General features: G+C 37.5%; 2 protein-coding genes and 1 pseudogene across 4 annotated transcripts; 2 read left to right on the top strand and 1 right to left on the bottom strand.

Moving 5' to 3' along the window:
• Positions 1–33,186: 33,186 nt before the first annotated feature.
• Positions 33,187–109,840, top strand: FOLH1 (folate hydrolase 1). Of its 3 annotated transcripts, XM_065882664.1 has the most exons (19): positions 33,187–33,434; positions 35,648–35,753; positions 38,756–38,942; positions 43,764–43,865; positions 71,475–71,600; positions 72,391–72,577; positions 75,662–75,755; positions 86,887–86,985; positions 87,266–87,351; positions 88,968–89,087; positions 91,274–91,356; positions 93,069–93,132; positions 95,742–95,809; positions 98,116–98,207; positions 100,713–100,803; positions 103,892–104,156; positions 104,430–104,511; positions 108,115–108,207; positions 109,536–109,840. In XM_065882664.1, the coding sequence occupies exons 1-19, from the start codon at positions 33,317–33,319 to the stop codon at positions 109,723–109,725; spliced, it is 2,253 nt and encodes a 750-aa protein (XP_065738736.1). In that variant the 5' UTR covers positions 33,187–33,316; the 3' UTR covers positions 109,726–109,840. The 3 variants fall into 3 exon arrangements, with proteins under 3 accessions (XP_065738736.1, XP_065738738.1, XP_065738737.1); XM_065882666.1 differs by lacking the exon at positions 86,887–86,985 and having other exon boundaries at positions 33,317–33,434; positions 109,536–109,725; XM_065882665.1 differs by lacking the exon at positions 108,115–108,207 and having other exon boundaries at positions 33,317–33,434; positions 109,536–109,725.
• An 8,768-nt stretch (positions 109,841–118,608) lies between these two features.
• LOC136127165 (tripartite motif-containing protein 64-like) lies at positions 118,609–125,417 on the top strand. The gene is made up of 5 exons (XM_065882611.1): positions 118,609–119,019; positions 120,183–120,278; positions 120,968–121,218; positions 123,767–123,867; positions 124,924–125,417. The coding sequence occupies exons 1-5, from the start codon at positions 118,609–118,611 to the stop codon at positions 125,415–125,417; spliced, it is 1,353 nt and encodes a 450-aa protein (XP_065738683.1).
• An 8,101-nt stretch (positions 125,418–133,518) lies between these two features.
• Positions 133,519–134,083, bottom strand: LOC136126894 (BAG family molecular chaperone regulator 2 pseudogene; annotated as a pseudogene).
• Positions 134,084–134,443: the final 360 nt, after the last annotated feature.

Raw genomic sequence — 134,443 nt, 5'->3', positions numbered from 1 at the left:
GTAGTTATAAGGATCCTTCAGCATTGTCCCAACTTGGGGGGTCAACACAGCCAGATCTTTATGCCCTGATATGTACTAGAGATTTCATGTGGGCCACCCCGCAAAGAGTGTGTGTTTGGGCAAGGTGGTGCCATAGCTGGGATGATCTCTGAAGGGGATTGTGATTCATGGTCATGACTGACAACCCTGTCAGCTGTCAGGGTATTGAGTCCTTCACTGATGGGGCATCTGGAAAGCTCATCAAATATCCACCCTCTAAGATGTCTGTGTGTCCAAGACTATAGCAGGTAATATAGAGAAGATAGATGCATAAAATATTTAAGATATGGTTCTCTCCCTTGAGTAGAGAGTAGAAGAGACTATGTAACATGCCCATTCAAGAGGAAGTAGAGTATATTTGAGTCAGTTCAGACACTTGGGAGTTGTGTGAGCATAACTCTTCTATGGCTCAAATTTTTACTTGGAAATTGTAGGTAACAACTGTATTAGTTTTCTGCTGCTGTAACAAATTATACAAATTTAGCAACGTAAGACAACACACATTAATTATCTCACAGTTATCTAGGTCAAAAGCCCAGGTGGGCTTGGCTGGATTCTGGGCTCTGGATCCCACCAGGTGGAAATCAAAGTGTCCACAAGCCTGCATTCCTTTCTAAAAGCTCTAAGGGAGAATGCATTCCTGCTCATTCAGGATATGGGCAGAATTCAGATTCTTACAGTTGTAGGACTAGGGTCTTCTTTCCTTTGCTGTCATTTGAGGGCTGCTCCCAGGTTCTAGACACCAGATATATTCCTTGGCGAGTGGCACCCCCTTACTCTGTCTTCAAAGATACTAACAGTGGGTCAAGTCCCTTGCATGCTGTGGATCTCTCCTGCATCTTCTTCTGTCACATCTCTGATTGCCTTTAGTTTCTTCTTTTTCCACTTTTAAGGGCTCATGTGATTAGACTGGGCCCAGCCAAATAATCCAGGATAACCCCTCTTTTTTAAGGTCCATCACCTTAATTTGCAAAATTCCTTTTGCCATGTAACATGTTCATAGGTTCCAGGGATTAGGGTGGGGACATCTTTGGGAGCCATTATTCTGCCTATCACAATGACTCATAATGATGTGTGAGGAGATACTTTTAAATGTCTGTATATCTGACACAGAGTAAACCCTCAGTAAACGAGGCTCACACCGGGAGTTTGGAAAAGAGCTTGATTAATAAGCACTGGCATCATCAGTAAAGCTTCATAGAGATGGGGGCTGAGTCCTGAGGGATAAAGAGAATTTGGATAAAGGAAAGGCTGGAGAAAAAGGCCATGATGTTCTGAGAATAATATAAAGAAAAGAACAAATGCAGCAAGTTCTCATAGCAAGAGGCAAGATTTAAAGGCAAATAGTCCTGAATTCAAATGCTTACTTTGCTTGTAATAAGATCTGTTATCTTAAGCAATTTAATAAACCTCTCTGGGCCTCAGTTTTCCCTTTTTAAAAAATTGTTGTTGTCTATAGACAACATTCTAGGACAAAAGCAAGACATTTTAGTATCCTCTCTTTGCTCCCTCAGTTTCACTGATTACAGAAAACCCACATTGTCTTTACAACCACATTTGTAGCTATTCTTCGGGGATAAACAAATTCATCTCTAACCTACTTGTGTCATTGCAAAATACTGAGGTGAATAGCTCCTCAGGTTTCATAAGCAGACGAGGAGAAGGGCTAGAGAAGCAGTTTTCAAACTTCCTCAATGCTTCAACCCATCAGTGGAAATTTTGGTGAGTGTATTTCCAATATATGAACAATATGTATATTCACTGAATATATACATTCATCCATATGTGTTCATACATTAGAAATACATATTATACACATGTGATATTAACATATACATTTGTGTTAATATAAATATGAATAAGCCTAAATCATGTTTTATTTTAACTTTAGATAAAATAATTATTAACAGAAGTGTTAAGAGATTCCTTTAACGTTACAATTGATTGTCATGCATAATTCTTAAAGTGCCTTTGAATAGAGATCGCCTTGAGTTTAGTTCAGAATGCCACAGTGTGTTCATTCTGACAAGTCTGTCCCTGCCACACTTGCACTGTCTTCGTAACCTCAGAGAGCATCCTTCTTTTTTGACTTGTGCAAAGAACCATCCCAACAAGTACCTAAAAAAGGTATGTTTGGTCTCACGGTAAAAGATTGAACTGGGGTGGCTTCTACTTAATGTTGCATTAAGAAGTATGCAGATCAAGAGGAAATTTTCAAGCAGCCTAAAAGTGTTACCGATCAAGAATTCAGTGAAACTTGTTCAGGAAAGTTCTGGAGATTAAGAAGGAATGTAAAGTGTGCATTTTACATGGGACAACTGCATGTGACTGAGGCGTCAGGGTCCCAGTCCTCAGGAACTGCCAGGTGGCCTCGTCACTATAGGGAAAAGAGCTCTTGGGAGCCTCCACCTGTGCTTTTTTCCTCCAAGAGGAGTGTTCTGACAGCTCAAGCTTCTTCTCTGAGGAAAAGACTGCCTCTTGCCTCTGTTGCTTCTGATTGCCCTCTGTCCTCATGGATTATGCCTCTGACTTCAATATTAAGATCAACCCCCACTACACACAAGCAGTTCTTACTCCTCCACAGCTTAAAATTTTAAAAATTGCCTCACACACGTGGAAGCAACCTCTGTCCATTGACAGAGGAATAGATAAAGAAGATGTGGTACATATATACAGTGGAATATTACTCAGCCATAAAAAAGAATGAAATAATGCCATTTGCAGCAACATGGATGGACCTAGAGATTATCATACTAAGTGAAGTAAGTCACACAGAGAAAGAAAAATATCATATGATATCACTTATATGTGGAATATTAAAAAATGATACAAATGAACTTAGTTTCAAAACAGAAATAGACTCAGACATAGAAAAAACTTGCGGTTACCAACGGGGAGGGGAGGAAGGGATAAATTGGGAGTTTTGGATTAAAATATACACATTACTATATATAAAATAGATAAGCAACAAGGACCTACTGTATAGCATAGGGAACTATACACAATACTTTGTAATAACCTATAATGGAAGAAGGTAAAAAAAGAATATATATATTTTTATATCTATCTATCTATACAGCTGAACTACTTTGCCGAACACCTGAAACTAACACAACATTGTAAATCAACTATATGTATTTCAATAAAACTTTTAAAAAGAAGTGAGATTTGGATTCCCATATATACACTATTGATACTATGTATAAAATAGATAACTGATGAGAACCTACTGTATAGCTCAGGGAACTCTACTCAGTGTTCTGTGGTGACCTAAATGGGAAGGAAATCCAAAAAAGAGGCGATATATGTATACCTACAGCAGATTCACTTTGCTGTAAAGTAGAAACTAATACAGTGTAAAGCAACTATACTCCAATAAAAATTATTTTAAAAATAAGAAGTGAAAAAAAATTGCCTCATGCACACCTTCCCTCTCCATCACAATACTAGTGAATAGGGTGAGATTTGTAGAACCTTGTTAGAGAAATTTAGATTTAATGTTTCTTGAAATGAATCACTGAGGATTTTGTTCTGAGAACTTAAAAGACTTTAGGAAGATGGTCTTGTCAGCTGGATTGGAAAAGCATAGGATATGGTGGCTGGGAATGATTGGGAGTGGGGAGAAGCACTCAGAGTTGTACTAGCCAATAATCTAACCGTGGTGTGAGGAGATGCTTGCATGGGTCCCCCACCTATGTCTTTGTATGGAGTGATAAAAGCGAAAGTTTAATCAGGTGTTTACAATATTTATGATAGTTATTTGCAATGCACATTGGATGAGCACACTGCTAGATGCTATATAAAAAAGGAAAATTAAAATTTGATCATAAATGTATTCTTTCAGAACTTGCTCTTCTTTGTAAAATAATCTACTCTGGGGATTACAAAGGAGAAGTTCAAGTGAAATTAAATTATTAAGTAATACGTTATTAAGGAAGTCAGGGGCTGGGGGGATTCTGGCATATAGTTGAAAACTAACTATGTTCTGGTTTTGGTGCTGCTACCAAGTGACTGTGTGATTTTTGGCAAAACACTTAGATCTGTAGTTTCCTCGGCTTAAAAAAAAAGTATTCAACAATACAAATTCAAAGAATCTTCTTGATCTAGAAGAGAATATGATTGTAGAAGAATAAAAAATGCTGAATTGAGGAAATTTTCCTTCTTTCTTCTCTTTTTCAAGCATCATGCATCATTCTTCAACCACAGTTGATTTTTCTTCAACCATGATTGAAGAAATATATAAGTAATATATATGTACTTATATATTATTAATCTATAGTATATGTGATCCTATTTTCAAGTGTTTTTAAGAGGAAGTAGCATATAATTAAATAGTCACTATATGGCATTTTAACAGTAACTCAACATAAATAGAACCAACATTTAATAATAATCATTATTTCTTCATAAAAACACAAAATGATCAAAATGACATTTTCCTCTGGAAGTTGTACTGTTGCAATATTGTAAAAGAACTAAGAGATTTCCAAGATAAGAAAGCTAAGTACAATGTTGATAATTTGAGGAAGTCCATGCATATGGTACATATAGAGGATTCCTCAGTTATCTGCTCTGATGGATAGAAGCATTAGCACAGAGAACCTAAAAACAATTATGTTACATCTAACTCTGAACTAAGCTTACAAAATTATGCATAAACATGACTGTGTCTAATGTCTTGAGGATTAACAATACTTCAAACTAAATAATGAAATTTCAATTCAGGAGACACAGGAAGTGTCCAGTTTCACCACCAACGAGTGCTTTAAAGAGAATGAAAATTATCACCTCTGCTTCCAAGCAAAGAAATAGCTTAAAACTGACTAACCTATTTCTTCAAGTTTACTTTCTGTAGACAATTAATACTTTGATTTAAATAATACTTTTGGTGGATTGGAGTGAGCTTGGAATCAGAAGACCTGTATTTATATATTGGCACCTACTTTTACTAGCTATGTGACATTGAGCGAGGCCACAAATCCTTGAACTTCAATGTGATCATCTGGGACATGAGATTAATAATAGAGTTATATCTACCTGTGTTCTTCAAATGAGTATGAATAAGACACAACAAAATGATTCATGTGGAATTACTTTGTAAAGTAAGCTTGTAACGATTTGATGAATTATTATAGATAAAATAAAACAAATTGTAACAATATAAATATTATATCAAGCAACTACTTACTTCATGCAAACTTTCTGAACTAAACCAAATTTTTAAAATGACTCTACTTTCAAGTATAATATGATTTATCTGAAAAGACATATAAACAAGAAGACTTAGCATTCTTCCACTAACACCATGTGAGATTGTATAAATCTCTAAAGCTCTCTGGAGTTGTTTCCTCAATTGATGAGGGATGGAGGATAGATAGTGCTGGGAGGAGTATAATTTTAAATATGGTGGTCATGGAAAGCCTCCCTGAGAAACTGACATTTTAGCAAAGACCTGAGAGAGGGAATGGAGGGAGACATGTGGGTATTTGGGGGAAAGTACTCCAAGGAAAGGCAAAATAAAACTCTGTGTTGGAGGCACGCATTGAGTGTGAAGAACACCAAGGAGGACAGTGTGATTAATGAATGAGGCCTGAAAAGAGAAGGATAAGTTAGGTCTAAAGAAAAAAATGGTGGCCAGATCACGCAGGTCTGTTGGCCACTGTAAGGAGGATGGTGGGAAACCACTGTAGAGTTTAGGGTTCAAGGGTGACATTGCCCAATCTGACCTAGCTGCTACGTTCAGAACAGACCATAGGAGGGAGGCAAGTGCTGAATCAGAGACACCAAAAGTAGAGTATTGTATTTACCCAGGAAACAGATCAAGGCCACCTGGAGGAGTTGGCCTTGGGAGAGGAATAATTAGATTATTTATACATTTTGAAGGTATAATTAACAGTATTGATTGATGGATCGAATATGTATGAGAAAAAGAGAAAAGTCACTTGGGAAGGGGCGGTGACTCCAAGTTGCTTAAGCAACTGGAAGAAGAAGTTGATGTTAAATGAGATCGGGAAATGTACAGAAAGATCAGGTTTGGAGGAGCTGGTATCAAGAGTCCAACTCAGGATGTATTAAATTTGAGATGTCTATTAACTTTGCAAGTGAGGATGTCCAGGAGCAGTTGAATAGAATCTTAAGTTCAGGGGAAAGAACATTTGAACATCATCAACATACAGATAATATTTAAAGCCATAAGAGTAGGTGATATCACCTTGGGAATGAGTGTTGTTACAGAAGAGAAGGGATCTAAGAACCAAACCCCGGTGAACCCCAGTGGAGAGATGAGAAGAGTCAACAATGGGAGCTAGAAGAAACAACCAAGGGGAATAGGAGAACTGAGAGGGAAGCTTCCAGAAGCCAAGTGAAGAAAGTATTTCAAGGAAAGAGTCATCCACAACCCAATCAAAAAATGGACAGATGATCTAAATAGGCATTTCTCCAAAGAAGACATACAGATGGCCAATAGTCACTTGAAAAGATGCTCAACATCGCTAATAATCAGAGAAATGCAAATAAAGACTGTAATGAGGTATCACCTCACACTAATCAGAATGGCCATCATTAAAAAGTCTACAAACAGTAAAAGCTGGAGAGTGTGGGGAGAAAAGGGAACCCTCCTACACTGTTGGTAGGAATGTAAAATGGTGCAGCCACTATTGAGAACAGTACAGAGGTTCTTTCAAAAACTAAAAATAGAACTACTATATGATCCAACAATCCCACTCCTGAGCATATATTTGGAGAAAACTGTAATTCAAAGAGATACATGCACCCCAATGTTCATAGTAGCACTATTTACAATAGCCAAGACAGGGAAGCAACATAAATGTCCACTGATACATGAATGGATGAAGAAGATGTAGTATACATATATATGTGAATACTACATGGCTATGAAAAAGAATAAAATAGTGCCGTTTGCAGGAAGATGGATGGACTTAGAGATTATCATACTAAATGAAGTAAGTCAGACAAAGACAAATATCATATGATATTACTTATATGTGGAATCTAAAATATGATACAAATGAACTTATTTACAGAACAGAAATAGACTCACAGATATAGAAAACAAACTATGGTTACCAAAGGGGAAAGTGGGGTAGGGATAAATTACGAGGATGGGATTAACATATATACTATTGTATATAAAATAAATAACTAACAACGACCTGCTGTTTAGCACAGGGAACTATATTCAATATCTTGTAAAAACCTATATGGAAAAGAATATGTATATGTATAACTGAATCACTTGGCTGTGTACTGGAAACTAACCCAACACTGTAAATCAACTATACTTCAATAAAAAAATTTGTTTTCTAAGCTATGGAGAAATTAATTAAGAGAAAGACTGAGAGTTTATCAATGATTTTAGCACAATGGAAGTCATTCATAATCTTGAGAAGGGCTACTTTTTGTTTATTGTGGAGACCTTTTGGAGTAGATTCAAGACAGAACTGGAAGAAAGAGAGGCAACAGAATGAGTAAAAGAAACTTCTTTCAAGGAATTTTGATACATAGGGAAGCAGAGAAATCAGGTAATAGTTGGAGATTATTTAAAGAAGGATTTTAAAAAACAGATGTTACAGTATGTTTGCATGATTTTGGTAATGGTCAGATTGAGACAGAGAAATATTGCATAAAGGAGAGAGAGAGAGTCTCAGTGCTGAAGTGAAAGGGAGTGAGACCCAGTGTACAAGTATTAGCATAGAGGATCATGGTTAGTTCATTCCTAGTAGCATGAAAGAAGAAAGAATACTCATGTGCAGATAGAACAGGTTAGTTGATGTGGTGGCAGCAGGACAGAGGAGCTCACTACGGATTATTCTCGGGTACAACCAAGGACCTGCGTAGCTGAAGTAGAATGGAAGTTCTCTGAAGGAGAGGTCAGGATTTTGGAAATGTAATCCCTGGACATTTATCATGAGTTATGACAGGAGTGTTATAAAAACTTATATGACACACAGGAGTGCTGTAAAGACATATATGATACAATCTTAAAGCAATAAATAAGAGTAATAAGTAATATAATCTAATGATATGAGCATTATGCTGGGGGAGTTTTAAGGAGGACAGAAGGAAAATGATCTGGAAGTGACGACTAGGAGAAAGAAGGACAGACAACCTTTCTACATCTAGGTCCAGCAACAGAAGAGGTATGAGAAACAAGCCAGCTACCCCTTGAGGGCATGCATGCCCTAAATTTGTTATTGATATTTTTTATCTCAACAGACATTTATTGGAATGCCAGCTACCTTCAGGTCAATAAATGAGGACTTCATAAATAAGGGCTTTAGTATCGTTTGAGCCTGCCATTTATTTTAATGTTTCACCCCATTCATATGTATTGGAATCCAGTGTGTTTTAGAGGAGATGGGCACTCACATGTCTATGTTCTAGCCAATTTCCAACTCAGAAAACAATATTGTGCTTCCCTACATATCTTCCTGCTATTTCAATGGAGAAAAACTGTTCTCTGCTTCCTCTCTGGCACTCAGCAGAAAGAACGCTGCCTGCATGTTTCCAGAGCAGGAGGCTCTAATCAAATGGTGCTTTATATTGCCTCCTAATGGTGACGCAGCCTCTTCAAAGTGCTTTCAGAGTCTGTAGAGGAAAAGTACCCAACAGACATAAAACCTGCTAGGAACTTAATCACGCACCCTAAGCAGCAGATCACTCAGATATAATAGGCTAGAGATTTCATTTAATTTTGTTTTGTTGGTCACATATAAGCATCCCTGTACGCCCACGTGTTCTCTCTTCCAGACTTACAAATCGTGTTTTCTTGAATTTGTTCTCATTTTCAATTCAAACAATCCTAAGGATTCTTCTTTGACAAGAGTCTTTCGCTCCAACAGTTCAATTCAATTCATCCACATGCTTATTATGAGCAAGATCTCAGGTCCTAGTGGGAAAAGGAATGAAAAGGTGAATGAATTCTGGTCCCTGCAGGCCAAAGGCTTGCTGTGAAGGAGGAAGTTTGGCTCACGTTGCTTCCCTAACCTTTTGGCTGAGTGAGAACAGAATATTGTCTCAAGCTTCCTCACATCAACACTCCCCTGGGGTAGTGCCTGGAAAGAGGGATTATTAAGAGGCACCTCAGATGCTTCCTGTGCACATTAAGCCATCCTAATAAAACATCTGTATTTCTCATCTGGATCTTCCCTTTATTAAGGGCTAAGGGATTCTATATTCCCCAATTTCTTCCTGCTTCAACGTTTCAGCATATATATACTAAAACACATTTCATTTCATGTAACTACTTTGCCAAAGTTCTATCTCTCCCCTTGTTTATTCTAAAATAAACTTTGCAGTCTTTAGCTAGGAATACAAAGTATTCTAGAATCTGCCTGCAACCCATCCTCTGACTGTAGGTGGGGACACAGTCCCCTTTCATGGAATAAACAGTTTGTTGGGGTTACAGACCTCATTCCAAATCACAGCTATTCCTATGAATTAGTCTTGGTGGTATGTTGTGTGGTATGATAACATGAGTTCAAAGCAATGGCTGAGCAAACTTCAACATCCTCATCTGTAAACTGGGACAACTGCAGGCCACCTCATAAAAAATGTGAATGTAACTAAGATAACGTAAACCTTTGTTTCAGTTCCTGGCACTTAGTACGCATTAAAAATAATAATAGTTATGATTACTATATCATTCTGCTTATTCTATTTCTTTATGTTCCAGACAAGTGGACTACTAGTGACCCAGAGGTTCATGCTTATTCCCATCTTGGGAATCATATGTAATCAAGTGTACATCAACTGTAAATGGGGTCTATCCCTACCCTCTATCAAAGTCAGCTGCTCTGTGTAAGCTGAGCTCAAATGCCCTCCCTTGGAGGGCTTCCCAGACCATCTCACAGCCAAGGATGTTCACTGTTCCCTCCTCTCTGCACAGTTGTTTCTTTCCTACTTGGCAATGATCACATATTTGTATGCATTGAAATTACTATTATAAAAATGTGATTTTCCTTCTTTGCCTTCAAACTATTTATAATAACGTGCAATTAGTTTATCTTGTGTATGTTCTTAATGCTTCACCCCACTGCCATCTTCCAGACTATTTCCTCCATGAGAGTAGGAATCACCAGCTCTTGTGCTCACCACTGTGAGATCCGTATCCTGACTGAGTGCCTGTTACATAATTACATCTGGCACTCAATAGATGTTTGATTAATAAATTTCATATTTTAAAGCAGGAATCATGTTATATTTTTTATCCCTTACAAAACTACCACAGAGTAAATTATGTGACAAGCAAATTCACTTCTCCTGATGAATGCCTACTCCAGTATAGAACAGAAATGCCAAAGAAAACAATCTGCGGTTAACAAGACAGTTGTTTCACTAGAGACACTGTGTCAGTTTCCTAGGGATGATGTAACAACGTTCCACAGCTGGTGGCTTAAACACCAGCAATTCATTGGTACAGTTCTGCAGGCTAGAAGCCCAAAATCAAAATGCTGGCAGGGTTGGTTCCTTCTGAGGGCTGTGAGAGAAAACTGTTCCGTGTCCCTCCTGCAGCTTCTGTTGGTGATAAGGATTGGCATCCTTGGCATGTAGAAGCATCACCCTGACCTCGGCCTTCTTCTTCATAAGACATTTTCCCTCTATGAACGTCTATGACCAAATTTCCCCTTTTCATAGGGACTCTAGTCATATTGGATTATGGCCCACTCTAATGGCCTCATGATTTCCTCTGTAAAGACCCCCTCTCCAAAGAAGATCACATCTGAGGTACTGGGGGTTAAGACTTCAATATATAAAATTTAGGGAAACACATTCAACCTAGAACAGGCACATATAAATTGGGCTGGAGCATAGAAGTGACACATTTCTAGACTTAGTCCCACCAAAAAAGATTTGAGGTGGCTTATAAGGGGGTTGTGGAGTTTGGGTGAAATGGGGTCTAAGGACTGTCATTGAGTATGTGGTTTATTTTTGGGGTAATGGAAATGCTTTAAATTTGATTTTGGTGAAGGTTGCACAGCTCTGTGAATAGATTAAAAATCATTGAATTGTATAATTTTAATGAGTGAATGATATATGAATTATATCTCAATAAAGCTGTTAAAGAGACAACTAGGAAAAAAAAAAGATTCACAAAGTACAACAGAATGAAAAATAAACAAGAATATAGGGAAGATGTACTAAATAAGCATACTTCCTTAACATGTTATGGGCCATAAAATGGTTAGACAATAACAATTCTAAACTATTTCAGCCAAAGGAAGATATTCTATGCACATTTCTGTCCATTCGAAGGAACATTTTCATTTGAGATCTCCATGAACAATACACTCTTTTTGGGAGGAGAAGTGCATTTTAAATGGTGCAGGCAGTGGTCAACCCACACAGGGAGAAACAGAGACAGAGGTGGGAAATAGAGGGACACTGCACATATACACCTGGATATGTACAGTGAATTCTGAACACTAAGGATGTACATATATATGGTTAATTTCTTTTCAGTACAAAGAATCATCTGAATGCAGAAGAACAGAATATGAAGACATATAGAAGAGCATTTGCAGAATTCAGGCCATGCAAAAGAGAAGAATTCTTTAATTGTATTTCAAAGTCCTCAGTTATAGAACTCCTCCATATTTTGGGCTGGGACAATGTTACCTTACTCTTGCTGTCAAAATTTTAGAACCCAGAATGTACAAACCCGAAGCTATAATAGTGATGATGATGATGATTTTGGAGGTGTCCTATCTGCTGAAATATGAGCTAGCACAAACATCTGTCCCACTTGCTTATTAATCCAAATTACTTTTCTGTGTGCAGAGTTTTAATTGAATGATAGAGTTGATCTGGGATGACAAAGTCCAGAGTGTTTTTGTCAGTATAACTTACCTCATGTTTATGTAAAGTCAATAACGAAAATGGAAAGGGAAAAAAGTGTTTATGACCTCAATTCTTTTCAATTGAAAGGAGGTACAGAAAGAAACTTAAAAAATGAGAAAACTACTCTGGCCTCTTAAGAATCTTGGCTTCATACCTCTAAAGAAGTTATGCTTCCTCTCCTCCCTGCTTCTCATTTCACCCCGTTATATAGCACCATGTTCCCCTGGGGCTTCTGAATGAAGGGCATGACTCAGCTGTGTTATGTATCTATGATAGTAAATACACTGGTCTTGCAATGCCCAGGCAGCTTTCTACTGAAAGTAAGACATTCAGATGCTTAGGCTTGACAAAAAATAGTAATAATAAAGGCAGACTTCTCCTACTGAGTTACTCGGCTTAGCTGTAAAAATTGTCTGAAATACTTCCCACTTATGCCTAAATACAAAACACACTAATGATTGCCGTAGATGATTTTATTTTATATTTTATTCTGTAACCAAACTGAATATTATCATATATATCTAGTGTGTTGCTTACTTCACATTTCATTTAGTTTCAACTGCCCATGTAAACCATTTATCACAATCCCAGGCACATAGCAAATAAGCAATAACTGTTAGTTATTATTACATTATTTCTTTTATTTAAAAATATTGTTATCCTTACTATGTGTTGTTTTATTTACTCAAAGATGATTCCAGAATTTTTACAGCAGCTGTTGCAGCTTGTTAAGAAAAGTAATTAAGAATGAAAGTACTATGAATAATTTTGTAGCAGTTTCAATAATTTTAAAAGCTAAATAGTTACAAAGTAAGAGGACTTTACATTGTTCTATTATCATTTCTTTTAAACCACAGCTCTTGATTCCTGGTCTAGTGCTCTTTGTATTAAACAGCAAAATCCAGTTGAACTATATGAGTAGTATATGATAACAAGAAAATAATGTGCTTAGTATCCAGATAGAAACCCAGATGGAATTGGGCAGCTTTCCCAAGATCAGGAAGAAGAGTATCTAAGAGACACAGGGATGATCATCTAAACGGAAGCTCAGCTGTAGATGGATATTTTGGCAATCGATGGGGGGAACCCTGGTTCTTCTGGAATCTGAAACTATGCTGCAATTCTCACTCTGTCCTTGTCTAGAGACTAAATCTGCTCCCTCACTATTAGCAGTAGCTGGAAAATCCCTACAACACTGTAAAAACTAAATAATATATATATTTTTTATGGGCAGAAGGGTAAAGGATTTTTTTCTTTTTTTGCGGTACGCGGGCCTCTCACTGTTGTGGCCTCTCCTGTTGCGGAGCACAGGCTCCGGACGCGCAGGCTCAGCGGCCATGGCTCACGGGCCCAGCCGCTCTGCGGCATGTGGGATCTTCCCGCACCGGGGCACGAACCCGTGTCCCCTGCATCGGCAGGCGGACTCTCAACCACTGCGCCACCAGGGAAGCCCAAGGATTATTTTTATAGAAAAACTCCTGGTTTCCACTTCATATCAACTTTCTTGTGACTGGGCTTTCCAAAGAGGGCCCTTCTTACTGGCTTGCCATTTAGGGATAAGCCATTCCCCTACTCATTTAGGTCTGAGATCTGGAAGCATTCCTTAACCTATCAATTCAGCTAGGACAAAGGTGGAGTTTTAAAATCTAATTTGTACTATAGCACATTTTTAAAGGAGAATTAAAAAAAAAACTGGAGCAAAAAGACAGAAAGGAAAAATTCTAATACAAATTCAAACTCCACAATGTGTTTCGACTGGTTGGCATAATTCTTCATTCTTTCTGGAGAATGTCACCTTGAAACCCTCACTCTCAGGTCTTTGTCACCCCCTACTCCCCCCACCCCCACCCCCGCCCACAACTCCCTCCTCTCCTTTGATTTACTTGCTGTGAAGGAGAAGAGCTGGAACAGAAGAACAGATCAAGTTCCTCATCGCAGTGGACAAGAAACAGTGAACTGAATTACAAAACCTGCATTAATATCACTTCACATAATCATGTCAGAGTCACAGGTGGATGAGCCAATTCTGAGGGACAGCTGGATTTTCCTGCCACTTCTGAAGGGTAAAGAGGTCTTTCTGATCCAAAGCCATTCCAGCCAGCAAACTTATATCAAAAAAAAGAACTTTTTTGCATACTCTTGGCCAGTGGCTCAAAATACATCTTGTTTAGTTCAGCTCTTGGCAGAAGAGTTTCTTAACCAAGATATAGTACATGTTGGAAATGGACACAGTCGTAGTATAGACATTCCTGAAGAAAATTACAAAGTATTCTAGTGCAAGAGGGCATTGAGTACCCCAATATAAATCAGAAGAGTGTGAAATAGCTCACAAACAACCTCGTCTAAGCCCTCAAATGGTTGCTTAACGAGCTACTGCTCCAACAACAACAAAGTCCTTATAAACCTAAATAACTTGCATTAGAGATATCGTTGGCAAGAGATCCTTGCCTGATACCCACTGGACTTGCGATAAAATCCAAAATCCTGGGGCTTCCCTGGTGGCACAGTGGTTGAGAGTCCGCCTGCCGATGCAGGGGACACGGGTTCGTGCCCTGGTCCAGGAAGATTCCACGTGCCACGGAGTGGCTGGGCCCATGAGTCATGGCCGCTGAGCCTGCGCGTCCGGAGCCTGTGCTCCGCAACGGGAGAGGCCACAACAGTGAGAGGCCTGCAGACCGGAAAAAGTTTGATGTTGCCAAATTCCATTTGATTTTTGCTCTATAAACTCTTAAAAACTTTAATATACCTGAGTTTATCTTTTAACGGTTCTGGTTTCAGACTGCGGAACAAAGGAGACTCTCTCCAACCTCCCCCAACACCCCCAGGAGCAAGAAGCAACCAAGCAGATGTACCTGCTGAGCCCTTGAATTCCCTGCTTTCTCGATGCCTCTGGAGATGGTGGGTACATCCCTCTTGGATCCTAGCTCTGCAGCTTTTACATTATTAGCTTCCAGAATTTATTAGTGCATTTCTTTTTCCAGACTGGGTCCGGAGACTGGCCAGAGTCAGACTGGGTTTGACTTACTGGACTGGGTCTGGGCTTGGACTGGGCCTGACTTAAGCCTCAGGTAAATAAAATTTTGTCCTAAGGCTGAACAAGCAAGTTAACCTTACCAACAAATATTTTGAATTCAGTGACCACAGTGCAGAAATTCTAACTTCAATAAGCTTATCTATATATGAGGTAACCTAGAGAAAATGAGGTCTCAGCCAAGCACTCACCATAAAGGGTATAGGGAAAATTATTTTTCCTCTGCTACAGTTCCTGGTGACCAAGATGGGTCTTGCTGGGACACCCCACTCGTTCCAGAGCCTGCAAATGGGATCCTGGGCAGAAGCCATCAATGGGTGAGAATTCCTACCAAAGTCAGTTCTCTCAGATCTCTATCTGTGGTGCTTGGTAGAGAGAGGAAGGTAAATTTCATGCTGTTCCTTCCTTTCCAAATTCAGATTGCCAGACAAAAAAAAAATAATAAAGTAAGAATTAGATCTTTGACTTGTGACTCATGAATTTGCCTTCAGGTACTCATTGGTTGTCTGCGCTTTCTCTCCCAGGAACAGCTATTACCTTCTTGTCTGTTTTGTTTTGTGTCCTGAGAACTTGGCTTGACAATTGTCAGGTTGTGGACCCCTAATATATGACTAGAGATAAATGTGGATTACATCCTATTAGTGGCTAGATATGGCTGAACAGAAACGTGCATTGTACCATATTTGCAGTTAGGGTCCTACCACTATTGCCAGCTCTCAGGATAATTGTCTAATCCATTTTTTCCTTTGCCGATCTGCGCAAGTGGCTCTGGATATTGAGCGGATAGTATCTTTTGCATCCCTTTAGACCATTGGGAATGAAGAGGACATTGAAAAAGGTGATTAGAGGGCTAAAGACACCTGAAGCACTTAAGTTGGTGATAATCTTTCTTCCAATGTCCTGGTTCTTTGCAATAATAGCAGACATTAGGAGGGCTTTTGTTTTGTTTGGGAACCTTCATTAGCTGGAGTTGAAAATTAAGAATTTTAGCAGTCTTTCTTTTAGATAACTCATCTAGGGTGCGAGTGAGCTGATTTGCCAAATTAACTAAATCTGGAGTGGACATAGTTTCTCATTCCGCCCTGGTCCTTTTAACTGAAAAAGAAAGACACCAGTTCAAAATGTTAACAAGCATAGGGTTAAGGCTACTCAAGTAGATTCAACATCTGAAGGAAGATGAGAATTTTCTTTGAAAAAAATCTGAAGTTGATTATAATAGCCATGAAAAGCTTCATCAGATTTTTGTGTGCTAGCCTGAATTTCGTTCCAATCAACAGGCTTAAGAAAAGCTACTGTAAGTGCTGGGCAGAGTTCTACAGCGAGTGCTCTAGCCTCTTGCCAAAAGTTAGGAGTTTGTTTTTTTAAATCCCTTTCAGGGAGTTCCCATTGGGCAAGTTCCATCCAATGTTTGGCCTGACTCTCACCAACAAGCATGCAAACTAACTGATACAGATCTGAAAAACCAGGCTGGGAAGTCTGATAACTATGTTGAATTCTTCAGCAAACCTATGGGGTGGGGGTCATCCTTAGTTACTTTAGGAAACTCTTTAACTGTGGCTCACAATTTGGCCTTAGTCCAGGGAACATAAAAAACTTGAGGTTTGTTTGTATCATCAGAAGACTTAACTTTAAAGGGGCAGGTTCTGATAGGTTCAGAGGAGGAGAGAGTGTGGAAAGTTTTAGGAAAAAAGGGAAGTTTGGTGAGAGAATTGGAATGGAGAAGCAGAGGTTATAGGGGAGGTAGAGGCAGTGCAGAACAGAAGGAGAAAGATGGCGCTGGAGGTGGGGCCTGAGCACAAGGATGGCTCCCATTCATCTGGATAAAAAGACTTGCGAGGTTGGGGGAGGGAAAGAGCAGCCTCAGAAGCCATTTTGTCTTTCGTTAATTGTTTGTTTGCCTCAGTTATTTAAAAATTGTATTTTTCAGAGAAGAAATTTTAGATTTCTGATAACACTTGAAAGCCTCAAAATACCAATTGAAATAAGTATCCCATTCAGTTTTGACAATTTTAAAGCCATGGCTGTCCAATGCAATTTTAAGAAAAGTAAGTTTGGGGAGTTCAAAAAGTTCCCCGTAATGGGCATCAGTGTTCTAAATTACTTTTGGTTAAGTAGGTCCATTTAGATAGAAATGTGCATGAGGAGGGACTGTGGTTTTCATTTATAAAACCAGCTGGAGTTTCTGAAAAGAGAGGGCATGCTCAAAACTTTTAGATAACTTGGATGCCATTTCTTAGAGGTTTTACTCTAGAGAAAAGCAAAGAAAAATATAAACTGCACAATTTCAATAGGTACAGGCTGGTTCCAAAGGAATCTGACCAAAGGCTTAGCAGCACATTTCCAATAGGAACAGCCCAATTTCAAAAGAGTCAGGCCAAAGTGCCAAGTGAGTATTCAGAACCCAGCTCCAGGGTCTGCAAGAAACCAGTGAGCTCAGTGGGCTCTGTGGGTACCAGCACCAAAGAATACCCCCAATAACCAGCCTCAGAGTTATTGGTGGGTCTTCTCTGGACCCCACTCTCTGACACCAAGTAATGTTGACCTACACAATAAAACAGTCAGTTATTTTACCAGCAGAATGAGTTTATTTGAGAACAGAAAAAAAAATGCAATTTGGGACATACAATTTATGGTGGTGAACCACAGGCAAGTCTGGAGGACAAAGGAGAGGAAAGTTCTTTGCTAGGAAAGGGAGAAGTGAAGGAGTTGTTATAAACAGAGAGTCCTATTATAGGAACTGGAAGTTTTCATTGGCTAAGCTGTGACAGTTTCTCATTGGCTGGTCTGTGTCCAAGCAAGGAGAAATTCTTTCTTCTTCCTGCTGGGCAGTAAAGTAGTAACCTTCTTCCTGTTGGAGACGTAAAGGTAAGTTTCTTCCTGTTGGGTCTGCAACTGACAGTAAGTGGTAGGGCATGAGAGCTCCCCCTTCTGGCCTCCGAACTCCATTCTAAATGAGGTTTCTGTTTATTAATTTTCCTAAAGAAAATTGAAGGTAACGTAGTTGAATGGATAGGTCAGCTTCATTGTCGTTTAGGTTGCAACCCATTCTTTGAGGAATTGAAAACAACTGTATTTTTCTTACGGATCAAGTCTTTACAAGAACAGAAATGCAGCTCTAGAAACAATTAAAAGCTCACCTATCTTTTTACCAATCCCCAAACCTCCTCTATTCATCTCAAAAGACTTGTAAGTATTGTAAAATTCTGGATTTAGGATCAAAAGTCCTTTTTGAAAAAACTTGCATTCATTCCCTGTATCATTGAGATGTTAAATGTTCTACCTGGTCTTCTCTAGGAACTGAGGGCCATCTCTTTGAAACAGAAACTTCAGAGAGGTAATTCTTATCAGAAGAAAAAGAAAAAAGAAAAGAAACAGGAAAGCCTATTTGGAAACTAAGCAAATGAAAAAATGGAAAATCTTAACACTCTCCACAAATATTAATAAAAAGTTTGTGCCATCTGAGCTGGTAAACTTAACTTATGCATCTGCCAGGAACACAATTTGGATCTAACCACTCTTCTGAACTTGTGGGGTTTGTATTATTATACTATTACCAAAAAGCTGCCTTCGCCCCCTGGTGGGTGTCAGCCAAATTGCACAACCAAGTCAAAGATCAGGAGAAGGATGTATTACTTGCAGCAAGTAAGGAGTGGACCGGGGATCTTTCCCACAGCAGTGTCTCCCTGGACAGCAACATTGGGGAAGTTTTAAGCTAAGTGTACATACATTCTCATGAGGGGGTTTGAGCAGAGGAGAATTCAGTATAGAATTAGGGCAAAGTTCGACAGAGTCCAAGCTCTAGTTGATTGAATTCAGAAAGGGTCAACATCATCATTCCTTAGGTTCCGCCTGATCTGGTGGTTGAGTGTTCAAGGGCGTCCGAATTCTGTGAAACAGCTCGAAAATGTTCTTCAGGTTAATCTTTACCATTGTGGAACTGGGAGTCTTTACAACTGATTTATTATCTTTGTTATTGTTACTTCTCTTGCCTGATAACAGTCATCAGTTCCTGAATTAATTTGTTCTTTTAAGGTCATTAATTACCGAGACCTGTTCAAGAACGAGCATTGTGGCCAGGCTTAGATCACAGCATAGCTTAGGCCAAAAAATAGCTTTTCTTATGTCAAGAAACCCATGTCTGGTTCTCTTTCTCCAGGGACCCCTACCCTATCTGCTTCTTGGGAAAATTTTAGAACCATAAGTTCTCTGTTTTTGCCTCTCTGTATGTTTATGTATGTCTATGTATGTATCAGTGTGTGGTAGTTTTCTACTTCCAATGGTATTGACAAAGTTAATTTTTAAAGTATTCTATTTAGTTGGCTTAAAGACAAAACATTTCTATACATCACGTATACTCTCAGAAATATAGAAACTAACCCAAATGCTTTTCAGAATTAAAGACCATTCCTACACTTGAGTTAGTCTAATGTGGAAGAAAATCTCTCAATAGTAATTTCATGTCCTTTATGCTGTAACAGATGTGTAGATGGAGTACTATGGCAACACAGAAGATACAAACGTCTTCTTGGCAAAATCCAGAGAAAGTGAACTGCAGAGGTGATATTTGAGAAAAACCTTAATATACAACTAGAACATTTCCAGAAAGCTAAGTGGTAATGGTCATTTGAGGCATGAGACAGATTATATAAAAGCCTAATGCCACAAAACAGCCAAGAATGTTTCAGAAACCATTTTAAATTTTATGTAACAAGTTTTCATGATAGACGATGGGATTAGAGAATGGGAGAGTAGAGTTGAAGCAGAGATGAGGTTGAAGAGCTTAAATATTCAGGATTCAGTGATGCAAGTAAAATAAACTAAAATTAGTTTAAGCAAAAGAGAGAATGGACAAAGGAGTAGGGGTTTATTACAAGGACACAAGAGTATCTCATAGAACCCAAGGGTAGGAATGACACTGAGTGTCAAGAAACCCTGGAATCAAGATCAAGGTCAGGAATTAAGGGAGTACTCCATTTCTAATACTATCTCTGCTCCTCTCTGGACACATGCTTTATTATACTTTCTAGTTAATCCCAGTTCTCTGTGAATGTATCCATGTGGTAGGCAGAAGCTGACTGGTCACATATGGAACACTTCCAGCCACTTCAAACTACAATTCAATACCTCAGCAAAGTATACCGTCTGCTAAATGGAATCAGGTATCTTTTCTTCATTCAACTAACTGCACCCAGAGGCATGAGGTTTTCAAGGTAGATGTCCACTACAAGAATAGATGAGTATAAGGTCCTGGGAAAATGTGCATATCCTGATGAAAACAATTCAACTTTATTTTGAAAGGTAAAAAAGAGTAAAGGCAAAGATTTTCAAGCAAGAGTCAGATATGATCGCATTTATTTTTTAGGAGGCCCCTAGTGGTGGTTGGATATGACTAAAAGAGAGAACAGCAACCAGGTTTACCTTGTTTACTATTGTATCTGCTGCACCTGGCATAGTTCCTGATGCATAGGAGACTCAATAAATATTTCCTTGGTAAATGGATAAAGAATGCCTTAGGCTTTTATCCTGAACAACAATGGAGAATGGTGTCATTTATTCAGATAGGGCAGTTAGGGAAGCTGGGTGGAGGTGGGGGTGAAGCTGGAGAGTGGACAGTAAATGTGTTGGGGGTGGTAGTGAAGTGACTTTTATGTATCAACTTGACTGGGTTAACGGATGCCCAGAGAGCTGGTAGAACATTATTTCTGGGTGTATCTGTGAGGGTGTCTCTGGAAGAGATTAGCATCTGATTCAGTAAACTGAGTAAAGAAGATTCGCCCTTACCAACGTGATTGGGGTCCTAACAGGACAAACAGGTGAAGGAAAGATGAGATTCCTCTCTCTCTTCTTCAGCTGGGTCGTGCATCTTTTCCTGAACTCAGACATCAGAGGAAGTGGTTCTTGGGCCTTCAGACTTGAAGGCTTACACGAGAGACACACCCCTACCACGCCCCTTCTCGGGCCTTCGGTTGAGGACTGAATTATACCATCAGGTCTCCTAGCTCTCCAGCTTCCAGGCAGCAGACTGTGGGACTTCTTGGCCTCCATAACCATGTGAGTCAGTTCCTATAATAAATCTTCTCTTTTGTGTATCTCTATACAGCCTATCCGTTCTGTTTCTCTGTAGAACCATGACTAATACTGGTGGGCCTGATAGACTCTCAGGTGGAGATTTCAATTAAGCAATTGGATGTTTAATTCTGGATCCCAGGAGTGAAGTCTAGGCTGACAAAAAGCATGACAAAATGGAGGATTCTATCAAGATCAGTGATATTAGTGACACTGACTTCTGTGACAAATCTATAGCATTAAACAAAATAGAAGTTTATTTTTCACATCTATAAAATCCAGTGAGCACTCTTGATTGCTGGTTACTCCTCCAAGTAATGATGCAGAAATGGATGCTCTTTCCATCTTGAGGCAATACCGCCCCCTAGAGCCTCTGATATCTCTCCTAGGTCTTGTGTATTCAGCCAAATGATTGAAGTGAAGAGAGAGGATTATGTAGGAAGTATTTAAAGGCTAGGCTTGGCAGTGGTATATATCACTTCCTCCTATATTTTATTAACTCGTACACAGTAATGTGGACCGACATAACTTCAAGGGAGACTGAGAACTTCTGGCCTAGCTGTATGCCTAGGAAACAGGAAATGTGTTTGGTGAGCAGTTTCTACCAGAGCATGGATCATACTTAGAGTTTGAAATCACCTCAAGAGATGCTATAGAAAGAAGAGAGCACAGGGCCAAAGGTAGAGCCTTGAGACAGTCCAACATTTAAAGGGCTGGTAAAGGAGGAGCTGGCAAAGGAGACTGAGAAGGAATGCCAGTTTGAGAGAAGTGATGTCATCTGATCTGGAAGAGAAAGTGTTAATTGGGGAACTAGCATTTTACTTTACTAAACTCCTTGAGGATCTGTATTGTAACATTTAAAAAATTGTTTCAAATATCTTTAAGGGCAGGTTTTATACAGAAAAAAAACCTATTCAGAATTTTACTTTAATTTTTATAACTATATTTGGTTGATTGAAGTTTGAAATTTAAAAAAGAACTTGTTCTTTCTTAACTTTAGTTTCAGTATATATATCTTATTCAATTAAAAAGTCAAGTAAATTTTAACAATAACCCTGGGACCTTTCATAATTTTAGTCTTATTTTACACAGTTAATTAAATACTGTCAAATATTTTAAACAGCATTTATGCATTTAATGTATTCTGCTAATTTTTAAGCAATTCAATCACCTGAAAAATCTTATCAAGTACTTAAAATTAATTCTTATAAGTCTAAAAAAACTTAATTTATAATTATGGGGAATATTAACTTCTTTTACATATTTCAGTAAAACTGCATATAAATATAATAAGTAATTTCAATTTAAAACCCAAAAGATTAACTGAATTACTCAATTATATAGCTTATATTAGGATCAAGTCTGATCGAATAGGCCAAATTCTCTTAAATATCACACAGCACAGTTTTGAAATAATAATTAATGGAATAATAAATAATTAATTTGATTACCTAAACATTTCTATGTTTAAATCTAAATATTCTAGAGGTAAAAATATGCTTTCTCACCAAGGAAGTATTGGTGCCATTGCAAAGAGTCTTCAAGGATACTCTCTTACATGTTTGGCATATTTACCAGAGATACTATGCCTGTGATGCCCTATTTGTAGCCACTATATCAATTCACTTAATAGTCTTGTAGGTCTAATAACCAACAGAGATGACACGCTTGGGTTTAGATTTGACTTAATTTTTCTTCTCACAAGACTCTGCAACCTCACTCAGGTGGTTACATCACTGGGTTTAATTTTCTTTTGGTTCTTATGTTATTTAAAATTCTTCCTACATAGGTCTAAAGAACTCTGATCTTAATGGAAACCTACACTTTGGTCAGATTTTTCCCATTTGGTAGAAACAGATTTCCGTATGGGTGTAGATAACTCATGGCTATACAGTGCCAAGGTGGAATCCATCTCACTAATAAAAGGGAGAGAGGGAGACAGAGAGAGAGAGAGAGACAGACAGACAGACAGAGACAGGGAGAGAGAGAGAAAATGAGGAGCAAAGAGAATTGACCACTGTCTTGGTAACTTTGCGAAGAGCCTTTTCTGTGGAGTTGGTAGAGACTATAAAAGGGGTAAAACTGAACAATTTACCTATAATTGTGTATGTGAGCACCTGAGGTAGATTTAAAATCAAACATGTCTGATTTCAAAGCCATGACTTTGAAAATATGTACTTTGGCATATTTGTATTTGTGAATGTTTGTGTCTTTTCAATAATATTTTTTGTGAATATTTTCAAAGTGAATACTCTCAATGAATCTAAGATACCACATTTTAAAAACTAAATTTTTGCTAATGTATTGTTTTGGTTATACTTGGGGCCTTTTACCACCCTTTAGTTTTAGAATTGCCATCTAGTTTTTTTGTTCTTTTTTAATGGTGGTAAGAATATTTAATGTATCTGACCTCTTAACAGCTCTTTAAGTGTTCCAAACAACACTGCTCTCTATTCTGTAGTATTATCTGTGGACACAATGTGATGCAGCATATGTCTAGAAATTATTCCTCTTGCAGAACGAGAATTTTATAACCCTTCATTAGCAACTCCCTAGCAACCACCATGCTATTCTATGCTTCTACAAATTTTACTACGTTAGATACTTCATATAGGTTGAAGCGTGCAGTATTTCCCTGCTGTGACTCCCTATTTCACTTAGCATTATGTCCTCAAGTTTCATCAGTGTTGTCACATATTGCAGGATTCCCTTTTTTCAAGGCTGAATAGTATTCTATGTTATGTATACCTACTTTATTTTAAAAAACTCCTTTCATTGGTTGATGGACATTTAGGTTGCTTCTACATCTTATCTTATGTGAATATGGCTGCAATTAATATGGAAGTACTAATATCTCTTTGAGTCCTGCTTTCAATCCTTCTGGATAAATATCCAGAAGTGGGACGGCTGGATCACAAGGTAGTTCTTTTTAAATTTTTGAGGATCCTTCGTGCTGTTTTCCATTGTGGCTACACCATTTTGCACTCCCAACAATAGTGTAAAAGACTTCCAATTATTTAGAAAACAAACAAAACCAAAATCCCAAAAAACAAGAGTTTTTAGTTTCTAGCTTAAAAAATGAAACATCCCACCAGTCAACACTCCTCCCCTCTCCCAATAAAATTTCATTTAATTGAATCTTTAGTTTACCATTCTCCATATGTTCTCAAGATCTCTGAGGAAGATATTTCTTTAGACACTTGCTAATTTAATTCTCTTTAGTCTAGGTCTTAATAATGTATTTTTTCTCAGAATTCCCACCAGACCTTCAAAACTGTGACCTTTGCCAATAGTTATTCCTAATGAGCTTCTGGCTGAGCTCTTACTTTTATATTGCAAACAAATCTCAACAATTTTTACTTTATCCTATCCAAATCACACTCACCTTGCTTCTTACCAAACTAGAATCACCAGCATTCTGTGATTATTCTGCTGTGTGTGGAATAAAATGACCCTTTCTATTTCATCAGACTGGGGAATATCTTCTCATCTTTCAAGTCCTTTAAGGGCCACTTTTCCTTTTAAAAGTTTATTCATAACAAAATTCCTGGTGCTACTTTCCAGTACAGATTTCAGCTTTGATCCAATATATTAAACTCTCATATGAATCAGATACACATAGAAATTTTTAGTATGCTTAAGAATGAAAAAATCAATTTTTCACATCCATTTTTTAAAATATTATAAGGCTACTAAAAACAATAAAGAAAAAAATTTATGTACTAACATGAAAGTCTGCATTATTGAGTAAAATAAACGTATTATAAAATTATATGCATAAGTACAAAAAAATTCCTCCAAAAACACCAAAAGAAAAAGTCAGAATATCCAACAGAAAATTGGACAAAGCACTTGAACAGTCACTTCAGAGAATACAAGTGGGGCAACAAACTTAGGAGAAGCTGTTCTATTTTATTAGCTGTCAGGGAAATACAATTTAGTTGGCAAGCATATGGAGGAATTAGAATTTCACATACACTGCTGGTAAGAGTGACTTCTAGATATATACCCACAGAAATAAATACATATAATCGCCAAATGTACGCAGAAGCACAGTTTCTAACAGCTAAGAACTGGAGATGATCTACATGTCTATCAAGAGGAAAATGGATAAATAGATGGTGGCATATTTGTACAGTTGGTTAGTTCATAGCCCAGAGAATGAGTGAATGATTGGTACATGGAAAAAATATGGTCCAGTAGTATGCTGGAGCCTGCTCCTTCCAGCTTACAAGAGGCAATTATGGGGGTCTTCTCTGGTGGCACAGCAGTGAAGAGTCCACCTGCCAATGCAGGAGACACGGGTTCGATCCCTGGTCCAGGAAGATCCCACTTACCGCAGAGCAACTAAGCCTGGGCACCACAACCACTGAAGCCTGCGTGCTCTAGGGCCTGCGAGCCACAACTACTGAGACCGTGCCCTGAAAATACTGAAACCCATGTGCCTAGAGCCTGTGCTCTGCAACAAGAGAAGCTATTGCAATGAGAAGCCGACGCAGCGCAACGAAGAGTAACCCCCCGCTCGCTGCAACTAGAGAAAAGTCCATGCGCAGCAACAAAGACCCAATGCAACCCCAAAAAAGGCAATTATGGGCATCTCCTTCCAACTCACATACATCACGTGTTAGCTTTAACTCTACCGCTGTGGGAGTATTTGCATCATGGAAATTAAGAGATGCCATAAGTCAGGGGTTTCCCCTCCCTTGCCAGAGCTGATTTACTAGTACACCACTGAAAGTATCTCACAAATGTAATTCTGAGTGAAAGATGCCGAACACAAAAGTAAATATACTATATAATTCTATTTATAGAAACTGCAAAACTAAACGTTGGTGTTAGAATTCAGGATAGAATAGTGAATATTATTCAATGTGAGGAGTAGTGATGTAAAGGGGATTGAGGAGGGCATCTGGAGTTCCTGGTAAAGTTCTGTTTCTTGATCCTGATGCTGAATTATCATTGTTTGTCCCTCCTAAAAATTCATGAAGCTGTATGATTATGATTTGTGTACTTTTCTGTAAGTATGTACACATCAATTGAAAGCTTTCTTAAAATAAAAAAACAAATAAACGCATAGTGTTATGTCATTTTGTATTTTTAAAGCTATTGTGTATAAGCATCGAAAAATGTCTGGAAGGATTAATACTAAAATGTTTACAATACTTACCTCTGGAGGGTGATATGGTGTAGGAAAGGAAAGAAGGGTGTAAAAGATTACTTTGAGCTTCTTATTTCCTATACTTCTATATACATTTCTTAAAAAGATAAACATGCTTGATTTTAGTAGTAAAATTTAACCAAAACCCTCTACATTTTTTCTTAAAACATGTCCTTTTACAATCCCATTCTATCATTTGATTGAAAAGCTAAATATTCTATTTCTCAAAACTTCAAAGCAAAGAAACTTGTCTGCAAAGATTCTCCTAGTTTAGGAGAATGAGAATTAATTAGTTTAAAAGAGTGGAATTTAGAGGAATCATTAAGAAATATTCTCATTTACCTATACACCTATGTTTTTATTTAAATCAATTTTTGTGATTTATAATTTATATACAATAAAATACACAGATTTTCAGTGAATAGTGAAAAGAGTTTTATAAATATATATGTTCATATAACCACCCTCCAACTTTAAAGGATTGAAAATTTTAAAAAGATACAAAATCACTTGGAGAAGAGAGTTCTTGTCTTTCCAAGCTACATTATTTAATGTGTAATTTAGAGTGCAAGGGTTCTGTGTTTACAGATTAAGTAGAAGTCATGGAGTTCTGTTTCTGTTTTTGTTTTTTTGTTCAAGAATGTTTATTAAAGGTTTTTTTATTGGAGTATAGTTGATTTACAATGTTGTGTTAGTTTTTGCTCTACAGCAAGTTGAATCAGTTATACATATACCCACTCTTTTTTAGATTCTTTTCCCATATAGGTCATTACAGAGAATTGAGTAGAGTCCACTGTGAAATACAGTCGATTCTTATTAGTTATCTATTTTATAAATAGCAGTGTGTATATGTCAATCCCAATCTCCCAATTTATCCCCCCCTTCCCCCCTTGGTAGCCATAAGTTTGCTTTCAACATCTGTGACTGTATTTCTGTTTTGTTATTAAGTTCATTTGTACCATTTTTATAGATTCCACATATAAGCGATATCATATGATATTTGTCTTTGTCTGTCTAACATACTTCACTCAGTATGACAATCTCTAGGTCCATCCATGTTGTGGCAAATGGCATTATTTTGTTCTTTTTTGTGGCTAATATCCCACTGTATATACGTACCACATCTTCTTTATCCATTCCTCTGTTGGACATCTAGATTGCTTCCATGTCCCGGCTATTGTAAATAGTGTTGCAATGACCATTGGGGTACATGTTTCTTTTCAAATTATGGTTTTCTCTGGATATATGCCCAGGAGTGGGATAGCTGGATCATATGGTAGTTCTATTTTTAGGTTTTTAAGGAACCTCCATACTGTCCTCCATAGTGGCTGTACCAATTTACATTCCCACCAAAAGTGTAGGAGGGTTCCCTTTTCTCCACACCCTCTCCAGAATTTATCGTTTGTAGATTCTTTGATGGCGGCCATTCTGATCAGTGTGAGGTGATACCTCATTGTAGTTTTGATTTGCATTTCTAGTTAGTGTTTCTCTAATAGTTAGTAAAGATGTTAGAGCATCTTTTCATATGCCTCTTGGCCATCTGTATGTCTTCTTTGGAGAAATGTCTATTTAGATCTTCTGCCCACTTTTAATTAGGTTGATTGTTTTTTTGATATTGAGCTGCATGAGCTGTTTGTATATTTTGGAGAATAATCCCTTGTCGGTCACTTCATTTGCAAATATTTTCTCCCATTCTGTGTGTTGCCTTTTTGTTTTGTTTATGGTTTCCTTTGTCATGGAGGATTAAAGTATTTTACTTTTTAGAACATTAAAGTATTTTTAAAAAATAAATACATATTAGAGCCTGGGGATAAAGGAGCTAAAATAATTTTAATTGTTTCCTTTCAAACATACTCCAGAGATGAGTGTAATATTCTTTGATTTAGTTCATGTCTGTACAAAGACAGATTTATCTTGTCCTTATTGCAATATTGACCGATCTAATCACTTTCAATTTATGAAAGAAATATTAGTATTATGCATAGAGTATCTCATTTTACTCTTTGGAAGATATTTCTTTACTGTTCTCATAAGAATAGTTTTTTCTTAAGTGTACGTTAGCGTAAGGATAGTGTATTCATTTCAAACACAGGAGATTTCTAAGTACATATATGATGTTCACTTAAAATAATCTGATCAAATAAGATAAGGATTTTACATGATTTTTTTGAAATATGTAACGACAGCATCTCTTATTCACTTACAGTGATCTAAGTGACAGGCTTGTCTGCTAACTTTTTTTTTTTTTTTTTTTTTTTTTGCGGTACACAGGCCTCTCACTGCTGCGGCCTCTCCCGTTGCGGAGCACAGGCTCCGGACGCGCAGGCTCAGCGGCCATGGCTCACGGGCCCAGCCGCTCCGCGGCACGTGGGATCCTCCCGGACCGGGGCACGAACCCCTGTCCCCTGCACCGGCAGGCGGACTCCCAACCACTGTGCCACCAGGGAAGCCCTGCTAACCTTTTTTAACCACCGCGTGCAACAGGAACTTGTATTATTACTATTTTATAGATGAGTAAACTGAAGGTTAGCAAGACTAAGGAAATTACATTAGAGTACACGACAGGGAGGTTAATGGAGGATGTTGCCAAAAAGAATCCAAAATCTAGATAGCCTGCAGTGCTTTGTTAAGGAATTTAGAATCACTATATAGTGCACTGGATTCCACTTCAGGTTTCTGAGTTGGGAAATCAAAAACAGAGTAGAGACCTTGGAAAATTAATCTGACAACATTGTTCTGTTTGAGCTCTCAAGCTTCCTCCCACTTGAGTTGACAGCAAGATTCCAAGATTTCTGGGTCAAGACTGTATTAAATCATTTCAGCCTAACAAGGTTGGATTATACACATTCTCTCCAAGGCTGGTTAGCCAGCACAACTATTTTGTACTGATTTATATATATTCAATTCTAGCCAGTCATAGGTGGGGAATCATAATAGCTACTATTTATTGAGCATCTGCTTTTACCAAACCTTAGAGTTCAGAGAGTCAGAAATCGCAGGTTAAGCAAAAAAAGATCTTATTATTTGGTGTTTCTGTGACCCAGCCCAGTACTTGGCCCATGTTGATAATTTTAAGAAATGCCTTTCAGACTGAATAAAATATCTAAATGAGTATATATTAGTAAAGGACAAAAATGCTTTCTCTCTTTACTGAATTAAAGTTAAATAGTTTTATTCTGTACTCTACTGTTCTATTTTTTAAAAGAGTTTTGTAACTAGGTAATAACGATTCATCATCTAATAGTTGCTGTACTGTTCAATCATTTAAAGGTATTTGTCGTATAAGTATTATGTGCCAAGTGCTCTGTCAGGCACAGCCCTTCCTCTTTGGAGTTTTCAGTCTAGAGATTCTGTAAGAGCTGATAACTAGTAGCAGATACAAGTGTATTATGTTTCCTTTCATTAATATTTCTATTCTGAATCTATTATTTCCTGCACTGGGAGAGGAAGAGGATGATCAGCTCACATTTTACCTTATCTACCTACCTACAAAGTAAAGTCACACATTTTTTGTGTATGGATGGGCGTATGGCACTATGAAATATTTCAAGGTGTTCTTCAAACAAAAGCTAATGAGGTTAATAGGAGTCATTAGGTACAAACAAGGAGCCCAAAATGCTTTCCTGAGCACAAGCTATTGCTGTTCTTTTTTGGCTCATAATCTCTGCTTTCTGGTATTGTTATTTATCTTTCCGTTTAGGTCCTGTCTTCCCCCTTTGAGTAAAGTTCTTCAGTAACAGTAATGATCTCTTATACCTCATAGTCACTTCTGTACTTAGCATAATGTCATCCATTCATTCAAAAGGAGGTTTCTATATGCGAGGCATTGTGATAACTCTGGAAAATAGACAGGAACGTGATATGGTTCCTGGCACCAAGAAGCTTAAAATCTGAAAGGGAATAAGAGAGTAACATGTGTAACAAAAGGCTGACACAAAATTAAGGAAAAGTAGAGATCAGTGTATTAGTACCAAATGTCTCTGAATATCAAGAAGACTTCACAACATAGGTATTTTTAAGCAGGATCTTTAAAGAGAGAAAAAATTATGCATATGAAAGTGGAAATAATACGCCCATATAAGAAGTTATGCATGTGAAAGTGGAAATAAGATGTCCACATAGATGAGTACATTTGCAATTTTGGACACTTTCAAAAATAAAGCATTATTAAATAGATGTTGTATTCATTATTCCTTGGGAGTCTATGAGTCATAATGAATGTGTGAAGGAAGTAAATGGTGCAGGGTTGGGGAGAGTATTGTATGAAATCAGTGTTTTTGAAATCTCAAATAGGCACCGAGGCAAGGTGTAGGGATGTCAGATTTTTCATTTGTCATTAGGTGACATAATACATAGTGAATTATCAATCAAATAGTTTTCCTTTCGAACATTAAAGTTGTTCTTCTGTTCAATCATTCACCTGTTCGTTAATTGAAACAAATAGCCATTCCTAGCTATCTTGTGCCAGGAATTATGGGTATAAATATGTATCAAATAATGTCCTTGATCTCAAAAAAAAAATTCACAATATCCAGGAACATGGACAAGGAAACACAGTTACAATATAGTATGATAAAAGTTTCAATCAAGAAAAATAACATATCTTACTGGGTTTGGCATTCTTCTTCTTCTACAAGTCCTTATATGAAGAGTCATCTACAATCTTTCCTCAATAGTTGAAGAAGGAAGTATAGTGTGATCTAATGCTTATCAAAGCAAACATGTGTCAGGTTTTTTTGGGGGGAGCATGGGTGTTAATGAACTTCATTAAAGCTTAGTTTCTTCAGCTGTAAAAGGGAAATAGTAGCAACAGGAAAATCTAGTGTGGCTTGCCTCAGTGAGAATCCTGCGCACTGCAAGGAAGAGTAGCCCCTCCTTGCCGCAACTAGAGAAAGCACGCGTGCAGCAACGAAGACCCAATGCAGCCAAAAATAATAAATAAAAAATTTTAAAAAAAGAAAGAGAGCAGCTTGAAAAAGAAAAGAAAAGAAAAATCTAGTGTGGCTTGCAAAACCACCTGTTAGAGATTTCAAATTCTTTTGGGCTAAATCCTGATAATTAAATGAAATAATTCTGTAAAGCATATACCAAGTGCCTGCCATGTAGAATGTGCTCATAATATTAATCAGTCATTAATTATTCTTAAAGATATCTTTTCCCCACTAAACTGTAAGCTTCATGAGGAGAGAACGAATCCTTTCAATAAGATTTGACAGATGTTCATTTGTTCTCTGATTTCTTCACATGTAGCCCAGCTCACCATATGGGTATTAATTAAATTGTTAGGTAGTTGTAACATTGTTCAAAACCCTTCTTATATTTAATAAATATAATTTCCCTCAATTGTACTCGCATCTGACCTTCAGAACATCTTTATTAACAGATGGTATTTAATAATGTTATTAGATGGTCCTATATTTTACAAATGAGAAGATACATTCAAGTAAACCGAATATGTGACTCTCCAGGGTACAAGGCTTAGACAGCACCAGATCCAATGCTTAAGTCCAAGTCTTCTGACTCCAAGCCCAGTGTTCCCCCCAATACAAGCAAAGAGCTTAGCAAATGCAGCCCATGCTCAAGGGAAGCAGTACACTGGTTTAGAGTAAGGCACACTTTGGATTTTGTCTTAGCTTTGTGACTTTGAGTGATTTATCTCATCTCATTAAATTTCAGTTTTCCTACATGTAAACCGGGAAGGGTGATAGTATCAACCACGAAGGGTACCGATGATTAAACGAGTTGATGTATATAAAGTGGCTCATTTAGAAAGTGCTCAGTAAGTATTATTCTTCCACCATTCCTGGTTAGATTTAACAATAGGAACATTAGAAGACATTTAATAAATATAAGCTATTGTTAGAAAGGGCTTAGGAAACTCCTTCCTTTCCTGTCCTAACTCATCTAGTAGTTGTCTTGGTTCACTATTAACATTTTAATTTTCCCACATCTCTTCACTTAGCTCAGAAGTTCTTTATCAAAGTACCCAACATTCTCTATGATATAGCCCCATCTCTCCTCACTCTCTCCCTGTTCGCTCCCTTTCCCAAAGCAAACTATCTGCTATTCCTTGATTATCCTTCTGACTCCCAGACCCAAAGTTTCCTCTCATCTCCCCTGGTTCAAACTCTGCTGGTACTTCACGATTCTTTTAAATACAATGCTTCCATAAAGCACTCCTAGCTAGAGGCCATGCATGCAGTCTCCCTTACAGATTATAAGAACATCGTTGATAAAGCATGTCGTTATTGTCCTCCTTTAGATATCATTGTTATATTTTTTTAAGAATTTATAACGGGTAGATTTATGTGTGATTGACTCTTCAGGTTAACTCAACAAAGACTGATTTCATACCCACAATGTAAGAGACTGCCAAGGGCAGCTCTGATATAAAAAGAGATGTACTCTCTGCCTTCAGCAAATTCCAATAATATTTTTTAAAAAATGGTTGTGCTATGTAAAGGGAGGAATAATTCCCTAATAATTGATAAGTATCAATGATCTTCATTATGAAAAAGAGCACAGTGGTAACTGGCATTGACACCAAAATTCACTCCCTGAATATCCAAAGCAGTGTCAGAACTGGACAGCACCGTTTTCTACTTGATTTTACTCCTTTTAGGGCTATAATAGTATTTAATAGGATTTCGGATCTGAAAAAAGTTCTTGAGGAATAGTTTAGTCTACCAACTTGCCTGGAACATGCATTTTCCTAGACAGACAAAAGAGGATCGTTCTATTGAATTACGGGGTACTTAGTGTTCTTTTTGTGAATCGGATTGTGGTCTGGAAGTGGAGAAAGGAGAACAGTTAGTTCTTTGCTTCCTCCTTCCCTTTCTTCCTTCTTTTCCTTTTATTTTAAAATAAGGGCTAGAAATTTTCAAAGTAAACTTTTTTTTAAGCATCCCTCCGAAGGGGCCGGGTTTTCTTCTTCTGAGGACTGATGCTGCCTCTTGCTCTCCGGGATTGGTTGAGAGTAAACTAGAAACACTTTCAGGGGCGGAGAAACTGGGAGTGCCCTGGGAGTGCGAGTGGACTCTAGGCTGCAGAACTGCTAAGAGCGGCCCTCGAAGGAGGAAGCCTTTGTCCCGCCGCCCGCGAGGCAGCAGGGTGGCCACCGCAGAGGCACCGGTCCCCGGAGGCCCCGCCGGCCACACGCTGAGATGTGGAATCCCCTGCGCGAAACCGACTCGACCTTTGTCGCCTGGCGCCGCCCGCGCTGGCTGTGCGCTGGGGCCCTGGTGCTGGCCGCCTGCCTCTTCGTCCTCGGCTTCCTTTTCGGTACGGGGGCCCTCGCCACGCACAACCCCGAGCCTACCCGGCTGTTCGGCGGTTCGCGGGATTCCCGGGCCAGCTGCCGCGTGGGGCCAGCTGCTGGTCTCCCGGTCTCCCGGGGGGTGGGGGAAAGTGGGGACGAGCACCCGCGAGTTAGGTGGGAGTTGCTGGGGGCGGTGCACAGCTGGGTTCTGGACGGGCTACCGTAGGACAGTCACCCAGGGTAAGGAGTAGAACGGAGAGACTCAAACTGAACTTGAGAAAGTTCCAACTGCTGAGGCCCTGCGAGCAATCGGTACGTTTTAGCAGGAGCGCCGGATCTCGGGGGGCATTTGCTAGGTCGTCCAAGGAGCTTTGCAAGAAACGACTCTAACCTGTTTGGGGTCTTTATCTAGTGCCTGTGCCTGGAGTAGGTAGAACTCAGGGCACTGCAGCGTGGGAGCCCTATTCTCTCATTCTTTCATCCTTGGGAGTAAATAAAGAGGAACATTTAGGAGCTAACCGGCTGACATTGTCAGTGCTCTGAACAGATCCTTAATAGCAGTTCTTGAGCGTTTTCCCGTGTGTACTGATTTGCAGACTTAACCCAACTCTCCATGATAACCAGGGAGCAGCACAGATTCGCTGAGACTCTTTTATATTCTAATTTTAACTCTGCAACTTCTCTGTGGCCTTGAGCAAGTTACCGAGTCTCTCTGAGCCACAGTTTGTCAACCTTTGTAAGAATACTATCTGTAACTTAGTGGGAATCATAAACGAAATAGCATCTAAAGCTCCTGGCACAGTACTGGGGTATTGGCACTTTTTAAAAAGTCTTTCCTGGTGAGGAGATGCTTCTAACTGGACATTAATGCACAGGACTAGCGTTAAGGTATAGCCTGGTAGTTCGGCCGTACTCTGAATTCTGGGTCCCATTCTGGGATTTAGAAGACCAGGGCATAGACCAACTAAGCTGGCTCAAATTCAGCCTCTTCTTGCTTGTTGTGTAACCTTTGAGCCACACTGCTCATAACTAGCATGTGGATATTAGGGTTATTGTGGGGCTTAGATAAGTGTGCTCGTTAAGGCCACACTTCTACTCGAGTTTCAGTTTTCTAAGCTGTACAACGTGGGCAAGGGTAGCATGAGGATTAAGATCTTCTGCATCTTTTAAAAGCATTTTATTCGTCCCAGTATTGCCCTCAGCCCCATCCTTATATTCACTGCTCAACGGCTGTGGGTTTTTTACTAATGTTTGTTAATTCTCTACTCCCTCCCTCCCTCCCACAGGCCTCCGTCCTCTTTATCCAGCTCATTTTTTAGATCTCAATTCAAGCCTTTTATCCTCCGAGTGCCCTTATCCTACAGTCTAATCCAAGTCCCTTTATTTTACATACTGGTGGAACTGTATTTCCATTTGCTGCCAACCATTTACTTCAATATGCGTGTATATATGCATGTGTGTAACGTGTATGTGATTAATAACTGGAAAGCTCCATGAGAGCTAGCTGGGTGATTTTGGTAACCATTTTACGCACAGATCATATCATTTATCTAAATAAACTATGTCACGAAGCCAACTACCTGGGCTAATGGCTCTGCTATCTGGCTACCCATTGCTCTAGTCTCTGTGTTCACTGTGTGTCTTGCAGAGATGTTGGGTGAATTGGAGTTTCACTGTATCTCTCTGAAGTTGAACTTTTAAAGCCTACTTCAACTGCAAGCGCAAAATATTTAAGCGTATTTTGCTTTAGTTTCCGAACCAGAACAAATTAGAAGTCTGAATTGCCTTCAACTCTTTGAGATAATTTATGTACTTGAAATATACTCATAATTAATTCATTACAAACATTTACTAAATGCTTATTCTGGGTCAGCAGAGGCATCATCACTGGGGATAGAAGCTTTAAGGAGAAAGAAGGTGGATCTCCTTTTTGCCTTCATTTTTCCCATCAGTTGAACCATCTTCAATTTTAGTGCTAATTTCATAAAACATTTCTTAGAATAACAGCAATACTTACTGAAATTGGGTTAAAAAATACGTTGCAACTGATTTGTAATTAAGTCTGTCTGCATGATTTTTTTTCCAATGGAAGTAGGCAAGAGCAATGAAACTTCAGAAAATCTCAGTTAATACCAGAGGTCATTGATGTTTTATATATGATAAATACAATAATAAGGAAAGATAGGCCCTGTCTATAAGCTCATATCTCATTCCTATATTTGTTTGTATTTTACAGGATGGTTTATAAAATCCTCCAGTGAAGCTACTAACATTCCACAGCATAATGTGAAGAAAGCATTTTTGGATGAGTTGAAAGCAGAGAACATCAAGACATTCTTGTAGTAAGCATATACTTAAAAGTTTACTATTCTGCTTAGAAGTTTTGATCCAATATTTCATAAACAGAAACTGACTTTTTAGAAAGGTTTTATTACTGAAGATCTTGTATCATGTTTCATCTGGAGAGGATTGTACCTTCAGCTGAACTTTATCATGATAGATGTTTTAAAGCAGGTGTCAGCAGACGTTTTCTATAAAGGTCCAGCTTTTGTAGGCCAGCTGATCTCTGTCCCAACTACTCAGCTCTATCACCAAAAAAGTGATAGTAAATACGTAATTGAATAAGTGTGACAGTTTCGATAAAACTTCATTTGTAGGCACTGAAATTGAAATTTCATATAAATGATATGTCACAAAATATTATTCCTCTTGATTATTTTCACCTATTTAAAATGTGATAACCATTCTTAGCTTGTGGGCTGTACAAAGAAAGGAAGTGAGCTGGATTTGGTCAGTGAAACATAGTTTGCTGACTCCTGTTTCAGAGGAAGATAGTATATTTTAGTCAAAAGAATAAATTTTGGACTTCAAAGTCAGACATACACGTTTAAATTCCATCTTCGCCCACTGATACTAAAGTAACTTTGAGTGAATACTTAACCTTCCGGAGCCATCATTTTCACCTCTATAAAATGGGGATAGTGATATTGTTCTGATGAGCATGAAATTAGAGAGCATATGTGTGACCTAGTGTAAACACCAGCTCCCTATTTCCTGAAATAGCTATCCCTGCTGTAGGGAAAAAGAGGTAAATGAGTAAATATAAAAAGTATTTGCAAGGCAACTAAAAATAAAACACTTTTATTGAATAATTGATTGGAATACTTAGCTTTTTCAAAGTGACATACTTGAAGTCCTGATAACGATTAAAGGACTCCTTAGTGAATACAAGTTATAATTTTATGTAAAAACAGTCAAGTAAATATATATATGTATAGATGTACATACACATAGTCATACAAACACATATGTCTATTTAATTATGATAGAATTAAAACTATGAATAAAATTTGCTAGGGTACCTATCATGTCTTTTGAAGGGCCATTTCAAGTGAGAGACCCAGAAGCTTAAATTTTGTGGAAATCCTTCTGTCTCTTGCACTTCTTTCACTATAATATGTATAATAGGTATAATAAAAGTGGAAGTCTGGCGAGATATAATCTTCACTCCTAGACAGGGGTGCTGCCTCTGCTTCATTTTTCCTTTTCTAACGTGTGAGATGGAATGACTAGCAAGGAAATAAAATGAATGCCTGCCTCTAGCTCACTTTCTGGGCCGTCGGCTTCTTGCTTACTCTCCCTGGCCTTGACCAAGTTCCTCTAACTGTTTAGAACTTAAGGGTTTTCATCATTAACAAACAAAAGAAAGAGATTAACAGAACCCCCCACTCACCCCTCCAAGAACCACAGAACCTCCAGAAGCCTCCTGGACTCTCCAGAATTCCAATTAGCCATTTGTCCATCAGAGTGCTTTCAGTCTATTTAGACCCTTAGGTTAGGGGTCATTAAAGCCTCAGATCCTCTGTCTTGTTCCCCTTTCTAATCCTTTGCTTTACTACTAAAAATGCTCTACTACTTCTAAGTCACCTGACTCTCAATAGTGGCTGGGGGGAGGTTAAGTAGGGACTGCCTTTTCATTCTCCCTAGGGGTGCAAGGTTGTCCTATGTTTTCCCTTTTGTTTTGTAACATCTAGTTAAACTCTCAGATCTGTTCACTATTTTGCATGTCTTTAGAGGGAATTTCCTTCTCCACCCAGTTGTGAAAGACAAGATTATTTCAGAAGAGTGTCTTAGCTTTCACTGATCTACATTTGAATACCAGTTCCATCTTTCACTGGCTGTCTTTAAGTCATCTAACTTCTCCAAGCACTGTACTTTTGTAAATCAGATGCAATGTATGAAAACAGTAATACCAATAGCTCCCTTTATTAATTGAGATAACATAATGCTACTTGGAACATATATAAACTTTTCTAGCCAGAAAGAGATGTATGAGCCTATTTGTTTTGTTAATACATGTTGTTGGCCATTTTGGATAATTTGTAAATTATTCTTATTAGAAAACAACTGGATATTCTAATAGAATCAAGACAGTGTGACACAATTCTCAATTGATGAAAACAAACAAAAAAAACGAACTTCTGTTTCTTAGCAGTTGTCTAATTGAGCCTCAAATCTTTGTGAATTAGTGAGGTAGCACTATTCTCCCCATGTATGGAGGAGAAATTGAAGACATGGCCAGGATTACACAACAAGTTAGTGGCAAAACCTGTAATACACTGATTTTGTAGCCAATTGATTTACTTATCCTTGGAAACAAATCTTTTCTCCTACTCATCATTTTCAGGATTAACTTTGCTCCAAATGAGTGGGTTCTAAACCTGATCATGGAACACCATTGCATCTTGGTGGGTAATGACAAAACTTTTACCAGGAATTTCACTCATAATGTTACCTAACCAAAGTTGGGTGGGCTAGCCTGCTGTGCAGCAAAGCCAGTCTGCTGACACCAGGTTGAGGTGAAGGAGTCCAGCATTTACTGTAGGGCGTCAAATAGGGAGAACAGACAGCTTATGCTCAAAAGACCAGAAATCCCAGGTGGCTTTCAGGGGAGGGTTTTTTTGTTTTTTTAGCAACATATATAATTCCTTCTCTCCTTTATTATTTATTATTATTATTATTTTTTGTGGTACGTGGGACTCTCACCATTGTGGCCTTTCCCATTGCGGAGCACAGGCTCTGGACACGCAGGCTCAGCAGCCATAGCTCAAGCGCCCAGCCGCTCCGCAGCATGTGGGATCTTCCCGGACCGGGGCACAAACCCGTGTTCCCTGTATCGGCAGGCCGACTCTCAACCACTATGCCACCAGAGAAGCCCCCACTTTGCTTTTGTAATGTATAACACCTCAAAATATTTTTTAATGTAAATCAGCCTTATTTGGTTGTTGATTTAAGAAAAAGTCTGACTAAAAATTTCTAACCACTTTCAATTTTTTTTCAACAGTAATTTTACAAGGATACCACATTTAGCTGGAACAGAACAGAACTTTCAGCTTGCAAAGCAAATTCAATCTCAGTGGAAAGAATTTGGCCTGGATTCTGTTGAGTTAGCCCATTATGATGTCCTGTTGTCCTATCCAAATAAGACTCATCCCAACTACATCTCAATAATTGATGAAGATGGAAATGAGGTAAAAAGAAAGAAAGAAAAAATAAGCCCCACCGGTCTAGTATTTCAAAATACCTTATGTGAAAGAATCCCCTCTACCATGTCCAAATACTGATAGAAATCAATATTGACACTTGTGAATGATGCCTTTTATAATCTTATTACTGGTGCCAACTCTTTCTTATGATGTTTGAATTTATGTGATGTTGGAAAGATTCTGAAAAATTGATATTTGATGACATTTGCTATTTTCTATGTTTTAGTATTGTACACTAATATAAAATATGATATATCAGTAAACCTCTAAGCAACTAAATTGATACATTTTTGAAAGGTTTGGACTATAAAAGATCATGCATAGATTTGAAGATGCTAGAAAATTCAGAGAAGTGCTGTTTGAGCTAGCAGGTTTTTATTGGTACTTAATGATTAAATCTCATATGATCATGTGTTCAGTTCTGTGCCCAGAAGTTGGGTGTGGTCATTTGGAAGGAGGAGAATTTGGAGAGAAGTACTATAGAATTATATCTACACTAAAGAATTTACAATCTTCTTTGCTAGCTAGAGCACTTGGGAAAGAAGATAATACAAGTAATTGAGGTATTTCTTATCACGATATATATTCAATATGAAAACTCATCAAATATAACTCAATATTCATCCCTATTTGCCTTACAGCTACCATTTTAAAGTAGCCCCTTTTACTCTGGATAGCTTCTTTCAGTCCTTTGGTTAGCTGTGCCTTCTAAATTGCATGTAGCTTCAAATATGTCCAGTTTGATCAGTCAACTAAAAATGTCATGTGATTTAAGTATATATAAATTTTTAATCACCTCCCCTTATTGACTAATGAATCAGCCTCTTCTTAATAATTAATATGTTGTTTTACAGTCAGGGATGTAATCCCATGCTAAATTTCCTAATATGAGTTGAAAGTTTCCATATTCACTATTTTCAATTATGGTAGTTAATACAGTTTAACTTTTAAAAATATTATCAAACTATTTCAGAATTTTAAAACTATTTTTAAGGTAGGTATGGGGAATACTGATATACTTCCTATGGTCCCATAACCTTTATTAAATAAGCAGGGGCATATCTATATAATTAAGTATTAAGGGGGTCTTTAAATGTATATTTAGGAAGATTATTTAATGATGTAGTAAAATATTGGTGATGTTAAAAAAATACACATACTTAAAGTAAATTTGATCTATCAAATTTGACAATTGTGTGCAATGAGGAAAATAGCAAACTTTCAATTCTCTTCTTTTTTCCTTGCTCTTCGCTTCCAATTTTGACTGTACCTTTGCTTTTATTTCATTTCATTGTTTCTTTTTGCTATTATAAGCACTTACGAAATTCCTAAAGCCTGTCACTTAATATAAACCTATCTTGTAGACGTTTCATTTTGGAGATTTTCCTGAATGGTGTTAGCTGCCAAAAGCTTGTTAACTTTTTTAGAAGTTATATCATTAAATCATTTTTATTTTTACTCAAGTTTTACCTGCACATAAAGAATCACACAGTTCTCCAAAGGGGCCCGCTATATCCCCCTTCCCTGAGGCAATCACTGTTCAACACTGAGTTGATTCTTTTGGTATTTACTTCTGTTTATTTAAATGACATGCTTGCATTGCTTGTGTTTCAGATTCAGGCATTATCTTTTGACCTTGTGACAGTTCAGCTCTATTCTCACCCCAACTACAAATGCTCTTTTACTGTGTCCCCATCTCCCAGTTTAATTATTGTGACTATTCATAGCCAAGCTATGTGGTAAACTGCAAACTTTTACTTTCCTGCACAACACAGAGGTGTTCCCCTTCCCACAGGCAACAAATATGATTAGCATTTTATAGATTTTGCAAGAAATATTTTTAATACTATATGCATTATTGTATCTTTGTTTACGTAAGGATAATGTGCCATATGGATTTAACTATATATATTGCCTTTTTTATGTCACAAAAAGTAAATAGAAATTTGTAAACCAAAATTATTTTAGTTATACTCAGAATACATAATTTGAGGCTATATTAGTGAATTTTGGATAGTGAGCAGTGCTCACTGGTGTATTGTCTACCTTTGATAAAGTCACCCAAAAGACTCTTTTCCATTACCTTAAGAAACTTTTCCTAGTTGTTAGAATAACTCATAAACTTGATGTAAAATCCACCTGCTCAGTGGTGTTGTAAAATTGAAGATTACCGTAAAGGCAAATCAAGTGAGATAAGCTTGAGTACTTCCTTGGCTGAAAGACTTGCTGATGGGTGACTTTTTCTCTAGATGGATTTTTATTGCACTTTAGTATAGTTTTTCTTATAATCTTTCCCAGTGATTCAGCTGCAGTTGTACCCTACGTGGACCACAGAAAAATTATAGGAAAGATGGAAGATATGGGAATTTTTGAAGAGTAGTAGTTGATTTTGTTTCATTTTAGGTTCTATCAGCATCAGAAGTAGGTAACTGGTGCTGTAGTCAGTACAATATAATGTCAGCTCAGAGTCACTCCCCATCTCCCACAACCCTTTGCATTACTGCATGGACCAGGACTTATAGTTTAACATGAAAAATGAGTGGTGATAGCAAGTGTCCTTGACTTGAACATTTTTAATGTTTCACCTTAATTTTGATATTTATATCAGGTTACGTTAATTCATTTCCTTTCCAAGTTTACTAAGACTTTTTGTCATGGATTTATGTTGAATTTTATCAATACCTTTTTTCTTTTTTTTGGATGTCTTTTGAGATGAGTGTATAATTTTTCTTTTTCACAATGATAATTATATTAAATGATATTCTAATATTAGACTAATCTTACATTTTTGAAATTTGTAATATTAGTCAGTAGTAGAGTTTTCAACTCATATCTATATATATTCAGTTTATATTCATAGCATGTTTGGCCTGTATTTCTGCAATTTGCTTATTGGGGCATAATTTCTAGATTAGACTTGCCTTATAAAATGAGCTGAGTTTTTAATCTCTGAAATACGTTGTGTTATACTTAAACAATCTTTTACTTTAAAACTCAAAGTAGGGCTTCCCTGGTGGCGCAGTGGTTGAGAATCTGCCTGCCAACGCAGGGGACATGGGTTCGAGCCCTGGTCTGGGAAGATCCCACATGCCGCGGAGCAGCTGGCCCCATGAGCCACAATTACTGAGCCTGCGTGTCTGGAGCCTGTGCTCCGCAACAAGAGAGGCCGCGATAGTGAGAGGCCCACGTACCGCGATGAGGAGTGGCCCCCACTTGCCACAACTAGAGAAAGCCCTCACACAGAAACGGAGACCCAACACAGTCAAAAATAAATAAAATAAATAAATTAAAAATTAAAAAAAAAAAAAAAACTCAAAGTAAAACCAGTTGGTTTTGGTACTTTGTTTTGTGGGAGATTTTAAAGTACTGATTCAATTTTTTTAATTGTTATAGGACTATTTAGATTTTAAAAAATGCATCCTTATGTCAGTTTGAATAAATTTTTTAAAATGCATTTTTCCATTTCATCTAAGTTTTCAATTATTGGCATAGTTCTTCCTAGTATTTTCTTATTACCTTTTTGAATCGGTGTGACATCTATAGATATGACTTTTTTTCAACCCTTAATATTATTTATTTGTGCTTACCTTATATATTTTCTTATTGACATTGACAGAGATATGTCAATTTTACCTGTATTTTCAAAGAATAAACCTTCAGCTTTGGCAATCGTTTCTTGTATATATGTTTTATGTTTCATTAATTCTGTTCCTACTTAATATAATTTCCTCTTTTACCTTTCTGGTGTCTATTTTGCGGTTCTTTGTAACATTTTCAGTTGAGTACTTAATTTATTGATGTTCAACCTTTCTTCTTTTCTAATATGAGTATTTAAAACCATAAATTTCCTTCTAAGAGCCACTTCAACTAGATCTCACAAGTTTGGAGAAGTGTTTTAGTTATCATTAATATCTTAATATTTTCTAAGTTCTATGTTTTCATCTTTGAGCCTTGGAGCTATTTAGGGGTATTTTTAAAATTCCAAATTTAAAAGTTATTCCACTATCGGTTTGATCTGATTTTCTAACTTAACTACATTGTGATCAGATAATGTGGTTTGTATGACACTAGTCATTTGGCAATTGTTGAGGCTTCCTTTATAGCCTATTATGTGGTCAATTTTTATAAATGTTCTGTGTTTATTTGAAAAAATTGTATTCAGTTGTTGAGTTTAATGATCTTATATTTGTTCATTAGTTCAAGTTTGTTAATTGTTTGGCTAAAATCGCCTTTATCTTTGATGTAGTCTTATTTTGTCTGCAATCTTTATTAATTGCTGGGAAAGGAATGTTAGGTTATCTCACTATAGTGGTGGATTATTTTTATTTCCCTTTGGAATTCTGTCAGTTTCTTCTTCCTGTAGCTTGGAGCTCTCTTTTAGAGGTAGTGGTTTGGAACCTAAAAAAAATTGATTCCTACTTAACAATGACAATGATACACTTGAAAGATTATATTATATTTGGTTCAAAGTTTATTTAACATTTAATTTGCTCCCAAGTAATTACCTTAGCATTTTTACAAGTGACTAAGAATACTGTACGCTGTTATTTTTATTTGGGAATTAAAGTTTTCCTTCTAAATCAAAAGCTATTGCTTATGCATCCTCTAAGGGTCTCTAAGTTTATTCATCTCATGAAATCCTCATAGCCTCTAGCACAGTGCTGGCTCTTTGATCTGTATCTTTAAAATACCAAAGGCTTCATTAACCATCTACTGACAGAAAGAGATAATACACATTTCCTTGTTTGTTTATAGTAATGAAACTTTACCTGATTTGCCTCTGATTATTATATTTTGTTTCTCTAGATTTTCAACACATCATTATTTGAACCACCTCCTCCAGGATATGAAAATGTTTCAGATGTTGTTCCACCTTTTAGTGCCTTTTCTCCACATGGAATGCCAGAGGTAAAAATGCATGCAATAAAATAGAAATAACAAATAGAACTTCCTTATACATAAAGGCAATAATTAAAGGGGTATTAAGGAGGTTTTTGATGTAATCCAAATTCACCTTTTTTAAGATTTAAGAAATAGAATTTCTTAGTAATAAAAAGGAATACATACTATTTTGTGTTCATAGTGTTTTTTAAGATAAAATTTACTACACTGCGATGAAGAAATCCAAAATGTACATTTATTGACTTTTGACAAATGCATACATCTGTGTAATGCAAACCCCATCGACATATAGAATACTACTATCACTTCAGAAAGTACTTTTGAGACCCTTCTCAATGAACTCCACACACTCTCAGAAAGGCAATCATTCTTCTGATTTTTTTTTGCCACCTTTGATTAGTTTTACCTATACTAGAAATTCATATAGATAGAATTGATAGCATGTAATCATTTGTGTCTATTTTCTTTCACTAAGCATAGGGTCTGTGAAATTCACATGTTTTGCATTTATCAATAGATTGTTCCTTTTTATTGCCAAGTAATTTCCATTGTATGAAAATACTACATATCTTACTACCACTGTATAACTTGGATTAATTTTCAAAGAACTTGAATGAGAATTTGAAACTGTTGCCATTTTCAAGTGAAGAGTATGAATGTCCGTTTTAGACAATGTTATGTGGTTTACTCAATAAAGCATTGTCGGGGCTTCCCTTGTGGCACAGTGGTTGAGAGTCTGCCTGCCGATGCAGGGGACACGGGTTCGTGCCCCGGTCCGGGAAGATCCCACATGCCCCGGTCCGGGAAGATCCCACATGCCGCGAAGTGGCTGGGCCCGTGAGCCATGGCCACTGAGCCTGCGCGTTCGGAGCCTGTGCTCTGCAACGGGAAAGGTCACAACAGTGAGAGGCCCGTGTACCACAAAAAACAAAAACAAAAACAAAAAAATAATAATGATAAAGCAGTGTGTATAACTATCATCTGAGATTTTACAGTAAATCGCCAGATTCTTGCATAGTACTTTGTTTTTTTATAAGAAAGTTAAATTTGAAAGAGTTGAATATCATTTATTAATGTCTTTTAAAATGTTATGTCTCCTACCATAATATTTAACATTAAGTAGCTTCAGTTTTGGACATATTGAGTTTGAGGTGCCCAGGATATATTCCAAGAAGTTGCTAATAGACAACTGGGCATATTGAAATATCACTCAATAGGGAAATAAGGGCTTGACTGTCATCAGAAACATCCTAAGTGAAAAATTTACATTTAGAATTGAATTGACATTTAAAGTTCTATCTTCACCAATTAGTTAAAATTTATTGCAAGAACATAAGGATGATTTAATATTTGGCAATGCCATGTTTTTTAATAAGTAAAGTTATAAAACACACTATTTTTATTATTTTCTAATGTTTTGAATATTTGATTATCTTATAATTGAAAAACTCTCACAAACTTAGAATAGAATATTTTCTATTGGTTGTATGAAATTTACTTCAAATGAGTAGTTAACATCATAGTTAAGGGAACAGTATTGGAAAAATTCTCCCTAAATATTTGCACATAAATAGAATGCTTATAATCACTATAATTATCTCATAATTGACATGACATAGAAATAAGGTATATAAAAATTGGGAATGAAGAGATAGTACATTTTACAACTCAGGTGTCCTGAGGTCACCTAGACTTATTCCTCAAGGTAAGGCACATTACCATCATGGGTCCATGTAAGATCCCTAATTTAATTTCTCCCTATTTTCAATCTCATTCCTCTTCTCCACTCCACTACACCCTGCCACTGACTCTAATGTATTTATACTTTTAGAAATGTATGTATTCTTACAAAAATATGGCCTTAATTTTGTGATTGGTGTATTTTAAATGTACGCAAATAATATTATAACTTAGGTCTTACTTGGTCTCTTACTGTTTTTCTTTTTTTTTTTTTTTTTTAACATCTTTATTGGGGTATAATTGCTTTACAATGGTGTGTTAGTTTCTGATTTATAACAAAGTGAATCAGCTATACATATACATGTGCTCCCATGTGTCTTCCCTCTTGCGTTTCCCTCCCTCCCACTCTCCCCCTCCCACCCCTCCAGGCTGTCCCAAAGCCCCGAGCTAATATCCCTGTGCCTTGCGGCTGCTTCCCCCTAGCTATCTACCTTACTACGTTTGTTAGTATGCATATGTCCATGACTCTCTCTCGCCCTGTCAAAACTCACCCTTCCCCCTCCCCGTATCCTTAAGTCCGTTCTCCAGTAGGTCTGCGCCTCTATTCCTGTCCTATCCCTAGGTTCTTCATGACATTTTTTCCCCTTAAATTCCATATATATGTGTTAGCATACGGTATTTGTCTTTGTCTTTCTGACTTACTTCACTCTGTATGACAGACTCTAGGTCTATCCATCTCATTACAAATATCTCAATTTCATTTCTTTTTAAGGCTGAGTAATATTCCATTGTGTATATGTGCCACATCTTCTTTATCCATTCGTCCGATGATGGGCGCTTAGGTTCTTTCCATCTCCGGGCTATTGTAAATAGAGCTGCAATGAACATTTTGGTACATGACTCTTTTTGAATTCTGGTTTTCTCAGGGTATATGCCCAGTAGTGGGATTGCTGGGTCATATGGTAATTCTATTTGTAGTTTTTTAAGGAACCTCCATACTGTTCTCCATAGTGGCTGAACCAATTCACATTCCCACCAGCAGTGCAAGAGTGTCCCCTTTTCTCCACACCCTCTCCAGCATTTATTGTTTCTAGATTTTTTGATGATGGCCATTCTGACTGGTGTGAGATGATATCTCATTGTAGTTTTGATTTGCATTTCTCTAATGATTAATGATGTTGAGCATTCTTTCATGTGTTTGTTGGCATTCTGTATATCTTCTTTGGAGAAATGTCTGTTTAGGTCTTCTGCCCATTTTTGGATGGGGTTGTTTGTGTTTTTGTTATTGAGCTGCATGAGCTGCTTGTAAATTTTGGAGATTAATCCTTTGTCAGTTGCTTCATTTGCAAATGTTTTCTCCCATTCTGAGGGTTGTCTTTTGGTCTTGATTATGGTTTCCTTTGCTGTGCAAAAGCTTTGAAGTTTCATTAGGTCCCATTTGTTTATTTTTGTTTTTATTTCCATTACTCTAGGAGGTGGGTCAGAAAGGATCTTGCTGTGATTTATGTCATAGAGTGTTCTTCCTATGTTTTCCTCTAAGAGTTTGATAGTTTCTGGCCTTACATTTAGGTCTTTAATCCATTTTGAGCTTATTTTTGTGTATGGTGTTAGGGAGTGATCTAATCTCATACTTTTACATGTACCTGTCCAGTTTTCCCAGCACCATTTATTGAAGAGGCTGTCCTTTCTCCACTGTACATTCCTGCCTCCTTTATCAAAGATAAGGTGTCCATATGTGCGTGGGTTTATCTCTGGGCTTTCTATCCTGTTCCACTGATCTATCTTTCTGTTTTTGTGCCAGTACCATACTGTCTTGATTACTGTTGCTTTGTAGTATAGTCTGAAGTCAGGGAGCCTGATTCCTCCAGCTCCTTTTTTCGTTCTCAAGATTGCTTTGGCTATTCGGGGTCTTTTGTGTTTCCATACAAATTGCGAAATTTTTTGTTCTAGTTCTGTGAAAAATGCCAGTGGTAGTTTGATAGGGATTGCATTGAATCTGTAGATTGCTTTGGGTAGTAGAGTCATTTTCACAATGTTGATTCTTCCCATCCAAGAACATGGTATATCTCTCCATCTATTTGTATCATCTTTAATTTCTTTCATCAGTGTCTTATAATTTTCTGCATACAGGTCTTTCGTATCCTTAGGTAGGTTTATTCCTAGATATTTTATTCTTTTTGTTGCAATGGTAAATGGGAGTGTTTTCTTGATTTCACTTTCAGATTTTTCATCATTAGTATATAGGAATGCCAGAGATTTCTGTGCATTAATTTTGTATCCTGCTACTTTACCAAATTCATTGATTAGCTCTAGTAGTTTTCTGGTAGCATCTTTAGGATTCTCTATGTATAGTATCATGTCATCTGCAAACAGTGACAGCTTTACTTCTTCTTTTCCGATGTGGATTCCTTTTATTTCCTTTTCTTCTCTGATTGCTGTGGCTAAAACTTCCAAAACTATGTTGAATAAGAGTGGTGAGAGTGGGCAACCTTGTCTTGTTCCTGATCTTAGTGGAAATGCTTTCAGTTTTTCACCATTGAGGATGATGTTTGCTGTGGGCTTGTCATATATGGCCTTTATTATGTTGAGGAAAGTTCCCTCTATGCCCACTTTCTGGAGGGTTTTTATCATAAATGGGTGTTGAATTTTGTCAAAAGCTTTCTCTGCATCTATTGAGATGATCATATGGTTTTTCTCCTTCAATTTGTTAATATGGTTTATCACATTGATAGATTTGCGTATATTGAAGAATCCTTGCATTCCTGGAATAAACCCCACTTGATCATGGTGTATGATCCTTTTAATGTGCTGTTGGATTCTGTTTGCTAGTATTTTGTTGAGGATTTTTGCATCTATGTTCATCAGTGATATTGGCCTGTAGTTTTCTTTCTTTGTGACATCCTTGTCTGGTTTTGGTATCAAGGTGATGGTGGCCTCGTAGAAGGAATTTGGGAGTGTTCCTCCCTCTGCTATATTTTGGAAGAGTTTGAGAAGGATAGGTGTTAGCTCTTCTCTAAACGTTTGATAGAATTCACCTGTGAAGCCATCTGGTCCTGGGCTTTTGTTTGTTGGAAGATTTTTAATCACAGTTTCAATTTCAGTGCTTGTGATTGGTCTGTTCATATTTTCTATTTCTTCCTGATTCAGTCTTGGCAGGTTGTGCATTTCTAAGAATTTGTCCATTTCTTCCAGATTGTCCATTTTATTGGCATAGAGTTGCTTGTAGTAATCTCTCATGATTTTTTTTATTTCTGCAGTGTCAGTTGTTATTTCTCCTTTCTCATTTCTAATTCTATTGATTTGAGTCTTCTCCCTTTTTTTCTTGATGAGTCTGGCTAGTGGTTTATCTATTTTGTTTATCTTCTCAAAGAACCAGCTTTTAGTTTTATTGATCTTTGCTATCATTTCCTTCATTTCTTTTTCATTTATTTCTGATCTGATTTTTATGATTTCTTTCCATCTGCTAGCTTTGGGGCTTTTTTGTTCTTCTTTCTCTAATTGCTTGAGGTGCAAGGTTAGGTTGTTTATTCGAGATGTTTCCTGCTTCTTAAGGTGGGCTTGTATTGCTATAAACTTCCCCCTTAGAACTGCTTTTGCTGCATCCCATAGGTTTTGGGTCGTTGTGTCTCCATTGTCATTTGTTTCTAGGTATTTTTTTATTTCCTCTTTGATTTCTTCAGTGATCACTTCATTATTAAGTAGTGTATTATTTAGCCTCCATGTGCTTGTATATTTTACAGATCTTTTCCTGTAATTGATATCTAGTCTCATGGCGTTGGGGTCAGAAAAGATACTTGATACAATTTCAATTTTCTTAAATTTACCAAGGCTTGATTTGTGACCCAAGATATGATCTATCCTGGAGAATGTTCCATGAGCACTTGAGAAAAATGTGTATTCTGTTGTTTTTGGATGGAGTGTCCTATAAATATCAATTAAGTCCATCTTGTTTAATGTATCATTTAAAGCTTGTGTTTCCTTATTTATTTTCATTTTGGATGATCTGTCCATGGGTGAAAGTGGGGTGTTAAAGTCCCCTACTATGAATGTGTTACTGTCTATTTCCCCTTTTATGGCTATTAGTATTTGCCTTACGTATTGAGGTGCTCCTATGTTGGGTGCATAAATATTTACAATTGTTATATCTTCTTCTTGGATCGATCCCTTGATCATTATGTAGTGTCCTTCTTTATCCCTTTTAATAGTCCTTATTTTAAAGTCTATTTTGTCTGATATGAGAATTGCTACTCCAGCTTTCTTTTGGTTTCCATTTGCATGGAATATCTTTTTCCATCCCCTTACTTTCAGTCTGTATGTGTCTCTAGGTCTGAGGTGGGTCTCTTGTAGACAGCATATATAAGGGTCTTGTTTTTGTATCCATTCAGCCAATCTGTGTCTTTTGGTGGGAGCATTTAGTCCATTTACATTTAAGGTAATTATCGATATGTATGTTCCTATTCCCATTTTCTATATTGTTTTGGGTTCGTTATTATAGGTCGTTTCCTTCTTTTGCATTTCTTATCTAGAGGAGTTCCTTTAGCATTTGTTGTAAAGCTGGTTTGGTGGTGCTGAACTCTCTCAGCTTTTGCTTGTCTGTAAAGGTTTTAATTTCTCCATCAAATCTGAATGAGATCCTTGCTGGGTAGAGTAGTCTTGGTTGCAGGTTTTTCTCCTTCATCACTTTCAGTATGTCCTGCCACTCCCTTCTGGCTTGTAGGGTTTCTGCTGAGAGATCAGCTGTTAACCTTATGGGGATTCCCTTGTGTGTTATTTGTTGTTTTTCCCTTGCTGCTTTTAATATGCTTTCTTTGTATTTAATTTTTGATAGTTTGATTAATATGTGTCTTGGCGTATTTCTCCTTGTATTTATCCTGTATGGGACTCTCTGTGCTTCCTGGACTTGATTAACTATTTCCTTTCCCATATTAGGGAAGTTTTCAACTATAATCTCTTCAAATATTTTCTCAGTCCCTTTCTTTTTTTCTTCTTCTTCTGGAACCCCTATAATTCGAATGTTGGTGCGTTTAATGTTGTCCCAGAGCTCTCTGAGACTGTCCTCAGTTCTTTTCATTCTTTTTTCTTTATTCTGCTCTGCAGTAGTTATTTCCACTACTTTATCTTCCAGGTCACTTATCCGTTCTTCTGCCTCAGTTATTCTGCTATTGATCCTATCTAGAGTACTTTTAATTTCATTTATTGCGTTGTTCATCGTTGCTTGTTTCATCTTTATGTCTTCTAGGTCCTTGTTAACTGTTTCTTGCATTTTGTCCATTCTACTTCCAAGATTTCGGATCATCCTTACTATCATTATTCTGAATTCTTTTTCAGGTAGATTGCCTATTTCCTCTTCATTTGTTAGGTCTGGTGGGTTTTTATCTTGCTCCTTCATCTGCTGTGTGTTTTTCTGTCTTCTCATTTTGCTTATCTTACTGTGTTTGGGGTCTCCTTTTTGCAGGCTGCACGTTCGTAGTTCCCGTTGTTTTTGACGTCTGTCTCCAGTGGCTAAGGTTGTATCAGCGGGTTGTGTAGGCTTCCTGGTGGAGGGGACTAGTGCCTGTGTTGTGCTGGATGAGGCTGGATCTTGTCTCTCTAGTGGGCAGGTTCACGTCTGGTGGTGTGTTTTGGGGTGTCTGTGGCCTTGTTATGATTTTAGGCAGCCTCTCTGCTAATGGGTGGGGTTGTGTTCCTGTTTTGCTAGTTGTTTGGCATAGGTTGTCCAGCACTGTGGCTTGCTGGTCGTTGAGTGAAGCTGGGTGCTGGTGTTAAGATGGAGGTCTCTGGGAGATTTCCACCGTTTAATATTATGTGGAGCTGGGAGGTCTCTTGTTGATCAGTGTCCTGAAGTTGGCTCTCCTACCTCAGAGGCAGAGCCCTGCCTCCTGGGCTGGAGCACCAAGAGCCTTTCATCCACACGGCCAGGATCAGCCTATGCTGTGGTGTGACTTTTCTCCAGAGCTTTGTAGTATCTCTTTTTGTGATGGAAATCAGTGCCACTTTCTCTGTACTCACATTTTCCCTTTTCCGTTCTCCTTCTTTTTTTTTTCTTTGTCCTTGGTCGTTTCACTTGCTCATAGGCGGCTGTGTGCAGAGGCCTTGCGCCTGGCGCTTCTGACCATTGTTCCTTGGAATGACTCTTCACACCAGCCAGTAAGAATCTGTTTATGTGAAGATCTCTTTCCTTTTTTCTCCTTTGTGCTTCATCTGGTTTTACCGGCTCACAGCGTGCTCCCCGCCGGCCCTTCAGACCAGAGTTCCTGGTACAAAACGCCTTCCCGCACCTCAGCCGCGGGGCCGTGTGCAGAAGCCTCTTACTGTTTTTCAATCAACTTTTTTTTTAATCTATTGCTTTATGTCAGAGTAGTTTGTTACTTTTCACTGTTGCATGTTATCCCATGTTATCATGCACACCACATGTAACTTATCCATTCTCTTAGTGGCAAACACGTGGTTTGCCTCTAAATTTAAATTACCACAAACAGTGTTGGAGTGAATATGCTCATGTATGGGCTCTCTGTGTAAACTAAACCAGGTATGGGATTGCTGGTTTGTAGGGAATACTTCATTTCACACTGTCCAGAGTGTAGCAGTTTACTGCTCCCTCCAATACTGTATGAGTGTTCCTTTTTCCTCACATTTTCATCAATGGCTGAGGTTATGTAACTTTCTAAATTTTGCCCATCTAATTGTTTTGTTGTTGTTTTAATTTATTTTGATTCACATTTTTTATTACAAATAAGATTATACATCTCCAAATATATTTATTAGCTATGCTATGTTTTTGCTCTGTGAAATGATTATAGTCTTCTTTTCCTGTTGAGTTTCTGGCCTTTTTCTTATTAACTTCAGAGGTTTCTTAAATATTTTAGTTATTCATCTCCTATTGGTTTAGATATTGCAAACAGCTTCTCCTAAATTTTCACCTATATTTGTTCATGTTATTTATGTTGCTTTTTACTGAAAAGGATTCTTTAATTGTGATATTGTCCAGTGTTCTCTTTATGTTTTCACACTTTGGGCCTTCATTAATTTCCTCATTCATTATTTTTTTTAAACATCTTTATTGAAGTATAATTGCTTTACAAGGTTGTGTTAGTTTCTGCTGTATAATAAAGTGAATCAGCTATATGTATACATATATCCCCATATCCCCTCCCTCTTGCACCTAACGTAGGCAGAACACTCTATGACATAAATCACAGCAAGATCCTTTTTCACCCATATCCTAGAGAAATGAATATAAAGACAAAAGTAAACAAATGAGACCTAATGAAACTTAAAAGCTTTTGCACAGCAAAGGAAATTATAAACAATCATATAAAACACAGATTCTGATTCCCATCACCTGAGTTTCAGTAGGTCTTGAGTGAAGCCTGAGAGTTTGTTTCCAGCAAGTTGCTAGATATTGTTGATTCTGCTGGTTCAAGATCCATGGTTTGAGAACCACTGGTCTCACGTCCCAATTCTGTCTCTATTAACAAGAGCAGGAAGATGGAAGCTTAAAAGAAATGGAAAATTGTAGGCTAACAGTGCAAGATTGTATTTATTCCCAGTTATAGAACAATGGTACAGTGTAAATTTTACAAGAAGGTCATTGTCTGAAAATAAATATTTTTTTCTAACTAGCAGTGACAACTTGCATTTGCGAAGTGCCGAGAGGGCCTATCTGTCCACACTTGTTTTCATTTTCAAAGTTTACTGTCATTTTCAAACTGATATCTTCTCCAATCCCTTCTCCATCATAATTTGCTTTGTGAGGAGCGCAGATTTATTAAAAGATAGCCACAATTTACAGACATTTAAAGAAGTAGTCTTCTCAAAGTTGGTGATATTAAATATGAATAAATTTCAAGTAGAACATTTACACTAAAACAAAATTCACTGAAACCAAATTGGTTAATGGCTTTGTATTCACAGTAGTATAAGAGTGAGCTCCAGAGAAGACTAACAGTTATAAATCAGACATCAACAGTGCATTAATATTTTTTTTTTTTTTTTTTTTTAACATCTTTATTGGGGTATAATTGCTTTACAATGGTGTGTTAGTTTCTGATTTATAACACAGTGAATCAGCTATACATATACATGTGCTCCCATGTGTCTTCCCTCCTGCATCTCCCTCCCTCCCACTCTCCCCCTCCCACCCCTCCAGGCTGTCCCAAAGCCCCGAGCTAATATCCCTGTGCCTTGCGGCTGCTTCCCCCCAGCTATCCACCCCACCACGTTTGTTAGTGTGTATATGTCCATGACTCTCTCTCGCCCTGTCAAAACTCACCCTTCCCCCTCCCCATATCCCCAAGTCCGCTCTCCAGTAGGTCTGCGCCTCCATTCCTGTCTTATCCCTAGGTTCTTCATGACATTTTTTCCCCTCAAATTCCATATATATGTGTTAGCATACGGTATCTGTCTTTGTCTTTCTGACTTACTTCACTCTGTATGACAGACTCTAGGTCTATCCATCTCATTACAAATATCTCAATTTCATTTCTTTTTAAGGCTGAGTAATATTCCATTGTGTATATGTGCCACATCTTCTTTATCCATTCGTCCGATGATGGGCGCTTAGGTTCTTTCCATCTCCGGGCTATTGTAAATAGAGCTGCAATGAACATTTTGGTACATGACTCCTTTTGAATTTTGGTTTTCTCAGGGTATATGCCCAGTAGTGGGATTGCTGGGTCATATGGTAATTCTATTTGTAGTTTTTTAAGGAACCTCCATACTGTTCTCCATAGTGGCTGAACCAATTCACATTCCCACCAGCAGTGCAAGAGTGTCCCCTTTTCTCCACACCCTCTCCAGCATTTATTGTTTCTAGATTTTTTGATGATGGCCATTCTGACTGGTGTGAGATGATATCTCATTGTAGTTTTGATTTGCATTTCTCTAATGATTAATGAGGTTGAGCATTCTTTCATGTGTTTGTTGGCATTCTGTATATCTTCTTTGGAGAAATGTCTGTTTAGGTCTTCTGCCCATTTTTGGATGGGGTTGTTTGTTTTTTTGTTATTGAGCTGCATGAGCTGCTTGTAAATTTTGGAGATTAATCCTTTGTCAGTTGCTTCATTTGCAAATGTTTTCTCCCATTCTGAGGGTTGTCTTTTGGTCTTGATTATGGTTTCCTTTGCTGTGCAAAAGCTTTGAAGTTTCATTAGGTCCCATTTGTTTATTTTTGTTTTTATTTCCATTACTCTAGGAGGTGGGTCAGAAAGGATCTTGCTGTGATTTATGTCATAGAGTGTTCTTCCTATGTTTTCCTCTAAGAGTTTGATAGTTTCTGGCCTTACATTTAGGTCTTTAATCCATTTTGAGCTTATTTTTGTGTATGGTGTTAGGGAGTGATCTAATCTCATACTTTTACATGTACCTGTCCAGTTTTCCCAGCACCATTTATTGAAGAGGCTGTCCTTTCTCCACTGTACATTCCTGCCTCCTTTATCAAAGATAAGGTGTCCATATGTGCATGGGTTTATCTCTGGGCTTTCTATCCTGTTCCACTGATCTATCTTTCTGTTTTTGTGCCAGTACCATACTGTCTTGATTACTGTTGCTTTGTAGTATAGTCTGAAGTCAGGGAGCCTGATTCCTCCAGCTCCTTTTTTCGTTCTCAAAATTGCTTTGGCTATTCGGGGTCTTTTGTGTTTCCATACAAATTGCGAAATTTTTTGTTCTAGTTCTGTGAAAAATGCCAGTGGTAGTTTAATAGGGATTGCATTGAATCTGTAGATTGCTTTGGGTAGTAGAGTCATTTTCACAATGTTGATTCTTCCCATCCAAGAACATGGTATATCTCTCCATCTATTTGTATCATCTTTAATTTCTTTCATCAGTGTCTTATAATTTTCTGCATACAGGTCTTTCGTATCCTTAGGTAGGTTTATTCCTAGATATTTTATTCGTTTTGTTGCAATGGTAAATGGGAGTGTTTTCTTGATTTCACTTTCAGATTTTTCATCATTAGTATATAGGAATGCCAGAGATTTCTGTGCATTAATTTTGTATCCTGCTACTTTACCAAAATCATTGATTAGCTCTAGTAGTTTTCTGGTAGCATCTTTAGGATTCTCTATGTATAGTATCATGTCATCTGCAAACAGTGACAGCTTTACTTCTTCTTTTCCGATGTGGATTCCTTTTATTTCCTTTTCTTCTCTGATTGCTGTGGCTAAAACTTCCAAAACTATGTTGAATAAGAGTGGTGAGAGTGGGCAACCTTGTCTTGTTCCTGATCTTAGTGGAAATGCTTTCAGTTTTTCACCATTGAGGATGATGTTTGCTGTGGGCTTGTCATATATGGCCTTTATTATGTTGAGGAAAGTTCCCTCTATGCCCACTTTCTGGAGGGTTTTTATCATAAATGGGTGTTGAATTTTGTCAAAAGCTTTCTCTGCATCTATTGAGATGATCATATGGTTTTTCTCCTTCAATTTGTTAATATGGTTTATCACATTGATAGATTTGCGTATATTGAAGAATCCTTGCATTCCTGGAATAAACCCCACTTGATCATGGTGTATGATCCTTTTAATGTGCTGTTGGATTCTGTTTGCTAGTATTTTGTTGAGGATTTTTGCATCTATGTTCATCAGTGATATTGGCCTGTAGTTTTCTTTCTTTGTGACATCCTTGTCTGGTTTTGGTATCAAGGTGATGGTGGCCTCGTAGAAGGAATTTGGGAGTGTTCCTCCCTCTGCTATATTTTGGAAGAGTTCGAGAAGGATAGGTGTTAGCTCTTCTCTAAACGTTTGATAGAATTCACCTGTGAAGCCATCTGGTCCTGGGCTTTTGTTTGTTGGAAGATTTTTAATCACACTTTCAATTTCAGTGCTTGTGATTGGTCTGTTCATATTTTCTATTTCTTCCTGATTCAGTCTTGGCAGGTTGTGCATTTCTAAGAATTTGTCCATTTCTTCCAGATTGTCCATTTTATTGGCATAGAGTTGCTTGTAGTAATCTCTCATGATTTTTTTTATTTCTGCAGTGTCAGTTGTTATTTCTCCTTTCTCATTTCTAATTCTATTGATTTGAGTCTTCTCCCTTTTTTTCTTGATGAGTCTAGCTAGTGGTTTATCTATTTTGTTTATCTTCTCAAAGAACCAGCTTTTAGTTTTATTGATCTTTGCTATCGTTTCCTTCATTTCTTTTTCATTTATTTCTGATCTGATTTTTATGATTTCTTTCCTTCTGTTAGCTTTGGGGCTTTTTTGTTCTTCTTTCTCTAATTGCTTGAGGTGCAAGGTTAGGTTGTTTATTCGAGATGTTTCCTGCTTCTTAAGGTGGGCTTGTATTGCTATAAACTTCCCCCTTAGAACTGCTTTTGCTGCATCCCATAGGTTTTGGGTCGTTGTGTCTCCATTGTCATTTGTTTCTAGGTATTTTTTTATTTCCTCTTTAATTTCTTCAGTGATCACTTCATTATTAAGTAGTGTATTGTTTAGCCTCCATGTGCTTGTATATTTTACAGATCTTTTCCTGTAATTGATATCTAGTCTCATGGCGTTGTGGTCAGAAAAGATACTTGATACAATTTCAATTTTCTTAAATTTACCAAGGCTTGATTTGTGACCCAAGATATGATCTATCCTGGAGAATGTTCCATGAGCACTTGAGAAAAATGTGTAATCTGTTGTTTTTGGATGGAGTGTCCTATAAATATCAATTAAGTCCATCTTGTTTAATGTATCATTTAAAGCTTGTGTTTCCTTATTTATTTTCATTTTGGATGATCTGTCCATGGGTGAAAGTGGGGTGTTAAAGTCCCCTACTATGAATGTGTTACTGTCTATTTCCCCTTTTATGGCTGTTAGTATTTGCCTTACGTATTGAGGTGCTCCTATGTTGGGTGCATAAATATTTACAATTGTTATATCTTCTTCTTGGATCGATCCCTTGATCATTATGTAGTGTCCTTCTTTATCCCTTTTAATAGTCCTTATTTTAAAGTCTATTTTGTCTGATATGAGAATTGCTACTCCAGCTTTCTTTTGGTTTCCATTTGCATGGAATATCTTTTTCCATCCCCTTACTTTCAGTCTGTATGTGTCTCTAGGTCTGAGGTGGGTCTCTTGTAGACAGCATATATAAGGGTCTTGTTTTTGTATCCATTCAGCCAATCTGTGTCTTTTGGTGGGAGCATTTAGTCCATTTACATTTAAGGTAATTATCGATATGTATGTTCCTATTCCCATTTTCTATATTGTTTTGGGTTCGTTATTATAGGTCGTTTCCTTCTTTTGCATTTCTTATCTAGAGGAGTTCCTTTAGCATTTGTTGTAAAGCTGGTTTGGTGGTGCTGAACTCTCTCAGCTTTTGCTTGTCTGTAAAGGTTTTAATTTCTCCATCAAATCTGAATGAGATCCTTGCTGGGTAGAGTAGTCTTGGTTGCAGGTTTTTCTCCTTCATCACTTTCAGTATGTCCTGCCACTCCCTTCTGGCTTGTAGGGTTTCTGCTGAGAGATCAGCTGTTAACCTTATGGGGATTCCCTTGTGTGTTATTTGTTGTTTTTCCCTTGCTGCTTTTAATATGCTTTCTTTGTATTTAATTTTTGATAGTTTGATTAATATGTGTCTTGGCGTATTTCTCCTTGTATTTATCCTGTATGGGACTCTCTGTGCTTCCTGGACTTGATTAACTATTTCCTTTCCCATATTAGGGAAGTTTTCAACTATAATCTCTTCAAATATTTTCTCAGTCCCTTTCTTTTTTTCTTCTTCTTCTGGAACCCCTATAATTCGAATGTTGGTGCGTTTAATGTTGTCCCAGAGCTCTCTGAGACTGTCTTCAGTTCTTTTCATTCTTTTTTCTTTATTCTGCTCTGCAGTAGTTATTTCCACTACTTTATCTTCCAGGTCACTTATCCGTTCTTCTGCCTCAGTTATTCTGCTATTGATCCTATCTAGAGTACTTTTAATTTCATTTATTGCGTTGTTCATCGTTGCTTGTTTCATCTTTATGTCTTCTAGGTCCTTGTTAACTGTTTCTTGCATTTTGTCTATTCTACTTCCAAGATTTCGGATCATCCTTACTATCATTATTCTGAATTCTTTTTCAGGTAGATTGCCTATTTCCTCTTCATTTGTTAGGTCTGGTGGGTTTTTATCTTGCTCCTTCATCTGCTGTGTGTTTTTCTGTCTTCTCATTTTGCTTATCTTACTGTGTTTGGGGTCTCCTTTTTGCAGGCTGCACGCTCGTAGTTCCCGTTGTTTTTGATGTCTGTCTCCAGTGGCTAAGGTTGTTTCAGCGGGTTGTGTAGGCTTCCTGGTGGAGGGGACTAGTGCCTGTGTTGTGCTGGATGAGGCTCGGTCTTGTCTCTCTAGTGGGCAGATTCACGTCTGGTGGTGTGTTTTGGGGTGTCTGTGGCCTTGTTATGATTTTAGGCAGCCTCTCTGCTAATGGGTGGGGTTGTGTTCCTGTTTTGCTAGTTGTTTGGCATAGGTTGTCCAGCACTGTGGCTTGCTGGTCGTTGAGTGAAGCTGGGTGCTGGTGTTAAGATGGAGGTCTCTGGGAGATGTCCACCGTTTAATATTATGTGGAGCTGGGAGGTCTCTTGTTGATCAGTTTCCTGAAGTTGGCTCTCCTACCTCAGAGGCAGAGCCCTGCCTCCTGGGCTGGAGCACCAAGAGCCTTTCATCCACACGGCTCTGCTAGTGTGGGAGGGTCTCCTGCAGAGGCGGGGGGTGTCTGTGGCTCACCATGAGGACAAGGACACTGTGAGCAGAAGTTCTGGGAAGTACTCCTTGGTGTGAACCTTCCTGGAGTCCACCATTAGCTCCACCAAAGAGCAGCATAGGCTCCAGTGCTGGGCTGCCTCAGTCCAAACAACCAACAGGGAGGGAACCCAGCTGTACCAGCTCCAGAGGCTTGTCTGTTCACCCGCCGGGGCGGGCGGGGCTGGGAGCTGAGGCTCAGGCTGGGAGAGGACTGGCGGCGTGAACACAGACTGCAGGTGGCTAGTGCACCACGGCTAGCCGGAAAGGAGTCCGGGGAAAAGTCTGGACCTGCCGAAGAGGCAAGAGACTTTTTCTTCCCTCTTTGTTTCCTGGTGCGCGAGGAGAAGGGATTAAGAGCGCTGCTTAAAGGAACTCCAGAGACGGGCGCGAGCCGCGGCTAAAAGCACGGACCCCAGAGACGGGAATAAGACGCTAAGGCTGTTGCTGCCGCCACCAAGAAGCCTGTGTGCGAGCACAGGTCACTATCCACACCTCTCTTCCAGGGAGCTTGTGCAGCCCGCCACTGCCAGGGTCCCAGGATCCAGGGACAACTCAACAGTGCATTAATATTGCATTGGTCTTAGGAGAAAAAGTAATAGCTAAAACTAATCCTTTTGCTGAAGCAAAGATTCAGATGTCACCTTCTCAATAGACTTTCTCCCTTTTTTGAAAATTGCACCCGAGTACAGTACAAATTCCCTGTTTGTCTACTGTATTTAAACTTTTTTTTTGAATTTTTCTACAGAACTCATCACCTTTTAATATAATATACAATTTACTTAGTTATTAATTTTATTGTTTATTATCTTATCTCTCTGCTTTCCACATGAATGTAAGTTTCTTCAAGGACAGGGATTTGCTGTATCCCTAATTCCTAGAATGATATGCCCTCAACAAGTTTGTGGAATGAATCCTAAAATCAGCTTGGAAACAACCTTATGTCAATGTTATAAGTTTGTTGTGCACATGTTATGAGATGTAGTTAAAGAGGAAAATAATAACCAAAATAAAATGATAGGATATCAGAAATCGTGTAGGACAGGGACTTCAAACTCTAGGGTATGTGAAGACTTTCCAAAGGCAGACATAGGATCGTTTTAAATAAATCAGTTGCATCATCAATTTCTCAGTGGACTCTTTCATGGAATTGAGAATTAGCCCGTGGTGAGGTCCCGCTAGTACTCTGTCTCCACCTCCCTATTTACAGTTATTTTTCTCTTATTTTATGAATGAGAGACATCACTCATTCATCCTAAAACAAGATGAAGAATATCTCTGAGCAGTAAAAAAAAATCTCTGGGGCTCCAAACAAAGAGACAATAGTGAAAGATTCTAATAGCTGGGTAACAAAGATTTGGCAAGTCAAATGGTTTATAGTTGAACAAAATTAAAGATGAGCCTAACTGAGTTTCCAGCTGGTATCATTAGAATTAACTTGGACAAAAGATCAGTGTGAGATTTAGGAGTTGTAACTTGGAAAGAGTTTAAATAATATAGGGAAATTCCATTTTTTATCATCCCCATCCTGAGGTTTCTCAGAACTTGTCTAAAAACAAGAAATGTAAATAAAACTGAGAGTGAGCCCTGACTCATTCTGGAAATAATTGATTCATCCGTAGATCCATGACCTAATGTTTTAACATCCCATAGCACTAAAAGTTGTATTTCAAGTAAAATTTTATGCTTAGGTATGTATTATTTATAAAAGTTTGTAATGATGTTGTTAGGCTCAATTGATACTACTAATAATTATAATAGTAAATTACTCTTGAAGAATTTTCTTAACATGTACAGCTTGTCATAGGAAATAAATATTTTTAAGCACTATACACACACACACACACACACACACACACACATTCTTAATCAAGGCAAGTTTGGCAGTGATTAATAAAAGACTTGTAAATATAGCCAGATTCTAGGTAACAGAAACTGAAATGGAATTTAGCATGCTAGATGGTTATTAAGGAATGTTCTCTTGGGATCAATATCTGTAGCAGGGAGGACAAGGAAGCTGGAGTAGGCAGAGGGAGAAGCTGCCCCTCAATGCTAGCTCAAGGACAGCCTCAGCTGACCCAATGGGCAGCTCTGGAGTCAGAATAGCCTTTCAGGATTGTCCTGGGCTGGACAAAGATGTCCAGGTATTCATATTCCCACATCGATCAGTCATTGAACATGTGCATCCTAAGAAGGGGCATGACCTTGAACAAGGTGGCTGTCTGTAGCTGATCATAAGCAAGGGGCTGACTCCTGAAGGCTGCCTGCAGAGAGCCTGCCCTGCAGCAGGAGCAAGAACATCTTCAGTGAAGGGGAATCGACACCAACACACTGGTGTCCAGCACAAATACATTTTACTTTAGAGTAAAATGCTTTAGGGAAAGGGGCAAATACAACTTCAAGGAGAAAAAGCGATGATAAAATTCTGACTGAAGAGTGTGGTTTTAAAGTGGATGATATTGAATAAAAAATCATTACAATATTTAAATTCCTTTGGATATAAATAAAAAGTGAGGCAAGACTGCTTCTAAAAATGTTAATATTTGTAATGTGCTGGAAATTGCATTGTTCACCACAACTTAAAGACATGACAAAAAATTTCAGATGTCAACTTAAAAATAAAGGGCGGGGGGCTTCCCTGGTGGCGCAGTGGTTGAGAGTCTGCCTGCCGATGCAGGGGACACGGGTTCGTGCCCTGGTCCGGGAAGATCCCACATGCCGTGGAGTGGCTGGGTCCTTGAGCCACGGCCGCTGAGCCTGAGCGTCTGGAGCCTGTGCTCCACAACGGGAGAGGCCACAGCAGTGAGAGGCCCACGTACCACAAAAAATAAATAAATAAAATAAAAAAATAAAGGGGGGGGGGACCTTCAAGATGGTGGAGGAGTAAGATGTGGAGATCACCTTTCTCCCCAAAAATACATCAGAAATACATCTACATATGGAACAACTCCTACAGAACACCTACTGAATGCTTGCAGAAGACCTGACTTCCCAAAAAGCAAGAAATTCCCCACATACCTGGGTAGGGCAAAAGAAAAAAGAAAAAAACAGACAAAAGAATAGGCATGGGACCTGCACCACTGGGAGGGAGCTGTGAAGGAGGAAAAGTTTCCACACACTAGGAAGCCCCTTCACTGGTGGAGACGGGGGGGTGGGCAGGGGGCGGGAAGCTTCAGAGCCATGAAGGAGAGCGCAGCAACAGAGATGCAGAGGGCAAAGTGGAGAGATTCCCGAACAGAGGATCGGTGCCGACCAGCACTCACCAGGCCAAGAGGCCTGTCTGCTCACCTGCCAGGGCAGGTGGGGCTGGGAGCTGAGGCTTAGGCTTCGGAGGTCAGACCCCAGGGAGAGGACTGGGGTTGGCTGCATGAACACAGCCTGAAAGGGGCTAATGTGCCACAGCTAGCTGGGAGCGAGTCCGGGAAAAAGTTTGGAACTGCCAAAGAGTCAAAAGACCTCAGGGTGTGCGAGGAGAGGGGATTCACAGCACCGCCTAAATGAGTTCCAGAGATGGGCACAAGCCTAGGACACCAGAGACAGGCATGAAATGCTAAGGCTGTTACTGCAGCCACCAAGAATCCTGTGTGTCATAAACAGAAATACAGATCAATGGAACAGGATAGAAAGCCCACAGATAAACCCATGCACATATGGACAACTTATCTTTGATAAAGGAGGCAAGAATATACAGTGGAGAAAAGACAGCCTCTTCAATAAGTGGTGCTGGGAAAACTGGATAGCTACATTTAAAAGAATGAAATTAGAACACTCCCTAACACCATACACAAAAATAAACTCAAAATGGATTAAAGAGCTAAATGTAAGGTCAGACACTATCAAACTCTTAGAGGAAAACATAGGCAGAAAACTATGACATAAATCACAGCAAGATTCTTTTTGACCCACCTCCTAGAGAAATGGAAATAAAAACAAAAATAAACAAATGGGACCTAATGAAACTTAAAAGCTTTTGCACAGCAAAGGAAACCATAAACAAGACCAAAAGACAACCCTCAGAATGGGAAAAGTATTTGCAAATGAAGTAACTGACAAAGGATTAATCTCCAAAATTTACAAGCAGCTCATGCAGCTCAATAACAAAAAAACAAAAACCCACTCCAAAAATGGGCAGAAGATCTAAGTAGACATTTCTCCAAAGAAGATATACAGATTGCCAACAAACACATGAAAGAATGCTCAACATCATTAATCATTAGAGAAATGCAAATCAAAACTACAATGAGATATCATCTCACACCGGTCAGAATGGCCATCATCAAAAAATCTAGAAACAATAAATGCTGGAGAGGGTGTGGAGAAAAGGGAACCCTCTTGCACTGTTGGTGGGAATGCAAATTGATACAGCCACTATGGAGAACAGTATGGACGTTCCTTAAAAAACTACAAATAGACCTACCACATGACCCAGCAATCCAACTACTGGGCATATACCCTGAGAAAACCATAATTCAAAAACAGTCATGTACCAAAATGTTCATTGCAGCTCTATTTACAATATCCAGGACATGGAAGAAGCCTAAGTGTCCATCAACAGTTGAATGGATAAAGAAGATGTGGCACATATATACGATGGAATATTACTCAGCCATAATAAGAAATGAAACTGAGTTATTTGTAGTGAGGTAGATGGACCTAGAGTCTGTCATACAGAGTGAAGTAAGTCAGAAAGAGAAAAACAAATACCATATGCTAGCACATATATATGGAATCTAAGAAAGAAAAAAAAAGGTCATGAAGAACCTAGGGGTAAGATGGGAATAAAGACACAGACCTACTAGAGGATGGACTTGAGGGTATGGGGAGGGAGAAGGGTAAGCTGTGACAAAGTGAGAGAGTGGCATGGACATATATACACTACCAAACGTAAAATAGATAGCTAGTGGGAAGCAGCCACATAGCACAGGGAGATCAGCTTGGTAGTTTGTGACCACCTCTAGGGATGGGATAGGGAGGGTGGGAGGGATGGAGATGCAAGAGGGAAGAGATATGGGAACATATGTATATGTATAACTGATTCACTTTGTTATCAAGCAGAAACTAACACACCATTGTAAAGCAATTATACTCCAATAAAGATGTTAAAAAAAAAAAAGAATCCTGTGTGCAAGCACAGGTCACTATCCACACCTCCCCTCCCAGAAGCCAGTGCAGTCCATCACTGCCAGGGTCCTGTGACCCAGGGACAACTTCTCCGGGAGAGCACACAATGCCCTCAAGCTGTTGCAATGTCATGCTGGCCTCTGCCATTGCAGGCTCGCCCCACGTTCTGTACCCCTCTGGCCTGAGTGAGTCAGAGCCCCCAAATCAGCCGCTACTTTAATCCCCTCCTGTCTGGGTGAAGAACAGACACCAGAGGGCGACCTACATGCAGATGCGGGGTCAAAACCAAAGCTGAATCTCAAGAGCTATGTGAACAGAGAAGAGAAGGGGAAATCTCTCTGTGCAGCCTCAGAAGCAGTGGATTAAATCTCCACAATCAATTTGATGTGCCCTGCATCTGGGGAATAACTCAATAGACAATGAATCATCCCCAAACTGAGGCAGTGGACTTTGGGAGCAACTGTAGACTTGGGGTTTGCTTTCTGCATCTAATTTGTTTCTAGTTTTATGTTTATCATAGTTTAGTATTTAGAGCTTATTACCATAGGTAGCTTTGTTTATTGATTTGGTTGCTCTCTTCCTTTTTAAAATTTATATATATATTTTGTTTGTTTGTTTCTATGTTTTCCTTTTTCTCTTTTTGTGAGTGTGTATCTGTATGCTTCTTTGTGTGATATTGTCTGTATAGGTGTTCTTTTACCATTTGTCCTAGTGTTCTGTCTGTCCATTTTTTTTTCTTTAGTATAGTTTTTAGCACTTGTTATCATTGATGGATGTGTTTATTCGTTTGGTTACTCTTTTTTAAAATTACTTTTTAATTTTAATAATTAATTTTTTATTTTAATAACTTTATTTTATTCTTTTCTTTTCTTTTTTTCTTTCCTCCCTTTTCTTCTGAGCTGTGTGGCTGACAGTGTCTTGGTGCTCTGTCTAGGTGTTAGGCCTGAGCCTTTTGAGGTGGGAGAGCTGAATTCAGGACATTGGCCCACCAGAGACCTCCCAGCCCCTTGTAATATTAATCGGCGAGAACTCTCCCAGAGATCTCCATCTCAACACTAGGACCCAGCTCCACTCAACGACCAGCAAGCTCCATTGCTGGACACCCCATGCCAAACAACTAGCAAGACAGGATCACAACCCCATCCATTAACAGAGAGGCTGCCTAAAATCATACTAAGTTCACAGACACTCCAAAACACACCACCAGATGCAGTCCTGCCCACCAGAAAGACAAGATCCAGCCTCATCCACCAGAACACAGGCCGCAATTCCCTCCACCAGGAAGCCTACACAACCCACTGAACCAACACTACCCACTGGAGGCAGACACCAAAAACAATGGGAACTATGAACCTGCAGGCTGCAAAAAAGAGACCCTAAACACAGTAAGTTAAGCAAAATGAGAAAACAGAAAAATACACAGCAGATGAAGGGCAAGGTTAAAACCCACCAGGCCAAAAAATGAAGAGGAAATAGACAGTCTACCTGAAAAAGAATTCAGAGTAATGATAGTAAAGATGATCCAAAACCATGGAAATAGAATGGAGAAAATACAAGAAATGTTTAACAAGGACGTAAAAGAACTAAAGAGCAAACAAACAATGATGAACAATACAATAAATGAAATTAAAAATTCTCTAGAGGAAACAATAGCAGAATAAATGAGGTTGAAGAACGGAAAAGTGACCTGGAAGATAAAATAGTGAAAAAAACTACCATAGAGCAGAAAAAAGAAAAAAGGAATAAAAAGAATTAAGGACAGTCTCAGAGACCTCTGGGACAGCATTAAACGCATGAACATTCAAATTATAGGGGTCCTAGAAGAAGAAGAGAAAAAGAAAGGGACTGCAAAAATATTGGAAGAGATTATAGTTGAAAACTTCCCTAATATGGGAAAGGAAATAGTCAATCAAGACCAGGAAGTGCAGAGAACCCCATACAGTATAAATCCAAGGAGAAACATGCCAGGACACATATTAATCATACTATTAAAAATTAAATACAAAGAAAAAATATTAAAAGCACCAAGAGAAAAGCAACAAATATCATACAAGGGAATCCCCATAAGGTTAACAGCTGATTTTTCAGCAGAAATTCTGAAAGCCAGAAGGGACTTGCAGGACATATTGAAAGTGATGAAAGGGAAAAACATACAACCAAGATTACTCTACCCAACAAGGATCTCATTCAGATTTGACAGAGAAATTAAAACCTTTACAGACAACAAAACCCAAGAGAATTCAGCAACACCAAACCAGCTTTACAGCAAATGCTAAAGGAACTTCTCTAGGCAGAAATACAAGAGAAGGAAAAGACCTACAGTAATAAACATAAAACAATTAAGAAAATGGTAATGCAAACATACATATTGATAATTACCTTAAATGTAAATGGACTAAATGCTCGAACCAAAACACATAGACTGGCTGAACGGGTACAAAAACAAGACCCATATATATGCTGTCTACAAGAGACCCACTTCAGACCTAGGCACACATACAGACTGAAAGTGAGGGGTTGGAAAAAGATATTCCATGCAAAAGGAAATCAAAAGAAAGCTGGAGTTGCAATTCTCATATCAGAAAAAAATAGACTTTAAAATAAAGACTGTTACAAGAGACAAAGAAGGACACTACATAATGACTAAGGGATCAATCCAAAAAGATATTACAATTGTAAATATTTATGCACCAAACATAGGAGCAGTTCAATACATAAGGCAAATGCTAACAGCCATAAAAGGGGAAATCAACAGTAACACAGTAATAGTAAGGGACTTTAACACCCCACATTCGCCAATGGACAGATCATCCAAAATGAAAATAAATAAGGAAACACAAACTTTAAATGACACATTAAACAAGATGGACTTAATTGATATTTATAGGACATTCCATCTGAAAACAATGGAATACACTTTCTTCTCAAGTGCTCATGGAACATTCTCCAGGATAGATCACATCTTGGGTCACAGATCAAGCCTCAGTAAATTTAAGAAAATTGAAATCATATCAAGCATCTTTTCTGACCACAACGCTATGGTATTAGAAATAAAGTACAGGGAAAGAAATGTAAAAAACACAAACACATGGAGGATAAACAATATGTTGCTAAATAACCAAGACATCACTGAAGAAATCAAAGAGGAAATCAAAAAACACCTAGAGGCAAATGACAATGAAAACACAATGATCCAAAATCTATGGGATGCAGCAAAAGCAGTTCTAAGAGGGAAGTTTATAGCAATACAATGCTACCTCAAGAAACATCTCAAATAAACAACCTAAACTTACACCTAAAGAAATTAGAGAAAGAACAAAAAAACCCCAGAGTTATCAGAAGGAAAGAAATCATAAAGATCAGATCAGAAATAAGTGAAAAAGAAATGAAGGAAACAATAGCAAAGAGCAATAAAACTAAAAGCTGGTTCTTTGAGAAGATAAAAAAAATTGATGAACCATTAGCCAGACTCATCAGAAAAAAAAGGGAAAAGGCTCAAATCAATAGAATTAGAAATGAAAAGGATAAGTAAGAACTGACACTGCAGAAATACAAAGGATCATGAGAGATTATTACAAGCAACTCTGCCAATATAATGGACAACCTGGAAGAAATGGACAAATTGTTAGAAAAGCACAACCGTCTGAGACTGAACTAGGAAGAAATAGAAAATATCAACAGACCAATCACAAGCACTGAAATTGAAACTGATTAAAAATCTTCCAACAAACAAAAGCCCAGGACCAGATGGCTTCACAGGCAAATTCTATCAAACATTTAGAGAAGAGCTAATACCTATCCTTCTCAAACTCTTGCATAATATAGCAGAGGGAGGAACACTCCCAAACTCATTCTATGAGGCCACAACCGCCTGATACAAAAACCAAAGATGTCACAAAAAAAGAAAAGTACAGGCCAATATCACTGATGAACATAGATGCAAACCTCCTCAACAAAATACTAGCAAACAGAATCTAACAGCACATTTAAAGGATCATACACCATGATCAAGTGGGATTTATCCCAGGAATGCAAGGATTCTTCAATGTATGCAAATCAATCAATGTGATAAACCATATTAACAAATTGAAGGAGACAAACCATATGATCATCTTGATAGATGCAGAAAAAGCTTTGGAAAAAATTCAACACCCAGTTATGATAAAAACCCTCCAGAAAGTGGGCATAGAGAGAACTTATCTCAACATAATAAAGGCCATATATGACAAATCCACAGCCAACATTGTTCTCAATGTTGGTGAAAAACTGAAACCATTTCCACTAAGATCAGGAACAAGACAAGGTTGCCTACTCTCACCACTATTATTCAACATAGTTTTGGAAGTTTTAGCCACAGCAAACATAGAAGAAAAAGAAATAAAACGAATCCAAATCAGAAAAGCAAAAGTAAAACTGTCACTGATTGCACATGACATGATACTATACATAGAGACTCCTAAAGATGCTACCAGTTAACCAATAGAGCTAATCAATGAATTTGGTAAAGTAGCAGGATACAAAATTAATGCACAGAAATCTCTTGCATTCCTATATGCTAATGATGAAAAATTTGAAAGAGAAATTAAGGAAACACTCCCATTTACCATTGCAACAAAAAGCATAAAATACCTAGGAATCAACCTACCTAAGGAGACAAAAGACCTGTATGCAGAAAACTATAAGGCACTGATGAAAGAAGTTACAAATGACACAAACAGATGGAGAGGTATACCATGTTCTTGGATTGGAACAATCAACATTGTGAAAATGACTCTACTACCCAAAGCAATCTACAGATTCAATGCAATCCCTATCAAACAAGCAGTGGCATTTTTCATGGAACTAGAACACAAGATTTCACGATTTGTATGGAAACACAAAAGACCCCGAATAGCCAAAGCAATCTTGAGAAAGAAAAAGAGAGCTGGAGGAATCAGGCTCCCTGACTTCAGACTATACTACAAAGCTACAGTAATCAGAGTATGGTACTGGAACAAAAACAGAAATGTAGATCATTGGAGCAGGATAGAAAGCCCAGAGATAAACCCATGTATCTATGGTTACCTTATCTTTGATAAAGGAGGCAAGAATACACAATGGAGAAAAGACAGCCTCTTCAATAAGTGGTGCTGGGAAAACTGGACAGCCACATGTAAAAGAATGAAATTGGAAAACTCCCTAACACCATACACACAAAAAAACCCTCAAAATGGATTAAAGAACTAAATGTAAGGCCAGACAGTATAAAACTCTCAGAGGAAAACATAGGCAGAACACTCTATGACATAAATCACAGCAAGATCCCTTTTGACCCACCTCCTAGAGAAAGGGAAATAAAAACAAAAATAAACAACTGGGACCTAATGAAGCTTAAAAGATTTTGCACAGCAAGGAAACCATAAACAAGACAAAAAGACAACCCTCAGAATGGGAGAAAATATTTGCAAATGAAGCAACTGACAAAGGATTAGTCTCCAAAATATAGAAAAAGCTCATGCAGCTCAATATCAAAAATCAAGCAACCCAATCCAAAAATGGATAAAAGCCTAAACAGACATTTCTTCAGAGAGGATATACAGATTGCACACAAAGACATGAAAGGATGCTCAACATCACTAATCATTAGAGAAATGCAAATCAAAAGTACAATTTGGTATTACCTCATACCAGTCAGAATGGCCATCATCAAAAAGTCTACAAACAATAAATGCTGGAGAGGGTGTAGAGGAAAGGGAACCCTCTTGCACTGTTGATGGGAATGTAAATTGATACAGCCACTATGGAGGTTCCTTAAAAAATTTGAAAAGAGCTACCATACATACGACCCAGCAATCCCACTACTGGGCATATATACCCTGAGAAAACCATAATTCAAAAATAGACATGTATCACAATGTTCACTGAAGCACTGTTTATAATAGCCAGGACATGGAAGCAAACTAAGTGTCCATCATCAGATGAATGGGTGAAGAAGATGTGGCACATATATACAATATAATATTAGCCATAAAAAGAAATGAAATTGAGTTATTTGTAGTGAGGTGGATGGACCTAGAAACTGTCATACAGAGTGAAGTAAGTCAGAAAGAGAAAAACAAATACTGTATGCTAACACATATATATGGAATCTAAAAATTTTTTTAAAAAGTGGTTTTGAAGAACCTAGGGGTAGGACAGGAATAAAGACAAAGACGTAGAGAATGGACTTGAGGACACAGGGAGGGGGAAGGGTAACCTGGGACGACGTGAGAGAGTGGCATGGACATATATACACTACCAAAGGTAAAATAGATGGCTAGTGGGAAGCAGCCGCATAGCACAGGGAGATCAGCTCAGTGCTTTGTGACCACCTAGAGGGTTGGGATAGGGAAGGTGGGAGGGAGATGCAAGAGGGAGGGGATATGGGGATATATGTATACCTATAGCTGATTCGCTTTGTTATACAGCAGAAACTAACACACCATTGTAAAGCAATTATACTCCAATAAAGATGTTTTTAAAAATCCAAAAAATAATAATAAAAAATAAAGGAGGGATACATTTCTCTTCAAAAATAATCTAGGGAGTAGGTGAGCAAAAAAAATGTGTGAAGAACACTGATCTAATCTAACAGGCCATTTTACAAATGATAATGTTGATACTCAGAGATGTTAGAATACTCTCACCTAATCCTGAAGCCAGACCCGTAAAGCAGTATTACCTGACATTTCTTTTTTACCTGGTGGTGTGAAGACCCATTGTGAATATACTTCAAAGAGAATACAGCTCTCATCTAGGGCTTTTTCACCTCGGATATCTGACCCCTGCCAAATTGCAGTGTGTATATTTATGTGCATTTTTCTGACGAACACTTCTATAGTTTTATGGTCACTTTACAGGAGACTTAAACTAAACAGAACTTAATAGTTAACTCATAAGTCTCTACCCAGGTAATTGCCTTCTTAATTCAAGTTCATTTCTCTGTTGAATCTCTTACCTGAGGCTCATGCTTTTCTGACCCTCTTGCATACTCTTGTCTCTTACCTCTTTCAAAGATGTGAAACAGTCTTCACGCAGAAAAACCTCTTTTATTAAATCTTACTTGTAGTAAGTCATCCGTGATCTCAACAGGGTGACCTAGTCTATGTTAACTACGCACGAACTGAAGACTTCTTTAAACTAGAGCGGGACATGAAAATTAATTGCTCTGGGAAGATTCTGATTGCCAGATATGGGAAAATTTTCAGAGGAAATAAGGTAAAAAAATAATCTTTTTTTCTTTTCCACAAAAATAAAAAGTTATATTGTATCTTACATGGGTAGAACCACATCCTTAAAACTTTTGGAGGACTGTGATCTTCTCATACTCTGTACCAGCCCACCTAATAGGGAAGATACATTTTCTAGCTTATATACAGGGGTTTTAAACTGGGTCATTTGAATTCGGCCAGGGTAGAAGTTCAGGGAAACAGAACAGGTTTTGTCCATACCTACACATTATGCCTGTGGTCTACAAAGAAGCATACATTTGATTTGTTGTTAACCTTCAGTATCTTTGTTTTAAATGTTACCTTTGAAAATATTTACTAAGTTAAATTTTAGTATTAATTCTTATTATAGGTAACGAGAGAAACCAATTTATACACAGCAGTTTTGAAAGTTACTATCACTTAATTTGGCTTGATTTGCTAACATTTTTTCCTCTTTTGTGGGAAGCTAAATTTCAGAAATATTCCCTCTCAAACATAGAAGAAATGGGAGTCTAGTCTGTGGAGTCTACTTGCTTATTGTGCTTCTAGACTAGAGGAAGGAAGTAGCACATACTCACTACCACTAATATGTACATTTTTAAAATCTGCTGCTCTGAGGGCTGATTCAGCCTTGGAAACTCATTTTTAGAGCTTGCAGTAGGAAAAAGAAAAAGCCAACTCTCTGAGATGTCCCTTATTTTAAGTCTAAGGATAAAAGATTGAAGATAAGGTTTAGCTACTTATTTAAGAGTAATTTTGAGTTACCAACCTAAAATAAGAAAGACTATCTATTCCAGGTTAAAAATGCCCAGCTGGCTGGGGCCAAAGGGATCATTTTGTACTCAGATCCTGCTGATTACTTTGCTCCCGGGGTGGAGTCCTATCCAGGTGGTTGGAATCTTCCTGGAGGTGGTGTTCAGCGTGGAAATATCTTAAATCTTAATGGTGCAGGAGACCCTCTCACACCTGGCTACCCGGCAAATGGTGAGTGACCAGGCCTTAATCATCACAAAAACCTTAACATTGTAAAGTGATTTTACTAAAGGATTTCCTTTGACACATAGATAAAGTATGTCTTTTTCTCGTTCTCTTTGTATCTAAGAATAAAGGAATTTGAACTTAGAAAATTGTTGGTTCGGGTCCCTTATCCCTTATTTGGAATCCTTGGGTCTGATAGGTTTTGAAATGCAGACATTTTCAGATATTTAAAAGTAATATGGTGCATATACCATTTCTGGCATAACATTCACATAGGAGGCTGGAGCATAAAATGGGAAGCAAGCATGTAAATATTTTTGCAGTAAAATGTATGAATAATCATATTAAGCAGAGGAATGTAAGTAATATAAATAGTCTGTCCGCTCAAGTCAGATCTTGCTTCCAAATTAGTTTACATCAGATCATGTTTTGTTGACAAGTAAATTCCCCCCAATTAATGGATTTCACAGTTTTAAAAATTTCTAGTTGTAGATAAGGGATAGTAGAACAAAAGAAGTTCTATAAATCCCTGAAATGACATTTAGAATTTAGAGCCTAGAAAATGCTTATTGTATCATTGCTGTATAAAGATAATAGTGATCACTTTAAAGGAGTATTTCCTAAATGCTAGCTCTTACATGCATTAACAACCCTATAAGCTTTGTTGTGTTATTATCTCTACTTGACAGAGGAGGGAAGAGCGACTAGAAGTAAGCAAACTCTGCCCTAGACCATCACACCACTAAATGAGGAGTAGGGATTCAAATTCAGATGGTCTGGCTCCAGAGTCCACATGTTTGTCTTATGCTGAAATGCTCTGCTGTAAAACAGTAGATCATTAACAAAGGGAGCTAATTTATTTTGAATGTACTCAGCTAGTTGATGACATTTACAAAAATCTGTGATCACTTAATTTGTGTGGTTTAAAACTAACTAAGGTGTGTACCTTGGATAAAATAGGTTACCAAGTATCCATGGCATTTCCATATTTATATTTCATCTGGCTTTTCTATCAAATTGTAAACTCCTTTAAAGTTTATGCATTTTGTCTTCGTAAATCTTCTTGGAATATAGTACATTATCATAGATTTTTTTTAAGCAACACATATTATCCTATAATAAAATCACATGTCTACCTGAACTTTACTTACTTAGCCTTTTTATTCCCAAGTTTTGAAAAATGCAACTTCTCCCAAGCTCTGTTGGTTATATAAAGTTAAAATTGTACCTCCTGCTGATGCAGGGGACACAGGTTCGTGCCCCGGTCCGGGAAGATCCCACATGCCGCGGAGGGGCTGGGCCTGTGAGCCATGGCCGCTGAGCCTGCGCGTCCGGAGCCTGTGCTCCACAACGGGAGAGGCCACAGCAGTGAGAGGCCCGCATACCACAAAAAAACCCCACAAAAAACATGTGAACATAAAATAAGATTAACTGGAGTATTTCTGTTTATTATCCTCAAATTAAAAGATGACATTGTAGAAAGAAAAATCATGTTATCCCTGTGAGGCTTGCATTTGTTGAATTCCCTTTTGTGCCCTATTTTTTTTCTTTTCCTTTTAATTTTAGTTTTTATTATGGAATAGTTTTAACATACAAAAAAATAGAGAAAATTATCACCACTCTGTCAATCTTATTTTATCTCTTCATGTTTCCTTTTGCATTATTACCCTAAAGAACTTTAAAACAAATCCCATGCAACGTATTATTATGTCATTTTACTATAAAAAGAATAGCTTTTACAATCCCCTAAAGCTCTTATAATTTAAAGTTTGAAGAAAAAAATGGAAAAATAGCTCTTATTTTTCTTAAATCTGAAGAAATGACAGAAAATGTGTTTTTATTTTGAGGTGGAGTTTACATGTAACAAAACGCACAGGTCTTGAGTTAATTCAATAAATTTTTTAAATTGCATGTATCTATATCACTCAAAATAAGATATAGGACATTTCTATGACTCCAGAAAGTTCTCTGGTGCCCCTTTCTGGTCAATTTTTACCATATCCCCCTAGAAGCAACCACTTCCTGATATCTGTCATCATTGATTAGTTTGGTTTTGAACTTCATATAAATGGAATCAGATAGTAACTATTCTTTTGTGTGTTGGTGGAAAATCAAATAACAGTCAAGCTAAGAAGAAAGAAAAGAGAATTTTATCTGAGTCAAACTGAGGACTATAACCCAGGGAACAGATTTGCAGAAGCTCTGAGAACTGTTCCATTGGTCAGGAGTTAGAGATGCAATTTTATACATTTCTGAGACAAAGAATTTCTGTGTTATATTGACAGGTTAGCATTCTACATAAAGTTGATCAAAGATGTTTTGGTCAATACAGCTCTCTGTATGGGATGAAAAAGAAATTAAAATAACCTTAAAACTACAACGTTGCTGTCTGAATAAAGCAGCCATTTTTGTTAAAGGTTGATTACATCCTCCTGTTTCAGGAGGCCTGGTTAATGTACAATACAGATGCACATTGCACATTGGGAAAGGCCTACCACAAAGCGGGCATATTATTTTTTTCCTTTCTTAGTTTGATTTTCCGGTCATAGAAAAATTTATGATTTTCCCTCATCATTTGCCTTGCTGCTCTCACTCACGTGATTAGTGATTAGTCACGTTATTGTGTGTGTTAATAGTTTCTTCCCTTTACTTGCTGAGTAGAATTCTATTATGGGACTGTTCTACAAATTGCTTATTCATTTTCCGATTTACAAACAGCTGGACTGTGTCCCATATGGGCTACCTAGATTCAGCTGCTATGAGCAATTCTGTGCAGGTCTTTTTGTGGACATATGTTTCCATCTTTCTTGGGTAAATACCTAGGAGTGTAATTGTTCTGCCATAGGGCATAATTCTGTATAACATTACTTTTCAAAGAAGTTATTTAAAGTGACTCTCTAATTATACACTCTTACAAGAATGTATGAGAGTTTCAGTTGCTCCACATTTCTGCTAACATTTGAAACTGTCTGTCTTTCTAATTGTAACAGTTCTAGCAGATGCAATTTAAGAATGTGTTTAATCTGATTTACAGAGAACATTTTGAAAGGGACTCCATTTTTATTAGAAGTATGTTCAACTTTTTTTCAGAATATGCTTATAGACGTGAAATCGCAGAGGCTGTCGGTCTTCCAAGTATTCCTGTTCATCCAATTGGATACTATGATGCACAGAAGCTCCTAGAGTAAGTTTGTAAGAAACAAACAGATGGCTATTTGGGTAATTCTCTTCACTGGCAATCTTCAACTTTCATGTTTTTATCTTCATTATTTGATACTGAAATTTTCTGTGCTCAATTTTTACCCTACCCCCCTAGAAGCAACCACTTTCTGATATCTATCATCATTGATTAGTTTGGTTTTGAACTTGATATAAATGGAATCAGATAGTGTCTATTCTTTTGTGTGTTGGCAGAAAATCAAATAAGCGTACAATTTTATCACCATTTTATAGAACAGTGGTTCTAACCTGGGATTTGCTTTAAATACTGGTATCCAGTGTGTGACAGCCATGAAAGTGAGTCTTTCAGATCATCAACTGTGGGGAGTGTCATTGATAAGGTGCTCCACTGTGTTTTGAAATCCATCACCCTGTTTGTATCAAGGCCATGTTTCCCATAGATGCTCCCAGTCAGTAACTAAATGCAGCAAGGGTACTAAATGAGGCCCATTACTGGGAGGCATGGGACTCCTCTGATGGGAGACTCTGGCTCAGGACTCCCTGACAGCCTTGCTATCAAGGGATTCTGCCACCAGCACTCTTCTTTCTTCGTTTTCTCTTTTACCCAATTTCTGACCTGCATTGCAGTCTGATGGCTTTCTCAGCCTCTCTTAGCTCCCTTGCTATTTCCTTCACACGCCTTTCCTCTAATAAATCTCTTACTTATTGAAACCTCTTATTGTCTTCTTCTTGGTGGACCTGGAATAATGCCCTTTGAAAGCATCTTCCATTGATTTTCATCTTTATCCATTCCACTTCTTCCTCTGCTTTCACTATTGAAGCTTCTCCAAAGTTGTTATTGTTTAACCTGACATTGGAGCTCTTTCCTCTTTCCTGTCCTGCTTTCTCCCATCTGCATGTCCCTTCTTCTCCATTATCCTTGAGGAGGGGAGAGAGCACTGACTTCTCTGAAAGTAGAATCACTGGAGATCAAAGCATCTGGCCAGTTAGTCCCTTTTCTTCTTTGAGTTTAAGGCATTCTTAATCATTTTATTCTAGAATGTATAAGAAAACTTATTTATGACCTAGTTCAGTGCCCTCATTTTTACATGTGAGGAGGCTGTCATCAGAGAATTGGAGGTGTCTGTCCAATTTAAGGGCAGATTAAGGAATAGCAAGCACCCTGGTCTTTTTTTCTTTTGAGCTCTTAGCTTTACCACATGGGTTAAGATTCAGGATGGGGCACAACTTTTGAGGGCACCACGGACTATGTGTTTGTGTAAATATAAAGTCTAAATATTCATTATATTTAAAAGATGAACGTGATTGTAGCTTTACCTGTGATAGTGGAAAATTGTAAACAACACAAATCTTCAATAATTGATAAGTAGTTAAATATATTACTGTCTATGACAGTACATGAAGCCATTAAAATATATGTTGTACAAGAGTATTTAACAATGTTGGTACATGCTTATGCTATACTATTAAATAGAAAAAGTAGATTTCAAATATATATATATATATAAAATAATCCCTAAATTATAAGTTTTAAAAAATAAACCTGTATTATCTTTGTAGTTAGAAAAAGAGCGCATGGAAGGAAAGAAGGAAGGATTATACAGAATTGGACGTGAGGTTTATTTAACCATGTCTACCATTTGACTGCTCTGGTAAACTAGTTGAATTTGGCTATGCCCTACCTGGGTAGTAGAATTATTAATACTTGACCAAAAAAATTACCAAATGTATTTAAGTCAGCTTTAGTAAGTCATTTTGTAAATGCACTCACCATTAAATAACATAAATTCTATGGAAGTATATTTTGCATTCAAAACACCATGATTAAAAATGAATTTTGGTAGTACAGAAATGTATTAAAAATGTATTTGGAAGGAGAAGATGATCTGTGTATACTAAAAGCAATAAGATAATTTCTGTTTTACCATCCATACCTTCTAAGGTATAGTGAAATGTTCTAGACTGGAATTTAGTCATAAAACATTTTAAGAACATGTAATTTGTTTGTGAATTTAATTGGGTGTATTTACTCCCTCTGCATAATTATCTAGGGAGTGTGCTACGTATTCATTATAGTCAGTTCTCATATTCCCACAAATGGTTAGCAGTGTAACATTATGTATTAATTAGAATAGACAGTATTTTACAAATTGGATATATCATAAAATGAAAGTTTCTTAACAAGTATTTGAGAAGAAGAGGAGAGACATAAAGGTATATAATGGCCCAGGTATGCCGAGAACTTTAATAAAAAGTTGATGAAATGTGAATTATAGAAAAAAGAAAATTGTGTTTACCTAGGTGGGAGAAAAGGGGAACAGGGTGTATGTTCTTTCTTATTCTTTTTTGAATCTGTACTGAAGGGAATGTGGTTACGTGGTTTCTTTTTGTCTCCCTGAGTAACTATCAGGATTATAATGACAGCAACGACAATAATAATAAAGACAATGATAATAGCATCTAACATGCATAGAGTGCTAATTATATTCTAGCACTTACTTTTTGCTAAATGATTACATACTGTTTACCAATTAGCCCATAAAACAACTGCATGAGTTAGTATTGTGATAACTAATTTTACAAATAAAGAAATCAAAGTTCAGAGAGTATGTGATAGATCTGGGACCCAAATTCATGTCTGATGTAACAGACAGCTTTGTTGAGCATCACTTATTCTCTATTCAACAGCACAAGCATTTAGGAGGCATCTCTTTGTCAAGGCACTGTCTCATTCTTGTGTCTCTGCTCAGAAGACCTTTAATGGCTTCCTACAGCCTGTCCACTCAAGGTACACTTATGGAATGGCCTCTTTTTGTCAAGCACTGTGATAAAAGTATGATTTATATATAGACTTTGTTCTCAGGGCCCTCAAAATATAGTATAGAAGCTCACAGCTAAATAGAGGCTACATGACAAACCACGAAATTCTAGCACATCATTTTCTGCCCATCTAGCTTGTTCCTAATTTTTAAGAATTAAACTCATTATTTTGAGATAATTGTGATTCACATGCAACTGTAAGTAGTACTAAAGAGTCCCTCTAGGCCATTTATCCAGCTTTCCCCAATGGTAACATCTTGCAAAGTATAGTACAATATCACAATCAAGATACTGATATATTTCTTTTTATACTCATGACACAAAACATTTCCATCATCACCAGGATCCCTTATGTGGCCCTTTTAGCCACACCCACTCCTTTCCTGTCCCCCTCCATCCATACCCTCTGACCTTAACTCCTAGCAGCTACTAATCTGTTCACCATTTCTATAATTTCATCATCTCAAGAATGTTATATAAATGTATACCCTTGTGGGATTTTTCTTCACTCAGCATAATTCTCTGGAGATTTGTTCAAGTTGTTGTATATATAGTTTTTTTTCTTTTTAATACTGAGGAGCGTTCCATTGTATTTGGCATCACAGTTTGTTTCACCATTCAAAGAACAACTAGTTTGTAGCTATTATGAATAAAGCTGCTACAGATAATCATGTACAGATTTGTGTGTCAACGTAAGTTCTCATTTCTCTGGAGTGCAATTGCCGGGTCATATGATAATAGCATGTTTACTTTTTTAAGAATCTGACAAACCTTTTCCATAGTGGTTTTATCCTTTTACATCCTACCAGCAATATAAAAAAAATACAGTTCTTCCAATCCTTTTATAAGCACTTGTATTCTGACGTCACAAAATATTTCAGGTTTGTCTTGTATTTTCTTTCAATATTTCTAGTTTTCTGATAATTTTCATCATGAATGGATGTTGAATTTTCCCCAGTGTTTTATTGTTGCTGTGGTTGTTTGTTTTCTGCATCAATTTTTCTGATCATGTGGTTTTTCTTTAGCCTGTTAATGTGGTATATTACACTTTTTGATTTTTGTATGTGGTATCAGTCTTGCATTCATGGAATAAATCTCACTCGGTCATGGTGTATAATCCTTTCAAAATGCTGTTGAATTTGGTTTTCTAGTATTTTATTAATGATTTTTGTGTCAATATTCACATTTATCTTTAGTTTCCCTGTGATTTCTTTATCTGACTTTGGTGTCATGGTAATGTTTGTCGCATAGGGTAACTTTAGAAATGTTCCTTCTGTTTTTCTAAAGAGCATGTGAAGGATTGGTGTTTATTCTTTACTGATTGCTAGCATTCAGCAGTGAAGCCATATGGGCGTCTCTTTCAGAGTTTTTTTTGTTTTGGTTTGGTTTTTTGCGGTAGGCGGGCCTCTCACTGTTGTGGCCTCTCCCGTTGTGGAGCACAGGCTCCGGACGCGCAGGCTCAGCGGCCATGGCTCACTGCTGAATGGCTCACTGCCTGTGGGATCTTCCCGGACTGGGGCACGAACCCGTGTCCCCTGCATCGGCAGGCAGACTCTCAACCACTGCGCCACCAGGGAAACCCTCTGAGAAGTTTTGATTACTTGTTATAGCCTACTTACATTTTCTCTTTCTTCAGTTTTGGTAGTTTATATCTTTTCAGGAATTCATTTCATTGAGGTTAATTTGTTGGTATATAACTGTTTATAGTGTTCCCTTATAATCCTTTTTATTTCTGTAAAGTCAATAGTAGTATTCCCTCTTTTGTTCCTGATTTTCAGTCTTCTCCCCTTTTTTTCTTGGTCAGTCTAGCTAATGATTTGTCAATTTTGTGGATCTTTTCAAAGAACCAACTTTTGCTTTCATTCATTTTTCTTTATCTTTTTTTCTAGATTCTATTTTGTTATTTTTGCTCCAGTCTTTATTATTGCCTTTCTTATGCTTATATGAATTTAGCTTTCTTTTCATTGTTGAGTTTCTTTGGATGGAAGATTAGTTTATTGATTTGATAGCTTTCTACTTTTTTAATATAGGTGTTTACAGCTATGTATTTCCTTCTAAACACTGTTTTAACTGCATCTCATAACTTTTGGTGTCTTATGTCTTCATTTTTATTCATCTCAAAGTTTTTTTGTGTGTGTGTGGTACACGGGCCTCTCATTGTGTGGCCTCTCCCGTTGCGGAGCACAGACTCTGGATGTGCAGGCTCAGTGGCCATGGCTCACAGGCCCAGCCACTCCGCGGCATGTGGGATCTTCCCGGACTGGGGCATGAACCTGTGTCCCCTGCATCGGCAGGCGGACTCTCAACCACTGCGCCACCAGCAAAGCCCCCATCTCAAAGTATTTTCTATTTACTCTTGTGATTTTTTTCTATGAGCCATTGGTTATTTAGGGTCAGTTGTTTAATTTTCATATATTTGCAAATTTTCCCAATTTTTTTCTGTTATTTTTTTCCTCAGAAGTTTAATTGCCTAGCAACACATTATCATAAATTACTCTCAAATTAATTATTTGGCTTCAGTGCAGAATCATTTATTAATGATGGTGGCAGTCAGCATCCATACATGGCTATTCTTAGAACACTGCTGTCTTCTTTTTCTTCTTTGTCTCTCTTTTTTTTTAAATTGGAGTATAATTGCTTTACAATGTTGTGTTAGTTTCTGCTGTACAGCAAAGTGAATCAGCTATATGTATATGTATATCCCCATATCCCTTCCCTCTTGGACCTCCCTCCCACCATCCCCCCATCCCCACCCATCTAGGTCATCACAGAGCACCGAGCTGAGCTCCCTGTGCTGTACAGCAGGTTCCCACTAGCAGTCTATTTTACACATTGTACTGTATATATGACAATCCTAATCTCCCAGTTCATCCCACCCTCCCCTTCCCCCAATGTGTCCACCGCCAATTCTCTATGTCACCCTCTCTATTGCTGCCCTGCAAATGGGTTCATTGGTACCATTTTTCTGGATTCCATTTTCTGGATATGCATTAATATATGATATTTGTCTTTCTCTTTCTGACTTACTTCACTCTGTATGACAGACTCTAGGTCCATGCACATCTCTGCAAATGCCCCATTTTCATTCCTTTTTACAGCTGAGTAATATTCCATTGTATATATGTACCACATCTTCTTTATCCATTCATCTGTTGATAGACATTTAGGTTGCTTCCATGTCCTGGCAGTTGTAAATAGTGCTGCAATAAACATTGGGGTGCTTCCCTGGTGGCGCAGTGGTTAAGAGTCCGCCTGCTGATGCAGGGGACACGGGTTCATGCCCTGGTCCGGGAAGATCCCACATGCCGTGGAGTGGCTGGGCCCATGAGCCATGGCCGCTGAGCCTGCACATCCCGAGCCTGTGCTCCGCAACAGGAGAGGCCACAACAGTGAGAGGCCCGCATACCACGAAAAAAAAAAAAGAAAAGAAAAGAAAAAAAGAATAAACATTGGGGTGTATATGTTTTTTGGAATTATGGTTTTCTCAGCATATGTGTCTAGTAGTGGGATTGCTGGGTCATATGGTAGTTCTAATTTTAGTTTTTTAAGGAACGTCCATACTGTTCTCCATAGTGGCTGTATCAATTTACATTCCCACCAACAGTGCAAGAGGGTTCCCTTTTCTCCACACCCTCTTCAGCATTTATCATTTGTAGACTTTTCGATGATGGCCATTCTGACCAGTGTGAGGTGATATCTCATTGTAGTTTTGATTTGCATTTCTCTAATGATTAGTGATGTTGAGAGTCTTTTCATGTGTTTGTTGGCAATCTGTATATCTTCTTTGGAGAAATGTCTACTTAGGTTTTCCGTGTATTTTTGGATTGGGTTGTTTGTTTTTTTGATATTGAGCTGCATGAGCTGTTTGTATATTTTGGAGATTAATCCTTTGTCAGTTGCTTCATTTGCAAATATTTTCTCCAATTCTGAGGGTTGTCTTTTGGTCTTGTTTATGATTTCCTTTGCTGTGCAAAAGCTTTTAAGTGCAGTTCAGTCCCATTTGTTTATTTTTGTTTTTATTTTCATTACTCTAGGAAGTGGGTGCTGTGATTTATGTTTTTCCTGTGTTTTCCTCTGAGAGTTTTATAGTGTCCTGTCTTACACTTAGGCCTTTAATTCATTTTGAGTTTATTTTTGTGTATGGTGTTAAGGAGTATTCTAATTTCATTCTTTTACATGTGGCTGTCCAGTTTTCCCAGCACCACTTATTGAAGAGGCTGTCTTTTCTCCATAGTGCATTCTTGCCTCCTTTGTTATAGATTAGATGACCATAAGTACATGGGTTTATCTCTGGGCTTTCTTTCCTGTTCCATTGATCTATATTTCTGTTTTTGGGCTAGTACCTTACTGTTTTGATTACTGTAGCTTTGTAGTATAGCCTGAAGTCAGGGAACCTGATTCCTCCAGCTCTGTTTTTCTTTCTCAAGATTTCTTTGGCTATTCGGAGTCTTTTGTGTTTTCATACAAACTGTAAAATTTTTTGTTCTAATTCTTTGAAAAATGCCATTGGTAATTTGATAGTTATTGCAATGAATCTGTAGATTGCTTTGGGTAGTATAGTCATTTTCACAATATTTATTCTTCTAATCTAAGAACATGGTATATCTCTCATCTGTTTGTGTCATCTTTGGTTTCTTTCATCAGTGTTTTATAGTTTTCTGAGTACTGGTCGTTTGCCTCCTTAGCTAGGTTTATTCCTAAGTATTTTATTATTTTTGATGCAGTAGTAAATGGGATTGTTTCCTTAATTTCTCTTTCTGATCTTTCATTGTTAGTGTATAGGAATGCAAAAGATTTCTGTGCGTTAATTTTGTATTGTGCAACTTTACCAAATTCATTGATGAGCTCTAGTAGTTTTCTGATGGCATCTTTAGGATTTTCTATGTATAGTATCACGTCATCTGCAAACAGTGACAGTTTTGCTTCTTCTTTTCCAATTCGTATTCCTTTTATTTCTTTTTCTTCTCTGATTGCCATAGCTAGGACTTCCAAAACTATGTTGAATAATAGTGGTGAGAGTGGACCTCCTTATTTTGTTCCTGATCTTAGAGGCAATGCTTTCAGTTTTTTACCATTGAGAATGATGTTTGCTGTGGGTTTGTCATATATGGCCTTTATATGTTGAGGTAGTTTCCCTCTATGCCTACTTTCTGGAGAGTTTTTAGTATAAATGGGTGTTGAATTTTGTCCAAAGGTTTTTCTGCATCTATTGAGAGGATCATATGGGTTTTATTCTTTAATTTGTTAATATGGTGTATCATATTGCTTGATTTGCATATATTGAAGAATCCTTGCTTACTAAATTCTTTATACTATAGCTGGGTTAGTAAAAGGTTTGTATGATTAATAAAGAGATGATATGATTTCAGCCTTTTAAATTTATTGAGTTTTTTTATAGCCTAATATATGGTCTATCCTGAAAATTGTCCTAGGTGCACTTGAATATGTATACGTATTCAAGTATGTATTATTTTTATACGTATTATTATTGTATTATATTATATTATATATTATAATATATATTATTATATATACAATATATTATATATATTATATATAATATATTATATTGTATAATATTATATATTATATTATATGTATTGTATTATTATTATACATATTCAAGTATGTATTATTTTCCTGTATTTTTTCCTGTATTATTATCCTGTATCCTGTAATTATTATCCTGTATTATTCAAGTATGTATTATTTTCCTGTATTATCAAGGCTTTTGTTGGGTAACATGTTTCATATGAGCCACTTGGCCTTTTTGGCTTGCCAGCTTCTTCAGCTCTATGTCTGAGATATGAGAGCCCATATGAAAACCCAAGGAACTCACCACTTTGTCATTTCTTGCACCCTGAGGTCCTGAGCTGGTTTATTTTCTTTTCTCCACCTTTCAGAGTCTTATGTTTATTTTTTATGTATTTATAGTCCAGGGACTTTAATTGTACTCATCAGGATGAATAGGGTAAAGTGCATCTTCTCAGAAGCAAATTCTCACTACTTTTCAAGCTTCTCTGTTATGATATCCTTATCATCTTATACCCCAACCAGATTAATCACCATGTCTTACTTTTGCTCTGACTCTTTGGCCTTCGTGCCTGTTTACATCATACATTGTTCCTGGAATGCTCTTTACCTCCATCTTCCCTGCCCACATCTTACTCATTCTTTAAAAATCCAGATAAGTGAAACCTCCTGTAGAAAGAAAATTATTTCTGATCCCACAAGGGGAATCAAGCTCTGTTTTGTTCTTCAGAACTTTATCTATCATATATCATGCTCTGTTTTATATCTATCTTTTTCTGACTTATAAACTCTTTGGTAGAATGACCATGTCTTGTACATATTTGTATTCCTTAGTGAGTACAATACAGTACCTTGAGCATTATAGAGAATAAATCTTTGCTAAATGGACAAATAAAGTTTAATATGCTACACAATATAGATTTTTAAATTCAGTGTTGTTTATAGATACTTATTGAGCATCTATGATCTATCAAATCCTTTCAAAGACATTTCCAATATTATATTTTCTGAAATTTCTATGATCTGAAATTTAAATATCCTACGTTTTAATTTTCACAGAATTTATTTTTTATTTGTAGAGTGAAAGAAGGACCTAAAGAAAATTATATCCCTGATTAATTATCCCAGTGAAATTTGGTGACTAAAACCTCTGTTCTCCATAGATGTGCGATATTTTCTTGTCCTTGTGGGGGCACTGTAATCTTGGCTTTATATTTTATTATTTTCTGGGAATATGGACTCTTCATTACCTTCCTTATAATATGTAATTGACTTCCTGATGAATTTGCACCTTGTTTTGTTTTCCATATTTTTATTTTGAAAAGGAAATACATTTACACAGTTCAAAATTCAAAGGGGTATACAATAAAAAGTTTCCCTCCTACCCATTTCCATCCCAAAGGCAATCAATATTATTAGTCTGCAATATAGTACTATAAAAATATTTTATGTATAATCAAGTATATGTATATTCTTCACTTGGCTTCTACCATTTTTTGTATACATAATACTCTGCTATTTTGACTATTCATTATGATATTTAACAATGTATAATGCCCCTTCATTTTACTTGATGCTTTTCATGTGAAATTTTATTGTATATAGATAAATAAATTATATAGTATATTACATGAAATTATCTTTATTAAACAAACTCCCTCATGATATAGGAAAATAAAAGAGTAAATATTTACTCTCTGATAGAGCATTTTAAAACAAAATATTATTTATACTTAGTTTTCCATGAGAAGATAATCATATTGATGTAGTTTTGCACATATAATATATTATAGGTCAAGTTGAGCTGTTCACATTACCTCAAATTAGTAGGCAGGGAATAAGTACCTGTGTGCAGGCACAGAAAAAAGGAGGAAACTACAGAAAATGTTTCACTGTAAATCATAGGGTACATGCAGGTGTGTGGACCAGAGATTGAGGCATAAAAGACAGACTGATGTTTTTCACTCTCTTAAGTTTGTCCGGAGCCATCTTCTTCTATCTGCTTCTAGGTAGCAAAAGTACATTTGGTTTCCATGCCCAAATCAAGAATAAGTCAATCCATGCTCTTAAACAGTAAAGGAAGATATGCTGAAATGAAACAGGAAGAACCTCACCATTCCACAGATATTATCATATTATTTTTCTCAATCACCTGGTGAGAGATAACCACAGCTAGTGGCATATATGGGCTGGTCCACCTGAATCTTTCCACCCTTTTGAATTAAAAAAATAAATAGTGTATAAAGCTTTGAGGGGCTGTTGGTTGAAGTGACATCCCTTCCTTTGCCCTTCCTCCCTCCCTAATAGATGAGTGCAAAAGTACTTTGTAAAGGATGACCATACATGTATTTGGGAATGTATTTATCAGTGGGAGAAATAACATAATGGGAAATTCCAAAGAGTTTGACACATGCTGTTTCTTCAGAGCATGTTCTTGAGAGCACTTTACACATGATTTACTGTTGGAAACTGGTAACACAGAGTCCAAATTCTTACCAAGTGTTTGAATCTCGATTGTACCACTAATCAGCGGCTTGACTTTGGGCATGTTACCTAATCTCTCTAAGCCTCACCCTCCTTATCTTTGAAGTGGGGAGTAATAGCAGAACCACCTCATAAGAGGTGTATTGAGTTAAATGGCATATCCCTATGCAAAGCACTTTGTACTACCATGACTCATAGAAGCTATTATGAGCAGGCACTCAAGAAAACAAGTTCAAGGACATTTTAACTTATAACTTCAAAGGTTTTCTTCAGCTAATAATATTTTTTGTGTTCAACAGAAAAATGGGTGCACCAGCACCACCAGATCACAGCTGGAAAGGAAGCCTCCACGTGCCCTACAATGTTGGACCTGGATTTACTGGAAACTTCTCTACCAAGTTAAGAGACTCTTTTTATAATAACTCTCTTTAGGGGGAGGAAAGCTTTTTCAAAAAACAATTACAGAGGATGACTGAAAAGTAAAATCTACTACCAGCAGGAGACATAACAACAGGTTGAAAAGGGGAATACACATATATCCTTACAATTGGACAATTGGTCCATGCAATTATTGCCTGTGTGCCTTTAGAAATATTCAAAACAATGTCAGATTTAAAAATTGTGGGTGGCAAGCTGTTAACCAGTATTTTTAGTCTGTGTCCTTTATTTTTGCATTAGAAGAGTCAAGATGCACATCCATTCCAACAATAAAGTGAAAAGAATTTACAATGTGATTGGAACTCTCAGAGGGGCAGTGGAGCCAGGTAAATTGATCATTTGTTCAGCAAATATCGATCGGGCAATTTTTCGGTGCCAGGTACTGCTCTGAGCTCTGGGGAATGTAAGGTGAACAAAGCAAAGCAACTCTTTGTCCTAATGGAACTCACATAAACACAAAATAGATCAATAGGAGGTAATTTTACATTGTGATGCATGTTGTGAAGAAAGTAAATGTTGGAACTAGATTGGTCAGATGACCGAGGTTGTTCATAGACTATGCATGCTTCAATTAAAGGACCAAGAGAGGAAGATCAAGGAGAGATGGTTTACAGTTGTTTAATCTGAGCTTTCTGGATTTCCTTGCTGCATATTTTACCTGGAGAAATATCTTCATTACAACGATAAGTAACACTCTTAGAAAATTAAGATAACCGGAAGTTAATGAATCCTTTACATGGTTTTTTTTTTACACTGAAATGGGTGGAATATATAGACACGTGATTTCCATATGATTTCAGATAACCTGCTCAATGATACATTTGATAATAATCTTACTTTATTATGTTTGATTCCTTAGGAACTATGTGGTTATATTTCCTACCCAAACAGACAGAATTAAACTGAATATCTCTTGTACAAGCAGCCAGGACCTTCTTTCAGGGATAAAGAATATTGATGTGCTTCCAGTGAGCACTAAACAATATACCACTGGCTATTTGTTGAATCTCACCGAGTACATATTTTGTGCCAGCTCTGTGCTAGGCTTTGGGGATGGAGGGATTTTTTAAAAAGACACAGACCAGAGACAAGAAGACCCCTACATTTAAGTGTGGTAAATGCTTTTTTAAAAAAATACTTTTACTTTTTTTTGCACACAGGCTTTTCTCTAGTTGAGGCGAGCGGGGGCTACCCTTTGTTGTGGTGTGCGGGCTTCTCATTGCAGTGGCTTCTCTTGTTGTGGAGCACAGGCTCTAGGCACTTGGGCTCAGCAGTTGTGGCTCATGGGCTCTAGAGCACAGGCTCAGTAGTTGTGGCACATGGGCTTAGTTGCCCTGTGGCATGTGGGGTCTTCCTGGACCAGGGCTTGGACCTGTGTCCCCTGCATTGGCAGGCAGATTCTTAACCACTGTGCCACCAGGGAAGCCCCATGGTAAATGCTTTATCAATATGAAAAGACTGCCCAGAAAGCTGGATAGGGGTGCAATTCCCTCTCCCTGCAGAAAATAGAAACAGATCATAGAGAGGTAGAATCTTTGAGCCATACGTTAAAAACTAAGTAGAAGGATTAGGAAGTGGGGAAATCATTATTTGGCCACTGTGTTCTCTTACTCTGAAAATACTGGAAGCATAGTGTAAATAGGTAAGAGAGAAGTAACAGAATTATATAAAGAAGTGGATAAGGATACTTTTATACTCACTTATCATTACTTATATACTTATAATTACTGTAATTAATTGAAGTATACATTTGCTTATCACATTCATATTTTCTTCATACATCAAATTCAGAGCAAAGTGATACATTTACAAAAGTCTTCAGGAACCTTTGCTATCTTAACTTGAGTCCTGAGTGCTCTGTGTTTAGATGCTATTGAGTCATTTGCAATTTCCTCTATTCTTGACCTGGAATGGCAAGTGATTTTGCAATGATGCTTTCTAGACAGATACGTCATTCTTGGAGGTCACCGTGACTCTTGGGTATTTGGTGGCATTGACCCTCAGAGTGGAGCAGCTGTTGTTCAGGAAATTGTCAGGAGTTTTGGAAAGCTGAAAAAAGAAGGTAATGTAAGCAAAAAGTAAAAAGACCATTTTTTCTGAATCTCAGTTTGGTCCTCAGTAAAGTGAGTATAAAAATACCACCTCACAGGTCTGTGTGAAACACAACAGAGAGGTTGCATGCAAATTATATCATCTTAGTAGCATAGAGTACTTAGTAGTGCTTAATAGCAGAGAGTAGCTTTCAATAACTAGCAGCTATATTACTTATGTTGTTAATGATATTGTTTATTCATTTTTATATGTTCATTTTTAATAATTCATTTATTTATATAATAAAGTTCATATTATTTATATTTATATATTAAATTATAATCTGAAATAAAGGAATTATACTATTAGTGGTTTCTCTGGCAACAAAGAAGATGGAGATGGGTTTCTTTACTGGAGAGTAGACACCAGATTTAGGTCATAAGCCAAAGCATCCTGGTCTGAGAAATGTGAGCTTCTTGGGATCTTCCAGCCTCAGGCCTCAGGTCAAGTACACCAACTGACTGAGGGGATGAAAAGCTAATTCAAAAAAATACTGGTCTTCCTGCTGAATAGGGTGCTGTCAAAAGTTTGATATCTGTATTCTCACACCCCCAGCTTTGATTTCTCTCAGAATTGAAGATTATACTACTAGCACATTTACTTCAGTCATTTTAGAATCTTCATATGAAAAAAAACTAAAATTGAGTTCAAATGGTTAGCTTTTAAAGTAAACATTACATACTGAGAACAGAAGGTCTACTTTGTTTACTGACCCTGCAAACAAGGTGTCTACGGGCTGTAAATGTGATCCATATATATATTTTTTAGCAACAATGAATGTGGTAAAAATATGTTACATTTGCCTGGTACCTACGTTCTCAGAGAAACAGTGTTATCACGTGTTATCTATTTTGAACTCATAGGAGGAGGGATATGTTTAGTTATTTCTCTTTTCATTTTACAACTAAGTTAACTGAGGTTTCCAGAATCAAGTAATTGACCCAACGTTTTGTAGCTGGTGTGTGGCAGAATCAGAGAACTAGGGTTAAAATTCAGATTTCTGTCTCCCAGTCCACTAAACAGTGATGTCACTCTTTGAAATCAAATGTAAAGGTGCTCTATTCTTTTTTCCACACAGCTATCTTATTTTTTAAGAAAATAGGACTACGGAGACCTGAATTTACATAGTTTGTGAATTAGGTTGTGTTTCATAGTATTACAAAAAGTTTCATGATTTTGCCAGAAGATTCCCTCGGTAAATACAAAACATCACTATGACAATTACGAAGTATGCCAAAAGACTGCAATGATGGGGAATAATAATTAATAGGAGATTTGAATAATGCTATTAATATACTTAACAAAAATGAAGCTCTGGACTCAACAGCTAGAGGGATATATATCCTTCAGCACAAATGAAATATGTACTCAAACAATAACAACTTGCATGGCTGGAGCACTTGTTCAGTGCTATATTTATAAATATTATTCCATTTAATCCTCCTAACAATCAAGGATAGTTATCTTTACTCTGCTCTTCCTGGTATACAGGTGAAGAAACAAGAGGCCTAACAAGTTTGAATAACATTCCCTTGGTCATACTGCTAGTAAGTGAAAGAACCAGGGCTTGAAATAAGATCGTTCTTTAACTTCAAGATCAGTATTTATGACTCCAAGCCACATGACCGTCCTAATGAATGGTGTACTTCTCAGCAGCAGCAGACATAGTGTTGAGAATGGAGCTTCTGTTGACTAATTCTGGCAGAGAATGGAGTGAAATCACACAACCAGCTGACATTGAACAATTGTTTGTGTGATGCCAACACAGCGTGGAAGAGTTGTAAAGGATTTTCTCTCAGTTCTATTGTCTCAGAGCACAGACCACATCCAGCACTTTCTTCTTTCACTCTAGGCAGCTGCAGACCACAGATGGCTTCCTAGCATAGTCAATCATTATAAACCTATCAGAATATTTTATGATCTCACAGGATTTTTACCATGTCTGCATTTTCCGCTTTTTCAATACAGATGTGCTCTTTTGTATTGACAGATTAGCTTTAAAATCTTTCAAAAGGAAATTAAGTAAAGATTGTCACCATAATTCACCCTTCCTAAACAACCAATGAATTTTTGCTGTTGTTACTCTGCTGAGCGTGGTGATGTCTTGGCAATATTATGCATTTTCCCAGCTTTTATAAGTATGCACATATATTTCAGGATGGAGGCCTAGAAGAACAATTTTGTTTGCAAGCTGGGATGCAGAAGAATTTGGTCTTCTTGGTTCCACTGAGTGGGCAGAGGTTAGTTGATAATTCGATATAACATACATTTTCATAATAATAAAGCAGTTAGTATTTAATTCACAAGAATGTAAGAATAACTGGTCAATCCAGCCAGAAAATATTCAAACTTTTTTCCAGAAAGTCTGAAGCAACATATTCTTGTTCAAAAATCAACGATAAAATTTTTTTCATCACTTGAGAACTAAGGTTTGTTTGAACTTTTTTTTTTTTTTTTTTTTGCGGTACGCAGGCCTCTCACTGTTATGGCCTCTCCCGTTGCGGAGCACAGGCTCCGGATGCGCAGGCTCAGTGGCCATGGCTCACGGGCCCAGCCGCTCCGCGGCATGTGGGATCTTCCTGGACCGGGGCACGAACCCGTGTCCCCTGCATCGGCAGGCGGACTCTCAACCACTGCGCCACCAGGGAAGCCCTGTTTGAACTTTTTTTTTTTTTTTTTTTTTTTCTGTTTGAACTTTTAAAGCCACTTAATGTCAGTTGTGGAAATAATTTGATCTTCGTTGTCTGGGAGTGTGATTGTAGCTAAGTAAATTCACTAGAAACTGGACATCATAATAAGATATAATGTTTTAACTTTTTCAAATTAACTCCTAGAGCTAATTACATTTAAATATTCCTTGAGCTTGTACTGTCTTCCTCATATCGTAATGACCTACTCTAAATCATGCTAAAAGTGAAGTGGAATGCCCCACCACAGAATATTTACTAGGCTCCTTGGAAAGTAATTTTACCTGCATGCATTGTTGGCTTTGTGTAATAGAAGTGTTACTTGTAAACATATGCAAAATTAACATTCCATTAACTTCTAGTCATGCTATAAATATTTACTTGGCTCCTATTATCTAAGAGCTATGAGAAGCCCTGTAAACTTCAATTTTCTCTGGGGTAGAAAAAAAAGTAGTGCTCCTGTAGGCAAAGATTTATGCTGGCATCAAGAAGAGCCTAAATATTCTGAGGGTGTGATTTGCCTCTTTCATCCTATTTTCATCACCTAGAGCTGTATGTTTTTTCACTTTATTTCTTACAGTCAGGACACTTAGAAAATTGCTTGTTTTGGAGATTCATAATCCACTTATATCAACAAAATCCTGCTATACTTTGTCAGTGTTTTAAAGCTGAGAAAAATGTTTTAAAGTTTTGACGAGTAGGTGGTGTCATAACACAGGAGAACTTAATTTGACGGATTAAACCATAGTGTGGTTAAGAAATCAACCTCTGGGCTTCCCTGGTGGCACAGTGGTTAAGAATTCATCTGCCAGTGGAAGGAACACGGGTTCTGATCCCTGGTCCAGGAAGATCCCACATGACGTGGAGCAACGAAGCCCATGCGCCACAACTACTACGCCCATGTGCCACAGTTACTGAAGCCTGCCCTGCCGCAACGAAGAGCAGCCTGCTGCAACTAGAGAAAGCCTGCGCACACCAACTACCCAATAGAAACAAAGAAATAAGCTCCTTTTCCACTCACTGTATTATGAATGTGGATAGTCTCATCTCAAATTTTAGTCTTAAAATCGTTTTGCTTGTTATTTCTTACCAATGACCTTTATTGAAATTCTTTCAAACATATGCTTGAAAATCTTACATGTCAAATTTGGGGTGAACTTGGGCCAACTTAATTCAGAAACCTCCATACAGTAAATGTAGATGTGCGTTTTTTTAGAAAGGGGTTATGGCTATTTGTTTGTTTATTTATTTATTTACTATTATAGGAGAATTCCAGACTTCTTCAAGTGCGTGGTGTGGCCTATATTAATGCTGATTCTTCTATAGAAGGTGAATTTTATTGGTTTCATAGGAAAATATATGGTCTTGGTAGTAACAGCTGTTTAGTTCGTAAGTTATGCACTAACTAGGAATGCAAATCCATTAACAAGGGGTGAGGGAATTTGCTGCTGGTTTGTCATGCTCATGGCAGCTGTGAGCTCTAGGGTGCTGATTTGGGCTCTCGAAACAACACTCTATGATTTGTTTGTTTCATCTGGCAGATTACCTTATCTATGGTAGGAATTCAGTGAATATCTGTTAAATGAATAAGTCAGTTATGGAACTAAAGATTTCTATGATTTTAGAATGGGGTAGCAAAAAGGTATGATTTAACTACTGTCATCATAATATCATGCATACACATTTTGAAAACAAATGCTGATTTCCCAGATTTCATCTTTCACCAAGAATTTTTTCTTCTTAAATATTTTTTCCTTCAATTCAGCAAATATTTACTAAGCACCTCTCTATGCAGTGTACTTTCCAGGATTTCAAAGGAATTAGGGGTTAGTAAAGAACAGTCTAGTACTCAAGAATTTAAGACTCAGTATAGATGATAAAATAAATCAGTCTAGGATTCTATATGCAGGTACTCTCAGAAGGATATTATCGGACTGATCTTGGAGTTCAGAAGAGAGAATGATAGCAACGTCAGGAAAGGCCTGAGAAATGAGATAGGCATCGAAGACAGGCCTTTTAGAATGGATTTGCTTTGATAAACAGAGATTCAAACTAAGGGACAATCTCAAGTCGATTTTCAAGAAACTGAAACAGTCCATTTTCACTCACTATACTGTAGCCCCGCACGAATCTTTCTGTCCCTTGACCACATGCAACTTCTCAGCCGTTGCAACTGCTGTTCTCTGTACTGAGATTGCTGTTCGACACACCATCTGTTTAATTCTTATTCTTACAGTCTCCCCAGGAGTGTTATTTTTTTCTGGGAAGCCATCTTTGTAGCACTCATCACTGCTGTTATTAAGTAATTATTTGTTTTACAAACCCTCTCCCTTTCTAGACTATATTTTTCTGCCAGGAACAGGCAGGATCATGCTTCTTCATTCCTGGATTCTTAATGTCTTATTAAATAAATGGTGTTTGCATGGGTGCAACAAATGAATGAATAAATGAAAGAAGGGTGGACTTATAGAATATTTTCTTTAGTTTATTAGTAAATCTGCCATGTCAAAAATAGTTGGAACATTGCATATTGATGGAGGCACATTGGCATTTACATTTTCTTTTTTGTCCACGTATCTGAGCTGCACTGTCCCCTAAGTTAGTTCGTGCGTTTCAGCTATCTTTTCTTCCTTCCTCTAACTTTCCTTAGTTAGTGGCTCAGGGCTTGGCCTTATTCCCGGCACTGCTACTTTCTATTATAGTTATGTGACCTCAGGTTGTTACTTTCTCACCTCTCAACAGAGTTACTAAGAGCACATATCTCAAAGGCTCTTGTAAGGGCAAAAGAAGTTAATATTTGCAAAACTCCCAGACTTGTGCCTTGCACAGGGTAAATGTTCAAAAATGTTAGCTTGGATTATTATTAACTTTATTTATTTATTTACTGGCTGTGCCACACAGCTTGTGGGATCTTAGTTCCCCGACCAGGGACTGAACCCCGGGCCCCCCGCAGTGAGAACACAGAGTCCTAACCACTGGACCACCAGAGAATTCCTTTATTACCCTTATTTAAACACACATATGAAGATGAAACACCTTTGCCACACAGAATAAGTATGCCAAACATACATTCTTCAAAAGTAGAATAATGTTCTCTCTATTGCTAGTTTGTTTTTTTTTTAAGACTTGATTTTAATGCATATTTCTAATCTTTGATTTTGCTGCTTACATCATTCCCTGGTTTAAAATGCTGCATTGTCTCCCCAGCATTTTCAGGATCAGGAGCAAATAACACACTCATTACTCTGTGATTGGAATACAGCTGGTCTCACTTTGTTTTATATTTAAAATTGTATTAACTGTTCATTTTTCAAGTACCAAAATAAGTCATCTATTAACTTTCTAATGTTAAAATGCAAAATTTACAAAGAAAACGATTTCTACTGAAACCATTCTCAAATAACCCTCTCTTCAAAGGAACTACTGTCCTCAGTTTGAGGTATTTCCATCATGTTGACATTCATATGCAGAATTTAGCTCACACAAAGTACCAACCAATATTTAAATATAAACATTTATTTAACACAATATTCCTGTGAGGTGAGTACTTTTATTATCTCTCTTGTGTAGAACATTTGCTTGGGTGGAGTAGGTGAAGATGTGGAGAGGTGAACTGAGGTTGTTTCATGTGTGGCACCAAGGGTCATGGTGAGGATGAATTTTATTGAGTGATGAGTTGGAGAGTTTTGATCAGACTTAGGTTTTATTTATTCATTTATTTTTGGCCACATGTGTTGCGGAATCTTAGTTCCCTGACCAGGGATCAAACCCATGCCCTGTGCGTGGAAGCACATAGTCCTAACCACTGGACCACCAGGGAATTCCCCAGACTTAGGTTATAAAGGGATCATTCTGGCTAAGGAGTTAGGAATGGTCTTTGAATGGAAGAATAAAATAAAGAAATGAAATAGAAAACAAACTATCTTCTTGTCTTTCAGGAAACTACACTCTGAGAGTTGATTGTACCCCACTTATGTACAGCTTGGTATACAACCTAACAAAGGAGGTAAAAATAATTACGTGGAATTTTAAGTTCTACAAATGATGTTTTCTTGAGGTGGCATTATTATGTTAAACATCTGTGTTTTATAACTTTTGCCCATTTCTCCCATACCAATCTGAGGCAGTCTATGGAGAGCATTGCGTCTACCACCTCCATTTGAAACTGAGAAAACTGAGCCCAAAAAGCATTAGCCACTAGAGTCACACAACTTGTTCAAGTAGCTGAACCAGGACTTGGTCCTGCGGTTTAACTCCTCAATTTTAAAACTGGTTTTTACTCTTTAATATAATGATACCGATTAACTTAGGACTCTGGAAGAGGTGACATTTCTAATCGATTGAGAAAGAGAATGTGTAAAAAACCAGGTGCTGACTCTTGGGACAGAGACTGGGTAAGACCATGTACCCAATTCCTGATTTCCTGCTGTGGGCTTCAGTCCACTGAGCTAAAGTCATCGTAATTCTGACAGCAGCACAACATACTGAATCTGGCGGAGAGGTGGTGCCTGAATATCTATAGGACCGATAGGCAACTCTTCATTTTAATTCTCCTGCCCCATAAGGCCACCGTTCCTAAAGGTAGGCATAAGGAATGTTTTGCATGGCAGATTTTTGCTGTTACTGCTAATTACCTGATTTGAACTGGAAAGGATAAAAAGACTTGCTTACTTAACAGAATTACCAATTGAAATGTAATTACCAGGAAAGACAATTATTTCCCTCAGATAGGGGTTTTAAATAGATCCTAAACATATTGTTAAGATTTGGTTTCCCAAGCATGGAATTTAATTTATTAACATCTCCAGTAGGAATAGAAAAGTTTAATTTGGCACTAATCTATTCATATTGTTACTTAAGATCTCTGTCAGGTGCCTGCAGTTTTACAATTCCCATGAAGTGTATACAAAATTCAGTATCTGAAGCATTGTGTCTCAGAGAATTTCCACCATTTATGTAATTTGAGGTCAATGCTAAGGAAGCTTGGCAGTTAAATTTGTTTACCAGGTGGATTGGTGGCACCCTGTGACAAATGCAAAAACACTACTTTCTAGGTCAAGTTTGCAATTATATGATGCTTGACAGTTGTGGATTTTTAAAATTCTATTTTTGTTTGGGGAAGGTGATTCACGGTATTTCAAATTTTAGTGATAAACTGTGACTTTAGTAATATATTTCTAAATACATTATTTCAAATTCATATTACTTAAAATAAATGGAGTGGTGCTGTCCCTTGTATCAAAGTTTTGTGTAAATTTGTAAGCTTGAGTAAAATTATTTTGTTGCTTTATGTATTGATACTTTATGACTTAAGATGCTGGCATAACTTCTCTCTCCCCAAGTTTATATAAATTTATCTGTGTTCCCATAGACCTTTGCACATCCATCTATTATAGCACCTAGCACATGAATTCCACATTTTTATTTATAGTTCCCACTAGTAGATGGTGTGTAATTTGTATTATTAAACTTTGTATGGCTGATATCTACAAAAAGTCTTCCACAGAATAGGTAGTCTATAAAATCTTTTGAGTTGAAACTGTTTAGAAATAGAGCATAGGACTTTTATTAAATAAAAAATAAAAACTTTTTATACCATATATTATTCAGTTACAGTTTAGTGAGTATTAGTTACAGTTTAGTGTACTAAACGTTTTGGCATAACATTTAATGCTCTGAGTTTAGCATTCAATAGTAGGGCATATTGTACTCCCTTAGAATTCTCATCTGTAAAATCTGAAAATGTATTGAAAGCCCTGTACTTAACACAATTACAATAAATACTCAACTAATTAAATAAGATATTAGTGCATTTGTTTTGTTATGTATTATTTAATGACTTTGACAAACTTGTTGGCACAAAGCAATATTTAAACAAAAAACAAACCTTCCCTTAACCAGCTTGCTTCTTTTCATTTTTTTTTATAAAAGGAGGATGAATGTGTTTTTGAGAGTAGCCTCCCTTAATTTGGAAAAATAGACCAAAAAAAAAAAAATCTTACAGTGTGACCATTCGTCTGAATACAATGGCTTGGTAATAATTTGATATAGCTTTCTTTTCTATACATTCCATGTATTTTTTTTTTATAATAGGTGCATTATATATAATAACATGAGCATTTTCCCATATTGTCAGAAACTCATTGTTGTAATTCTTAATGACTGCTAATGTATGAATTGCATTCCTTATTTTCCTGAATATAATTTGGCTACTCATTCCCTGGTTAATAGATGTTTAGGTTTTAAAACATCTGATTTATAAGTATTCTCTCTCTCTCTCTTTTTTTTTTTTTTTCCTTTTAACTTGTGTAGCTCCAAAGTCCTGATGAAGGTTTTGAAGGCAAATCCCTTTTTGAGAGCTGGAATGAAAAAAGCCCTTCACCCGAATTCAGTGGCTTGCCGAGGTAAACAAAGAAAACTCTTTACTAAATTCAGTATGGAATTGTGTTGAAAATAAAAGGGTAGTTTCTTTCAACAAATAATAAAAATTTAATTTAAAATTCTCTAATATCTGTTAAAGAAAAAGTGATGCTTAGGTTTACAAATAAAATTGTTACCCAAAAACTGGGTCTGCCTCCTGGTGGATTTCAGCCAAATGGCACAACCAACCCAAAGATCAGGAGAAGGAAGGATGTATTACTTGCAGCAAGTAAGGAGAGGACCGGGGATCTTTCTCACAGCAGTGTCTCCCTGCACAGCATCATGGGGGAAGTTTTAAGCTAAGTGTACATACATTCTCATGAGGGGGTTTGAGCAGAGGAGAATTCAGTATAGAATTGGGGCAAAGTTTGACAGAGTCCAAACTTTAGTTGATTGAATTCAGAAAGGGTCAACATCATCATTCCTTAGGTTTCAGCTGATCTGGAGGTTGAGTGCTCAAGGGGATCCAAATTCTGCAAAAGAGCTCAAAAATGTTCTTCAGGCTAATCTTTACCATTGTAACAGAACTGGGAGTCTTTACAACTGATTTATTATCTTTGCTATTGTTACTTCTCTTGCCTGATAAGTCATTTATTCCTAAATTCTCTTGCTGCCTTAAGATCATTAATTACTGAGACCTGTTCAAGGATAAGCATTGTGGTCAGGTCTTTACCACAAAATGGCTTCGGCCAAAAATGAGTTGTCTTATGTCAAGAAAGCCATGCCTAGTTCTCTTTCTCCAGCGACCCCCTACCCTATCTGCTTACAAAATATTGCTGTGTGTTTTGAAATTAAATCTGTAGGCCATCAAAATATGGTTCGCTTTTGAATAGGTAATATATACACATGGCACCTAAGTCTGTCCTCTCATCACTGTATAAATATTCTTTTTTCTGAACATTATACAGTTAACAAGTGTTTTGTTAACTGCATAATGTTCTAAGAAGAATATAGGTATCATTTCAGGTTTAGCTGTATCTTCACAAGCACAGGAAGAGGAATAAATATCTCAGTAGTTTGAGATTAAAGATAACAGTATGAAAAATTTAAATTTTTTTTTTTTTTTTTTTTTTGCTGTACACGGGCCTCTCACTGCTGTGGCCTCTCCCGTTGCGGAGCACAGGCTCCGGACGCTCAGGCCAAGCGGCCATGGCTCACGGGCCCAGCCGCTCTGCGGCATGTGGGATCTTCCCAGACCGGGGCACGAACCCGTGTCCCCTGCATCGGCAGGCGGACTCTCAACCACTGCGCCACCAGGGAAGCCCGAAAATTAAAAATTTTTAAGGATGGGAATTAAATCTGAGTTATCTGAAAATTTTCTGATTCTTTTAATTTTATCATGTACAACAAATATAGGTAATAAAAAAAGTTAGTGAAGGAAAATATTTTCCAACTTCAATAATCTTTTTCTAAAAAAGCAACGTACAATTGTGATATTGTGATTCATGATAATGGTTCATAATGATTCATAATGATGCATATTTGGTCCTCCTGATCTCTTACAGAGCTCCTAAACCCCTGGAATTTTCTAAGTGATGAGAGGGACAAAGGTGTCTTTTGTTATGTTAATGAGGTGATATTACCCCACTTAAGGTGGGGGCTGGCTGCCAGGAGAACCAACCAAGTGACTTGAGGGTTGGAACTTTCAGTCTGACCCTCAACCTCCCAGGAAGGGAGCGAGCCTGGAGGTTGACTCAGTCACCAGTGTCCAGTGACTTAATTGATCATGACTATGGAATGAGGCTTTCATAAAACCCCAAAAGGGTTGGGTTTGGGGAGCTTCTTGGTTGGTGAACACGTGGAGGTGCTGGAAGAGTCCGGCGAGCCCGGACAAGGCGTGGAAGTTCTGACCCCTTTCCCATACCTCGCCCTATGCATCTCTTCCATCTGGTTGTTCTTGAGTTATAACCTTTCATAATAAATTGATGATCTAGTAAGTATACGTTTCTCTGGGCTCTACGAGCAGCTCTAGCAAACCCAAGGAGGGGCTCGTGGGAGCCTCCCATCTACAGCCAGTTGGTCAGAAGCACTGGTGATGGTTGTGTGTTGGGGGGGACAGTCTCTTGGGACTGAGCCCTTAATGTGTGGGACCTGACCCTATCTCTGGGTGGACAATGTCAGAATTGAGTTGAATTGTAGAATACCCAGCTGATGGCCTGGAGAATCGCTTGTTGTTGGTGTGGGGAACTGCCCCCCCCCCCCCGCCCCGACAACACACACACAAACAGGTTGGAATTGGATCCAGAAACCCAAAAGAACAGTGGTCACCTCTCCCTAAAACAGTCTTATGGAAGTAGATATTTTGTGATCAGAATTGACATTCCCCCCTCACTTTTTGGGGTTTTTTTTGCTGCTTATATCTAAAATATATCCAACACAGTGTATCTAAAAATTATATTTATAGTATTGAGTGGAGATTAGTTTAATTAATATTGATCTGTACTCAGTGAAGAAGTTACTCAAATAATCCTGTATTTTATCCCTAAAAGGATTAGCAAACTAGGATCTGGTAATGATTTTGAAGTGTTCTTCCAAAGACTTGGAATTGCTTCAGGCAGAGCACGGTACACTAAAGATTGGGTAAGTCTATCAGTGAGTTCTTCATGGTTAGTTATGAATATGTTTTAGCTAAACAAATAATTCTGGATCAAAAAAAGCGACTTAAACACCGTGCTTCTTCCATCTCTGATTATGTTCATCAAATTGAAATTCTTTCAGTATTTTAATTGGTTTCTTCTGATACCAATCTGCATGTTTGTAAATAATATGCTTCTGCTGCTATTTCCTTCTTTTTCAGTTTTAGGTATTTATCCATTTACTTCTTACTAGGAAAGCTAGGCATTCAGTTCTCTTATATCACTTCTTCTGCCAGCTCCCAAATACTTTCCCTCATCGCATTTTTTCAATATATAGTTGTGCTACCCTTGTTGATTAGAAGACATTTTTTTCCTCTGTGTATCCATACTTAACTCACCTCAAACTCTTAGTATATTCAAACACATCAGGTGAACTGGCAGACTCCATTTTTCCCGTTGAGGCTCTTCTGCTCCTCTGAGTTCTCTGGTTATTCTTTCTGCCTGTGGCACAGCTCTTGGCTGTGAAATTTTCCTTCACTAAGAAATCTGAGAGTATCTTCGTTTCACTCGTATTTTGGATTTTCTGTTTCCCAGATTTTTCTTCCTTTTTCTTATTTACTCTCCACGTTTTTGGGAGCACATCCTTCAGGCACTTCTTGAAAAGGGTGAATGACAGCTAAGCCTTGCATGTCTGTTATACTACACAAAATTCTTCAATTTTTTGACTGGGCACAAAATTTTGCTTGAAAATTCTGTAACCTTAGAATTTTGAACTCATTGCTTCATTGCCTGTTGAGAGATATTGTTTGTTCCTTGATCTCTTTCTTTTCTATTTAATTTATTTATTTACTTGGTTATACCAGGTCTTAGTTGCAGCATGCACGTGGGATCTAGTTCCCCGACAAGGGATCAAACCCCGGTCCCCCTGCATCGGGAGTGCAGGGTCTTATACACTGTGCCACCAGGGAAGTCCCTTGTTCCTTGATCTCTTGCCTCTGTTTGTTTGTTTTTTTAAATAAATTTATTTATTTATTATTTTTGGCTGCATTGGGTCTCTGTTGCTGTGCGCGGGCTTTCTCTAGTTGCGGTGAGCGGAGGCTACTCTTCGTTGTGGTGCGCCGGCTTCTCATTGCCGTGGCTTCTCTTATTGTGGAGCATGGGCTCTAGGCGCGCAGGCTTCAGTAGTTGTGGCTCGGGGGCTCTAGAGCACTGGCTCAATAGTTGTGGTGCACGGGCTTAGTTGATGCGTGGCATGTGGCATCTTCCCAGACCAGGGATCGAACTTGTGTCCCCTGCATTGGCAGGCAGATTCTTAACCACTGTGCCACCAGGGAAGTCCTGCCTCTGGTTTTTTTTAAAGGAAGATTTTAGTATCTTCTCTTTATGACTGTGTTGCCCTTGGTGTACATGTGCATTATGCCATTTTTTTTTTTTTTTTTTTTTTTTATGCGTTACGCGGGCCTCTCACTGTTGTGGCCTCTCCCGTTGCGGAGGACAGGCTCCGGACGCGCAGGCTCAGCGGCCATGGCTCACGGGCCCAGCCGCTCCGCGGCATGTGGGATCCTCCCAGACCGGGGCACGAACCCGTGTCCCCTGCATCGGCAGGCGGACTCTCAACCACTGCGCCACCAGGGAAGCCCTATGCCATTTTTTAATACGCTGAGCTGGGAACAAAGTGGACTCTTAGTTCTGGAAACCTATGTATTGTAGGTGGAGGAAATGTTTTTTTCTTTGATTATTCCCTCTTTCCTCTTTCTCAAACCATTATTAATTTGTTTAGCATCTGTAGCATTGTTTTCCAATGTCTTTATCTGTTCTTTTGTGTTCTTATCTGTGTCTTTTTCTACATTCTGGGATATTTTTCTCAACTCTGCCATTCATTCATTCTTTTTTATTGTTTCCCTCCATTCCCGTAGTACCTCCTTACTGTGGGTTGATTTTATTTTAGTTTGTGTGCTTGGTCTGTATCTTTCAAGTTAAAGACTTTCTTCAAATGCCTGGCCCTCTTTGGCAATGTATCTTATTTGGGAGTGAGACCATAAAAAGCTGATTGAAGCCCTGTATGCAGGGGTGGTGTTTGTTGTAGGGGGGGCCTCACAAGAGAGGGATTGAGAATGTGTGTTCTTGTTGCTTCATTGGGAGCCAAGTAACGCAGAGAATCTATAGGTCTTTTGTCTTGGGCTAGTTATTCTCCCCAGACAGAAAATCTTTATAATCTCTTACCATTGGGGTTGGTGATAAGCGTAGATGTTAATATTATCTACATTTTACTTATGAGAAGACTACAGCAAAGAAAGGTTAATAACTTTTGGGTTAATAACCTCCCAGAGTTATTTGGTAATAAGCCATGAAGCCTAGATTCAAACTCTGGCAGGCTAATCCCAGAGTCCCACTCTCAACACACCACTATATAAAGTGTTCTGTTATATCAGTAAAAAAAAAAAAAAAAAAAGAATAAGCATCTAAACGATGGGCAAAAGACATAAATCAGCAACTCAGAATTTGAAAAGTTGTTCTCTCTTGCCTTTTGTGTATGTTCTTGTTTTTTTATGCCCATCTGAGCATTACTTCTTCACTTACTGAGATTTTGGATCTACTGCTGAAACCCTCACTGTTCACTCTTCACTTGTCAGCACACTGCTTGTCAGAAAGTTATTCATGGAATTTCAGTCATTAAACGATTTGCAGCATTGCCCTATATAATATTGTATCATGCTTATTTCCTTGCTTCTAATGATTCTCTGTCTACTTAAATTGTTTTCACCCAAATGCAACATTATCTTGTCTTTATTTCAGAAATATTTCTATTACATCTCCTGTTTTCTTAAAGGCAAGAATGTTAGGTTTTTTCCAAGGTAATTTTCATAGTATTGTTTATGTTATATACACATACTTTTTAACTGGTGAAAACCTGGGATGGGTTTTAATATTATATTAACCCTTTAGTAAGTGGCTTATTGAGGTACTTAAATACTTTCCTTTATTCATTGCTGACAGAAACAGTCTTACTAATATTAACAGTATCTATGATACTATGCATTTTATATGTTATCTCACAAGAGATATATTTTGTTTTTTGGGTTTTTTTGTAGGCAACAAACAAATTCAGCAGCTATCCATTGTATCACAGTGTCTATGAAACATATGAATTAGTGGAAAAGTTTTATGATCCAGCTTTTAAGTATCACCTTGCTGTGGCCCAGGTTCGAGGAGGAATCGTCTTCGAACTAGCCAATTCCATAGTGCTTCCTTTTGACTGTCGAGATTATGCTGTCGTTTTAAGAAAGTATGCTGATAAAATCTACAATATTTCAATGAAACATCCACAAGAAATGAAAACATACAATGTGTCATTTGGTATGATACCCTTCATTTTTCAAAATTCACAGTCTGTATGTTTCTATTAATCTCTAAAATGTAATGATCTACCTTAGGCCCATTTATTACTTACTGCTATTCCATATGATCAAATATTTTATGCATATAAATGTATCTTCCATTTCATTGATGCCTGTCTTGCAATATACAAAGTATAAATACCTTGCTAAATACAAAAGAAAACAACCTTCTATATTGTTCCCTTTGCTTAAACTATAGAACAATGCCATTAGGTCCTCATTTCTATTTCAGAATCACTATTTTCTGCAGTGAAGAATTTTACAGAAATTGCTTCTAACTTCAGTGAGAGACTCCAAGGCTTGGACAAAAACAAGTACGTTGTATATATATAGATATGAGTTTTGCATGTAATAGATATAATGAAAAAGATATACTAGCTGACATCTTTGTTGTTGAAGTATCTTTGGGAAGTTTTTTTCTGCTTTCTTTCTCTTCATTCTAACAGGCTATACAGGGCTGCCATATCTCTCAAAGAGATATTTTTGACATTCTGAGGGCATATGTGCTGTTGAGAAATGCTGGTACCTTCTTTACTACCAACTGAGTGGTAGTTACAAAATTTCCACCTTAACATTGAAGGTCTTCCACTGTGTGTCCCCATCTTTTTCCAGTTTTATCTCCTGTTCTTTCAACATCTGTAAATCATACTTCAACCAAGCTCTCCTATTCCCAAAACACACCTTCTTCCTCCCTTTTCTTAATGTCTTTACTCAAAGAGTTCCTAATCTCCACTTCCACCTGGAAAAATTCTCTATATCCAGACTAGCAAATAAGGTAAAGCCATTAGTTTTTTTTAGATGTTAAGCATTTGGGATTAATTCTTGTAGAATCACAAAAGTAAAACATAACATGAACAAAATTTTAAGACTGGAGAAAAAGAGAATGTTAGGGACAATTTTTTAAAGGTAGAATTTTGAGAGTGAATATCTACTATATATTATAAATATTGTGACGATACAAATATCAAATCCTTAGAGACTGATGCAGGAATACATAGAAAGACAAAGAGCAGACAGAACAAAAAATAGACCAGTGATATATAAGGATGTATTTGTAATGAAGGATACATTAAAGTCAAATGAGAAAGAAAGGTATTCAACAATAATATTGTATAAGCTCTTTCAGGAATTGATGAAAAAGTGAATTCAAAATCTCACTTCACATTCTATGCAAAAATAAACAACAGGGATAGAAGAAATTTTTAGTAAAAATTGAAATATCTTGGAAGTGAGATTCCAAGTTTAGAAATAACAATGCAATCAGATTTGAGAATATTAAAATGGTTAATAATATGGAAACTGATACTCCAAATCAAAGATAAAAGACTGGAAAAAGTCTTTTCCAGAAAATATGGACAGGAGGGTAATATAGATATAATAAAAATACTTTTTTTTGAAAATTGATAAGAAAATCAAAAGAACAAAGTTGGAAATATTGGCACTAGACAAGAGAAATCATTCAAAAAGAAGATACCACCTGTGCAGAAACAGATTAAAAAAATTCAAATTTACTAATAATTCAAAAATACAAATGAAAATAATGTCATACTATTTTCATACCAAATGAGTAGCAATTTAAAACTTGTTTGTACACATTGCTACAGACAGTACACTGAAGCAGATGCTCTCATGTTTTTCTGATAGCATTGTGAATTGCTTTAAACTATTAAAAATCATAAATACATATTGTTAAAGTTTCTAGGGCCATGGCAGGGTTCTTACACTTTGCCATAGTATTTCTATTTCTTGAATTTTTTTCTTCAGGAAAGAGTCTCAAATTTGAGGGAATAAAATGGCTTCTTAGAGAAAGTTACAAATTATAATACCAGGTAATTCAAAACAGCCTTAATACCTATGAGGACAGAAATTACTAAACAATCAGATGTCCACCCATTTAAACATTTTGTAAAGATTAACACTGATGGTTATAAAGGAAGTATAATAAGATATTTGTAATAAAATGTTAAGCAAACAAAAAGGTCATAAGATTGTACATATACAATATTTTATCGAATATAGAGAAAATCTTACAGAAAACCAATTAGTATGATAATCGTGTTATCCTTGGGTGAATAGGAAGATTTTTTTTCTTATACTTTACAATTCTTTCCAAATTTTTTATGTGAGTAAAAAATCAACAATTATAAATAAATTTTAGAGAAATGCCAAACACCATATAGTCTATTAAGCTGATTTTCTATCATTAAATAAATGACGTTTCTTCCTTGGCATGATATGGTAATCCAGGACACTGAGCTTTCACTTCCTTGAGTATTTCTGTATTTGTCTTACCATCTCTAAATGATAGTTAAGGTACAGATTGTGTCTCTATATTATGTTTACATATCCTGAAACACCTGGAGCCATGCTTTGTACATAATATGAGTAAATGCTGGCTAAAGTAAATTAAAGTGGATGTTGAATTTCTCAACCAAAACTTTGAAATGTGAGGAAGAGACACTTCTTGAATCCTGCTTTTCTTAAATCAATCCCTTAACCCATCAAAGGATACAGAGTGTTGACTCCCTGGTACTTTTATGCTCACATAGTATTCAACCTCAAGACCTACCTCCTCCAACCCTAGGGAGGCCAGCCTGCTTCTGGTGGAAATACATCCTGTTTACGTACGTCTGGTGCTGTGAGCATTTACCTCCCAGGGATATTTCAGATTGAACCCTGCTCTGTACAAGGAACATCCAAATGGGGTGTGTGCATAACCACATGAATTTTTATGTTTATAGCAATGCTTTATGAATTTGGTTCGGAAACCTGTAGCGTCTTATTGAAATTATGGTTCGTTCAGTTGCCGCCTTCGTTAGTTTATGTGAACTGCTCACAGGTAAAGTGTATGCCCAGTTTACCTTTATACTATCGCAAAACTTGAGTTCTTGATGCTAAATAAATGAATGTTGAAAATAGCTCAAATCCAATCTGTGGGGTCTTTAATTAGTCTGTCTTCCTGTTGTCAACACAGTGCAGTTGAAGGAATAGTACTGAGCTACTTATTCACTCTAAAATTTTCTAGTTGTGAACCTGGGCAAGTCATTTATCTACTGAATCTGAGTATCTCATCTGTGGAACGGGGCTATTATCCTGCATAACTTGGAGGACCGCTCTGAAGATTAAAAAGAACAAATTTTATAAACATTCAGAATAGTAATGGGCACATTGTTTTATTATTAAATCTAAAAAATAACAAAACTAAGATAAATTTTTATATAAAGTAATTTATGATTCCTTATGGTAATGGTTATTTCTCATTATGACAGACTTAATAGGTTGAATTTAATAACGTTGTTGCCCTACTCCAGGCTTGCTGGTAAATTTTCAGTTGTATTGAGTCATTTTTATTATAGTAACGCTGTCCCGCACACTTTGGAATGTGAGCTCTGTGAAAGCCAGAAGTGTCTGATACATAACAGGCATTCAAATATTGTTGAAAGGGTGAAATAAGCACCACCCCTTTTGTTCATGATAGGTTTATCTTTAAAAATATTATTAGCTGTCATTTGGTAAATATGTATAATTCCCCAGGTACCCTACTAAACATTAATAGACTATTCCATTTCAATATTGAAATGACTTCTATGAACAGATTTTTATGAGACTTAAGATGAAAAAAGTCTTGCCTGTATTTGAATACCTATGTTTATCAATTAATTATTTCAATATAAATAAAAATTACTATACATTTTTTCCATGGGCACATTGAACTTTTTTGGTCCTTTTATAAGCCTCAGCAGAGTAGTATTTTGTAGGATTTAAAAAAATGTAACTATGCATGCTACTGTTCTTAATTTGCATGTTATAGGAAGTTAAAATATATTAGCTGTGTTTAGTTTTGTTTTGAATTTTTAGTTTGCTGAGTAGTGCACATATTTTCATGAAGCTACAACTGTATTCCTTTCCTTTTCCAGCCCAATATTATTAAGAATTATGAATGATCAACTGATGTTTTTGGAACGAGCATTTATTGATCCTTTAGGATTACCAGACAGGCCTTTCTATAGGTAAGGGTAAAAATATGACTCTTTATTTTAATATATTTTTTTCTTATTTTTTGCCCTGTGGGGAAAATTTAGTTGATTTCTTGCAAGCATATAAAAAATTCCAAAATATATGTAGTAAATGATAAATATATTATTTATTTATATAATGTAATATGATTACTACAGATCTTTATTTTATTATCTTTTTTGTTTCTATGTATAAAAGAGTATATGTTCATTGCAGGAAATTAGAAAACCCAGGAAGTCAGAAGTAGAAAATAAAAATCTCCCCAACTCTACTTATCAGATATAAAATCATGTTTGTCCTTTGGTATACATAATTTTAGCCCCTCTCTTATTTTATTTTGAATTTATGTGTATTTATGCATATACATAAGGCATAATAAATATATATATTTATTTACTCTATCTCTTAATGTTGACATTTAGTTTTTTACTAATTTTTGACAATTATAATTATTTCTGATAAACACCAACTGTCCCCAGGTTGATCTTACTAAGTATTCAGAAAGAATTAGATTATTGACCAGCCAGAAATGACCTCATCTTTCTGTTTAGGGATTATCTATGAAAGAATTGGAATTGGGCATAAGGGCATCATCCAAACAGGGTGAATGGATCCCCCTTAGTGGCATAATCATGTTCCTTTCCTTCTTTACCTCTTTACTGTGGAACTTGTCCTTCTCTTCCAGGGCTGTTACATGCACTGGCTGAGCTCCTTCAGTAAAAACATCACCTTGTTCCTAGGTCATGTTGAATGTTATAAAACTGTTTTTAATGATTCTTCATGCTTGATGCTAGGTATTATAACATGACTTCTTTTTTAAATAGGAGGAAAACACAATGATAGGTTGTCTGGTCATAAATGAAACCCTATAATCACAGTTGTGCTACATTTCAGAGGATAGAGTGGTATTTTGAAGTCATCACGTCTTGCAGTGTGCCTTGAGAGTGATCACTTCATCTCCCAGACCTCAATTTCCTCCTCTTTGAAATTATAATCTCAATTCTGTAGAGTTTACTTTCAAGGATTAGAAAAATGATAGGTAAATAATTTAATGCCAAGAGTGATCCATAGTAGGTGACAAGCTGTTGTTGCTATCATTGTCATCATTTTTGTTGCTCTGAGCCACTTTAAGTCATCTGTCTAAAGTCAAAATATAATTAATTGCCACATATTTCATAGACTAGTCTTTGGAGATTGAACTTGTAAATTTAGTTGACAAGTAGCAATTAGAATTATACAATCCATGAATTGTAGAATGTCCCTGTTTTTTCCCTTGTATATATAATTCGAGCAACTGATAGCAAACTATTTTTATCAACAGACATGTCATCTATGCTCCAAGCAGCCACAACAAGTATATGGGGGAGTCATTCCCAGGGATCTTCGATGCTCTGTTTGATATTGAAAGCAAGGTGGATCCTTCCAAGGCCTGGGAAGAAGTGAAGAGACACATTTCTATTGCAGCCTTCACCGTGCAGGCTGCAGCAGGGACTCTGAGAGAAGTAGCCTAAGAAGTTTCTTTGGGGAACACGTTGAATTGGTATGATGTATCACTCAGAAAGAATCATGTTGGATGTACTGATAAACTGAAAAATAAAGTTATGTACATATATATACATATATAGATACAGACAGATACATATATCCACCTTGGTATTCTTTTTTCTTCTCCATATAGATCGAATAAGAAAGATGGATGATTTTTATTCTGTAATTATAGAAAGCTATTCTGAAGTTGGACTAAGTGTTGAAATTAAGAACAGAGTAAAATTTTAATACACTTATGTGGCATTATCAGAGAGTCATGTCTAATTCAGCACTTACAAAACTACTCCTGTCACTGCACATGTAGAAAGCATCAGTCTGTTATTTGTTGTGTATTTTTAGAATTTTATAAATAAAATTGTACCATGTATATTTTTCTAGGACTTGATTTTTTTCACTCACTTTTGACATTTCATCCATGTATTATTGTGGCTGTAGGTCATTAGAGTCCACTGACACAGAGCATTCCCTTGCATTGATATAACACTTATGCATTAGCATTCAGTCAAGACAGAGAAACCACACAGAAACATAAACAGAGAAAGTTAACGTAAAGAATGATTAATTACAATAACATTGGAGCAATGAAGTATTGTCTAGTAAAAGGTAAAAAGAAGTTTAAAGAATATAAGAATTACAGGTACTTCCCTGGTGGTCCAGTGGCTAAGACTTCACACTCCCAATGCATGGGGCCCAGGTTCGACCCCTGGTCAGGGAACTAGACCCCACGTGCCGCAACTAAGAGCCCGCATGTCACAAGGAAGGTCCTGTGTACCTCAACTAAGACCTGGCACAGCCAAATAAATAAATAATTATTTTTTTAAAAAATCAGAATATAAGAATTACAGATATATGGAGCAATCACTGTCCCTTGGATTGAGGACTGCAGGAACATGTAGATATTTCCTTAAAAATAAATTAGGCCATTGTGTAAATCCAATCAAAATGATTTGAGCTTGTGTTTACACCTAAGATAACCTAATCTTCTCTAACGTACAATATCCTAAGAAAAGTCTAGTCTTTGGAAATTCTACAAAAGGCCTAAAGAATACAATTCACAGTATCCAGAAAATAAAGAACTTCACTGGTGGACATTAAGATGCCAAGTACAGTTGCTAATTAGTCCTCTCTTTTTTTTTTTTTTGCTGTACGCGGGCCTCTCACCGTTGTGGCCTCTCCCGTTGCAGAGCACAGGCTCCGGACGCGCAGGCTCAGCGGCCATGGCTCACGGGCCCAGCCGCTTCGCGGCATGTGGGATCTTCCCGGACCGGGGCACGAACCCACGTCCCCTGCATCGGCAGGCAGACTCTCAACCACTGCGCGACCAGGGAAGCCCATTTAGTCTTCTCTTACAAAGCAAACAGACTGGCTGATTTTGACAACTTTTCCTCTAAAATTATCATGAGACTGTTTATAATGCTCATCTATTGCTATGGAATTTGGAGATAGTGGGTTCCAATCCACCCTCTTTTCCTAAGACTGCTTGAAATTGTTCTGTCACCTGAGGATTTGAAAACAATGTGTCTCCCATGTACTAGGTGGTTTGTCTAATTCCACAATGCCTAATAGGGTAGCCACATGTAGATATCAAGCTCTTGAAATGAGACTGGTTTGAATTAAGCTGTGCTGTCAGTATGAAATGCATGCTGGACATCAAAAACTTAGTATAGAAAAAAGAATGTAAAATAGCTCATTAATATTTTCAATATTATTTATATTTTTAATGATAATTTTTGAATATATTTAAGTATATTATTGAAATTCATTTCAAATGTTTTTAATTACCTTTTATGATGTGGACACTAAGAAGTTTAAAAATACACATACAGTTCAGATTATATCTCTATAAAAATTTTATTATTATTTTATCCTTTAAATCTTTTTTGCATTAAGCATTTCAGTTGTATTTTATTAAATCTTGTGATTAATTTAAGCATGTTTTGAAAAATAGCTTTGTGTTTGCCTTATCTTTCTAACTATACAGTAAGTTTTCTGGGGGAGAAGGCTCAGCTATCTTGTTTTGGTTCACCTACCATACCTGAAAGGCAAAGGTAAGTGTTTCATATAGACTGGATGATTGTATTGAATCAATTGAGAACACAGGTAGTGAAATGCAATACTTTATATATCTTTAACACCTTTAGTTTATAGACGTATCTTTAAATAAATTTCAACAAGTTTAAATAAATATTTAAACTTGTTGATTGACAACTCAGAGTTATATGTAAATCAAAAACTCTGGGGAAAAAAAAGAGCAAAAATATTATGGTCTCCTCTCAGAAACACAAATAGGGCACCCTTAGTCCAGTTTAGAAGAGATTATTGCATTTATTCATTTTATAAGAGACAATTTGTTACCTGGAGTTGATTCACATTATAACTTGTGGTCTTGGATAGTGACCTGTGCTTGCACACAGGCTTCTTGGTGGCGGCAGCAGCAGCCTTAGCGTCTCATGCCCGTCTCTGGGGTCCCCGCTGTTAGCTGAGGCTCTCGCCAGTCTCTGGAGCTCCTTTAAGCAGTGCTCTTAATCCCCTCTCCTAGCGCACCAGGAAACAAAGAGGGAAGAAAAAGTCTCTTGCCTCTTCGGCAGATCCAGACTTTTTCCCGGACTCCCTCTCTCCCTGAGCTCCAACCGAAGCCCGAGCCTCAGCTCCCAGCCCCGCCCGTCCCTGCGTGTGAGCAGACAAGCCTCTCTGGCTGGTGAGTGCTGGTCGGCACCAATCCTCTGTGCGGAAATCTCTCCGCTTTGCCCTCCGCATCCCTGTTGCTGCGCTCTCCTCCGAGGCTCCGAGGCTTCCCCTCTCCATCACCCGCAGTCTCCGCCTGCAAAGGGGCTTCCTAGTGTGTGGAAACCTTTCCTCCTTCACACTCCCTCCCACTGGTGCAGGTCCCATCCCTATTCTTTTGTCTCTGTTTTTTCTTTTTTCTTTTGCCCTACCCAGGTACTTGGGGAGTTTCTTGCCTTTTGGGAGGTCTGAGGTCTGCCAGTGATCAGTGGGTGTTCTATAGGAGCAGTTCCATGTGTAGATGTACTTCTGATGTATCTGTGGGGAGGAAGGTGATCTCCACGTCTTACTCTTCTGCCATCTCCCTCCTCTAATGAGAAGATAAACAAAATTGATAAACCATTAGCCAGATTCATCAAGAAAAAGAGGGAGAGGACTCAAATCAATAAAATTAGAAATAAAAAAGGAGAAGTTACAACAGATACCACAGAAATACAAAGCATCCTAAGAGACTACTACAAGCAACTTTATGCCAATAAAAGGGACAACCTGGAAGAAATGGACACATTTTTAGAAAGAACCTTCTAAGACTGAAACAGGAGGAAATAGAAAATATGAGCAGAACAATCACAAGTAATGATATTAAAACTGTGATTAAAAATCTTCCAACAAACAGAAGTCCAGGACCAGATGGCTTCATAGGTGAACTCAATCCAACATTTAGAGAAGAGCAAACACCTATCCTTCTCAAACTCTTCCAAAAAATTGCATAGGAAGGAACACTCCCAAACTCATTCTATGAGGCTACCATCACTGTGATAGCAAAACCAAAGATACTACAAAAAAAAAAAAACCTACAGACCAATATCACTGATGAATATAAATGCAAAAATCCTCAACAAAATACTAGCAAGCAGAATCCAACAGCACATTAAAGGGATCATACACCATGATCAAATGGGATTTATCCCAGGGATGCAAGGATTATTCAATATATGCAAATCAATCAATATGATACACCGTATTAACAAATTGAAGAATAAAAACCATGATCATGTCAATAGAAGCAGAAAAAGCTTTCAACAAAATTCAACACCCATTTATGATACAAACTCTCCAGAAAGTGGGTATAAAGGGAAGCTACCTCAACATAATAAAGGCCAAATATGACAAACCCACAGCAAACATCATTCTCAATCATGAAAAATTGAAAGCATTTCCTCTAAGATCAGGAGCAAGACAAGGATGTCTACTCTTGCCACTATTATTCAACATAGTTTTAGAAGTTTTAGCCACAGCAATCAGAGAAGAAAAAGAAATAAAAGGATACAACTTGGAAAAGAAGTAAAACTGTCACTGTTTGCAGATGATATGATACTATATGTAGAGAATCCTAAAGATGCCACGAGAAAACTACTAGAGCTAATCAATGAATTTGGTAAAGTAGCAGGATACAAAATTAAGGCACAGAAATCTCTTTCATTCCTATACACTAATTATGAGAAATCTGAAAGAGAAATTAAGGAAACATTCCCATTTACCATTGCAACAAAAAAATAAAATATCTAGGAATAAACCTACCTAGAGAGAAAAAAGACCTGTCTGCAGAAAACTATAAGACACTGATGAAAGAAATCAAAGATGATACAAACAGATGGAGAGGTATACCATGTTCTTGGATTGGAAGAATCAATATTGTGAAAATGACTATACCACCCAAAGCAATCTATAGATTCAATGCCACCCCTATCAAATTACCAATGGCATTTTTACAGAACTAGAACAAAAAATTTTAAAATTTGTATGGAGACACAAAAGATCCCATATAGCGAAATCGGTCTTGAGGGAAAAAAACAGAGCTGGAGGAATCAGACTCCCTGACTTCAGACTATACTACACAGCTACAGTAATCAAGACAATATGGTACTGGCACAAAAACAGAAATATAGATCCATGGAATAGGGTAGAAAGCCCAGAGATAAACCCACGCACCTATGGTCAACTCATCTATGACAAAGGAGGGAAGGATATACAATGGAGAAAAGACAGCCTCTTCAATAAGTGGTGCTGGGAAAACTGGACAGCTACATGTAGGAGAATGAAATTAGAACACTTCCTAACACCATACACAAAAATAAACTCAAAATGGATTAGAGACCTAAATGTAGGACTGGATACTCTAAAGCTCTTAGAGGAAAACATAGGATGAACACTTTTTGACATCAATCACAGCAAGATCTTTTTTGATCCATCTCCTAGAGTAATGGAAATAAAAACAAAAATAAGCAAATGTGACCTAATGAAACTTAAAAGCTTTTGCACAGCAAAGGAAACTATAAACAAGACGAAAAGACAACCCTCAGAATGGGAGAAAATATTTGCAAACAAATCAATGGACAAAGGATTAATCTCCAAAATATATAAACAGCTCATGCAGCTCAATATTAAAGAAACAAGCAACCCAATCCAAAAATGGGCAGAAGACCTAAATAGACATTTCTCCAAAGAAGACATACAGGTGACCAAGAAGCAAATGGAAAGCTGCTCAACATCACTAATTGTTAGAGAAATGCAAATCGAAACTACAATGAGGTATCACATCACACCAGTTAGAATGGGCATCATCAGAAAATCTACAAACAAATGTTGGAGAGGGTGTGGAGAAAAGGGAGCCCTCTTGCACTGTTGGTGGGAATGTAAATTGATACAGCCACTATGGAGAGCAGTATGGAGGTTCCTTAAAAAACTGAAAATAGAATTACCATATGACCCAGCAATCCCACTACTGGGCTTATACTCAGAGAAAACCATAATTCAAAAAGACACATGCACCCCAGTGTTCATTGCAGCACTATTTACAATAGCCAGGTCATGGAATGCCCATTGACAGACGAATGGATAAATAAGATGGGGTACATATATACAATGGAATATTACTCAGCTATAAAAAGGAACTAAATTGGGTCATTTGTAGAGACGTGTATGGACCTAGAGACTGTCATACAGAGTGAAGTAAGTCAGAAAGAGAAAAACAAATATCATACATTAATGCATATACGTGGAATCTAGAAAAATGGTATAGATGAACTGGTTTGCAAGGCAGAAATAGAGATGCAGACGTAGAGAACAAACGTATGGACACCAAGGGGGAAAGTGGCTGCGGGTGTGGGTGGGGGTGTGATGAATTGGGAGATTGGGATTGACATGTGTACACTGATATGTATAAAATGGATGACTAATGAGAACCTGCTGTTTAAAAAAATAAATAAAATTCAAAAACAATTGATCTTCTTTATATTTCCACTTTGAAAATTTCTAGCAAGTTCACTTTATATATATATATATATATATATATATTTATTTATTTATTTATTTATTATTATTTTTTTTTGCAGTATGTGTGCCTCTCACTGTTGTGGCCTCTCCCATTGTGGAGCACAGGCTCCGGACGCACAGGCTCAGCAGCCATGGCTCACGGGCCTAGCCGCTCCGTGGCATGTGAGATCTTCCTGGACCGGGGCACGAACCCGTGTCCCCTGCATCGGCAGGCGGACTCTTAACCACTGCGCCACCAGGGAAGCTCCCATATTTTTTTATAAGTAGTGCTTCAATTAACAAACAATAGATAATTTAGTGAAATAACATGTATGTAAGCATTGGTAATTTGATAAACTGTGATAGGTGTCATCAAAATACAAGTAGTATGGCACTTCTGTTAAAAATAATATTCTACAGTATGTACAACATAGTAACTACAGATAATAATACTGTAATGCATATTTAAAAGTTGTTAGGAGAGTAGATCTTAAAAGTTCTCATAACAAAAGAAATAATTTTTAACTACGTGTTGTGATGAATGTTAACTAATATGGTGATCATTTCACAATATATGCAAATAGCAAATCATTATGTTATATACCTGAAAGTTATATGAGGTTATATGTCAATTATACCTCAATAAAAACCAGTCATCTTTATGCATTGTATTAAATATAATTACTCACATAATTATGGTATAAATAATTACTATATTATATTCATATTAATATAAACATATACATTGATGTATATTATTATGTATGTATATATAACATATATAAAGTATTTTGTTTAAAAGTTTTCACCAATTTTTTTTTTACATTTACCCCAAAAGAAGTCTATATTCTTTTAGGCTCTCAACCCCCTAAGATTGGGTTTTCTATATACCGAAAACCCAATCAACCATTTTCACACCTTTCTGAGTAAACTTATCAGTATTTTCCACTTCCCTTTGAAGCTGTTATCCAATCTCAAGAAGTAGGTGTGGCCTCAGGAGAGTCTAATCCTTTAAAAGGCAACTTTGTCCAGGGGTGACTGCTTCTCTCAGGGGGACTGAGGGAAAGTGCAGCTACCAGATGTTGGACAGTTCTTGTTGACCCTGATATCCACAGATTTCCAGGACGTGCAGCCTTCCAGAAGTAAGACCACTCACAGTGGACTCTGGTAAGTAAGGAACTGATTGTAAATATCTTCATGCCTATTTTCTCTCATCCAAATCCTTTCCATTTACTTATTAGCCTGCTTGGGTTTTGTCCAAGCAAACAAGTAGTTGTCTTAGTTGTTTTTAAATGACCTTAATATTTAAAATATCTGTAACTAGAGCAATTGTAATATATTGATATGTGTAATATTAACATATGTAATCATTTTTATTCCATTACCTTACATGTTATTAGATGTTTTTAGGTCTTAGATGAGATTTCTACAGACATATGTATTTATGAAACACATAGAACACCTAAAATGTTCAACATAATGTATACATTTCATAGCCTTTATACAGATGAACATAAGAGTTAAATGTGTTGAATGAATTAGAATATCTTCTTGTAAAGTTCATATGCACTATATGTATATTTTTATTTAAACATCTTTATTGGAGTATAATTGCTTTACAATGGTGTGTTAGTTTCTGCTGTATAACAAAGTGAGTCAGCTATATATATACATATATACCCATATCTCCTCCCTCTTGCGTCTCCCTCCCACCCTTCCTATCCCACCCCTCTAGGTGGTCACAAAGCACCGAGCTGATAAACCTGTACCATGTGGCTGCTTCCCACTAGCTATCAGTTTTACATTTGGTAGTGTATATATGTCCATGCCAGAATAAAGGTGCTGTATTTTTAAAGCCTTCAGTTTGCAGTGTAGATTTGAAAAGTGTTCAGGATAGATCCAATGAACTGATAGGGACTCCCAAGAAGTGGCATTGGTCAAATAGGGAAATATCAAAAACAAAGAGAATATGATGTTGCTTCCATTAACTACATCTTTGGAATTTCTAGTGTAGAGAGAAAATCCTCATGTATATTCAAATTTTTTCTTTGGTTTTAAAAAACAGCTGATTAATTTTTACTGATTACTGTTGTAGCTTGGACATTCACTAGTTCAAAATGTGAAGTGCTCTGATGATCTGAACTGACTCCAGGAAAAATTGTTTTGCTGAACTAGAAATAACATAATTTTTTCCTTTTTGTCTTGAAAGGAGGAGTTTTGCTATTTAAGTTGGAAGCAAACACTGAAATGTTTATAGTTTTAAGATGCCAAAGGTAAAGCCAGCACTGATTATATTAAGTTTAAATTATTCGAAATAATTTTATTTGTCTTTAGAAAAGCACATCTGTCAGTTCAGAGACAGGAGACATAGAGAACATTAGCATAGAGACAAAGTGTGTGCAAGTATGTGTTGCAGTCATGGAGTCATGGAGAGAGAGAGAGACAGACAGATTGAGATTATATGTGTGCTTCTGTACCAATCAGCTAATAAAAGTAACTCTGTAGTTACCATTTACCCGCTGGTTTAAGCTTTAAACACATCCATGTAATTTAGGTATGACTGAGAACACGGTTTATTTTAAACAAAAAAGTTGCTAGGGACTCTCTTATCTAATTTTATCATTTGTATCAGCATGAACCTCTCTGTATTCACCATTTCTAGGTTTGTACTGAGGGTAAGCATATAGGTAAATTAGATAGAGTTCAAACAGACAGGACTTTGTCCAAAGGCTTTACTTTCCCTTATCAGGGCAGAAGAAAGACTTTCTCTCTTATCCTCTCTATTTCTGTCTTGAATTTTCAGAAACATGGATTCAGACACATTGCAAGCCTTCCAGAATGAACTAACCTGCTCCATCTGTATGAACTACTTCATAGACCCCGTCACCATAGACTGTGGGCACAGCTTTTGCCGTCCCTGCCTGTACCTCTGCTGGGAGGAAGACCAGACTCCAAAGAGCTGCCCTGAGTGCAGGGGACTATCAGAGAAGCCAGATTTCAAAACCAATATTGTACTCAAGAGGCTGGCTTCCCTCGCCAGACAGGACGCAGCTAAACAAACCAACAGCTTGGAGGGGCAGATCTGCTTGACACACAAAGAAGCCAAAGGACTCTTCTGTGAGGTTGACAAGACCCTGCTCTGTGGCCCCTGCTCTGAGTCCCCAGAGCATGCAGCTCACAGCCACAGTCCAATACAATGGGCTGCTGAGGAATACCGGGTAAGTGGTGCTTCTAAGGCAATTAGGAACCTACAGGCTCCTAAATCAGAGAGAAAGATGAGGATAATAATGAAGTTGATGGGGATGGAGATGGTCGAGGTGGAGATTTTTCAGTGTAGGTCATGTAAGTGTATCATTTTAATGTTGTTGCCCAATTGTCCAAACATGTGGAACTGCTGTATCCTGGGGCATGTGGCAGCACAAGGCACACTGGCTTCTGACGTGAGCTTGACGCATTCTTAGTCAAGTTATATAAAAATCTGAGTCTCAATTTCTTAGGAAATGAGAAATTTCATTTCTCTCATGGAAATGAGAGATTCCATTATCTATAAAGTTTCCCCAATTCTTTCTTTCTTTTTTAAATTTTTAATTAATTAATTTATTTTTGGCTGCATTGGGTCTCTGTTGCTGCGTGTGGGCTTTCTCTAGTTGTAGCAAGCGGGAGCTACTCTTTGCTGTGGTGCACAGGCTTCTCATTGCAGTAGCTTTTCTTGTTGCGGAGCATGGGCTCTAGGCACTCAGGTTTCAGTACTTGTGGCATGCGAGCTCAATAGTTGTGGCTCATGGGGTCTAGAGCACAGGCACACTAGAGCACACAGACTTAGTTGCTCTGCAGCATTTGGGATCTTCCAGGACCAGAGCTCAAACCTGTGTCCCCTACATTGGCAGACAGATTCTTAACTACTGCACCACAAGGGAAGTCTCCCCACCCCAATTCTTCATTATATGTTTCTGTCACTTTGATATTCAATATATTAGAATCAAATTAGATTAATGTGGAAAAATCTGACCACATCATTCAAACTCAAGATTTCTATTTTCTAAACCAGCAGTCCCCATCTTTTTTGGCACCAGCGACCAGTTTCGTGGAAGACAATTTTTCCATGAATGGGGGCAGGGAGAGGTTGGGGGGATGGTTCCGGTGGTAATGCGAGCCATGGGGAGCCATGGGGAGCCATGAGGAGTGGCAGATGAAGTTTCACTTGCTCGCCCCCCTCTCACCTCCTGCTGTGCAGCCCCATTCCTAACAGGCTGTGGACTGGTAGTGGTCTTTGGCCCAGTGGGTTGGGGACCCCTGCTCTAAATGACTGCCTTTGCTCATACATAAGGGGATGGAATTTATGGTATTATCTGTGTCACTAAAGCTCATGGTTATTTTGCAGGAGAAACTTCTGAAGAGAATGGACTCTTTAAGGAAAATGACACAAGAAATGCAAAACAGTCTGAATCAAGAAGCTAACAAAACTCAGTTTTTAGAGGTAAGAATTAAGATATTCTATTTGTTTGCATGGAGACAGATATAATCCTGACTTAGACTTTTAGCAAAATTCAAATTACCAGGTAAAGGATAGTGGTCTTTTCCTTGGAAAGAGTAGTGATTTCAAATGACCTATCGTCAGTAATCACAGTTATAACAGACCAATACAAACTAGTTCAAAGAGTGCTAGTATACGGGAAAACCAAGGCATGAAACATATTCCTAGGCCACATTTTGAAGATTTGAATAAACCTTCTCAGACATGGAGTATAAGACAACGTTGTGCTAAGTATGTCTGTGAAGGTGAGGAGAGGAATACAGCAGTACCTAGAGGAGAATTAGTGCATATTTTTAAAGCTGCACAGTATGGGCTTTACCTAATAAAAGAATATTTAGAAAAATCAGGGAAAGGAACAAGAAAAAACAAGATTTGGGTAAGAGAGGAAATAACTGATGGAGTAAGAACCCTGAAGAATCCTCCTAGGGAGAGAAACTGGAACCCCCTCAGATGGCTTGATTTAAACAGGAAAAGAGGCGTGAAACTTAGAGGAAGGATGGACAGGAAGGACCCTTTGAGGTGTGAGGTAGAAAGTTTGTCAAGAGCTTTCCCGATGACAGTAAGGAAATAATGTTTGACGTTTTCTGTTGAGAATGAGGATGAGTGATTCTTTGAATCCGCTATCTCTGCAGAACTATGTGGCCGTAAGGAAGGTGATGATCAAAGTTCAGTATCGGATGATCCACCTGTTTCTCCAGGAGCAGGAGCAACTCCATCTGGAGGCGCTGGAGGAAGAAGTGAAGGAGACTCTCCAGCAACTCAGGGAGAGTGAATTCAGAATGACTCAACAGAAAGAAAGTCTGAAAGAAATGTATAGAGAGCTGACTGAGATGTGCCACAAGCCTGACCTGGAGCTGCTCCAGGTGAGAAGGGAGGTTCCATCCTCAGAGACGGAAGTACTATTCTGGGCACCGTTGCCATGACATTGAAATGTTACCTGCATATACTCTTATCTCAGCTAAGGGATGATGCTCCTTGACTCCCATTATCTTACTTGTCCAATCCCTTATTTCTCATAGCCTGGTAATCTTTGGGAAGTTTTTTTTAATCCTTTCACTAGCTAACATAGGACAAAATTTTTTCAGTGTGATCAGGAGTACTATCCAGACAGATTATCCAAAATCAGCAAAATTCTGTGACCAGGAGAAAGTTAATTTTCTTGGAGTAATTCTCAATACGTTGTCACTCTCTATTATCCCACACTTACTGAAGACATTGAAGTTTTGCCCATTGTCTAGGTAAAATTTTTAGAACTGGTAGTCAATTTCAATGCACTCTATAATTCGTTTTATATGGTTCCTTGTTTTGCTTTAATTGTCATCATAAATGGTGAGGTCTCTCCTTGGGAATAGGACTGAGAAATGACTGACATTGGAAATCTGATGTTGCATCATTGCACAGACTCTTCCTGGCCTCCTTCCTTCCTTCCTTAATGTGCCCTGAGGAAGCTCATCATGTTTTAGTTTAAGTTCTGTTATTAAGATAGCCTCTGATTATTCCTTAGAGGACAATGAGAAAAACAATACCTTATTGAACAAACAAGAATAGTAAAGAAGATGCAAAAGGACAGAACTCTCATGATTAACATGATTTTTTTTTTCATTGCAGGCCTCGGGAAATGTATTGGAAATGTGAGTGTACGCTAATGACTTTTGATTTCTGGAAAAGTTGTTGTCTTTTTGATGAAGTGGTTGGATAGTCGTTCCTTGGTGCCACGGGAAATTGTTTTCAGGCCATCCCCAAAATCTAAATCCCGGGATGCACTATCCCTTATAGAAAATGCCATAGTATTTGCAGATAACTTACAAGCATGCTCCCATATACTTTGGTCATTACTAGACTACTTATAACACCTAATAAAATGTAAATTAAATGTTATGTAAATAGTTCCCACGTATGTGGCATTTTCAAGTTTCACTTTTTGGAACTTCCAGGGATTTTTTTTTTTCTGAATATTTTCCATTTAGAACCAGGGAGGAAGAATGTAGGGGAGGGATGGATTTAGAATTTGGGATTGACATGTACACACTGCTATATTTAAAATAAATAACACACAGTGGTTATCTCAAGCCATAGGGAAGAAGATCAGGATTAAAAATGGTGGTCAGGGCTTCCCTGGTGGCGCAGTGGTTGAGAGTCCGCCTGCCGATTCAGGGGACACGGGTTCGTGCCCCGGTCCGGGAAGATCCCACATGCCGCAGAGCGGCTGGGCCCTTGAGCCTTGGCCGCTGAGCCTGCGCGTCCAGAGCCTGTGCTCCGCGACGGGAGAAGCCACAACAGTGAGAGGCCCGCGTACCGCAAAAAAAAAAAAAAAAAAAAAATGGTGGTCAAGGGAGACTTTACCTTTACCTATAATGTTCAAACTTTTTGAAAAGAATTTATCTATGTATTATTCTATAAGTAAAATAAATTTAACAAAAAATAGATAACAAACAAGGACCTAGTGTAAACTAACTAAATAACTAGCTAACTAACTAAATAAATAAATAAAATAAAACAGAAATTACGGATTCAATCCATGGTTGAATCCATACAGCCGAACCCTCGCACATGGATGATGAACAGTACATCTTTTGATCTATTAACATCGTCTTTTTGGCTATTTTCTGTTTTATTTCAAAAGGATTCTAGAGGCCTTCTGATTCTTGGTCTGAGAAGTTTCTTTTTCATTTGGCTGAATTCAAATATACCTGAAAACTTTCTGACATTCTGGGCTTTGTTCCACCCACTCACCCCATCCTCTCCAGACTCACCACAGTAAAAATTAGGGAAGGGATTTTTCTAAGATATCACTACACTAGTGAGTTGGAAGGTGAAAAAGGCAGGAAAGGGGCAAATTCCCTAATAGGAAGAGGGGCTGTGATTTTGTTCCTAGGAGTAGCACTGAATCAGCCTGTTCCATTACAGCAAACCCCCTTGTAGGTAGGACCTCAGAGCTAATGGCTTCCTGGTGCCCACTGGAAAGTTAGACCTTCAGGACCAAGGCAGCCAGGCTAGAATTGGATTCCCTTGCTGGGCTGATAAGAGCAAACACGTCGGGCTCAGTGAACTCTTCCTTTTAGACACTGAACGTATCCTTGATGACTACTTGCTGACTGCAGTCCCAAAGGCTTTGCCTGAATTTTTTGCTCTCTGTAAAATGCCCAGGATCTTTGCATCACCTGAGTTGGAATAGAGGAAGTGAATGAAGTTCAATAAGTTGAAAACTGGAGTAAAGTCTGAGAAGAATGGGGGAGTTGAAATTTGATGTAATTTATATTTAGAAAAAAGTATGGTAACTTTTTATATTCCCAAGTGTGTAGAATATAATGTATATCCAATTAACCAAAAATAGGAGAATTCTGACAAAATATCCTGGATTAAAAACTGCTTTTTTGTAATGGTCCTGTGATTAGCCTTTGACCTTGAAATGTAACTGACGTCATTTGTTACAGGACTGATTTGATACAGATGCAAAAGCCTCAGCCAGTGAACCCAGAGCTCACTTCCTGGCCTGTCACTGGAATCCTAGACATGCTGAACAACTTCAGAGGTAAGAGTCAACCTTCAGTGAACAGGACTACATTTCATTAGAACTTCTTGGGAAGGAGCCTTCTTTTATTGTTATTTTATTTTTTCTGACATGAAGGTAGTACATAACTTCCCAAAGTTGTTACCTTTTTCCTGCCTGTATAGTCGTATTACAAAGATCAAGGCTGAACTTTGCAACCTATAGTTTACCGAAAATGCAAAGCTAGAGATATATATTCAGTTACATGTGACATAGGCAGAGCAAGAGGAGAGCAACCAGCTTGCTCATGTGGTTATAAAGAGATAGAATATTCACTTTTGTGAGTAACCATCAATATTGTGTTTATTCAGTTTATTTCACTCTTAAAAAGTTAAATATGGCATTGCTGGTTTTTAATTTGTTCTGTATTACCAGCTCATTTATTATGCATTGTACAAAAATATTTATTATTTCTAAAATCAGCAAGAATTGACAGAAAAGACTAAAATTAGCTTAGGCAGGATAATTGTAATGCTATTAGATCAATTTCAAAACAACTGAAAAGCAAGGGATATTTGAACATGGTTAGCCAGAACATCCTTTTAGAAGCTTCCAGAACATCCTTTTAGAAGCTTCCAAACTATTCATTGATGGATTTCTATCAAAATTTTGACCTTTGAAAATGTAGTAAGTAGAGACCATAGCCCAATAAATACCCACATGATAGCAAGTGCTATCTACATGCTAGATCATATTAAAGACAAAGGACACAAGAAAAGTCTTCTAAATGAAAGAAAAAGAATAATGTTTTTGGTGAGTCCTGAAATAAACTATCAAGACATTGACATTAAATCAGACTTCACAGAGTTCATATCTCCCTTTTTTTTCTTTTTCTGTATGATTTGAAGTCTTTCTGTGTGCTGGTGAGATAGTAATGACTCTTACTCTTCATAGAAGAGCTAGTCTGAACTCCTTTTTCTGTCTTTGTTTTGTATTTCCTTGGAGGAGGGAAAATGAAAAGACTCATTGGGTAGAGAGCCTCTGCCTCTCAGGCCGTGGAAATCTCATTTGCTGACCTGATTTTTGCTCTTTCTGCAGTGGATAATGTTCTGAGTCAGAAAATGACCATTCACAATGTGAGCTTTTCTGAGGATGGTACAAGTGTGATGTTTGGAGGTGACCATCACGACGTGTCCAGACAGCCCCAGATTGTGGAGAGATTTGTGGCCTGGGGAGCTGTGGCCTTCACCTCTGGGAGGCATTACTGGGAGGTGGATGTGGCACACTCCTCGAACTGGATTCTGGGAGTCTGTAAAAATATCTTGACGAGTGATACTGATATCATTATTGATTCTGAAGAAGCATTTTTTCTATCTTCTGTGAAAGTGAACAATCATTATACTTTGTCCACGAACTCCCCACCCTTAATTCAGTATGTGCAAAGGCCTCTGGGTAGGATTGGAGTGTTTCTGGATTATGGCAATGGAACTGTGAGCTTCTATGATGTTTGCAGAGGTTCCCTCATATATAGTTTCCTTCCTTTCTCCTTCTCCTCCCCTCTGACGCCTTTCCTTTGCCTTAGGTCTCCATGAATAGTCAAGTTCCATGACCATTTAATTGATGAAATTCTTGCCTGAGCAAATTGCTTTCCTAAACCTCACGTGAGGCCACAGGGTGATATCTGACTATCTCTGAGCACATTGTAATTTAATGGAACACACGACTATATGTTTATAAAATGGCATCACCATGTTGAATGTATAAATTTGTTAATTAAATTTTCTTGTAATAAAAATTTATTATAGAATATTTCATAGAGTATAATCAGTTGCTTTTCTTCTGTCATAAATAATAGTTTTATTAAAATAAAAGTTACATACCAAAAAAAAAAAAGTTACATACCATAAAGGTCACCCCATTTAAACTATATAATTCAGTGGCTTTTAGTAATATTCAAAAAGTGAAACCATAACTATCTAATTCTAGGACATATCCATCACTCCCAAAATAAACCAATGACCATTAACATTTACTCCCCATTCCCCCTCTCCCTCCCAAGTCACCCCCTAATCCAGTTTTATTCTTCATGGATTTTTCTATTATATGGTTTCAAATAAATTGGATCACACAATGTGTGGCTTTTATATCTGTTTACTTTCACTTAATGCTTTCAAGATTCATCTACATTGTAAGCAGTGTGCTTTACTTGCGTATCTGAACCAGATTGGGGTGAAAGCATGAGGTAATATATATATCAGGTTAGTAAACAAAAGGAATGGTGCTTAGTTTTCTCTTCAAAGCTGACCTAGTTGGTAAGAACCAAGTGTTTGACAGACTTTATCATTTCTCTAAACCCTAGTCATTAAGCACATCTCAGCTCAACAACATTTTTCCCGGCAAGTTTTTCGTGACTACACAGACCAGTGTAGTTCCTCTCATTACACACTCTCTGAACATATACCATCTCATTATAATATTCAACAAACCTTCCTCAAGTTAGCACTTTTACTACTTGACAGACAATTCTGAGACAGTAGGGACAGTATATTATTTACTACTATATTCCTACTATCCAATGCAGACTTATAACATAATACATAGAAGTATAGGATGAATCAATGAACAAATACCCGAATGAAAGAATTAATATAAACAAATATTATTCCAGCATTGATAAAGTTTTCCAAAATGTAGCTAACATAATAGACATAAAATGCTAACTGATAATGTCAACAAAAGAGAGGTCATTGATTTGCAGCTTTACAGCCTAAGAAAATTCCATTATTTGGAGGTTTAAAATAACTACTGCATAATTTTGTTTTATAGTGTTGATTTTGAGATTTCCCTAAGACGATCAGTACAATCTACTGGAAGATGAAGACCCTACATAAAGTGATATGGAAACAGAACACGGGACTTCACATGATGGTGACTGTCAGAATTTAAACTGACATATAAAATACTACTAAGCATAGGGTGGTATAATTTCCTTAGCAGTGGGAAGGCCAAAACCAATTTAAATTTGAAGAATAATTCAGATGACAGAAATACAGAATTCTGTAATATAATGTGATACCTAAAAAATATTGTAATTGTTCTATAATGTTCATTATACCCTGGTCATTTGAAAGCAGAAACAGTATGGTTCACTAGAAAGCATTCATTCTCAGGCACATCTCCACAAGAATATATCAAACGATAATTTGTTCAGGTTCAATCTATAATATCCAATTCACAAAAACTCAAGAGCTGGATGTATTTTGTTTTCTTTTTACAGAGTACAAGAAGGAGCTTCTTGGTTTGTCTCATTTTTATCTCCAGATCCTTCACTGTATCTTCAGTCCTACAATTCAAAGGAAGTATTCAGTGCACTATGGAGTGAAAGTCCTTTCCTTTTAGCCATTTCTCTTTTCATTTTGATCTTTTTCCTCCATTTTCTTTGATTATATCTCTTATTCTAAGCCTCTTGATTGAATGACTCATTTTTTTGTTAAGTTCCATTTGTGGTAAGCCCTGTAAAATTGGGTGGAATGAAGGCTGGAGAGGCAAGGGGAATTTTAAAGAGTACAGATGATGCATCTGAAAACAAAACATAAATTTCAAATTAGAATTTGGGAAGGTTTTCATTTTATTTTTAAGGGTCAATTAAATTATAGAATTGACTTATAACAGACAAGGTGTGATTATCTCATTCATGGCATAGAAGGAAAGTTCCTTTCCTTCCCTTTCTCTGCAGAAACATGGCATCACTCACACTACAGAACCTCAAGAAATAATTTACCAGCTGAGTCCTGAGTGTGAGGAAGTTGGAGCTCTTGTGGTGGTGCTTGCAGAACTGGGACCTTGTAAGCAGCCCCAAATCCTAGAAATGGTGTTGCCCGATGGCCAACACCATTGGTCCAAAGAAGACATTGTGAAGTTCCTGGAAGAAATGGAGAATAATCCCCTGTTCAATGACAGCCATGCATTCAAAACAACTCAGTCACTGATGGACTGGGAAAAAGTAGATTTTTAAGATATTTCTGGAGAAATGTGTAAACTCCAATGGTTAGAAACATTTTATAACTTAAGAAACTGTTGCACCTTAAAAGAATTAGTCCTGGGGGCTTCCCTGGTGGTGCAGTGGTTGAGAGTCCGCCTGCCGATGCAGGGGACACGGGTTCGTGCCCCGGTCCAGGAAGATCCCACATGCCGCGGAGCGGCTGGGCCCGTGAGCCATGGCTGCTGAGCCTGTGCGTCCGGAGCCTGTGCTCCGCAACGGGAGAGGCCAGAACTGTGAGAGGCCCGCGTACCACAAAAAAAAAAAAAAAAAAAGAATTAGTCCTGATAGTTAAGGAACATGTTAAAAATTCTCACAAAAGCAAAACACCCCCCCACACACACACCCAGAAGAAACATTCTGATTTACCCAAGAAGCCCCTAACAACTTACCCCCACCTTTTAAAGGAGATGTATCCCTAGTACTCCTCAAAACACCCCAAACTGTGTACCAGGCGAAAGACAAGGAGTTCCCAGAGAACATGAAGCTGAAACATATTCAAGATTTCCAGAAGGAGAAACAGGAGTGCGAGGAGAAAATGGCTCAGTTCAGGGAACACCACTCTGAACTAGTCCAATATTCCAAGAAATCGGATGTCCCCTAAGGAATCTAAATCAAAGGCCAAAAGAAGTTTCAGGAAAATGTGCAAGAAGTGAAGTCTCCCCCAGAAAACTATCTTTCCATGAGGATTATATTCCATGGAGAGACTGAACAACCTCCAAGGACACCTATCAGATGTTCCACCAGGATTCACGGTCAAGTCAGGAGTTGCAAGATATGCCCCTGAGGGATCGCATGGTGGAGATCCCGGCAAGGCATCCTGAAGAATCAGAAGAACTATAAGAAACAGGAGGCTGAGGAGGTGCAGAAATAATATAAGGTGGACCTGGATCACGGGCTCAAGAGTCTGTTTCCTGAGGAGTATGCTGCTATGGGGACTGTAGATCTGCCTGTCTGATCTTGGGTTTCAGGGATCCCTTTATGATCATGTTCTTACGTCTAGTATAGATTGTCTCTCTGTATGCAGCATATATTTTTTACAACTGATGAACCCACAGTGACACATCATTGTCATCCAAGTCCATAGTTTTCACTATTTGTACATGAAAATATTTTTATTGTAACACATAAAGATCATTGAATTAGATAAATAGTTGGATAGATAGATAGATGGCTATTGCACACTCAAACACATTTTTATGTTTTACTTTATTAAAACAAATATTTATTAAAGCTGATTTTGAGTTTTCATTGAAAAAACAGGCAGATAAGTAGTGCACAAGGCATTTGGTATTCAAAAAATAATACATTTATTTCCCATAGAGTCCACCATATGCAATTTCATGCACAGGTATGCTCTGTAAATATATGCTTTTAATCTCTTAAAGTTACTGGAGATTTATCAATTTTATATGCCTTCTAGATGGCTAACATGTTGAATTTATTTGGAAAATCCTTTAGCAGTTTGTGTTATTTGCTTCCTTCCTTGACTTTAAATTTGCAAAATTAGGTCTAAGAGTTTATTCTTTTTACCTGAAAATCAGCAGATTTTCCCATAAGTCATTTTTGCCCTCAAGTGCTAGTAAGGCTTATAAGCCAGAATAGATAGTGAGATATCCAGTCAAGTGGGGCTCTTCTTGTGAATTTAACGCATGCATTTTCTAATTCATTCAGTACCTAATGTTTTCTAAACCATGCCTTTTTGCATGGGATACAGAGATAAAAGTTACAATTCTTAACTTTAATATATCATTCTAACACTGAAGAATAACCAGTAAGTGTAATCAGTAATAGAAAGCATTATTTGGTCAAAAAAGTACAAATACTGGAACTGGGCAAATATGGATTAAAATTGTGAATTAGCTATTACAATAAGATGACATTGGTTAAAATAATTAACTCATTGCTTATCTGTTTCCTCATGTATACGTTCATGAAATGAGAATAAGTATAAGTGAAGGTTAAATTTAATGCCTATAACTGGCTCACAGTAGATTCATAGAAAATGTTAGGTTAATCCATTGGAGTTGCTATAAAAAAATATCATAAACTGGACAAACAACAGAAATTTATTTCTCACTATTCTGGAGGCTGGAAGTCTCAGATCAGGGTGCCAAGGTGGTTGGCTGATGGCTCTGTTTCGGGGGCAGACTTCTTGTGTCCTCACTTGCCAGAAGGCACTCAGGATCTCTCTGGAGCCTCTTTTATAAGGCACTAATCCTATTCAGGAGGGCGCCACTCTCACGACTTAAGCGCCTCTCAAAGAGCTCACCTCCTAATGCCATCACATCGGGCATTAGGGTTCAATATATGAATTTGGAGGTGACACAGACATTAAGATCATAGCACTTAGCTTCCTTTATTTCATCCATCTACCATACTTATCTTTTACTGAATTCCAACAAGAAATCATTAATACATAATAGATAGCAAAATAAATTACGTTAAAAAATTAAATACACTTAATGAAATTATTCTACAATATATATATGTCATGATGACCTATAATCTTGCTAGAATGTGGTTCCAACTCTGGCCCAAAGCATCATTCTAGAAATTTTTTAAATAGTCCTGTTGCTATAGAGATATATTTACACAAAATAATAGTAGGAGATCCATGGTGCGATGGAAATTGCTAGAAGTGCAGCACATTTTTTGAAATGTAAACATTTTCTGAAAGGAAATTATTCCACAATTTGCCCTTGAATAAATAGAGATTAAGTAGGAAAAGGGGTAATGGAAGTGATGTTCAGATAGAGGAAACAGCATGTTCAAAAATTCAAAGTGAAGGACAGCATGATGCCTTGGAGAACTACTTCCACAATTCCTTTGTCCTAGTTCTCTCTTATATACAACTTATGGAAACTACTAAAAACACTGCGATCCAGGTTGGAGGCACTCTTCATTTTTTTATACAGTGCATTTCTCCAAACTACACTTGGGAATTCTGGCAATATAAAAGAAGTGCAATGTACCTTAGGAATATTTCCAAAACTCTAAATAAAACAGAAGAAAAACTAGGATACAATATCAAAATTTGTGAACCTTTTCTACAACAAAACTGTCTGGAAGTCCCAAAATTTGGACAGATGGAGACAAATCAGGGATATCTAAGATTCATGGGGTATCAGAATCTGTTTAGGAGGAAACAGAAGGAAAGGACAGGATATCTGATAAATTTCAGAACCCCAAGAGTTAGCAATAGGGATTCATTGAAAGCTGGCAAGTCCCTTAAAAAACAACCGATGAACCTGAGTAGGGTGAGTGCGTTCAGGCTGAACTATGCAAGGAATCCACAATAACATGTGAGGGGGCTGGTACCCTCCAGTCCCTACAACTCTCAGACATAACCAACTAAAGCTCCCTTCCAGGACCAGGCTTCATACTGGGAAAAAATTACTGGAAGTAAAATACGTACAAAGCAAGACTTAGGCGGCAGGAGCAAAGAAGGAGAACGTCTCAAGAAAAGAAGTGGGAAGAGAAGCAGAACCAGGAGATGGCAAAAAGTTGAGTTCATATTACTGAACACCTTATGAAAACAACCGAGTCCTCTAGACTTATGAAGTGAAGAAAGCTACCTTGACCTACCTTCACCTTATAAAAGTCCAAGAAGACTAATTGCATATAAATACCATCAATAGAGCATGTTTTTCACTTCATATTTAGGAAGAATCCAGAGGGAAGAAAATACCTTTCCTAATATAATAGAACTTGGTATGACTGTTCATGAAGTGGCCTTTAGAGAGACAGTTGCCAGAAGATCCCTGATGTCAGAGCTACATTAAGATCGCAGCCTTGCGCTCCCATCTTGGGAGAACATGACCCTGAGAGGCCCTCTCTGCTCCTTTGCCCCAGAAACTCGCAGACGCACAGCTTCATCTCCCTGGATCTATCTCTACCGCTGTGCCTAGCCACCTCTAGCTGTTCCTGAAGGCCAGTTCTGCAGTGTTTTATGATCTCTCTTTCACACACCTTCTCTAGTTCCTCAAGTTTCCCCCCCTAAGGAGCCATCTGTAAGTCATTTTGTCCTGGCTTAACAATAATGGACTTTTCTAAGAACTCACTACAGAAAACACAACATGATTATACTTTAATACACAACCAAAATACAAAACACCATAGTAAATTGATGGCAATAAAATATGGAATTTGATTTGCATTGCATCACAAATGGTTAACATTCTTACTCATAAATGAGTTCTTAGAAACCAGTATTGAAGACATTATATATACCAAGGAAAATTAAAAAAAAAAAACAAAAGAAGAAGAAAACTAAACAACACAAGTGACTAGTAAGGATTAAACATATATGAAGATGACTGAGCTGAACAAGAATAAAAGCAATTTCTTTGTAATGTCATATTACAAAAGATTAAACATGTAATATTTGTACAGTTTTAGGAAAGATACCCACATAAACACTGGGGGACAAGATTGATAAGGTCCTGTCTATATAGTAGGGGTGTCTATGTTATCTATTATTAGTGAAATTTTGTGCACATCCTTTTGGGTGTATTGATAAACAAATTAATATGCAAGCCATGTTTTGGGGGTCTGTATACTAGCTACAAATTTCCTATACAGTAAACATGGTTTACATATAAATTGTAAATTTATCCAACTAATTTGTTGAAATAATTCAAATAAATTAGAACTGCTAGGACTAAGAATAAAAGGTTTTTAAGTTGAGGATTAAAAGCGGACTTCCCTGGCGGTCCAGTGGTTAAGACTGCACTCCCAATGCAGGGGCCATGGGTTCTATTACTGAGCCCACATGCCAAAAATTGAAAAAAAAAAAAAAAGAGCAGACTTTATAACAGCATTTAATTTTTTCTTTTTGAAGGCAAGCTACAACATTGTATTTCTGAAATGATTAAAAATTTAAAGATGATGCATTTGAAAAAAGATGAAGTGGATATATAGTTGTTCATAGTGGTAAAACTAGAGGTGAATTCTCTCACATTTTGTGTCATGTTTTCATGTATTATCAAGGAATACATTCATATTATGAGATGCATATATCTTTAGGTTCAAAATAATTTGATACAGATGTCACAAAAAACAACTGCCGAATGAAAGAGAAGACGTAGGGGAAATTCCCTTCCATTCCTCTAAGCTCACTGGTTGGTTAGCAGATGTATGTTCAATATGTGGACTGCTTTATGTACAGAATGTCTAGTCAAACAAATGCCCCATGTGCCCCGGTGTCTTCGCAGACACAGGCCAGAAAAGAACCGTGAAGCTTTTCCCTTAGACGAGCACTTATTTTCCTTCACACACTAAGTGTTCATCCAAGAGCAGTGGATGTGCTAGAGCCTAGCACAAGACAAGAATTCAATCTAAAAACTTCTAGAAAGGTAACCAAAATATTTCTAGCTTTAATTGTTCTTCACAAAACTAACGACACTGAAATATTTTCCTCTTAGGAAACAACTATCAGTATCAAATTAGTTGTTATGCCTAACATACGGAACTAGTTATCACTTAAAATAGTATTTTATCCTTATTACATCATTATTTATAAGGGCTCTTAGGTCTGAACACTAATTGAATCTGCTTTCAGCACTTTGTTGTAGAGTTTTGGAACCAGTTCCTTTAGAATGCGTACTTAAAATAATATTTTATCCTTAATACGTCATTATTTATGAGGGCCCTTAGAAAACTCTGACAAGGCCATCATCAAGCTGGAGCGCATTCCTAAGCATGGTTTCTAGTCTTCTCTTAATTTTCCTCTGATATTCAGGAGCACAGCCAATTACTATGGACTGAAACTTCTGATCTCCCAGCCCAGGAGGCGCCTCTGAGGGGCATGCGCTGTACATCGACGCTAGGTGACTCGGCGTTTCCCAAATCATCCAGAAACCTGCTGACCACCTCGTTGATGATCCTGGGGCATGATTGAGGGGCTCCTGCTGCTGGGGGTTTCTAATTGTTTCCATTGAAACTTCAACGGTCCCATCAAACGGTTTGCAGTCAGATTTAATTCTTCTCTTTCCCCGTCGCTGATCTGCGCGTGCCCTGGCTGTTCTGGACGCTGTGCATCATCTCAGAAGGAAATCTTTCTTCTGCTCAACTGCAGCAGCAGCTTCTCTCAAAGCTTCCACCCTGCGCTCCAGCTGGTCCAGGCTCTCCAGAAGGCGGCTGGAGCGGTCAACCCATGAACGAGGAGCAGCAGAAGCGACCCTCGTTGGCCTTGGTGCTGATGCTCGCCTGAGCCATCTCGGCCGCAGGAGCCGCCGCCGCCTTGCGGCGCTCGCCTCCCTCTGACGCGCCGCCCGCGGCCCCCGGGCTGGGGCCGGGGCCGGGGCTGGGGAACCAGGTGCTTGTGCATGAGACACTCGCTGGCCCCGGGCTCGGACGGGCTCCGAGGGGCTCTGACGGCTTCGGACGGGCTCGAATGGTCTCAGAAGGGCGATGGCTGGCGAGAGGAAGCCCAGAGATTTCCCAGTGCGGGCGCGGATGGGAGGCCTCCTGTGGCGCCTGGGCTCACTCTGCCCGGGAACACCGCCTCCCCCAGTTTCATAAATATGATACAACTTCAGGCCTTTCCCCCTTTCTTAAAAGCAGATGTAGATATTT

This window comes from Phocoena phocoena, chromosome 8 (assembly GCF_963924675.1).
Source record: "Phocoena phocoena chromosome 8, mPhoPho1.1, whole genome shotgun sequence".
In the NCBI taxonomy this organism is placed as follows: Eukaryota; Metazoa; Chordata; class Mammalia; order Artiodactyla; family Phocoenidae; genus Phocoena; species Phocoena phocoena.
The sequence above is the reverse complement of the archived record's forward strand: the minus strand, read 5'-3'. Positions and strand labels throughout refer to the sequence as shown.

Coding starts and splice junctions, on each gene's coding strand:
- FOLH1 (XM_065882664.1), top strand. CDS start 33,317: ATGTGGAATCCCCTGCGCGAAACCGACTCGACCTTTGTCGCCTGGCGC. Junction 38,943..43,763: donor TTGATGAAGATGGAAATGAG/GTAAAAAGAAAG, acceptor TTGTTTCTCTAG/ATTTTCAACACATCATTATT. Junction 71,601..72,390: donor AAATTTTCAGAGGAAATAAG/GTAAAAAAATAA, acceptor TATCTATTCCAG/GTTAAAAATGCCCAGCTGGC.
- LOC136127165 (XM_065882611.1), top strand. CDS start 118,609: ATGGATTCAGACACATTGCAAGCCTTCCAGAATGAACTAACCTGCTCC. Junction 120,279..120,967: donor ACAAAACTCAGTTTTTAGAG/GTAAGAATTAAG, acceptor CTATCTCTGCAG/AACTATGTGGCCGTAAGGAA. Junction 121,219..123,766: donor GTGAGAAGGGAGGTTCCATC/CTCAGAGACGGA, acceptor CGTCATTTGTTA/CAGGACTGATTTGATACAGA.